At 40.5% G+C, this 144,179-nt stretch overlaps 2 protein-coding genes and 3 long non-coding RNA genes across 6 annotated transcripts; 2 read left to right on the top strand and 3 right to left on the bottom strand.

The window, feature by feature from the left end:
* Positions 1–30,640: 30,640 nt before the first annotated feature.
* On the bottom strand, positions 30,641–71,106 carry tpcn3 (two pore segment channel 3). 2 transcript variants are annotated; one of them, XM_076295744.1, is made up of 19 exons: positions 70,531–71,106; positions 69,845–69,927; positions 69,644–69,761; positions 69,337–69,465; positions 68,411–68,527; positions 68,051–68,169; positions 67,814–67,915; positions 67,078–67,204; positions 66,721–66,958; positions 64,588–64,732; positions 47,087–47,272; positions 40,638–40,702; positions 40,433–40,520; positions 38,605–38,674; positions 36,867–37,086; positions 36,643–36,733; positions 36,431–36,544; positions 36,121–36,230; positions 30,641–31,454 (listed from the first exon to the last, which is right to left on the bottom strand). In XM_076295744.1, exons 1-19 carry the CDS (start codon positions 70,624–70,626, stop codon positions 31,336–31,338), a joined length of 2,337 nt encoding a protein of 778 aa, XP_076151859.1. In that variant the 5' UTR covers positions 70,627–71,106; the 3' UTR covers positions 30,641–31,335. The 2 variants fall into 2 exon arrangements, with proteins under 2 accessions (XP_076151859.1, XP_076151868.1); XM_076295753.1 differs by having other exon boundaries at positions 66,721–66,925; positions 70,531–71,105.
* An 11,903-nt stretch (positions 71,107–83,009) lies between these two features.
* On the top strand, positions 83,010–86,740 carry LOC143116582 (uncharacterized). Its single transcript, XR_012985865.1, has 3 exons — positions 83,010–83,192; positions 85,642–85,774; positions 86,091–86,740. It is a non-coding gene; the product is annotated as an uncharacterized LOC143116582 (long non-coding RNA).
* A 3,363-nt stretch (positions 86,741–90,103) lies between these two features.
* Positions 90,104–94,498, top strand: LOC143135022 (uncharacterized). Its single transcript, XR_012988768.1, has 2 exons — positions 90,104–91,561; positions 93,487–94,498. It is a non-coding gene; the product is annotated as an uncharacterized LOC143135022 (long non-coding RNA).
* Positions 94,499–108,454: 13,956 nt separating this feature from the next.
* On the bottom strand, positions 108,455–113,508 carry LOC143116585 (uncharacterized). The gene is made up of 3 exons (XR_012985871.1): positions 113,440–113,508; positions 113,209–113,317; positions 108,455–108,748 (listed from the first exon to the last, which is right to left on the bottom strand). It is a non-coding gene; the product is annotated as an uncharacterized LOC143116585 (long non-coding RNA).
* Positions 113,509–121,040: 7,532 nt separating this feature from the next.
* Positions 121,041–123,525, bottom strand: pgap4 (post-GPI attachment to proteins GalNAc transferase 4). The gene is made up of 2 exons (XM_076295765.1): positions 123,206–123,525; positions 121,041–122,906 (listed from the first exon to the last, which is right to left on the bottom strand). Exon 2 carries the CDS (start codon positions 122,739–122,741, stop codon positions 121,548–121,550), a length of 1,194 nt encoding a protein of 397 aa, XP_076151880.1. The 5' UTR covers positions 122,742–122,906; positions 123,206–123,525; the 3' UTR covers positions 121,041–121,547.
* Positions 123,526–144,179: the final 20,654 nt, after the last annotated feature.

Consider the following 144,179-nt stretch of genomic DNA (forward strand, 5'->3'; position numbering starts at 1 on the left):
TGCTTGTTGAACGATGCTGGCCAGAAATGAATATATGTGGATCATGTCATACCTCTAGTCTCGTTGGCACTCTGGCAGCCTCGCCAGAAGATGCAGCAACTGGCAGCCGTCATTGCGTTAACTGAGTTGTTAGCTATATAGAACATCTACTTCTGTGTAGTAGGCTACATAGGCCAGCCATTACTTTTATAATCGCGGGGAAACGTAGCAATGCTTTCTGAAGCCCTGTTTCTTTTCTCCCACGCCGTTGTGTACCGGGGAGAGGTGCTCTTTTCTCCCTTGAGATACTTTCTCCAATAATAAACTTGTTTTCGTAACGAAAGGCAATTGAAAATGTAGCGGAGTAAAGAGTACATTTCCTACGGCAATCCCGACAGTGCATCTCCTTGCTCAGTGTTGTGTTGTCTTATTGGCTACCCGCCAACGTGGCAGGTAGATTGACAGTTTCACCCGCCAATCACAAAAGTTACCCCCATTTGGCGTGTGGGCGGGTGCCAATTTCATGCCCTGTGTGCAATGGTGGTAGTGCAAAAGTAAACAGTGCAGGGACATCATCAGTGCAAGCATTGTTTTTGTTATAAGAATGTGGAAAAATAAGAGTATGATTAATTGACACAATTAATGTAATTACTTGACACAAAAAGATATACTAGGAGAACACTAGCACAACAGGAAGTCAGAATGACAGTTAGGCCTACATTGTGCACTATCTTATATATAATAGGCCTATATTATTTTAAACTAGTTAAAATCATTAGGCCTACTACAGCAAAGGCCTACCATGGCCTAGCCTACACTCATATGTCTACAATGGTTACAATGTGTGAGCCTAGTTATTTGATGATAGGCTACAGTCCAGAGAGGCGACCGCCTGACACAACATTAACGTTAGTGCGGCGACCGTCTGTATCAACAGGACATAAGGTAACCCAAGCAAGCTGTCACCCCTACTGCTCATGATGACTTCATGTAACTGAAGGTAAGCGATCAGGCTAGTGGACGTTTCATAAGCCTACACTTAGCAAATGTGTCATACCTAACCGCTAAGTTAAGTTACCTTTGGAACCAGATTTATGCATGAGCCTGTCTGACGGCTATGCTAACGTAACGCTAGCTAACGTTAGCGCTAACGTTAACAGAGTCTAGTATTTGTTACTACACCGTATGAGAGAGCTAAATTAATAATGACATTATAAAGTCTATGTAAGCCTTTTATACACATGGACTGTAGTGTGTGTTATTCATACTTACCAGACAAGAGCAGTAGCATTTGGGCTTGGTAGTATGCTCCATCAGACCACATCATCCACCACGTCAAACAAGGGATTTCTTTTGCTGCGTTAACGTTGAAGTCCTTAATGTCCTCGCAGGAAACAATTCTTCTATAGCACTTCTAATTGTCTGCTAAATATCGTACTAGGGCAAACATTTTAAAGTTAAAATGTATAGCTTCCACTATTGTACGTTAAGCTGTAAGTTACTCGCTATGGCTATGGACACAATAGTGCTAGCTAGTGGTGTGTCGTTCGTGAACGAGCCGGCTCTATGTGCCGGCACTTTTAAATGAACGATGGGTGCCGGCTCACTTCTGGGAGCCGTCCGTGGCTTTTGAGTGGGCATGTCTAGAACGTTGATATGTGGTTAAAAGCTGAAATGTTTAGCTTTTCTCAATGGTAATCTTCCTTAAAGGATTGATTTGATTTTTAGGGATGTACCAAAGATCCTTAATATACCGATTGCAATTTTTAAAAAAAAATCTGTTTTATGTTTAGTAAGTAATTAGCCTACATTAAATGCATTGCCATTAATATGTTAATATTTAGAAGTAGGCTATTTTATATTCTGTGATTAAAGCTCAAAACATTTCACTTTATTTTCAATTTAAAGGCTACACTTGGCCCTGTTTTAAGCCCAACACTAATTAGGTGTCTGTCACTTAGTTTTATTATCACCATCGTAGACCCAGAGGAAATTAGGCCTAGTTGTGCCAACACTCAGGCAGTTCTGGATGATTTGATATCATAACAGTAAATAAATATGCAAAAAGGTTGGACGCAAATATATCTTCCATTGATCATTAAGGATATTGTGTTTTGCCATTTCTAGTTGGCACATCCCTTTGATGTTTTCTTCATTATAAATTCATGTTCAGAAGGAGATCAATGGCGTGCTCAATCCTTTACTATCCTTTTCGGATAGTTCATGTCTTGACTTTTGTAGCCTAATTGATAGGCTATGCAAGATGATTATGATGACTTTTAATTGATGTTTTAATAGCCTAAGCATTAAATAAATACATGTTTTCACAGCATCCAATGTAGCGTTTAATTATTGTAATGATTTCAATTAAAGTGAAGTAGCCTACAAATCAATGAATTATCATTTATTCTACAGGTTATTAATTTTTTTTAGAGAGCCGTATGAGAGCCGAAAGAGCCGGCTCTCATTGCTGAGCTGAGCCAAATGAACTGGCTCATTAAGATGAGCCGTAATTCCCATCACTAGTGCTAGCTGCTACGTTATTAACGTTAGTAATTCTAGAGTGCTGTAATTTAAATAGTAGCCTATGTGCGCGTGACCTTATTTTCGCGTGAGAATTTGGTAGTTTCAGGCTCGTGCAGTAGGCTACATTAATGCAGCCAGTGTTATCTTTTCGTGGCTCGTAGGCCTACTTGAATTCATGACTGGACAGATTAGGCCACATTGTCACTAAGCACGTGATCGTTTTCCATTTCTAAAAAGTTTTGTAATTATAAACATATTATAAACATCCAATATAAGCAGGCCTGTGTTCATTTACTCATATTTGTATTTATAGGCCTATGCATATCCAAGAAATGACCTCAAGGACTTACAAACAGTTTTTGGACCCACAGAGAGTGTCCTGAATTCCCAGGAATTCAAGACGGAGAAAGACCAAGACCAACACCTGTACAGACCAGACCAAGGTGACAGAATGATCTGATGCTGTTCATTTCAGTCTAATGAAACTCAAGGATTTCTATGTTTTTTCAACAGACATGAAGAAGATGAAGAAGAAGGTGGATATTGTATAAGGAACAAGAGGTGCAGCCACACAAATAATTCACAAATTCATATTAAGGAACACCTTGCTAGTATTTTCAAAAAATGCATTTCAAATAATTTTAGCATTCTGTCTTAATTTAACATCATGCCCAAGACTGAAAGTCGCAGAGGATTTTGATGGCACAACTGTTTTAGGACAGGGTCGCCCCTATGAATTAAATTATGAGGAGAGGGACCTCTTCTAGAGATTTGCCATCAGAGTAACATCAGAAACTGTCTACTTAAGAGCTATTTACCACGGTCAGAGAATAGATACCCTGGAGTATATTACCCTCCAGAATTATTGGCACCTCTGCTAAAGTTGACTAAAAACCGGTATAAAAAATAGGGCCCTATCATGACAGTCGAAAGCGCATCGTCACTCGTTAAAAGCTTATTCAAATTTAGTAGGATGTCCAGTCCACATTGGGAGTGTTTTCGTTATCAAACGTCGAGCGCATGGCGCAACAAGGTGTTCCCTGGTTTCTTAATCATGTGTGGGTGTGTTTGGGGCGTAACATCATTTAAACCAATGAGAATGACATCTGTCATTCCCTTTAACGGCGCAAAGCGCAATGTCAAAGAATGCATCAGTATTTTGACATTCAACAGCGCATTTGAAGGAGGCTGCTTGGTATGGAATAGTAATTCCACTAAACCATGCTCTACTAAAACCTAGCATAGCCTTAACGCATTTGCACTCGTGCACTGACACCATGGTGAAGTTAGTTTCACTTTGCCAATGAGTTCAAATAATAAACGCATTTGCACTCGTCTATTATTTGAACTCATTGGCAAAGTGAAACTAACTTCACCATGGTGTCAGTCAACGACAAGACAGTTATATGCAGTTACTTTCACTATTGACTGACAATGGGTTACCATCGAAAACATAGGCTGGAAAAAGCAAAACTTACTGTACCCTAATATTGCTCAAATGACTTAATAAAAAAACACTTATCCTGCAGAGGAGTTGCTTATATATCTCGTGACAGTGCGTCTTCAGCTGTGCTCCATACGTGTCTCTCGCCTCTCCCCCTAATCACTTTTAACCGTCATTACCAATTTGCAAACGATGGTGAATAACTACTCATCATGAGATGTACAATATTTCGTAACATCTTTATTCTAATTATATTTCCCATTGTAATCGTGCAATTTGTAATGTTCTGCATGGACGTGCGCTGGTGTGCGTTCATGGATGATATAGGATGGTGCACCCGCCAATATGACTATTGACAATGCACTCTTAAAATAACATATAAACAACTCGCCATAGACTTCTGACCAGGTGTACAATAGCGATTTTTAGACAATGCGCTAGGCCATTCCCTCGGTTGTTAATTGCCACACCCCTGGGCGCATTGTTTAAAAAATCTACGTGCAAAATAGGGAATTAAACTTTGCGCCGGCTGGAAAACAAGTTTTACGCCATGCACCAGGGTGCAAAATACAGCCCATAATCTGTTGGTGATTTATCTCACATTGAAAAAAAAAGTTATTTTGAGAAAAAGGAAAATCTCATAAAGAAATAAATATTTTTTAACAAAAACATGTCGCTCATAATTATTGGCACCCCTGCTTGTAATACCTTCTTAAGCCTCCCTTTGCCAATAAAACAGCTTGTAATATTCACCTATGACACCCCATAAAGTTGGAGAATACAAAGCAAGGGATTTAAGATCGTTCGTCTTTACAAAATCTCCCCAGATCGTCCAGATTCCTAGGTCCACACTTATGCATTCTCCTCTTTGACTCACCCCACTGTTTTTCTATGGAGTTTAGATCAGGGGACTGAGATGGCAATGTCCGAAGCTTGATTTTGTGTTCAGCAAACCATATTTGTTTTGATCTGGATGTTTGCTTTGGTTCATTGACCTGATGAATGATCCAATCATGACCAACTTTTAGTGTCTTGGCAGAGATTGACAGATTTCCTTTTATTTGAAAATGTTCAGTTTTTTCTTGGTGTTCATGATACCATGCACCTTAATTAGGTTCCCAAGGCCTTTGGGAATAAAAACAGCCCCACAATAGCACAGCCCCTCCACCATAATTCTCATTAGGCATGGGGTTCTTTTCAGTATAGTCATTCTTCTATGTATGCCAAACACACCTAAAGTGTTTCTAGCCAAAGAGCACAATTTTCATTTCATCTGACAATAGACCACACTTCCAGACAGAGTCACTGTACCATTCAGTAACTCCTGCCGTTTATATTTGGTAATTAAATGACTGGACAGGCTTTTACTTGGCATGCCCTCTAAATAAGCTATTAGCAATGAGGTAACTTTTGAAGATTTTTGGGGGGACTTTTTTTGACCCCCAAGATGGTACCTTTGTCTGTAACTCTCCAACAGTGGTTCTTATGGAATTTTTTGCCTATCTTACCATCCTCCATACTGTACGTGTGGACAAGATAACCATGGGTCTTTGTCCATTTTAAACAAAGTACCTAGTTTTCATAGACATTCTCTGACTTACAAATGTCAACACACTTTCATTTTATTTAAGTTTAGTGTATTATCTTGTCTTTCCGATGTTGAGAAATGACTAGAGGATTTAGCCTCAGTGTGACTTTTTTTTCATACCATAGTGAAAAAGAAAGTCATGAACTACTTCAGAAAGTTCACAGACACTCTTATTAACTTAAATAAATTGAAATTAGATAGGAAAATGCCAATTTTTCAGGGATGCCAATAATTGTGAGCAACGTGTTTTTGTTAAAAATATGTATTTCTTGATGAGATTTTCCTTTTTCTCAAAATAAATTTGCTTACCTTCAAGGTTGGATTTTTCCTATTTGTTTTCAATGTGAGATTACAATAAATCACCAACAGATAGATTAGCAGAGATGCCAATAATTCTGGAGGGTAGGCTACTGTAGATGCAAAAAACAAAACAATTCCAGAATGCAATTAACAAACAATACATTTGGAGAAATCAATCAAATTCTTACTTGTAACTTAAGTAGCCTAACTCTTTCAATCTTGGTTACAAAGTTGTAAATCTTGAATTTCCCCTTGGGGATCAATAAAGTATCTATCTATCTATCTATCTATCTATCTATCTATCTATCTATATCTAAACACAATGCATATAACTCACATTGCATAAGATAAAAACATGATTGTGTCACCAAGTGAAATTGTAAGTAAATGCTTAATTATTAACCACACTGATAAACTGTATGTATGTACATTTCCCAATTTTTATGAGCGAGACTAAGGTGAAGTAAGAAAAGAAAAATAAATTACATATCAAACTCAAATCTGGTGTTTCTGTCATTTACATTACCCGTTTTTGTGTTAAGTTTTCTGAATTGTGTTGTTAAAATATGTAAAATATGTAGTGGGCTCAAAATAGCACGGTTTTGCATAGGCTATTATTCAATGCAGAAATGTAAACAGTATTGTTATTTTTTTCACATAATAGGCCAAGGTAAATTGAAATGTCCTTGTATGTATCCATTGTCCATTCATTGTAAAATTGTAAATTGGTTTACTTCTGGTTTGCCAGACCAGTTGAGACCAGTTACTGAACCAATTGAGACCCATAACCATTGAAATTGCAGACACCAGTTACATTCAACTGGATTGAACTGGTGAGCATCCCCAGTCCAAAAGTTCGATTGGTTCTATTGGTATTTAAATGGTTTCAACTGGTGTTACTAACTGGGTAAACCAGTAGAAAATAAAAAACCCAGTTGGAACCAGTTGCAACCAGTACAGACCATTTCAGACCAGTTCAGACCAATAGGCTTCCTATTGGATTTTCTACTGGAATTTATAAATTGTTCAATACATGATTTCATAACAGGCCAAATATAAAATAAATGTTAAATATAGCCTAGATATCTGTATATGAGGAAGGACGGGTTTAGAGTGAGGGTCTGTCTTGTCTGTAAAAACAGACACCCGTGACTCATATTTGTGCATTCATTCAATTAAGGTGATTGAGTTTTAGTTAAAGAAACAGTTAATGAAGCATCCTACAAATGCAGGCTCATTTAACACAGAAAAAGGGTAGCCTGTCATACACTATGCCTGTTATTTTAGTTGGCTTTACATTCTGCTATGTTGCACATAGTTGTTCAGGTACAATGTTTTATCATTTGTGAAGAAGTCAAATTTGCCCTATTTGTTGTGGGCATTGTCAAGATTATCTCAGGGAGAGTGTAATCCAAACTGTTGTTTGAGACAACTTAAAAAAAAACATGGCACTTTTTGCCTAAATTAAGTTGAAGAATTTTTCTTATTTTGCACAGACAATGTTAACATTTGGAAAGCCTTGTTGCATTCAAGAATGCATCCAGTGGGGCATCACAATAACATTAAGCATGTTGTGTTAATTCCATAACAGGAGATATGTGATGTTACCTAAATTAGTTTTGAGGAAAAATAACCCACATATCGACATCGGTATCGGCTGATATCGGAATCGAAATTTGAGAGTTGGACAATATCGGCATATCGGATATCGGCAAAAAAGCCAATATCGGACATCCCTATTAATGTCTAAAAGTAGTGTTATGAGTAAAAAAGTGAAATGGCACAGGGAAAAAGTATTGAACACGCTAAGAAAAAGCTGTACACAAACGCAAAGAATGGCAAGGAACAAACTGGTATCTATAAGTAGTTAGAGAAATTATCCCTCCTATCTGTACAAATTGATATAAGCTGGGTTAGTACATACTGGTGGGCTATAAAAAGGTTTTTTGTTAGCAAGGTGTCACACAAGAAACATTTCATGATGGGTAAAAGCAAAGAGCCCTCCCAAGATCTTTACAACCTTATTGTTGCTAAACATATTAATGGAACTGGTTACAGATGCACTTCAAAACTTCAGAATCATCCAGCAAGCAGTATTGGAGCCATTATTTGCAAGTGGAAGGAACATCACTACATCATCAACTGGCCATGCACAGGATCTCCTTGCAAGATTTCTGACCAGGAAGTCAGAAGGATAGTCAGAAGAGTAGCCCAAGAGCCAAGGACCACTCTGAGAAAGCTCCAGAAAGATTTGGAGGCAGCAGGTACAACTGTTACAGAGAAAATCATAGGTAATGCACTCCACTGCCATGGCCTCTATGCACGCTCATCCTGCAAGACTATTGCTGAAGAAAAACATGTCAAAGCTCGTTGAAAGTTTGCTACACAACATTTGAACAATCCTATGAAATACTGAGAGAATGTATTCTGGTTAAAAATTTAACTTTTCGGTTGTCATACTACACACCATATTTGGAGGAGAAATGGCACTGTGCATCACCCTAAAAATACCCTACCAACAGTGAGGTTTGGAGGTGGTGGCATCATGGTGTGGGCTGTTTTTCATCTCATGGTACTAGCAGACTTCATACAGTTGAAGGAATGATGAATGGAGTCATTTTGTTCTGGGAGAATCTCTACATCCACCAGGATGAGGATGAGACATTGCTAGACTTTCCAGCAGGACAATGATCCAAAGCATTCAGAAAAGGAAACTCTCAACTGGTTTCAGAGAAAGAAAGTCAAGGCCCTGACTTCAATTCAATTGAACAGTTTTGGAAGTTAGCTAAAGATCAGGATTCACAACAGGGAGCCCTGAAATCTTCAATATTAAAGGACTATCTGTTTAAAAGAATGGGCCAAACTTACACCAGCATACTGTGACTGATTAGTTTCATCATACAGGAAATGCCTTGAAGCTGTCATTACGAATAAAGGCTTTTCCACGTAGTATTTAAGAAATTTCAGCAGGCGTGTTCAATACTTTTTTTCCTGTGTCATTCCACTTTATTGCACATAACTCTACCTATGGACTTTAATGTTTGGATATTTTTATATATCGGTGGATTATCTGTGTTAATACTAATGTCTGGTGAAAATGTCATGCAAATAGCCTTAATGGAAGTATACTTACTGAAAAAAATTTTGACGTGTTCAATACTTATTTTCCCCGCTGTGTATATATATTAGGGGTGGGCGATAAGGACAAAAAATAATATCTCGATATTTTTTGTGATTTTGACGATAACGATAATTAGTCGATATCCTTTAAAAAAAATTGTAAAAGTCTGAGTTACTTTACAGCTCATTCTTTTTGAATAGCATCAATACAATAATAACCAATAACCTAACCTGTGACTTTTTAACCAAATCAACCAATGCATTGTCACTCTATGACACATTTCCAATTTTGCCCCTGTGTGTGTGGCAATGGTCTAGCCAGCTACATTAGAGAAGATGACTGGGCCTAACAGTGTCTCAAGAGAAAGTCTGAAGCTGAAGTTCCTTTCAAAAACCTTTACTTAGGATTCACTGTAAAACTAAACAGATCAACAGAGTACATCTCAGTTATTCCCTTCGATGTTTTGTTTAAGAGAAATCATGTAGGCTAGCATTCCAAGTTAGAGAATAGAAACTAATGCGTTAGCTTATGGCTAATGTATATGATAAATCCCATAGAGATGCTAACGGTTAGCATAATCAATACACGTAGATATTTAGAGCGAACTTTAGTCCATTTACAAAAGGGTTACATGAGAAGAGTTCTTTGTTTACAACTGACTACTAAAATACTAAAAGGCAAATGTTTTCTCACCATATAATACCATGTCTCATCAATGCTACGTGAACAGAAGTAGCTGCACAAAATCCCTTGTAGGCTACGTCTTGATCTCGCTACACAAAATAAACATTAGACCTGCGTGTGACAACGTGGACCCACTAGGGATCATGTGACACTTGCTCTGCTGCAACGGTGCTTCTCTTGCATACACCTCCTGGATTTGTGAATGTATGGGGTTTCAATGCGTGATTTCGAGTGTTTTTCCCCCATAAGTAATTTAAATACTCGATAATGTAAATTTGCACATCATTAAAACAACAATGACAATATTATCGCAGACGATATATATCGCCCACCCCTAATATATATATATATATATATATATATCAGTGGCGGCTGGTGGTATTTTTGTCTAGTGAAGCAGTTATGAAATTATGACCCCCCCCCCCCCACCCACCCCCCGCCCCCGGAAACGAGCATTGCGCCTAACACACCAAAGTTGGTGAGGTTGAATGTATGAGACACATGATGACATTGAACTGTCTGCAATGGCATAAACAAAAGCTATGTTGTTTGATCAGTCAGAGCTCAGAGTAATTTGTTGAGAAATCAAGACCTGTTTACCACCATCTCAAAGTACAGGCCACAAATGGGGTGTAGCAGGCCTAAGACTGGACAAGACAGTAAACAAGGTTTATGTATATGGAGTCAAAATAGGGTCTTTAATATTGAGAGCTTGTGAAAAGATGTTCACATGTGTAATAAAGTTTTGCAGCTGTGCAAAAGGAGTTCTGCATGTGAAAAGAAATTTCGTACCTGTAGAAATATTTTGTACATGTGTGAAAAAATGATGTACCTGTAGAAATATTACGTACTTGTGTGAAAGAAATGTGTATCTGTAGAAATGTTTTGTACATATGTGGGGGGGAAATGCGGATCTGTAAAAATAGTTTGTACATGTGTGGAAAAAATATGTACCTGCACAAATACTTTGTACGTGTGTGAATCACGCGATGCTTTCCTGCGCAACACTGAAAGTACGAGTGTGAAACTGAGATACAAGCTTACGGACTTTTGACCCTAATTTTACTGCCTTTCTGAAGAGCCAATCAACACATTGCTTACTGCCAACCAATCAGCGTTCCCCACCGACCACCTAGATTTTGGTGCTAAACAGATTGGCTTCATATCGAAGAGCCCGTCTATAATGTCTTATTAGAAATTCTCTGGTATACTCTTTGATTGGGGTTGCAAAATTATAACTTAATTAAGAGTGACGTGGTAGCTCAATTTATACTGTGATCGCAAAAAGGGTTGAAGCGGAGCTGTAATGTTAACGTTAGCTATCCCATCCGCTTTTTAGACTGTAACGTTAGCTTCTAGCTAGCAGTAATGTTGACGAAATAGTTGAATTATTCATTCCATTTCCGAAAGGGTGATTCAGTGGTGTCATTCATGATTAAAAACAGTAATACTGTACACACATTTATGTTTATCTGCTATTATTATTTGATATGAGAACACGTTTATTTTATCACCCTTTGCAAGCCTATAATAATAGCCTAGTGGATGGCAAAAAGACGAATCAGATGAATGGGTTGTAATGGGACATCCAAAGCTAGGAGATTATAGTGAGTGAGATTATAGTAATGCCCTTCCAGGACTGTTGGTTTGTTGTTTGGAATACAACATCCCATTTTCTTACATAGTTTTGTTTTCTTTGTGTTTGGGGAGTATTTTAACCACACGGTTATCTCGTCAGTTTATGAAGCACAGCAGCGGTTGCTATAGCAACCATAGACTGAACAGGACGGTAGACTACCAAGAAAGCAAGCGCTTAGGCAAAGTCTATGGCAAGATCTGAATGTAAATGGATAAACCCGTTCAAGCGTTTTCTTTATTTCCTATTTCTTTCAATTCTTTAACTTAAGACATGTAAGAATTAAGCCTACTTATTCGCTGGGCAACGTACAAACTGACGAGTTACATTAGCCCTAGCACTATGAGCTACGATAAACGTCAGCTAGGATAGCTATGGCAGCTATCATACAGTTATTATTTCATGTTCTGGTATGATATTCTTAACGTTTTGACTATGTTACAACTGATAAAAGCATGACAAATAAAGTAACCAAATCGCTTTGCAATATTTTAGTCCAGAAATACTTATGGGTGTTCATTTACAGTAATGTTACGACCTATCTGCCCTTGCTGTTACCACCAGTTTTAATAACTAATCTAGATCTGTGGGTTAGCGGCAAAATCTGGGTGGTCGGTGGGGAACGCTGATTGGTTGGCAGTAAGCAATGTGTTGATTGGCTCTTCAGAAAGGCAGTAAAATTAGGGTCAAAAGTCCGTAAGCTTGTATCTCAGTTTCACACTCGTACTTTCAGTGTTGCGCAGGAAAGCATCGCGTAGGAGATTCACACACGTACAAAGTATTTGTGCAGGTACATATTTTTTCCACACGTGTACGAAATATTTTTACAGATCCGCATTTTCCCCCCACATATGTACAAAACATTTCTACCTATACACATTTCTTTCACACAAGTACGTAATATTTCTGCAGGTACATCATTTTTTCACACATGTACAAAATATTTCTACAGGTACGCAATTTCTTTTCACATGCAGAACTCCTTTTGCACAGCTGCAAAACTTTATTACACATGTGAACATCTTTTCACAAGCTCTCAATATTAAAGACCCTATTTTGACTCCATATATGTATTATTATTATTATTATAAGTTTGCATATTTTTGTTAGACATATTGCTTGCAAAGACTAGGCTATCTATGGCCATGCCCCCAAAAATGAGCATCTCCACTTTAGCACTAATTAGTGACTAGGTAAGTCTCTATATACTGAAAACAATACCAACTATATTTTCTGATCTTGATATAAGATGAATAACACTTGGTTAGACTGTATTAGATAAGCAGTTTTTGCAGTGTAGCCTATTAATGCCAAGTTGTTGATGTCCACATCTTGAAACAACAACCTTCCAATAGGCCCTATTCTAAGCTACTAATTATGCCCCATAAGCAATGTCAAATTCATTTGACATTTGCCTCCTGATACACTTTATAATCCTAGAAAGTTTTTCTGAATCAATCCGTGTCTATTTCTTTTTTAAATTGTAGTTGAAATTTAGCTTCAAGTAGATTGTTCTGAATTGTCTTTGACAAAATTTAAGATTTAAAATGGGAAGCCAAGACGTTATAACACATCCATAACATAGGCTAATGTTATCATAACACATCAGTGAACTTACAGGATGGCTACGTTGAGAAGCTGCACTTTCTAATGCATAGCCTACTTGGAACAAGTTTATCCTTACCGTAGCACCCACGAACTGTGTTAATTTCACAGAAAGTCTCTTGGTCTCCCCTCTGCAGTCACTCATAGGTCCTCATTTCAAAAAACTGTAAAGAATCCTGTAAATTGCGGTCAACGATGTTCATCGCCTGAAACTTCCGTCGAATCCATCTTGCTAGGACTTAGCGAGTCACTAACGTTAGCTGTGGGGAGACCGCTAGCAAGCTTTCCACCTAGCTGATGTTAGAAAACACAGAGCTACACACAATACTAAATAAAACGTTCTCCCCTACACAGAAAAAAATCCGATGTACCTTACAAAATGAATGTAAAACAAACTATGTGAATGAGTTACACAATTTATAATGAAACTCTAGTGAGGTCACTGAAAGCAACTGAAAAGTGATGGCAAGCTAATGGAGACAGTGATTAGCCAGAGTGTTGCGTCAATCATATTCAACGGCAGGAAGTGTGAAATTCTGCCCAATCGGTCACTGCTTCACGGGTGGGATTTATCTGCCAGAAACGGAAAAAATCCACGAGCCGCCTGGGGTTTCACTCGATTTACATTGAAGTCAATGGGGAAAGATATCTATGGTAGTGAAGCAAAACGAAAAGTTGGTGAAGCAGTCTGATTCACTGTAATTCTCTGTTCCACCGCGGGTGACTGATGGCGCTGTTGTCTCTCACAGAATAGATTTCAGGAAAACAGTTCGTGTTAGTGACTGTATTTCTGTTTCAAAGGAGTATAATTGGGATTATTATAAGATTTTTTTTGTGTTTTGTTTTTTACTTTTCTTTGGTGAAGCACTGCTTCACCTGTAGTCTTATAGAAGCCTCCTCTGATATATATAAGGGCTGTCAATCGATTAAAAATAATCAAAGCAATTACATACTCTGTGATTATCATCAGCATTAGTGACATTAAAGTTCAAAAACTCTTTTATTATTATTTTCACTGTTCAAATAATGGCCATAATAATCTATGATATGACCTAATATGCTGAGGAAATAAATTCAAAAGTGCTTCGGGAAGAAGTTTTTTTTTCACATACAAGGCATTTCAGGCCACAGATATAACCTAGGGGACACAATGAAATAAATGAACACACTATGTCAACACTATTTCAACACTATTTCTTTGCATTGATGTGCTTTAGAGTTGACGAACTCCGGTGATATGCAAATTCCTTGCTGCAGACATTGCAGAGGACGTTTTTTAAAAGTAAATGTTCCTATCAATGATCTAGGCAGCACATTTTCTTCTCTCTTCTTCATTTTACATTCTAATGGTTACTGACTAGAACGGCTTGGGGTCAAATGTCATACGGAATCGATTAATCTGCACTATTTTTTTTAATCAGTTATTTTTTCTCAAATTAATTAATTAATCAGTTAATTAGGGCTGTCAAAATAACTGATTAATTAATTAATTGCAATTATATATATATATATATATGCCAATAATTCTGGAGGGTACTGCATATATATATATATATATATATATATATATATATATATATATATATATGCACCCTCCAGAATTATTGGCACCTCTGCTAAAGTTGACTAAAAACCTGTATCATACATAATCTGTTGGTGATTTATTGTAATCTCACAATGAAAAAAATAGGAAAAATCCAACCTTGAAGGGAAGCAAATTTATTCTGAGAAAAAGGAAAATCTCATAAAGAAATAAATATTTAACAAAATCACGTCACTCACAATTATTGGCACCCCTGCTTGTAATACCTTCTTAAGCCTCCCTTTGCCAATAAAACAGCTTGTAATATTTTCTTATGACACCCCATAAAGTTGGAGAATATAAAGCAAGGGATTTAAGACCGTTCATCTTTACAAAATCTCCCCAGATCGTCCAGATTCCTAGGTCCATACTTATGCATTCTCCTCTTTGACTCACCCCACTGTTTTTCTATGGAGTTTAGATCAGGGGACTGAGATGGCAATGGGCGAAGCTTAATTTTGTTTTCAGTAAACCATATCTGGACGATTGCTTTGGTTCATTGACCTGATGAATGATCCAATCATGACCAACTTTTTAATGTCTTGGCAGAGATCGACAGATTTCCTTTGAAAATGTTCAGGTTTTTCTTGGTGTTCATGATACCATGCACCGTAATTAGGTTCCTAAGGCCTTTGGGAATAAAAACAGCCCCACAATTGCACAGCCGCTCCACCATAATTCTCATTAGGTATGGGGTTCTTTTCAGTATAGTCGTTCTTCTATGTATGCCAAACACACCTAAAGTGTTTCTAGCTGAAGAGCGCAATTTTCATTTCATCTGACAATAGACCATACTTCCAGACAAAGTCACTGTACCATTCAGTAACTCCTGCCGTTTACATTGGTAATTAAATGACTGGACAGGCCTTTACCATGCATGCCCTCTAAATAATCTATTAGCAGTGAGGTCACTTTTGAAGATTTTTTTGGGGACTTGGTGACCCCAAGATGATTCCTTTTTCTGTAACTTTCAAACAGTGGTTCTTAGGGACCGTTCGTTATTTATAAACGGGGTCACCGGAGGAAAATAGGGGAGGGTCATGTCTTTTTATTCTTTGTTGAGGGGAGGGTCACCTAACTTTTTTTTGTCTAGGAGGGGGGGTCACCCATCTTTTGTATTAATGAAAACAGCAAAAAATCAAAGTGGCTTGTTTGATTGTTGATTTCTGTCGCCATAACGTTCTCTTTCGTTCCATAGCTCTGTCAATATTGAACAATGAAAATAAGGGAGATTTCCCGGGTTTCTCACGCAAAATACGGAAAATGTCAACATCCGTCCCCATTAACGTTGGAAGGGTTGGAGCAACAAAGTAGCCTACTTTATTCACGCCTAACAGCCTATATCCATTTGGTCAACTTTATCCAGCCCTAAAAAAGCTAACTTTGGTTTACTTGTAGTTTACCGTGTAGCCTAGCCTAACTTTAAACAGTGTGCATGCTTATAAAGCATACTTGTGCTTCATTCATCCACACATCCAGCTCCTAACGTTTTGACAAGCATCTCTACCAATTGACCTTGTTCCTGCCCATCTCTAGCTTTGCTGTCTCCATCCTTTCTGTTTTTGTTGTTTGCAAAAAAATATATAGTAGGCCCTATTGGTAACCAGCAACAAGTGCAATTTGTTAATCGCTGTCATTCTCTCTCCTGCCAACAAAAATGTGTTACGTTCCAAGTAGCAGTGCGTAATTCTGCTTCATAAAGCAGAATACAGAATACAAATACATTGGTCATATAAATAGCCAGTTTGGTCTACAGTGTAGGCTAGAGTTGGTAAGTTATGGTAGGCCAACTTGGAGTGAATATACAGGGGGATTTCTTTGGCTCTTAGCCTGGCAGGTGCGCACGTAGACATAGCCTACGGCCGAACACTGCAAGCGCCAATGAATCGTGCTCTCACAACAACCACGTTGTTAACTTAAATAGGCCTACTGTAGGTTAACATCACTCTGAGTTCGCATTCAAGCAAGCAAAACGATGATTTGAATACATCTGTTTCTCTGGAAGGGCAAGGGGTAACAACAGGACAACACAGAGACAGGCCAGAATGCAGGACTAATGTTATGAGAGTATTACAGTAATATGCGATATTCTACGGGAAAATATTAAAACGGCAAGACAGCGGGGAAAAGTTAAAATGATAGGCATAAACCCGGAAAAAGTTGGCATGTTAGGTATTTTTCGGTCCCTGTGATTATTTGTGAAATTGTGCAAATGGTCTTTTCAAGTCATTTGAGAATGAAGGAGTGTAGCAAGCTCCCAAATTGACGCTTGTCTGAGAAATTGAGTTTTGGATAATGTTCAGCTTCGGCAGCTTTACAATGACTGAGGAAGCCTAGAGACGAGTCCATAGCAACAAGTTCATGTGTTGAATTTGTTATTACCCAGTGTGCTTTGTTGAATGGTCTCAATGTTTTATTGTTTTATTTCATGTGAATACTTACTAGAGGAGTAAATTATTTCAAGTAGGCTAATGCAGTTGCAGGAAGTGTGCATTTAGTTTCCATGCTTATTGTGTTTCCACAACAATGTTAGTGAGTAAATCTACAGAAATGGCCACCATCTTGGTGAAAGATCAGAAAGCAGAGAGTTTAGAACGATTGCTTAAATCGACGTGCGCTCCATAGCGCTCCATAGCGCTAGGTATCGACGATTGGCCGGGGAGGGTCATGTCTTTTTTGAGAAGACTGCTGGAGGGTCGTTGAAAATGTTCTTACAGGCAGGGGAGGGTCATGCAACTTTTGATTGAAGCACTCAAAATCCCTCCGGTGACCCCGTTTATAAATAACGAACGGTCCCTTATGGAATTTGTTGCCTATCTTACCATCCTCCATAATGTGCGTGGGGGCAAGATAACCATGGGTCTTTGTCCAAGCAGGTTTGTCACATTTTCAGTTGATTACAACTTGTTAATCATTTTTTTACCTGTAAATATAGGCATTTTCAACAAAATACATAGTTTTTATAGACATCCCCTGACTTTGACGCTTTGTTTTTATTTAGATTTAGTGTATTCTCTTGTCTTTCCAATGTTGAAAAATGACTAGAGGGTTTAGCCTCTGTGTCATTTTATTTTCATACCTTAGTGAAAAAGAAAGTCATGAACTACTTCTGAAAGTTCAAAGACACTGATTAACTTAAATAAGTTGAAATTAGATAGGAAAAAGCTTCTGTTAGCTTTTATCAGAGATGAGAACTAACGAAGTACAAATACTTCGTTACTGTACTTAAGTAGATTTTTCAGATATTTTTACTTTACTTTACTATTTATATTTGAAGCGACTTTTTACTTTTACTCCTTACATTTTAACACGAATATTGGTACTTTCTTACATTTTACAAAACTGGCTCGTTACTTTAGTTTCAAATAATTTCAGCCTACCATTATTATTTTTTGCGTCATCAATAGCGGATCGGAATATAGGCTATGTTGCACTTGACGCACCACTACAAGATGACTCGATTTGGGCGGCATTCACGGCCAATATTGCAGCTTGATGGCAGTAACGTTAACGTTAGCACATAGTAGTATGTCTCAATTAAATTTAGTCAATAGCCTAATGCCCTCCTCATCTCCTCGCCTTTGGTGCTTCCCTAACTTCTAGCTGCAGTGTAGCCTATATCCTTATGTCGCACGCTCTGTAAAGAGAGAGAGTGAGAGAGACTACGCCACCCCTGGGTTTCAACCTAGAGCACAGGGGAGCTCTGGTAATTACGGAATCTATTTTCCCGGACAAACGGAGTAGATATCAGTGCATCTCTCATATAAAAATAAATACTTTTATTTTTCTTAATTTAGCACAAAGATATAGCAGACATGGACGATATAAAACAAACATTAATGACCCACAACACAGCTCGCCCGCTATTGCTGTTACTCAGCCACAGAGCAAAAGAACACTATTACAGTCACCACAGCTCTACTAATAATAAGCAAACACAATAAAGTGATTGTAGTCACACTAGTGATTGTATGTCCTAAGATATTGCACAACGCTCGCACAACACACTTCAATTCATCACGGGAAACCCCACAGCACGCAGTGAAGGAAGAGCTTACTAATTGTAACACCCCCTTTCCTCGTGCTGATTAGTGGCTGGCTGTTACGTGGACATAGACAACACCACAAAAAGAAACAAACAAACAAAAAGAAGAAAATCTTAACTAGCCAGCCAGCCCGCGAATCCCTCTTATCTTCCCATACATAGCGAGGAGCCTCTCGCTGCAGCCTGCGGGAAGGCGGGGCTTGACATCAAGCCCAGCCCACATCCAAGTCAGCCATGTTTTTTTGTATTACGTCACGCAGTTTAAAATTGCTGGCGGCGAGAGGGAGGGAGGCAGTCGGCAAAGAGAGCCAGGACTCGCAACGAGACTGGGCGAGCTGCTAGTGCTACATTCTACAAACCAGCAACTTAATGCAAAACACGTTTTATTGTGTAAATCAACACGTAAACTGTGGATTCAAACCAGTGCAGCAACTCGCAACAGCACCAACGTTTCCATAAGAACGCTGTTGTCACACTACTCGTTCGTCAGATAGGAACTAGCTAGCTGGCTAGCTAGCCAGCAAAGTTAACCACCCAGATGGCAAGAGGCTGGCGGCGGCCCACCGGTTTCGCTGTCGCCGGCGGACCGCTGAGTTTTTGCACATCGGTTCTACCGCGGTCCGCTGGGCTAACGAGCCTCAGATTTGACAACCTTTTCTTTATTCATTTATACGGCGGACTGCCGGTGGCCTAACGTTACCATCGCGGGTTGCTGACAAGTAGCCTATCTACCGGTGGTCCGATAGCTGCTTGCTATTTGGGCAATAGCCTATATTTGAGATGAGGATGTCGAGCTTGATCTAACCGGTTAACGTTACACAATGCATGTTTCTGGTTCACCTGTTGTTAATAAAGCAAAATCGCCCCTTTGTAGGCTATTTGGTTGTAATGGAGAATTCTTGCTGTTAAACTGATAGTCCATGATAATGAAACAACACACCATTCTACTTTTGAGGGCTAAATTAAATGAAATATGGCTCGTTTTCCGTTTGAACACATTGTCATCAATATTAATGACCAATTTTTGTGAATGTGCATGGTTTATCGTTTCAAAACCGGAAATCAAATGAACGAAAAAGTAGGCCTACACGAACCCAATTACAGTAACTAGCCTAGGCCTACATGAAAAATTAACTGTTGTTGCATGAAATGTAATTTGTGTTTAGCTAAAATCATCAGTTTCTATCATCTAATATGAAACAATATACTATATAATTCGCTACCGGGCTGTCGGCAGTTAGGCCTAAAGCCATAAAGCCAAAGCGTATGGGGAGTGACGTAGACAAAGAAAACATGGCTGAGTTGGATGTGGGCGGGGCTTGATGTCAAGCCTCGCCTTCCCGCAGGCTGCAGCGAGCTGTACTTGGTACATAGCTGGCTAGCTAGAAAAGTTACACCAAACCCCTGGAGCAGTTCGCAAATAAAACAAATGCAACAAAACAAGCCTAAAACAAACAGCGGTCAGCACAAATACACGGGCCCAATAGATCTGCAAGAAAACAAATGTTTTCCACATTACCATGAGTAACCTATCATTCGTTATAAATCAACTAATTCTGCAGATCTACCCATCATGGAATATAAAAGCCAGCACAAAATGATGGACAAGATTATTATCCCTCTACTGCCCAGGTAAATACCCTACACACTATGGTTACGTGATTATGTAACAACAGTCATGAGAACAAAGAAAACATACCGCTTTCCCAGGAAACCAGCAAGTCTTCCCTGTTAAGTCAGCCCCGCTGCCGGATCCACCCTTTATTAAACTAGATATACCGCAGAGCGGTACAAAATATGACCGCTGCCCAGTCCAGCACATTTTTTCCACAAAAATAAATCACGCTGAAAGGCCTATATGATTCTAACTGTCTCACTAAATTGCATTATCCACACTCAATTCTCACTGGTATCTGCTAGACAACAAGTACCAAAACATGATTAGTTCTGGTTTTGAAACGATAAACCATGCACATTCACAAAAATTGGTCATTAATATTGATGACAATGTGTTCAAACGGAAAACGAGCCATGATTAGATTTCACATGTAAAATTCATTTTATACAAGCCCACCTTCATCTTGCCTGTTCATAATTCTGAGAAATTCTTGAATTGTGTGCATGTGTGCATGTACATGTTTATGTTATGTGTGTGTGTGTGTGTGTGTGTGTGTGCGTGCGTGCTTGTGTGTGTGCCTGCGTATGTGCCTGTGCATGCATGCGTACATATGTCTACTGTGTGAGTATGTGTCATACGTATGATTACTGTGAATGTATGTGTGTGCGTGTGTATCTGTTTGTGCACATGAAAAGGGTTAACATGACCCCTGGAGGCAAACATACGGAAAAAATTGGTCATCCTAGGCCCTACAGTTCGATATTCACAGAGAACTGTGTCTGCCCTACCCTCCTTTCGGGGGTCCAGTCCAGCGGGGGGCTACAGATCAAAACGAAAAACGATGGTTCCATGCTATCCATGTGGGGTTACATGCCCACCAAGTTTCGTGTACCCCGGTCTTTCAGTGTCCCGGGAATCCTTGACGGAAATTTGGGCATGCGAAAAAAAAAAAGAAAAAAAAAAAATCTGACTAAACCTATATGACCGCCGCTTCGCTGCGCGGCAGTCATAATAACGTGAGAATTACCAACTCTGCGCTGCACAATAGTTCAGCGACAGCAACAAAAAGCAATTCGTCAAATTAAAATCTGGCCTACCTCAAACGCCCGCTCACAGTAAGAGGAGAAACGCCGTGCTTTCCCAACCTGACACACCTTGCCTCCGGAACAGGTAGATTAGGACCGAGCGGCCTCTTCCCACTCCCCTTAAATAACAGGATGTAATCAGGTAAACCCAAAATAAGCCCCCCCCCCCTTTTTACAGCGTAGCGGCCGCACCAAGTCACTACTGGTTGTGCAGGGACACACTACCACAATTCACCCCCTCCCACAGCACCCTCCCAAGAGGTGGTAGCTATAGACTGTGGTAATCGATAGGGGTTAGTGTGTTGCCCTGCCGTTAGTCTGGTCGATCGCCGCAGCTGAACATCAGCATCAGCCGTAGACTCCCACTCCTCTACACTCTCTTGGTATGGGAAGGGAGAGTCAGGATCAGAGGGTGACTCACATCTTGAGAAGTTCAAGGAGGCCTCTGGGGAAGGGTCTGACTGGTGCCACAGGTCCTGTGCCGGTTCCTCTTGAAGAATAACTGCAGGCTCAGCATCTGAATCTTCCTCCGAGGACACAGGGGACACATTTTCATCACCAGAAACTACATCGCTCATAGGGTCATCTTCCACTGGACACTCCATCCCAGCTGAAACTCTCCTCAGCTCAGTGCGATGAATTTGTTGGATAGGACCATCTTCACCCACTGGAGCAATAGAGTACACAGCGCCTTGGTTGGAAGGTGTGCCGACCACTTTGTAGACCTGGAGGTTCCAATGATCCTGAATTTTATTACGCCCTTTGGGATGATTTCTCACAAACACTAGTTCACCCTGTGTCAAACCCCCATCGTTAACTGATTCATTATATTTCCGATTCCGCTTATTGGCTTTAACTCCCAGCTGTTGCCTCACATGGGAATGCGCCAATTTCAAGCTTTCCTGGTGCTCACAGACCCAATTGCCAGAAGTGGTTTCATCTCCCCCTTCCCAGCCAGTACCCAGCAAAAAATCTACCGGTAGCCTGGGTTCACAACCAAACATGACATAATATCGGGTCATGCCTGTGGTCTGGTGTACTGTGGTGTTATAAGCATAGGTCAGCTGAGGAAGGTGGCGTGGCCAGTGTTTCTTCTCAGCTGGCGGCAAGGCTCGCAGTAAGTCATGTAAGGTGCGGTTAAACCGCTCGCATTGACCGTTTCCCTGTGGATGGCAGGGCGTTGTTCTACTTTTCTTAATGTCATAAATGGAACAGAGACGCTGGATCAATGCGCTTTCAAAGATCCTGCCCTGGTCTGAATGTGTGCGACTGGGTGGGCCAAAGTGATGAAACCAGTGATGCACCAGGGCTCGTGCCACCGTGGCTGCCCTCTGAGTGTATTTTGAGAACACATCAGTCAGGATGAGTACGTTCTCCCGCCCATCGCTCGCGGGTTCCAACACGGTGAAGTCCATAGTCAGTAACTCGTGCGGTCGGGAAGCCAGCAGTGCACCTCGGTATGCCCTCACTTTAGGTTGCACCGCCTTGCTGAGTATACACCGTTCACACTTTCGGCACCACTGTTCAACATACTTGGTCATGCCTGGCCAAAAGCATCGGTCACGTACCAGCTGGAGTTTCCGGTCAATGCCTTGGTGACCATGACCCTTGTGGACACTTCGGAGGACCTCCTACCACAAACATCTGGGCAGAACGAGTTGTAAGATTGCTCGCCCGCCCCCTGCTGGATGAGATTGGCGATGAAGAACCCCCTCCTTCTCAACAAGTGTTCCCCAGTGGCGCAGGAGTTCCTTACTCTCGGCTGGGAGCTTTCCTCTCTCTTGAGCATCTGGTTGCCTGCAGTCCCGCCAGAACTTCAGAATAGGCCCAATTGTTGGGTCCAACGTCTGCAGAGTTGCTAGATCTGTGGGGGACCGCCTTGGAAATGCTTCCACCTCATTGCAATGCACCTCCATCTCGGACGACATCCCAGTTGGTAAGGGCTGACCCAACAATGGGGGTACTTCTGTGCCAGGGACAAAGCGATGGAGATACTGTCGAGATAAGGCATCCGCATTGCCGTTACTCCGCCCAGGCCGATACTTGATGGTAAAGTTAAATGAAGCCAATTGAGAGGCCCACCGTTGCTCCATGGCACCCAATTTGGCTGTCTGGAGGTGACTTAATGGGTTGTTATCAGTATAAATGGTAAAAGTGCTTCCCAGAAGATACTCCCTAAACTTATCTGTCACAGCCCACTTCACCGCCAACAGTTCTAACTTCATGGAGCTATAGTTTTCCATGTTCCTTTCCGTGGGTCGCAAACCCCGGCTGGCGAAGGCCACTTGTCTAAGCTTGCCTGCCTGCTCCTGAGAAAGCACCGCGCCCAGCCCTCCATGGCTGGCGTCGACTTCCAGGACAAATGGCCTCGTGAAATCTGCATAGGCCAAGACTGGGGCTGTTACCATGTGATGTTTCAGGGACTGGAACGCTTCCTCACAGGCCTCATCCCAAGCTGAGGAAAGTGGAACCTGTGGAGTCTTCCCTTTCCTCCTAGGTCCACTTTATGGGGCAACAAGATGGTGCAAGGGGGCCGCCATCTTGGCAAAACCTCGCACAAAACGTCGGTAATAACTTGCGAATCCAAGAAAAGAACGGAGTTCCGCTAGATGACTTGGACGCCTCCACTCCCGCACAACCTCTAGCTTATCAGGGTCAGTGGCTACCCCTTCTGCCGACACCACATGCCCCAGGTATTTCACCTTCATTTGAAAAAAATGGTACTTTGACAGTTTCACCTTCAGCCGTTGCTGTGAAAGCCTGGAAAAGACCTCCTCGAGGCGTTCCAAGTGCTGCCCCACGGAGGAGGAAAAGACAATCACGTCGTCGAGATACAGTAATACAGACTGATGGCGCTGGTCGCCAAAAATTCGCTCCATTAAGCGCTGAAAAGTACTTGGCGCATTACAAATGCCAAAGGGCATGCGATTGAATTCGAAAAGGGCAAAAGGGGTGCAGAAAGCAGTCTTGGCTCTATCTTTCTCGGTTACTGGGACTTGATTGTAACCACTGGCCAAGTCCAGTGTAGAAAACCAGCGAGACCCGCTTAGAGCGTCTAGCGATTCTTCAATCCGAGGAAGGGGATAGGCGCGTCTGCGTGTCTTGGCATTTAATTGCCTATAATCCACACACAACCTGATCCCCCCATACTTCTTTGTAACAAGGACAATGGGCGATGAATAAGGACTACAGCTTTCTCTTATTAAGTTGTAATGTGGGCCTTCACAACTTCATATTGTGAGGGGGGCAGTCGACGGTACGGCTGTCGTACAGGGACATCATCCACTAAGGCAGCGGTCCCCAACCACCGGGCAGTGGGACATTCCTAACCGGGCCGTAGCCTACGACATGAGTTTAAAAAAAAATGCATGCAAACTAAACTCAATTTAATTCGCAATAATGTCACGTTTTTACATGGCATAGGCCTATATGCAGTTGTTTGATTGCATGCATGTTTGCATTTTGCAAGGTCTATTTTCTTATGTCTGTCTGCCTTCAACACTTTACATATTGCCTTCAGCGCTGCGCAGCCTCAGGTCAGCTCACTTCACTCAGTTCTTGGCGAACGGTAGTTAGCTAAACTACTAGAATGAGCAACAAAAAACAAGCATCTTTAGCAGGTCACTGGCCAGAGTGTTCGAGAGCCGCTGCAGAGATTTCTTACAGAAAAAGTCACCGTTAGCTGCACATTTTAGTGATGAGGACTGGGTGTCAAAACTCGCTTACCTGTGTGGCATATTCGGGTTGCTTAATGACCTCAACCTGTCACTCCAGGGGAGAATGACGACTGTCTTTAAACTGGCAGATAAAGTCGCTGCATTTAAAGCCAAGCTTGAACGAATGGGGACGGGGTGTATTTGATATGTTCCAAACAGTAGTGGGGGTTTTGGGGGTTTAGGCTACTTCCCATCCTCCAAAGATCCACGGCAAACCAATGAGTGGGTCCGCAACCTATTTGTCAATATCCCGAATAGTCCTAACTTGTCAGCGCAGGAGGAAGAGCAGTTGATCGAAATTGCAAATGATGGTGGTCTTAAGCGTGTGTATGAGGAAACCTCTGGCGGGTTTTTAGATCAAAACCAAAGCAGAATATCCCGAAATAGCCGTAAAAGCGCTGAAAACGTTGCTACCATTTCCCACCACGTATCTATGCGAGGCCGGGTTTTCTACAATGACTGCAACTAAGACCAAATTGCACAATCGACTGGACATTTCAAACACACTGAGGGTGTCACTGTCTTCCATCACCCCCAGATGGAACCTTCTTGTTGCAGGGAAACAAGCACAGGGCTCCCACTGATTATATTCGTAATGCACGTTTAGTTCCCATGTTTTGTTCCCATATTTTGTTAAGCATGTTCACACTTGATAGATGTAGCTTCAAGTTTTTCCATTTTCATAGTTCATATTGTTCAATTTTCACTTCTTCAAGTTCACGTTTTTCACATTTTTAAGAGTTTGTTACCTTCACCGTTCATACATAACTGGAGCTAGTTCTTTTCAAGTAATGCATGCACAACACATATGGAACATGGCCCTCTTCAACCCATCGAGTGGCTTCACTCCGGATATCTAAAAGCGAAAGTTGGTCGTCACCCCTAACCAGGCGTTTTAACTCCCTGCGAAGCATAGGGTCCCTGACATTTTCGCAGAATTTATCTCGAATCACTACATCAGGATTAGATATGGAGTGGTTGGTACATGACTTAACTTTCTCCATCAACTCCATTAATGCATGGGAAAACTCATACAAGGAGTCCCCTTCCCTTTGCTTCCTATCAAAAAACATCTTTATGCTTTATTTATTTTGCACACCCATACACTTTCAATAACACCTTAATAATTTCATCAGGATCTTCTTTAGTAGCCTGTGGCCTGTATTTAATTTCATGACGTGCCTCCCCCTCTAAATGGTCATACAGGAACATAGCTTTATCCAGGCTAGACATACCTCTTGTTCTAATGCACGTCTGCGCTTCCTCCACCCAATCCTCAAACAAAAGGCAGCCTGACCCCCGTGCACCTGAACATTTTGGACATTTTCGCTCGCGGGGCAAATAAAATGCCTGTTCCCTGTGTGGAGGCTGAGGGTCCCCACCAGCACTCCCCCCCCAGACAGTCGCTCATTTTCCCTTCTCAAACGTTCCACTTCTGCCTGAAGGGACTGCAGTTGTTCATCCATGATAAGCCCAAGAGGATACCAGTCACTGGAGGGTTGACTCTTAGCTACAAACCGCTGTTTGTTTATTTTCTACTAACACAAAAAAAAACACGCTGCTCAAGGGTATACACAATACAATAGTCCCCAAAACCAATAATCAAAGAAACAAAACACAACAAAACAGATAAATTAGTTTCGTCCTGCCGACTACGCCAAATTGTCGCACCCTCTGTAAAGAGAGAGAGTGAGAGAGACTACGCCACCCCTGGGTTTCAACCTAGAGCACAGAGGAGCTCTGGTAATTACAGAATCTATTTTTCCGGACAAACGGAGTAAATATCAGTGTATCTCTCATAGAAAAATAAATACTTTTATTTTTCTTAATTTATTAAGATATAGCAGACATGGACGATATAAAACAAACATTAATGAACCACAACACAGCCCGCCCGCTATTGCTGTTACTCAGCCACAGAGCAAAAGAACACTATTACAGTCACCACAGCTCTACTAATAATAAGCAAACACAATAAAGTGATTGTAGTCACACTAGTGATTGTATGTCCTAAGATATTGCACAACGCTCGCACAACACACTTCAATTCATCACGGGAAACCCCACAGCACGCAGTGAAGGAAGAGCTTACTAATTGTAACACCCCCTTTCCTCGGGCTGATTAGTGGCTGGCTGTTACGTGGACATAGACAACACCACAAAAAGAAACAAACAAACAAAAAGAAGAAAATCTTAACTAGCCAGCCAGCCCGCGAATCCCTCTTATCTTCTCATACATAGCGAGGAGCCTCTCGCTGCAGCCTGCGGGAAGGCGGGGCTTGACATCAAACAAAACTAACCAGCCAGCCCGCGAATCCCTCTTATCTTCCCATACATAGCTGGCCAGCTAGAAAAGTTACACCAAACCCCTTGAGCAGATGCAACAAAACAAGCCTAAAACAAACAGCGGTCAGCACAAATACACGGGCCCAATAGATCTGCAAGAAAACAAATGTTTTCCACATTACCATGAGTAACCTATCATTCGTTATAAATCAACTAATTCTGCAGATCTACCCATCATGGAATATAAAAGCCAGCACAAAATGATGGACAAGATTATTATCCCTCTACTGCCCAGGTAAATACCCCACACACTATGGTTACGTGATTATGTAACAGTCATGAGAACAAAGAAAACATACCGCTCTTCCAGGAAACCAGCAGTCTTCCCTGTTAAGTCGGCCCCGCTGCCGGATCCACCCTTTACTAAATTAGATGTACCGCAGAGCGGTACAAAATATGACCGCCGCCCAGTCCAGCACATTTTTTCCACAAAAATAAACTGTCTCACTAAATTGCATTATCCACACTCAATTCTCACTGGTATCTGCTAGACAACAAGTACCAAAACATGATTAGTTCATAGATTTCACATGTAAAATTCATTTTATACAAGCCCACCTTCATCTTGCCTGTTCATAATTCTGAGAAATTCTTGAATTGTGTGCATGTACATGTTTATGTTATGTGTGTGATGTATGATTACTGTGAATGTATGTGTGTGCGTGTGTATCTGTTTGTGCATGTGTGCACATGAAATGGGTTAACATGACCCCTGGAGGCAAACAAACGGAAAAAATTGGTCATCCTAGGCCCTACAGTTCTCAAGATATTCACAGAGAACTGTGTCTGCCCTACCCTCCTTTCGGGGGGTCCAGTCCAGCGGGGGGGCTACAGATCAAAACGAAAAACGACGGTTCCATGCTATCCATGTGGGGTTACATGCCCACCAAGTTTTGTGTACCCCGGTCTTTCAGTGTCCCAGGAATCCTTGTTGGTGTACGGTCACTAAATGTACACATAAATTATTTTATTGTAAGGCCCCCCCATGAACAAAAGTACACAAAACTTTGCATGCATTCGGAGGGTGTCATAATGATCCTACACTTTTAATTTCGTGCAGTTTTGACCATGTCAGCCAGAGATATTGTGATGAAAACACCTAATTATTTGCTTTTTAATTTTTAACTAGGTGGCGCTATACATGAAATGAGTAGTTATGGAATGGGTTGACATGGCCCCTTGAGATCAACATACAAAAAAAATGGTCCTCCTAAACCCTATGGTTCTGGAGATATTCACAGAAAACTGTCTGCCCTACCCTCCTTTCGGGGGGTCCAGTCCAGCGGGGGGGCTACAGATCAAAACGAAAAACGATGGTTCCATGCTATCCATGTGGGGTTACATGCCCACCAAGTTTCGTGTACCCCGGTCTTTCAGTGTCCCGGGAATCCTTGGCGGAAATTTGAGCAAGCGAAAAAAAAACCGCTTCACTGCGCGGCGGTCATAATAACGTGAGAATTACCAACTCTGCGCTTCACAATAGTTCAGCGACAGCAACAAAAAGCACTCCGTCAAATTAAAATCTGGCCTACCTCAAATGCCCGCTCACAGTAAGAGGAGAAACGCTGTGCTTTCCCAACCTGACACCCCTTGCCTCCGGAACAGGTAGATTAGGACCGAGCGGCCTCTTCCCACTCCCCTTAAATAACAGGATGTAATCAGGTAAACCCAAAATAAGCCCCCCCCCCCCCCTTTTTACAGCGTAGCGGCCGCACCAGGTCACTACTGGTTGTGCAGGGACACACTACCACACTTAACAATAAGTAGGCTAGATGCAACCTTGGGTCTTGAACAGGGATGTAGGCTAGTGGAGGCCGCTAAACGCAAGCAGACTAAACGCAGTTTAGGCTACCCACCACTGAAATTTCAGAAATAGTTTCTCCACCTCTTATTAGAGTTTATCCACCTCTCAAAAAAGTTTATTCACCAATTACAACTGTTAGCATTTAAAAATCACACTGTATTATCCACAATAACAATATGTACACTCTATGAACCACTTAATGCCACTTGTATTGTTATAAACATTTGACAATAACCGCACAATCATCAAACATGTTCTGAATGCCTTTTCTAAAAATCTGATACCTTACTGTGATCACAGAATTCATACCCACCTCTTATTTTACCACTACATTCCTGGTCTTGAAATATTCACAGGAATCCATAGGAATTAAATATTCATGTTGTTTTATCCAATATTAGTTGTGCAAATGTATAGTCCATCTTATACACACGCATGAAGCCAACAAAGAAAATGCAAAAATAGAGCCTTTTGTGTAATTTTCCATTTTGTGTAGTCATTCTATATCAGAACCTGACACACACAATCCAAATAGTCTACAAGAAACCTCAAAAATGCAGACTTATTGTCAGTATGCATTTTGGGTAACCAAAAGTTCTATGAGGAGTTTCCATAAGGCATTACAAAACGCATGACCATACCTTGGCAAATAATGGATGCATACTTGTAACATTTTTTATAATACTCTCCCATCATGATATTTAACAATAATGAAAATTTTAATTTGAATACCGTCAATGTGAAAACAACGCTATTATGTAAGCTATATATAGCTACTGTTCTCCTTGCTATATCAGTTCGTAAGTCCATACTATCCCAGGGCAGAGCAAGGATTTCATGATTGGGCAAGGTTCCCCGGAGACATTGTGGCTACCCAGAGACATTGAGCATACTTGGAAGGCATTGTGATAGAAGGTGAATGGTGCAAAGGTGAATGGTGAGAGTTACCAAATACCTGTAGGTGGTTTGCCAAATGATGGAAACTTTTGGAATATTTCTTTTTTTTTTTAGCTTATGCACCCTCACACTGGAGTCCCCAGTTCATATACAAAACTTGGTATCGATATGTGACAGTGTTCCTGAGATATGGACGACTTCCTGTTTCGGAGCTTCGCCGCCGATTTTCGTTTGGCTGTGACGGGCAAACGCTTCTGAAAATCAAAAATCCTTTCTGTAACTTGTGTGAGGCTTGGTCCAAGGATCATGTACGTCAAGTTTCGTGAAGTTCGGACCAAATTTGTGACCTGTGAAACTTTAGTTTCGCTTTCTATTCAATCCAGTATGGCGGAAGAATGACAAGGGTCGGTGACATCATTTTCAATTTCCGCACTACACCGGTTCCGGCCGGACGTTCCAGAGTTGGACCGGTGGCAATATCTCAAAAGGTCTAGGAGCAGGAGCTGGCCAAAAATCGGGCTCTGGAAATTCACAATTTCGTCGCCGTTTTTTTTTTATAAAAAAAAACATAGTCCAGTATTTCTTTCGAAATTGAAATGAAGTTGTATGGACTGGACTATGTTTTTTTTTTTTTTTTTAAACTGCGACGAAATTGTGAATTTCCAGAGCGTGTTACAACACACTCAGCAATAAGACTCCTACGGACTTTCCCCTGAAGAGGCAGCAAAGATGGCAACAAAGATGGCAACATTTCCGGAAAGGTACTGGCTTGATGAAATTCATTCTGGACTCTCTATTCGACCACATAAAGACCTCGGGATACTTCGGTTTGGCTTTTTGTAGCGGCGCAATTGAAATGCCCCGCTCACTTCCAGGCTACGAGTTGTGACTGAAAACGGTACAATCGAACTCAAAACACATCCGAATTACATGATTTTGATGTCAACTCAACGTATGCACCCCCAATCATCCGTAAATCGATCTAAAGTGCATAAAGTGCAAGTGATAATTCCTTTAAGGAAAATGAAACAACATTCAAAGACTACTACTGGTGCAGCCCATTCAAGCCCATTATTTATCACTGTTCACTGTTGACTGTTTATCATTATTCAAAATATAACATGGAAAGTTTTGGCATTGTGCTTTATAAAGTTGTCTGCTGACAACCAATACAAAAATCATTAACACAAACAGTTGACATATGTTAGTATATAGTGGTTGACATTTGGTTTACATGCTGTACATTCAAGAAATGTAGTCTCTTTCAAAAATATATGGTGCAAAAATATGCATTTACAATGTATTTTTGGAAAAATAAATGCTTAACTGACACATTTGTTCATTCCCTTTCAGTACTAGTTATACAGAGCCAAAGACTGGATTTGCAAAGGTTGGATTTTCATCCTGTTCATCAATGTCGTCCAGAGTAAGGTCTGCTTCAAACATCCTCTGCAACAGGCCATCCACTGTTTTATATCCTAAGGGGACAAGACACTACTTTAAAGCAGAATAACATATAACTTATAAGGGAACAATTACAATAGCTCATGGGGAAAGAAAACAACTAAATAAAATGTCAACCGTGTCAACTCTGAACAGAATATTCCATATGTTTCACAAAAAATATGAGAAATATTTAAGTTTACAGACTAAATATGCCATATGAATATAGCACTACCCAAATAACTAAATGTACTGTATGCACAATGTAGGCCTATGCTATGACGGGTGTGAAATCCCTACCTGTTGTCCATACATTTAGGATATATTCTACTGGGTTAGTTTCATGGTGATATTGATTTTCTTTTTTTTACCAGCTCAGGCCCAGCAGGCAAATCCATTGCACATGATGTGAAGCTAATTTAATAACTGACTAAGGGCCCTATTTTGGTGATCTAAAATGCATGGTCACTGGTGAATAGCTTAAATACATTTAGGGGTTTGTCCAGTCCACATTCAGGGCGGTTTTATTATCAAACGTTGGGCGTTTGGCGCAAAAAGCCAGTTCTTATGTTTCTTAATCAGTCATGGGTGTGTTTTAGGCGCAACATCCTTTAAACCAATAAAAACTAGATGTACCGCAGAGCGGTACAAAATATGACCGCCGCCCAGTCCAGCACATTTTTTCCACAAAAATAAATCACGCTGAAAGGCCTATATGATTCTAACTGTCTCACTAAATTGCATTAGCCACACTCAATTCTCACTGGTATCTGCTAGACAACAAGTACCAAAACATGATTAGTTCATAGATTTCACATGTAAAATTCATTTTATACAACCCCACGTTTATGTTTATGTGTGTGTGTGTGTGCGTGCTTGTGTGTTTGCCTGCGTATGTGTGTTTGTGCATGTGCATGCATGCGTACATATGTCTACTGTGTGAGTCTGTGTCATACGTATGATTACTGTGAATGTATGTGTGTGCGTGTGTATCTGTTTATGCACATGTGTGCACATGGAATGGGTTAACATGACCCCTGGAGGCAAACATACGGAAAAAATTGGTCATCCTAGGCCCTACGGTTCTCAAGATATTCACAGAAAACTGTGTCTGCCCTACCCTCCTTTCGGGGGGTCCAGTACAGCGGGGGGGCTACAGATAAAAACGAAACGGTTCCATGCTATCCATGTGGAGTTACATGCCCACCAAGTTTCGTGTACCCCGGTCTTTCAGTGTCCCGGGAATCCTTGTTGGTGTACGGTCACTAAATGTACACATAAATTATTTTATTGTAAGGCCCCCCATGAACGAAAGTTCACAAAACTTGGCATGCATTCGGAAGGTGTCATAATGATCCTACACTTTCAATTTCGTGCAGTTTTGACCATGTCAGCCAGAGATATTGTGATGAAAACACCTAATTTTTTGCTTTTTAATTTTTAACTAGGTGGCGCTATACATGAAATAAGTGGTAATGGGATGGGTTGACATGCCCCCTTAAGACCAACATACAAAAAAAAGGTGGACCTCCTAGGCCCTACGGTTCTCGAGATATTCACAGAAAACTGTCTCCGGCCACCTACAGGCCAGTTGGTGTATAGTAACATAAATGAATTTATTGTGTGGCCCCCCATGAACGGAATTCCACGAAACTTGGCGTGCATTCAGAGGGTGTCATAATGATCCTACACTTCCAATTTCGTGCAGTTTTGACTATGTTAGGTCACAGATACCTGCGATTACAACACCTCATTTTTACTTTTTTGTGTTTAACTAGGTGGCGCTATACATGAAATGAGTGGTTATGGAATGGGTTGACATGGCCCCTTGAGATCAACATAAAAAAAAAATGGTCCTCCTACACCTTACGGTTCTCGAGATATTCACAGAAAACTGTGTTCTGCCCTACCCTCCTTTCGGGGGGTGCAGTATAGCGGGGGGGGCTACAGATCAAAACGAAAAACGATGGTTCCATGCTATCCATATGGGGTTACATGCCCACCAAGTTTCGTCTACCCCGGTCTTTCAGTGTCCCGGGAATCATTGACGGAATTTGGACATGCGAAAAAGAAAAAAAGAAAATAAATAAAAATAAAAATAAAATCTGACTAGACCTATATGACCGCCGCTTCCCTGCGCGGCGGTCATAATTACATCTGTTGTTCCCTTTAACAGCAAGCAGTGCACATTGTTTAATAAAAGAGAAGTGTATGGCGAAAAATTTGAGTGTAAGATAGGAATAAGCTTTGCGTCATGATGAGAATACGCTTTGCACTGCGTTTCTGATCGTCAAATTAGGGCCCTAAATCATTCTGCTAATTTAATACTATGCACACAATCCTATATGCAAACTTTGGTTGATCCCAAAGCAAGGCCGACCAACTAAAGTTAGCGTCCATCGTGTTCCTCTAGATCAGTGGTTCTTAAACTGGGGGTCGGGATTAGAGCTAGTGAGCGCTCAGGTGGCTGTTTACACGGCCGCTCCTCTGCTCAAATTCGCCTCAGGTCGCTCCGCTCAATTTCGCTCCAATTAAAAATCCTCCCTCTCCAATGAAATCGCTCCACGCTCGCTCCCAATTTAAAAGAAGGAGAAATAATCTACAAGCTGAATTGTCACCTTAAACTGAAAACTTAAATCCCAAAGAACTCGAGTAACGGCAATATAGGCTATTTCACTCATAGAACTTTTAGGCCTATTTTAAAACACCGAGAGTGCAACAACGAACAAGCTTGACAACATCAATACACTGACGTATGTGAGTCTGATTCTGCTCCATTGGGATGTGATTATGGGTCGTGTTTTAACCGATACAGGGGGTGAATCCTGTAGGAAGAACACCTGAACCATCCTTCTTCTCTACAATTACCTTAACATTGTTTTCTGGTCATTTTTTAAAGCTATTGCACTGTCAATATCTTCTACAACAGACGCAATGGTGAAATCTAATGTCTACCTTCTAGCAACAGCGTTTCTGTTTGGGAGATCTGGGATGAATGAAACACTTTGTAATTAAATTAATTGCCTAAAGAATACAGGCTTAGCATCCAAGTTTTACTTTAGCCTTCTACTTGATATGAAGCATATTTAAATGGCTCACGTTTTTCTTTGCTCTCCGTAGCACACACTCATGTTTCCGCGAAATGTGTCTTCTTAGATTCCAACATGAATCTTCACTCACTGTAACAGTGTCACCACATGCTCTACACTGTTAGTAACTAGTTGTTTTGTAGGAATAGTACACTTGTATGACTTAGCAGTTTCCTTTCTAAAATATTTAGCGAACTCCATCCCCATCAACCAACTTATGACCAATCATTGAAATTTAACGGTCTTGGTTTTATTAGGAAGACATGAATTCTAGTGTATTTAGGCATGACTCAGACTCGTGGTGTGAGCGGAGTTTTCGGAGCGAAATTGGAGCAGACCAGAGAGGCCGCTCCGGCTTCTAAATTAAAAAGCGCTCCGCTTTTTTCTAAAGGCTTTTAGACCAACCTGTTTTAAAAACTGGAATATTCAGTAGCCCTAGATGTAGGCTTCCAATTTACAGTGTCCATAATGTTCCTCTGTCAACGCAAACTCAAATATCTACCTGCGCCTCTTGCAATGATGAGCTTGAAGATGCTGTACATAAGCTTACCCGTGACAGTGACATTAATAATGCCTTTGGTGTTGATATAGACTACCTATGAGAAAACATTTTCTGCCTGTGCTTTCAATGCCCATCTCACAACATTTCGAAACCAAATTTCGCTAGTTTGAGAGAAGGGGGTTGCAAGACTTGGCCCATGTTTTTTGGGGGGTCGCCAGACAAAGAGTTTAAGAACCACTGCTCTAGATGTTAGAAAGCTCTACACTACTACAAAAATGTTTTATTACTATTTGTATTAAGTTACATTTAGTGGTATGGCTCTGTTTTGGGAGCCCCCTGCCTTTCCATGTGCAGACATAGAAAGTATAAGGCAGGGAGAGCAGTTAAGATAAACCCACCACAGGGTGCAGAACAGTGTAGTAGGCATCAATGGCATTTGATTGATCAATCAGAGGTATGAGGCGGAGATGGGTTGCGAAAATCTCCATCATTGCAGAGCAAGTGATGATCAGTTAAGCAGTCAGCCAAGTGACTGGAACTAATTCTATGCTCCATTGCTGCTTCACTGCATACACACATACATATTGGTATTACTCCTTGTTCTCACTGCATGGTGGCCACAGCACTGAAACTTGTTTGTAGTGCACATTGTGGTTTATGATTAGAACCCATAGTATTTCTCCATGAGGACATAAACAGAGTGAAACTTAAAAACAGAAAAGAAAAAAAATGTAATGCCATCACATATTTGTAAATCTAGAATTGTATACAGTACCTTACCAAAAATCACCATGCAAATTATTCCCCTCGGTTGGTACTCTTAACCAAAAAGGCTCATGGCCTAAATAGGTATCCAGCAGCTTCCCTGCTTGGACCCCCAACAATCGCAAAGCACTACTGACATCTGTTCTGCTTGATATTCATTTGAGAAAATCAAAATACACATAGGTTACCAGTATGTGAGAGCATATACTACTAGTATGTGCTGTACTGTATGTGTACTAGTGATGTGTTGAAGCACTTTGTGTGCAAGCTGGCAATGATAAAAAAACCACACAAAACTGTTAGGCCAATCATACAGGGTGTTTGCAAGGTCTTGGGATGACTTACTTTTTGAAGCAATTCTGAACATGAGTGAAGGTCTTTCCTTTGGTGTCTGAGAGGATCCCAAGTCATTATCAATTGTTTCCATGGCGTCCCCCAAGTTACCATCTGCTTCCCTTTTTATTGTAGACAAACAGAAAATGTCATGAATACCAACTTTCTCTCTCTGTCTGACAAAACTGATTATTCCATATCATCTGAATACTGTCTATGATTATTTATAACATTCAAGACAACTATTAATTTACATGAGAAAATAACAGCAAAGATGACTGGACTATTTACTGGGTGTACTGTAGTTTAGTATGGCACTCACGAGGAAACATTTAGCTCCAGTTCTTCAATTTTCTCCTCTAAAGACGTCTGTAAGACACTTTTATCCACGGTGTACTCAACAAAAAAGGCTTCGAGAATAAAAGCCACAAAAATGCTAAATAAAAAAAAAAAACAATTAAACATTAAATTGCTTGCTACTTCTCAATAGATTAATGAGACAGACACAACCACCATGTTGGGCATTTTCCTTACTTGATGATGATGATAACAACCACAATGTGGAAAACCACAAAATAGATTCGTGCTGCAACATGGGTAACAGCTGTGAATCCACTTGCCAATAGTGAAAATGTGTTAAAGAAGGCAACAGCCACACATTGTCTGTATTTGTATTTGGTATATAAACATGGTGCTGGTCTTTCAGGACCTACTCAGTAAGGTATTTCTACTAGACACACAATGTTCAGAAAGGATATCATGCCACTGGTTGACTACAGTGAGTTCCAGTAGCAGAATGAAAGAAGACACAACATTGTTGAAATTATTCTTGCAGTAATTGTTCTTAGCAAAGGCTGTCCCTTTCAGAAGGAGATTTCCACAATACTCCTTCTGTGGGTCTGTGGAGTCAGGTGGTAAAAAACGTACTTTGCCCTTGAACAACTCCATACCAACCATGGCAAATATGTAGTAAACCACCTGTGAGAAGCACAAAATGATTGGTTTGATTAGTCACTTTGAATGCAAGTGATATCGACTACTGTAACTGCTAGAACCAATGTGGCTAAAGACATCATCAAACGAATGAGGCCATTCTCAAGTTTGTTGTAATCCCAGCTATGTTTTCATAGCCGGCTGACCACTCATACATGTTAACTAACACTAGAACATGGAAGTCCACTGTGAAGAGACCTGCTTGAAAATGAAATAAAATTAAATGACTGCTGCCTTGATGTTGTTTCCTGCCACCAGGGTCCTGTGGTTAAGCAGTCTTGATGTTGTTTCCTGCCACCAGGGTCCTGTGGTTGAGCAGTCAAGTTGTTGCATGTAAAGGTGAATTCCAGCAATGTCCATGCGCCCCTATGTTCATGCCCCCAGAGCGTAGCATTGTAGCTGCAGCAACTCGAGCTAGGTAAAACCGATTGTTTTTTGTTTAGTTTCGTACCGACAGTTCTCGGTGACCTCGAGAAAAAGAGATCCATATGAAAAATCGGCAGATTTCTCCTTTAACAGTTATAGCTGCTACTGCTTACAGCATGCGGCATGTTTTGCGGCTGTCCCCACCCAGTTGTGCATGGTTGTATCTTTCCCCCTGTTATGGTATATGGATTAAGCTTGATTATTGATTGGCTGCAGACAGCACATCTTGTACTGTGAAGGAAGGCCTTTTCCAAACCCAGAGTTCAGAATGCAGCATGTGCTGCAGCTGCCTTCAGCCAAATGCATGTTGTACCCTGCGTCATGTTTGCAAAAAGCAATTACAGCAAGTGAAATCAGCTCACCACTTTGGCAAGATTCATCATGGAAATGAAACTGATCAAGTGTAGGCTTGATCATAAACTGCTAACCTTGTTTGGCTACTTTTCTCAGTCTTGAACAATTGTATATCCGTTTCCTTTACTGTGCCCTCAAAATAAAGAAGTATGATATCAAAAGTGCACTCAAAATGTCTTAAATTGAAGAGTCATGGTTACATAGAGTTTCCAAATCCTGATAATATTGACGGCGAAGACCATTTGAACATTGTTTCATGTTATTTCTCTTTTCCTTTAACAATTATAAGCCGCATTCTTAATTATGAGCCATACACACACAAGTCCTTTTCACACATATTTGTGTTATGCATATTGTCTCCAATTCATTTCGATCATACCCATAGCACTTGTTCATTTTGGCTGTCGTGTAAAGGTTGAACAAGGACTGTCCTATTAATCTTATGAATGTCATTTAAACACATGGAAAACATAAACCAGATGTTTTTTTGAAAAAGAAAGTAAGGTTAATTGTATTTCAAATAACCTCATATGAAAACATCTGTTTCTATCACATCAAGAAACAAGAAATTGACACACCCTTGAAGAAAATATTGTTGCTTACAACAGCCTTGTCTTTATCTTTGTTGACTGCTGCAGTTCCAGCTGTCAAAAAAGCTGCAGTTCTCAAACAGATAGTCCAGAAAATATCCTTATATTAACAGGAAAAGGTTTAGACACTCACCAATATAAGCTGGCCAAATGTGAGAATCGTTGGCCCAATTTTGATGAGAGTGTTTATAATTGTTCGAAATCTAGAGTAAGATAACGCAAAAAAGGGATAAGATGTGCAGTAGTTATCCATTCTCACCTGTTAATATTGCAGTTTATGTCATCACATATCTCATATGGTATGGTGCATGCAATGAACTTCTGAATATTCATTCACGGTAATCAGCAGTTATATTTTTCATGTTTCCGCTCTGGGGACTACGGCATCACAGTTCCATTCTGTTCCAATCTATGTGACACCATCATTAAAACATGATTATAGCAATGACATAAACCTCAAAGCGTTTTCCTTCTGGTTAATCCACTGACTATAAATAAAATGATCACTTTAAATACTTACATACAGATCACAGCACTGAGAAAACAGCATGAACACCCACCCACCCCTTCATTAGATAGATAGATAGATAGATATACTTTATTGATCCCTAGGGGAAATTCAAGATTAGAATTAGTTTTTATTCACATGCTAAAAACTTCATAATTGCCTGTGGCTTTGAGGGAGGAGATAACATTGACAAAGCAGGCAGAACTAAACTGTAAACAACAGGTCCATGTATAATTCCATTATTGTGAGGCATGCTCTGTCATTGGAGAATAGATGGCAGTAGATAGGTCCATTGAAGGAGATCTGATAGATGCACACTAATGTGCAATGAAAGAACCTTCTCAATACATACATAATTTGTTTCACTTTGAATATTACAAAAAGTTACACAGACTTATGTTAGTATGGTTAGACATACTGTTACATACACATACGGTTACCATTACGTATACGCCTGGAAGACAACGTTGGGGGCTTAAAACACCATCGTGCCTTACGCTTGTATGCGTGACCTAAGCAGCATAGAACTAGCTGGTGGGCAATCTGGTGGGCTTTAAGAGGTTTTATACAACCAAGAAACTTCCATAAATAAACTAGACTGGGCCTCTAATTCAGACCTGACTTTATTTGTCTAAAGCTGTAGACACACCCAGCCAGTAAAAGGGACCTGCGTCTAATTGGGACTCTTGGGCTGACTGATTGGGCTTTTAATCAAGTTTTTATGATTGTTTCATTGGAGCTAAATGAAGCCTCTATTACAATAATTTTTATTTAATAAAAACTGCAACTGATTGTTGTGTGCGAGAATTCTGTGAGCGAGAATTTAAATTCTAGCGCAAAACTAATAATCTATCTGTAAGGCAGATCATCGAGACATTTCAATCATTCATGTTCTAATACAAGCATAACAATAAGTAGTATTACTCAGACGCATTACTCCCCACAATTATTGCTATATACTGTATGCTGTAAACGCAGTCTATCTCTTGGTGTGATCCAGTCATCAAGTTCCTCGTCCAATAGTATGTTTGGAGAACAGGCATACGCATAACATCTCCTTTAATGGAAACCATCTACTTCCAAAATCCATGATCATGTTTCTATGATTAAATGACCACTGGAGCATAGACTCCAGATTAAAGTGATGTCATTCTTCTCAGCACTGCTGCTGACACAGTCATTTCCAGACAATAATCAATATCCAAAGATATCCTAGTATGTCTTGGTAGAAAATAATGCATACAAGCAGTGCAAAATATATATGCATTTAAAAAAATGAAAAGTGGACAGGGGTCCAATGTTCATTAAATTATACCTAAAACACTGCTGGAAATTCGGATGCATGTGTTGTTGTGATTACATTCAGGGAAGTTCACCATTACTGATTCAAATGGTCTGGTCCTCCACATATCCCCAAAATATCCCTTTTGTGAAAAAAAAAAAAAACGGTCACCTTTTGATGCTGTCTACCACACGTACAAGCCTGAGAACACGCAGGATGAACACAATATCCAGGATCTGCCGGCTGGTATAACCTCCAGCTGCAACAGAACAAGGTCCATTCAGATCAATGCAATGGGAACAGAAACGTTTTTAAAAAAAAAAAAATTTAAATCTAATAAACAGATAGACAATAAGGGTGTGGAAAGGAAACTCACAGGAACTCAGAGCCCAGTTAAAAATGGTGGCGATCAGAGCAGCTACAACAATGATTGTGTCAAACCTGGGGGATTGAACAAGATTATTGAGAAAGTGAGCTTTTCAGTTGCAGTTCAGCATTTAAAGCCATATCACAAGGATCCCATGCTTTATTTACAATTATAAGATCATATATGCATTATCTGTTAATTCTGTAAATCCTGAATGTCCAGTTATTTACTATTCTTGTATTTTCAGTGTTAGCATAGTGCAATAGTGGGTATAATGAATGCTGCCCGAGTGTCAACAATGACGTCACTCTTCCCTTCCAGTATCTTCATTATTCCTTCCTCTTTTGTATGAAAGTGCTCATTTGAGCTGTATCACTATTAATAGTTCATAGTATGCATAATAGATCAGAGTTTCCTCTTGAAAAAAATGGTGCTGATCAAAGTGACTGGCAGAGGTTTCGTTTTCCAGACATTTTGATGATATGCCGGTCAAATATCCTATTATCACTTCTTAATCAGTCAAGTTGAGGAAAACTGCAGGCAGGCTACGTAGCTTTAAAAAATGACTTAATCAGGCCGCATAAAATGCAACATGTTCATTAGCCTAACTTAAACATGCTTAACTAGTGTCAATTTAAAGATCTAGTCAGTCTCTATGCTGTTTTAATGGACAGCAAGAATCTGCTTCATTCATTGTTTTAACAGGGTACCCCCAGAATTGTCAGACCTAAATTTAAGACTTTTTAAGACCTTTTTAATACCACTTCAGATGAAATTTAATACCTACATCGCACCCATTCGGATAGAATAAATAATATTAAAGGTAAGATTAAACCTCAAATAATTAGTATTTTAATTACTAAGTGTTTGAACATGCCAACATGAACATGACAGCAGTGCAGTGGCAACGCAAAGATTTGTCGCGGTAGTAATGTGACAATGTCCTGCTTCATGGACAAATTTACACGGAATAGAACCTAGTTGATTTCAGGGATTAAAGTGAAAAAAAAACTTTTTTCTTTTTTCAGGCCATAAGTCATACGTTGTTCATATCTACCTATAGAGATAGCATCCCTTTTGCGGTCGCAACCTATTGGTTTTTAATGTACAAAAAGATGCAAACATAAAAGTAAAGCACCAAATAAACACCAAAACGAGGCTACAGGGTACTCTTAAGTTACTATATAATTAATGCCACCTACAGGTGAATGCATAGAACATAACAATCCTATGGTTTGTGTACCCTGTAGCCTCGTTTTAGCTGCCAATGGCCGCCATTTAGCTGCCAATTGACCTCTCCAGAATAAGTCCCGCCTCCGTAACATCCGTATCCATCCAACTTCCGGGCGTGGATTGTCTATGGGAAATAACATGGCGTTTCGAAATATCATACCGGTAAAACATCTGTAGGTAGCGAAGTTGAAAAAGCTGGTGGGCAGATTGGCCTACACACTTCTGCCATATAGTTTCCACTGGATTTTTTGATTGTCGGTGCCGTTTAAGTAGTATACTATAGACTATACCACTTAAACGGCACCGAAAATCAAAAAATCCAGTGGAAACTAGATGGCAGAAGTGTGTAGGCCAATCTGCCCAGCAGCTTTTTCTACTTTGTCACCTACAGAGTTTGACAGGTACGATCTTTCAAAACACCATGTTATTTCCCATAGACAATCCACGCCCGGAAGTTGGATGGATACGGAAGTTAGGAGGCGGGATATATTCTGGAGAGGTCTATGGCCGCCATGTGAATAAGGCGAATTGAGAGTGTTCTTGATTGAGATTGAGTTTTCCTGATGAACAAAACAATATTTCAATACCATCCCTGACCATTGCTGATTAGCCATTGCTGTTCTTTTCTACTGCAGCAATATTGTAGCAAGGCTTTAACTTACACTCTTATTTAATTACTTCAGGCCAAAAGTATTTAAAGGGGATAATTTTTTTCTTGTTAATATGCAATTCAACACCAAGTAAAATCTATAAAATCAAGTTTGCAAGACTAAACATTTCCTTATCAAAGTAACAAATCAGACCAGTCTAGATATTGTTCATATTTCCATTTGTTGCCTCATCCGCATCTAATGAAAACATGGTAATTTTGAGTTTTACAGACAACTCAGTTTTCCAATGAGCAGCAATACTGTGTGTGCTCATGCAGGAGGTCTGCGCATCTGATAACGATAATCTGGAGAGGGCGCTTTTATCTTCAGCAACAGATTGTATAAGGTTGACAAGAGGTTGCGATATGGCAAGGGACAGGTCGTGTTGCGCTATTCAAGAACATGCGTAGCCTACTTAGCGCAAAAACGGTCAGCCATAGATAAACGTACACAAATCATGACGCTAATATGCGAGGTTCTGGTAGGCCTACTGGTTATGGTTTTGTGCTATACATTAATAATAGCAAAGTTTTAAGTTGACTATTTTAATTGCATGGTTATTTTTTGTCAACTTACGCTCACAACCTACTGTCGTTAAAAGTGAGGCCTAAGCAAAATAGGCTACAAGGCTGTGCGTCATAAACACGACTGACCCCCTTACTCAACATAAAATAATAATATCGCGAACTGTTAACACGCTCAGTCAAAACCTTCCGTCGCAAATTGTGAAAAACATTGTTGTACATGTCATAACAGACGGGAGGCATAGGCTACAGTTTATATTGTGTCGCTTTACACATAATGTTAGTTGCATTGATTAAAAACTGTATATACACAATAATAGTAGCCTACATCGGGTTTCCCGTTTACCAACAAAACTAGATGCGCGCGCAGCCGCGAGGCAGAAGACGCTTGGTGGCCGTCCACAACGTTATAAACTTAACCTAAATAGTCGGCTGCTGTAAGCTACAATCTGATTTTTTTGTATACCCCTGTTGTCTCAATGATAATAACATCTCATTTCAGACTATATTTCAAAGTTTGACGTTCATTTGGATTATTAATATAACATCGTATTTTGTCATTTTTGGCGAAGACATGCATTCCGTTAGGGATATTGAACATATTTAACATTCTCTAGCCATCGTGATTTCGAATTGGTGCAGTTTTCAGCACAAAAACAAATTTTATTCTTTTGCTCTTTTGCACTGCTCTATGCTGTTCTGTGGTGCTTTCTGCCTCTTGGTTGCGCACGCATGTTTTCGTGACGTTCCATAGAAATCCATGTATAGCAGGCTATCTGTTCAAGTCATAGGTGACACCCAAAATGAATGACCTCCCCTGACAAGAGTTCACGATAGTAAGAAATTGTCTACATTGATGCATGAAAGAACACAGCCTCCGAATTCGCACATAGAGCTCACAATAGCATATCCAAAAAAGTTAAACGGATTGGGCAACCTCATCAGCTGTCTCGATTGTGTCACTATAATCCAACTTTTAGACCGTCCTCCAGATGTGTTCTTTTTTTTTTAAGCAAACGCCCCAGGCCAATGAGACAAGCGTGTAGCTACAACATAAACAAAGCGAAATGGCTGACGTATCTTTTTGATCGATCTCTGATTGAGACACAGAAAGTTCTCAAGAACACTATTAGGTCTTTAAACATTTACCATCACACACATTCATTCATCGGACCTAATATTTGTAGTTGCCTTAAAAAAAGGAAAAGAAAAGGTGATAGACCCCCCCCCCCTCCTTTTTTTTTTTACACCGGATCTGCATCGATCTCAAATGACATTTCTAAAATCAAATTGACGGAAATCCGTCGTAGGCTATGACAGATAACTTTAATCCTTGTGATTTACGCTACGTGAGGATATTAGACTAAATCTACTGATCATTTGAAAAATTAAGACCTCCGTGAAAAAATTCCAGACTTTGAGGTGAAATTCAATACTTTTTAAGGCCTTAATTTAGTAAAATGAAATGTAATACTTTTAAGACTCCGCGGGTACCCTGTTTAAAAAGGCTACGTTGTTTGTTGCTGCTACCAGGGGCGGACTGGCAATCTGGACATTCTGGAAAAGTCCAGAACGGCCGTCCATCCAACGGCTGTCGGCCTGGCTCAATATAGCCTACTTTATCAGCCAGCTGTGTCTAGCTCTCCAAATAAGTATGCTTCACTTATGCCTATCAGTATCTTATGTCTACGCTTCAGTTATCAGTGTTATATATATATATATAAAAATAGCAACATTTGTGCCATCGCGTTTTCAATAGCAGGATAGGCACAAGGGACAATGGAAAGGCTACAGTGTCACCAAGGTTTCCAACTCACACAATTGAGAAATGGCTCACTACCTCACGTCACATATGCCTTTTTTCATGTCATTGTCAACCATTCATCTTTGCTTCCTTCGATGTATACCTTTTTTTAATTAAGCTGACAATGAGATCGGTGCATAAGATTGTAAACAGGCCAGCTATCACTGTGGTCCGGATCTCTGTCATTTTTTAAGAGCTAAAAACCCATTTTGAAGCTAAATATTAACCTGAATAAAAATAAATGTAAAAAAAACAGCTGTTGAAAATGTCTCCGTGGCAAGTGCATTCTTATTTCAGTTTTTACCTGTATCAGTGTCTGCTGTCTGTGCGTATGTAACGGCATGTTTGGAGGGGGGAAAACACACACACACATTTGGCATGTCCTTGATGTTATAATCTACGATTAATGTGGAACATGGGCTATATCTAAAGGGAAATGCAACTCCGTTCATTGTCACCAACAGAGTTTTTTTGTCCTTGCGCAAAACAGACGGGTTGTTGCCTCAATATTGAATGATGAAGAATGAGTTGCACTGTCTACTTGTCTAGACTTTTGCTACCACAACTACCACATATGCAATAGCTCTAACTCTAGGTCCATAGTCCATACACATATTGGTGATACTGTGCACCAACCTGAGCAAGTTGTAGGCTTTGTACAGTTTGTGGAATGTGTGTTAGTCTTAAAGATGAACAGACACTCAAGGCCATTTAGACACCTAGTTGTGTGCGAGTGCGAGGGTAGTTGGGCCTTTTTGGAAGAAAGTCCAGGGCCTTTTTTAGTCCCAGTCCGTCCCTGGCTGCTACCCACGTTATCTCCAGTGGTTCAACAGTTTCACTTGCGCAGATGCACACACACATTGAATGAGCGCTCACACCACTACCCCACACACACAGACCCATGACTACACTGGATATGGAACTGTGTTCCCAGAGCATACTTTCTCTGTCTATGATCTGCAGGGTTAGGGCCTCCTCGATGAGGAGATTGCTGGTCCGCAGATAATTTGCAGCACAATCGAATGTTATCATTGAACCGCGGACCGAAAGAAAAAGAAACTAAACTTTTTCCAGAATAGGAAATATTTCTTCATTTAGTGTTATCAAATAAAGAGGCATAGCATTAGGGGGTAGTGGTGTGAGCACTCATTCAATGTGTGTGCGCAAGTTAAACTGTTAAAGCATTGGAGATAACGTGGGTGGCAGCAACAAAAACATAGCCTATTTAAAACGATGAACGAAGCGGATTCTTGCTGTCCATGAAAACAGCATGGTTAGATCTTTAAATTGACCCTAGTTAAGCATGTTTCAGTTAGGCTAATGAACATGTTGGATTCTATACAGCCTGATTATGTCATTCTTTAAGCTACATAGCCTGTCTCCAGTTGACTCATTAAGAAGCGATAATAGGATATTTGACCGGCATATCATCAAAATGTCCGGAAAACGAAACCTCTGCACCATTTTTTCATTTTATATATATATATAAAAACAATGATTTGTTTGGCTGCTGAAACTGTAACCTATATTACAATAATGTTTACACCCAATAAAGCTAGCAGAAGGACTTTTGTCTGGTGATTCTCATCAACAACCCTTTAGAGAACAACCAGATTATATAGGTTGAATTTACAATATTCAACTGAGATACAGTTATTATGGACTCCTTTGTATGGAAGGGGCATACAGTATGTGGCTGTACTCGCATGTGCCATTTTTTGGATGACACGTTTAGAATAGATGTAGAACATGTAGAAAAATAATCACTTTTCCAAAATGTAATTGACAGTGTCTCATGTTACCACAACAATGTATGCTCCACTAGAGTTATCATTAGGTAAAGGGATGGTTTGCTACTGACTCCAATGAGCACAAACAATTCTTAAGAAATAGGACAAACCATGATACAGAATTGAAAAATAAACTTTGTTATGACAAATATATATGCTCATCTGCAAAGGTATGTGTTCAAACAAAATGTGCCTTCATGTAGCTGTGGGACCAAATTAATGACAATACTGAGGTTGTGAAATGATAATGACATGTGTAATGATGCTCTGCAGCTGTAGAAATACTTTCAGCACATGTAAAACATCATCTGTAAAAGTTTTTGGATGGACACACAAATATCCTACTTTTGCCTCATTGTTAATGGTAAACTGTTAACTCATGTCAAATGGTCAACATAGTGCAATCTACGCAACAAATAATCCACATTAAAATAAGGGGACAACAAATTAGTCTCACCAGTTCCAAAACTCATGTCTGGAGAAAAAGGCTTGTGGCTCACATATGTACAGCTTCAGCAGGATCTCCACAAGGTATAGGGCCAGGAAGACCCATTCTGCATTCGATATGAGTGGGTTCTCTTCATCTAGGCCAATGAACACTGCGTTGACCAGGATGATGAGGTCATAGATGTAGACAAACCCCCTACAACATACAGAACATTGATACAGTATTTACAAATACAGAGCATAGACATGTCTAAACTGATATTGCAGGTTACACTGAATTTAGAACAGCTAGGCGTTGTCAGGCATGACGCGCTAGCGGAGTGTAACATACGGACTCAAGTGGCTTATTGCTTTTGTAAAACTGTTGCTATAAGTACCTGGCAAAGTTTCATAAAGTACAGGGACAGCAACGAGAAATGTAATGATTTATCCACAGATAATCATTCTTCCGCCAAGAAATATATTTCCTCTATCTGAATGGTTGCCAAGCAACGTCGAGACGCGGCTACTTTAACTTTTGTATTAAGTATGGTAGCGCAGTAATATAGAACGAAATGCGTTCAAGTATATCATGGTGTATGTTTATGCTGTAATTTACAACGGCATTGAACGCGATTCAGCCAATCACAATCAAAGACCGGAACTATCAGTTTTAGAATTCATACTCTGCAACATAAGTACAGGGTAGCTATGGTAGCCAAACATGTACCAATGGAAGCCTACTAAGCAACACTGTAGCTGTTTTGGCCTACATCAATGTAATGTAACATAAGTTAAAAATGCCAGTGTCCCTATCTAGTTCCTGACCACTTTCAAGATGTCGAACTGCTGAAAAGATCATTGTTAGTCATAATAGTATGCTGGTACTGACCACTGACTATCGAGTGTTTAGTGCAAGGTCGTATTTGTAGAGACGGGTGCGCACATCCAAAATATGTTGTAACAGGTGCCAGACAAAATGTGTCAGAAAGAGAAGGAGATGGTCTGCACACTGTATGGGCTCCAAGAGGTACTTTATTTATTTTTAAAAGGCAACGTTTCGATCTCAACATCAGGCAAATAAGAACTGGTAGGGAAGGCCTATATCACATGACCATATAGGCCTAGTAATCAGACAGCACCCATTACATTGAAAGCTGTGCTTTTATAACAACATTATGCAAAATGCATGTAATGGCAATACATCAATACAGAAACAACATTATACAAAATACATGAAATAGCAATGCATGGAATAGCAATCCATTTACAGTGTTGGGTCAGATTACTTTGAAATGTAATTCAATACTGAGTACAGACTACATGGCAATTTTTGTAATCTTCTGTTGCATTATATAATGTTATTCTCACGGGTAGGTGCATGACCCTTTTTGTCTGTTTCAAACGAAGTGATAGAGAAAAAAGTGTATTGAAAAGTACATTTCAGCACTCCATCAAATTATGCAGAAGTAGTCACTTGTGTTGTTCAGCTAGTTAATCTAAGATAAGATAGTTATCTTGGTTATTGTAAAGGCCATCTATACATGCTGTATCTTCCTTTTTCAGGACAGCCTGGGCTAACCATATCTGGGAAAGTATGATGTGATAATATTTGCATATGTCTTATATCAGGCTTTCTCCTTACTTTTTTTCCTTCATATTTTTGCATTAATGTGACTAGGAAGGCAAGGAAGCATGCCAGTAGAAATATTCATATATGTGTAAGTAGGATAGTCTGGAATCTGGCAATAAGAACCATGATAGTGGGATACTCTGTGGCTAAGCAATTTACAAAAATGTATGTACTGACATAAATAGTTTACATTAAAATACATTATAATTTCGGCCCGAAGTTGGAGACCATGTAGAAATTTGTTGCAATTTCAAAACCGGATTACTCGGGAACCGCTGTATTGTACAGAGGCATGCATTCCACGTATTTGGTAAGGTCTGCTGTTTATTGTGATATAGGGTTTGCCATGTTTTGAGTGAAGAGTTTGTGAGATATTTCACCGAGAGTAATGGGTGTGCAGAATGCAAATATGATTAAATTTCATGTAAGTTCAATGTTAATTTTCTCGTTACCCATTTATCACAGCAACCTGGCGCTAATATGATTGGAAAGCTTAGATTCATTCACGTGATATGCTGTGTGATATATGTGACGAGTAGGCCTACTCCGTGAGATTTTACTGGGGCACAGCAGTTTAGTATTGGGGCACGTGCCCCAGTAAAAAGGTATTTACTAACTGGTTGAAACTTCACCGTGAGAAATCGGGGGCGTGAGAGCATGTGAAGCCAATAAAATGTGTGAGTGAGTCTCACGGCCAATGTGTGAGAGTTGGCAGGCCTGTGGTACACATGTAGCCCCCACTTTCCCTTTTAAACTCAAATTGCGTGTTTATGTCTAAACCTCACTCCTGATCTGGGTCACGGCACCAATATCTTGGAGTTTATTTGCACGCTCAGCCCTACACTCGCCCCGCAAACAGCCACACCTTGGATTCGGGAGTTGAGCGTGCTAACAATCAAGCTAAAATCCCAGGCTGCTGGCACAACTAGCACAACTCTTTAGGCATTGGGAATAAAGTTAACATACACAACATACATACTACACAGATATGTACCAGCTAGCTACAGTTACACAACTGGAATAGGCCTATAAGACATTGGAGGGTGTCCACATTTTTGCCACACATTTGTCCTCACTTTTTAGACAACTTGTCCTCCTTTTCAGAGTCTGGTTGGTGGTTACCCTAGTTCTGCTAAACACAAATTATGACTATCAACTGGTCATGTATTTCTGCACAGAACCACTCGCATGAAGTGGAAAAAATAGGTGTACATTTTATTCTCTAGCTGGATGTGCTAAAAGGCAATAACCCCTTAAATTATGAATTCTAGCAAGTTTACTGCAAATAAATGATAGAGACTTATATAACACATTTAAGGCATCTTGCTGTGAAAAAAGATTACAATGACAAAATATGATTATCACACACAGTGTGACCTGTGTTATTTGACTGAGGGGCCCCGTTTAGGTATCAGGGTGAATAATATAACCTATGTTATATGATTGAGGGGCCTTATTAAGACATATCACATAACATAACCTATGTTATTTGACTGAGGGGCCCTATTCCGATATCAGGGCTCGCAGAGGCTTGGGCTTCAGGGATCCCTGAACACTTGGGCCCCTGGGTCTGTTAGGCTTGTTCAGTAATCCATCCCTGCTCATAAGTTTGCCTGTTTAGAACTATATTGAACCGTTTTGGAAATTCTGGTGTATGATATTCCATATGTAGCCTTATTCGAGTTTTAATAGCCTAAATGTTTGGGATAAAAAGGCTGATTTACAAAGTGATTCCATGCCCCCTTGAAAAACATATTTTGAGTGTTTTCAAAATACAAAAATACAGTATTTTGTAGTTTAAAATAGACTACTTCCTGATGAATTTCTGCCCATTCCTGTATGTAATGAAACACATAAACACAATGTAATCAAGTAATCTTTGAGAATGTAACTATAATCTGATTACACATTTTTATGTAATCTGGTCTGATTTTAGTTGTTTATTTTTTATAATCTGATTACATAATCAAGATTACTTGTAATCAGTTACGACCCAACCCTGTCCATATAAAAACAGTCAAGTGTATAAGAATTTAAGGATTTACAATTGGCTATGCCATATAGGAAGACTAGTAACATGGTGGAAACATCACAAGAAAGGTTTAAGATCAAAATACATGTTTAGACCCTTTGGAGACATGGTATCTAAAGTATGTACCGTATTTTCCGGACTATAAGTCGCTCCTGAGTATAAGTCGCATCAGTCAAAAAATGGGTCATGAACAGGAAAAAAACATATAAGTCGCACCGGACTATAAGTCACATTTATTTAGAAATGTATTTCACAAAATCCAAAACCAAAAACAGAGACTATGTAACTGGATTATTGAGGCCAAAAAGATGAAGACGAAGGAGTGAAGGCAGCCAAGAGGAGGGCAGGAAGGTAGGCTATTGCAAAACAAGATTCACTGAAAGAAAATGCCATGTGGTACACCAAAATGTATCTAAAATGTAGAGAATACAATGCAATCAAGCATTTTGGGCGATGTGGAGTCACAAACTGGCAGCAGATTAAATGCTCATGAGAGAGAAAAAGATGCAGTTTTAGACGTGACCAAAGCAAGCCAGGTGATAGGCCTATAGGCCCGACGGTAATTGTAAAGCAATTTACAAAAGATTCACTGAACAAAAATGCTGATGTGGTAAATGAAGATTTAGCTAAAAATGTCAAGTACACCTCGCTGCAGCCTGCGGGAAGGCGAGGCTTGACATCAAGCCCCGCCCACATCCAACTCAGCCATGTTTTCTTTGCCTACGTCACTCCCCATATGCTTTGGCCAGTAGGAGTTCAGTCTTTTAGAGACGAATGACCCATTAGACCAGCCTCAGACGAGTCCAGGAAGTGACGTCAATTCCAGAAATAAGTCCATAATTTACTTTACTCTTTATGGAGAATACAGTGGGAAAAAACGTGTTTTCTTTTACAGTTCATGGAAAAAATAGTCACATTAGGTAGAATCTTTTTATTATTATTCGTAATTCACATGTATTTATTAAATAATCGATCGCGACTGACTGTCCACGTGATCTGCCAGAGTCAGCTGGGAGGAGCTCGTGACTCACGCATAGGGACTCACGGCAGATTTTGCGCGAAATGTTGGTTTATTTAAATGTTGGTATCGTTTAGATGTCCTTCCTATTCATTAACATGAACATGATGACTGACTAAATAAATTACTATGATGTTTAATAAACCATTGTAGGCATACAAGTTATCATTATATCACATCAATTAAGTGTTTTCTGTAGGCTAGGCTACTGTGTGACATGCTTTACACTAGGCTACAGCATAAAAATAGGCTCAACAATAGGCTATCAACACGTTTGCAGTATCACTGTTGCAGAAATCACATACAAGAAAGCATCCCCTCGATTGTTTGTACATTTTTGCATATTCCAACATAAGGAAGCAGCATGAGGAAACTTGTCGTTTTTCTGCCTTATTTTCTAACTACTTTTACGAGTCTGCGGTATCACCGAGTACAACCAGAGCCCGTCTACGGAGAGCCTCCCCACTCTCTATTAATCCCATACAAACCGAATTTGGCTGCAGTTCACCTAGATGGCGATCGCGGGCGAGTCCAAAATACATGGGGTCCTATGGAGCTACATGGCTACATTTGTTGTTTTCACCTATTTAACAACTGAAACCCTCAGATTTTATTTTATTTTTCGCAAAATGGATATGGATTTTCAATCAAAAGTGAAATAATCCGGGAGTCATGTCCTTTCGTTTTCTTACAGGTTGGGTCGTTGTTGCCCATAACACGCTAGCATTGATGCTATGCTATGCTATGATCATGCTAATGAATGACGTCATTGGCACGTTTGAAAGGCTTTTTAGAACAATTAAGTGACTTTAAAAAATATAATACTCAACCAAGTGTATTGTCTTTGCCTCCCCTTTCGAATACAATATTCAAATTACTTGAAAAAAAATTATATCCCGAGAAAAGTGGATTTTGAGGGGTAAAGCTCCATAGACCTCCATTCATTCTGGACTCGCCCGTGAGCGCCCCTAGATGCAGTACCACACCGGAAGAGTTCCGAGAGTGAAGGTTCTCTCCTTATTAGACAGTAGGGGAGTTCGTCTTGAGGCAGATCTGTGCAGATCTGACTTGATGTGATGCATGCTGGGTTGAACACAATGCATACTGGGATGGACGCAATGCATACTGGTTAGAAATTCTGTCCGACTTCTGTCAGCCGGGGAGGGACTTACCACCGTGACACCATGTCACATGGCCTTAAAATATCGCGGGAGTCTTAGCCTGCAGACAGATCTTGCAGTTGCCTTCCACGAGCTGCACGAGCTAAAACACACCCTCATGACGTCAGTTCAAAGACGTGATAGGGCCATTTGGGAGGAATGTCCTCATGACGATTTTGACGGCAGTCTCATGCTGCTTCCTTATGTTGGAATATGCGAAAATAAACAGAAATCGAAGGGATACCTTCTTATACGTGATTTCTGCAACAATGGTAGGCTAGCCTACTGAAAACGTTTGGATATTCTGTTATATAGACACACATATAGGGAAAACACTTGATATTGAATTTATGTGCTAGCAGGCCTGTTAACTGTATGACAACAGTGGTTTATTTACACTACATCATAAGAATTAATTTCGCCAGTCATCATGCTCATTTTAATGAGTAAGAATGAAAGTTCTGCTGTGTTTATTGCAAACAACATTCCGCGATATCTCCCGCGAGTCACGTCAGGCAGACTGTAGCCTTTCTGTCCGGGATGAGCTGCCCTCTGTTGTAGCTCCTCCCGGCTAGCCTCTGAAGATCACGTTTACGTAGAAAGCCAGACGAAAGTCAGACTCAGACAAGACGAACACGCCTATTCTCTGGTACAACTGTTACAAGAGGGTCTGGCGTCCCTTTGTTATGACGCAACTTCCTGCGACGGTCATTCGTCGGAAAATGACTTAACTCCCTCTCGCTTTGGCTTTACTACCATAGACAGTAAAAAATATGGACAGAGTCATCACGTAGACGTCAATCGAGGCGGGTGAAGCAAAATTTCAACCGTTTCCTGTTGGTCAACGAGGCTTTCTGCGCAGGCTCAGGGGATGTAAATGTAACGTAGGCACGTAGTCTGACTCGTGTAACTCTTGTGATAGCTGCACCGAGAGATTGGGTATGTAGCCACTTACTTCGTTACCACCATGTCTACATTACTGTTCTAAATGTCCTAGTTGTTCTTAGATAAATGTGATTTCATATAAACAGCACTCGCCACATTCATAGCCTAGGCTACTGTCAATCCATCAAAACTTTGCAGAAATGTGCTCCGATGCTTTCGTTCTTATCCAGAGAATACGGTTATTTTGCTCCTGTGCGACGCTTTCACCCGCTCTGGTTGTATGCTCATTACGTCACTTTAGCATTGATTTCGGAAAAAAGTTTATTACTCAGCCGTTAAGTCAATTACGAGGTTATGACGCCAATTACACAATGTTGTATTACTCCGAAAATAGAAAAGGTTCATATAAAGGCTTAAAACGCTTCAGCTGTAACGTTAATTGATGTCAAAGTGGCGCCAAATAGTAGACCAGTTCACCTAGCCATCCCATTGAAGCCCATTCAATGGGATGGCTAGGTGAACTGGTCTACTATTTAGCCTCAGATCAGCCATATTAGGCTTGTTCGTCTTGTCTGAGTCTGACTTTCGTCTGGCTTTCTACGTAAATGTGATCTTCAGAGGCTAGCCGGGAGGAGCTACAACAGAGGGCAGCTCATCCCGGACAGAAACCTAGCGTTCATGGGCTTCGTAAAAACCTTTCTCCGAGTGAAAACATCATCATTCCGCGTCATTCACGTCATGTAATGTGTGAGTCAGAGGTCGGAAACTGGGGCTAGATTTTGCTAACAGAGTTGCCCAGTTAGGGGCTCGTCATCACTTTTGTCGTCACGTTGTAGTTCGTTTGTAGTCCATGTGGCCTTTCATGTCCAACAGTTTTAATGTGAACTTGGGAATTTGCCCTTTTTATCACTTAAAAAGCTGCATATCTTTCTTTCACGAGCATCTTACACTATATTTTAAGCAAATACAGTTGTTTGTTTAGGATTAGTGAGTGTATGTTTTAACCTTTGTTGTGGCATCCGTGTTTGTCACACATTCGATGGCAAAGCACTTGAACACTTGCTGTCGGAAAAACAAAGTAGCCATGGGGGCGGTCCTTGTCATTCCGAGGTGCTCTGAATGCACCAAAAGGCTACAGTATGCCTGACGTGACTCGCGGGAGATATCACGGAATGTTGTTTGCAATAAACACAGCAGAACTTTCATTCTTACTCATTAAAATGAGCATGATGACTGACTAAATAAATTCTTATGATGTAGTTTAAATAAACCACTGTTGTCATACAGTTAACAGGCCTGCATTGTAGCACATAAATTCAATATCAAGTGTTTTCCCTATATGTGTGTCTATCTATTTAGCCAACAGCAGAAAATAACAGAATATCCAAACGTTTTCAGTAGGCTAGCCTACCATTGTTGCAGAAATCACGTATAAGAAGGTATCCCTTCGATTTCTGTTTATTTTCGCATATTCCAACATAAGGAAGCAGCATGAGCCTCTAGTCATAATCGTCATGAGGACATTCCTCCCAAATGGCCCTATCACGTCTTTGAACTGACGTCATGAGGGCGTGTTTCAGCTCGTGCAGCTCGTGGAAGGCAACTGCAAGATCTGTCTGCAGGCTAAGACTCCCGCGATATTTTAAGGCCATGTGACATGGTGTCACGGTGGTAAGTCCCTCCCCGGCTGACAGAAGTCGGACAGAATTTCTAACCAGTATGCATTGCGTCCATCCCAGTATGCATTGTGTTCAACCCAGCATGCATCACATCAAGTCAGATCTGCACAGATCTGCCGCAAGTCGAACTCCCCTATTGTCTACGCTCTCCGAACGTTCGCCTGCCCCCTTGTTTACTACCGACAGCCGCTGCCCGGTAGCGAATTATATAGTATATTATTTCATATTAGATGATAGAAACTGATGATGTAGGCTAAACACAAATGACATTTCATGCAACAACAGTGAATTTTTCATGTAGGCCTAGGCTAGTTACTGTAATTGGGTTCGTGTATTTTTTTCGTTCATTCGATTTCCGGTTTTGAAACAATAATAAAATTGGTCATTTTAAATATTGATGACAATGTGTTCAAACGGAAAACGAGCCATATTTCATTTAGTTTAGCCCTCAAAAGTTGAATGGTGTGTTGTTTCATTATCATGGACTATCAGTTTAACAGCAAGAATTCACCATTACAACCAAATGTAGCTTACAAGGGGCGATTTTGCTTTATTAACAACAGGTGAACCAGAAGCATGCATTGTGTAACGTTAACCGGTTAGATCAAGCTAGACATATCCTCATCTTAAATATAGGCTACTGCCCAGATAGCAAGCAGATATTGGACCACCGGTAGATAGGCTACTTGTTGGCCCAGCCCAGCGGACCGCGGTAGAACCGATGTGCAAAAACTCAGCGGTCCGCCGGCGGCATCGAAACCGGTGGGCCGCCGCCAGCCTCTTGCCATCTGGGTGGTTAACTTTGCTGGCTAGCTAGCCAGCTAGCTAGTTCCTGTCTGACGAACGAGTAGTGTGACAACGGCGTTCTTATAGAAACGTTGGTGCTGTTGCGAGTTGTTGCACTGGTTTGAATCCACAGTTTACGTGTTGAATTACACAATAAAACGTGTTTTGCAGTAAGTTGCTGGTTTGTAGAATGTAGCAGCTCGCTCAGTCTCATTGCGAGTCCTGGCTCTCTCTCTGCTGACTGCCTCACTCTCACCGCCAGCAATTTTAAACTGCGTGACGTAATACAAAAAAAACATGGCTGACTTGGATGTGGGCTGGGCTTGATGTCAAGCCCCGCCTTCCCGCAGGCTGCAGCGAGATCAAAGATTGTTAAGGCGGAGCAAGATATTTCATCAGGAGCCACTTCCGGGAACCCGGATCGCACGACAGGGGGTCAAAATCCCCCTTTATGCAGAGCAGAGGCAGCAACTGCTCCATTGAAGTCTATGGGCATAGCTCAGAATTTCACCACATATGCTAAGGTCTTGGTTTTATAGAGTTAGGAATGTGAATTTCAGGAACATTTTCATGATCCTCAAACCCTTCTGAACATTTCAGGTAAATTTTTAGCCTTTTTGAGCAATCCAGTCTGGAGAAAATCAACCTTATATCAGGTGTGCGCCGGTTATTTATGCCGCTGCTGTTGGCCGGTTGCAACTTACGCTTGTCAATACGTCATCGACACGCCTCTTTATGCAGACAGGATTCGATCCCCATAGAGCTGCACAGTCCCGCCCACAGCCGATGCCGGATGTAAAAAGTCAATGCAATTTCTCCATTGACAATTGCGGTGTAAGCCATAAAAACTTAACTGCACGTGGTAGACTTAAAACCAGCTACGGTTGTACTAAGCGATTGTATATGCTCCTATAGACACCAAGAGTTCGTGGGGCACTAACCTTGTTTTGAGATAAATGCCTTTTATTCACGATCTCTTGGATAAGTACTTCATTACCCACAATCCTGAACAATCCCACAATCCCACAGTGATGCCTCTGATTGGTGGAAAGGCCGTTATGGTCATAGTTTGAAACTTTCTCAGCGGAAAAATATTGACAAAGATGGAGGAGTTTTTTACTGCCTATGGCGAAAATCTTAATGTGATTAAAAACTTTCTTGACGAATATTGGTACTTGTATTACAAGGATTGGGGTTTATACATCACACGAACTTAGTCAGGGCCAATACACTATCAAATAGACCACTGTAAATGTTAGTTTAAACACTCGAACTTTTCAGGTAGGCTAGCACTAGCCGACAGGCTAACCTTTAGCATTTCCGACATTGTATGTCATTACATAATGCAGCTAACATTAGCCTACATGCTGCAACACAGGTATGAATATTATGTTTTAGTGAGTGTCCAAAGGGGTGAAAGCCACTTTAAATCGGGTCACATTATTGACTGTTGTGTGTCCGAGAGTCAGTTTGTGGGTTTTGTAAGAGTCAGCAGCATGAGGGACAAGACCTACAAAGTTGTGGTGAGTTAGCTAAGCAGGGAGGTTGTAATGTTAATGCTGCTAGCAGTGCTAGTTAACATTAGCTAGGCTACTGTAGCCTTCATACTGTATGATTCATATTAATCATTAACCTAGGAATACTTTGTGCATTTAATGAACATTTTGTGTAATAATTCACGGTAAATTAATAAACTGAATATGGTGGTCCAAGAGCAGACCATGCATCAGCCCGACTGAGCAGTGATGACAGCATAGGATGAGTCAGGTAACGTTATGAAGCACTGCCGTTAACGTTAACCGCTTTCCCACACACGATATAAAATACACGATGATAAATATAAAATTCAATATCAAAACACTATTACACGATTACTCCTGAAATAACTGCTATTAACTGCACATTCACTATATAAAAATCATTGTTTGGAGGAAAGGGTTCGCTGCTGTCGCCGGTTGGAAATGAATGATTTCGCGCTGGTTCGTGCTGCTTATATATTTTTCAGTGAGGCCCGGTGGTTTATGGGATGAGTAGTTCCTTCGCTCGGAAATGAAAATATGTACACAGCAAGGGCGCGGGAAGGGGGGTGCTGAGGGTGCTGCAGCACCCCCTGCTGGCAGGAGATAGATTTTTAAAAATGATTATATATTTTTTTAAATAATTACTAATTCGCTGTCTGACATTATTTATATTTTTGTATGTGAAATGATGAGTCACATAGCAAAAAAGGGTTATGGATAGGGTCGAATATAGGCTACTAAAAATGAACAGTTATAGAGATCAACGTGAACGTGAGTCAGTTAGGCTACTGTAAGAACCGTAGCGTGGTTTCAGCTATGTGATAGCGATCAAGTGTGTAGCCTAGGCCTACGATTGATATAGACCTACATATTCTATGCGATTTACACATTCAAAAAAAGCATGGATAAGCTGAAAGAAACTAATAAATGTATAGCTAGTGAAATCATTTCACTATCCTAGTCGCTAAGATAGAAATTATTAGGACACATACTTGCTGTGGAGACGACACACTTTAGGCTATTCAGAAATTATTTGCGAGATCATTGCAGCCTGATTATTAGCCTATATTTAAAGCTTATACCATGGTCTAGGTTGAAAAGGGTGTCATTTAAAAAGTGATATACTACACCTATAAAATTATTATGACGTTGCTTGACAACACCTGAGTTAGTCCGCTCAGCTGTGACTTATCAACATTCCACAGCATTGCAAAAACAGCTGAACAAACGAACGATTTTAACTCTAAAACTCATTTAGTATTAATAATTGATTTCATATTTATTTATTTCGTAAGTGACCATGGTATAAACGGGATAATGCCCTTCGATGCGTCCATTATCAGAAATAAATGGACTTCGCAGAAGCAACCGCTTCGCGTCGGACAGTTCACGCCTCCGCGGGCATTATCCCTTATCTAACATCTCTGGTGTGGTTTTGACGATCAGAAAAGTAATTTTCCTTAGCTATACTGAAATAGGCTAATGATGTCAAGTGCGCTTCTGTGGGGTTAGGGTGGGCGCAGTGGACTCGGAGTGCTGTCGCGGAACATTGGAATTTGTGGCTGCCCGGGACTTTTCTAAAACTTCTCGCTATCACCCGCACACCGCACCAAAATGACGTAGGCTATTTAGCAGTCAAAATCCGAGGGGGGGGGGGGGGATTATTATTCAGCACCCCTGGTCAAAAATAGGTTCCCGCGCGCCTGGTACACAGTCTTGTACCTTTGACTTTTTTTGGATTTTCTCTTCGTTTTTTCACTCGAAATGATATGTTGTATGCTTATGAGTTATGCCGTAGCTGGTTAGCCTAAGACATGCTGTAAAACTCTTTAGATATGGATTTTTCCAAACGTCAATGGGACAAATGAATGGGAATCTTACATCCGGCACCTAACCGCGTTTTGGCTGTGGGCGGGACTGTGCAGCTCTATTTCGCGCCCATAGACATGAACTACGACGAAGTATCTTGCTCCGCCTTAACAATCTTTGGCGAGATGCTCCTCAAAAATGTGGAGAATGCAATGTGTGACGAGTCACAGAACTGACCAATGAAAGGACACAGATACAGAGGGAGGGGCGGGACTTCGGAGAGTGAAACTGACAGAGATTAACATGGCGGTAAGCAGTGGAAGCCGGCGAAGCGTTGAAGCGTTGAAGCTGATCGTCAAGTTTTGTTCGTCAAGACGGAATAATCCCTCACTGAGATTCACATTAAGTGAGACGGACATTTCTGTTGTCGTTTAAAAACACAAACTTTTCTACACGAACTGCGTTGCAACTACACTACGGAATAGGCCTATATGCTGGGAACTATAGCCTTCTCAGTCATATGCATTACGGTGGACTCATTTTGTTTGTTAAGATTTTCTGTGCTAAAAGGAAGGGTTGAGTTTACAGGCTAGTTTTAAGTTTCAACATTTTAGTAGCCTGTTTCAATAAATGCAGCCTTAAGCTGTTTGTCATGTTTTTGTCATGCATTCAAAATGTTAACAATATGAAGTTATTTTGAATATTGATAAGGTTATTGTCCCGGGACACTTTGAATGGTGACTTTGAAACTTATTCTCTAACACTCCACCGGTGTGAGTAATTATTAGCAGGGTAAATAATTACAAGTTAATACTGAGCTTATAAGCTACTGTGATAAGGTATTTTGGGGCTCACTGAAGGCCTCTTTTCTTTTGTGATTATTAGTATACATATATATATTTTTGTTGTTGTTTTGATTATTACTTTCTATTTTCATTTTTCATTCAACTAGAGGGTGAAGTGCAAATAAATTCGCTACTTAACCAGTTAATATCCTAGTCTGTTTGGTTTTAGTGGAAGGGTGGGAATTTATAAGGTAGGTGCACATTCACACAATACTGACACGGCCACATAGCTAGCTGCCCCCTGAATAGAGTAAAAAACAGTAGGCTAAATGCTAAATTGTTAATGTTCCTTAATGGGTACAGTTTTGCCCGTTACAAATGCAATCAAGCATTTTGGATGATGTGGAGAGACAAGCCGGCAGCAGATTAAATGCTCGAGAGAGAAAAAGATGCGGTTTTAAAAGGACGTGCTGACCAAGGCTGCAGCAAGCAGGTGATATTTAGACATTTATTTCACAAAATCCAAGACTAAGAACAGACAGACTATGTAACTGTTACACATTGAGGCCCAAAATATTGAGAATTCTACAGGGAATGTTGAAGACAATGGAGTGAATAGTGGCAAGAGGCAAGCCGAAGGCTGCTGACAAGGGCCCGACGCTATTGTTAAGCAATTTACAAAAGATTCACTGAACAAAAATGCTGATGTGGTACATGAAAATTTAGCTAAAAATGTGGAGAATGCAAAGCAATCAAGCATTTTGGACGATATATTGGCACAAGCTGGCAGCAGAACAAATGCTCGCTGGCCACCTCCGAGAAAGCAGAGAAAAAAAGATTTAAAACCAGGGCCTAAATTTCAGCGCGGGATTGCGAGTAGGCTATTGCGCATAAATTATTACTAAGTATTGAGCATACTAATAAAAGTCCCGCAACTCTAGCCATCATAATGCGAGAAATTCCCACACATTTTAATAATCTAATAATCTAATAATGGAGCGTCCTGAATGCGGGACTAGACTGGACAGACCATGCAACTCTGACTTCACCGCTGAAGTCAAATTATAGCCTTCTACATCAACCGCTATCGACAGGAAAGGAAAACAAACGTTTAGCAATCAGGAACCGTCAGGAATTTTGCAAACACAGAAGCATGACAGCCTATAACGCGAGAGAACATGGATGTGTTCTCCATTTGAGGAACGTTATAATCGATTGCGGACGTGAACAGACAGCTACAGACACGGAGCATAGTAGGCCTACTTTCACTTTCTGTGCGTATTCACGTGAAAGACAATTAGTAGCAAAACAGCGATCAAATATTTCATGGCAGTGAGTTTTGCTTTCAAATGTTTTCATGCATGTCTAGATAACGGGTGAGGAATGTTTAGGGGACATACTATCGTAAATCCTCAAATTATGGGCAAAGTACAGCACCTTTATTTGGACCATATTCGAGTCAGCTATAGGCCTTTATTTCTTGCGTTTTATTGTGAGACATAGGCCTATAGGCCTACTTTTCGTTTGGAGCGGTAGGCTATCAAAAGCAGATGTTCAATTTGAGATTTAATTTACATTTGGACTGTTTGATTATACTGCTAAATATCGGGACTGATGACCACTGAAATCTGTGGGGTATTTAATGGTTCACTATTAAGTTTCATATATGAATTCGGGATTTCCATCCGCTTATTGCATAAGGCATCCTCTTTCATTCGTTCATGGAACGTGTGCTGTGCTGCAAGGGAAACCTTATTCCATATAGCCAAAGAGGTCTAAGATAGTTATTTTTAAAATGATGCATGATTTCCTTTTTTTATAAAATTCGTAGGCTGGTGCCTGGCAGCAACAATTGTGTTTAAATGTAGGTTATTGCTTCAGCCTCTAGCTCAGAAAGGGGCTGCGTGCGACTGGTAGCTTGATAGCAACGTGTTGGAGACTCATGGTGTAGCAATGACCCTTCATTGGCAACAACATTAAACCAACCAACAATATAAATGATTAAGAAGAGCTCTTTTATGAGTTGAAACAAAATTATACTGGCTTTTATTTGTCCGAATCTGAGGCCCGGCTATAAATAGAATCCCGGCCATAATTTGAGGATTTAAAGGAACCGTATGTAAAAAATGTATTTCAATTAATCATAAAATTGCCCTGATATGTCACTAGACATTAAGAAATCATGTTCATTTCAAATACTTATATCACTGACAACAGTAGTCTGGCCAGGATATTGTCATTTAAAAAGTGAAGTTGCAGCCCTCAACTGATGTTGATGTCATGTTGTGTTTTGGCATAATGCGCCACCCTCCACCTATCTACTAATCACAAAGTCAGTAGTGTTTTGTCATCCGGTTGCCAACTCTGCCAGTCAGAGGGGAGGGGAAGGGGATACACCGCTCTACAGTAATTTGAAAGTGATTGTAGTACCCGTTTTGGCCACAATCTTACATACGGTTCCTTTAAGTATGCCGATTGTTGGACTTCCTTTAGAATCTTAATCATGTCCATTGAGTCTTTTACGAACGATGGCAGTGAGGTAACATGCGGTTTTAGAAAAGAATCTACAATGTCGAAATCTTTTCAGTAAGCGAACCGATGCCTGCAATAATATATCTTCCCAGAGGATTCTGGCAGTCTTTATGAATTTTGGGCAGTGTGCAAATGACCGGTGTCGTGGGATGATCAACTTTCTCCAAAGGGTCTAAACATGTATTTTGATCTTAAAGCAACACCAAAGAGTTTTTTATACCTTAAAATAATGTTTCCAAAATCGTTTCAGTGGTTCATCAACTCGTAACAGGGTGAACGGCAATTCTGCATTCGCTTCGTGGCCCTCTATCGGCTATAACCGCACTATGTAAGTTTGCCAGATCGGGTAGCGGATCTGTAGTTCGATGGAATGAGACATAAGAAACTACAAATTTGACTTGCATCTGATGTCGCAATACATCGTACTTTTAAAAGTCATGCAAAATAGTCTACCTTGTCTGTGGACATTGTTATTTGCAAAGCCGGTGCTGGATAAACAAATTGCGTGCGTGCGACAGAGGGAAAGTTCTTTGGTGTTGCTTTAAACCTTTCTTGTGATGTTTCCACCATGTTACTAGTCTTCCTATATGGCATAGCCAATTGTAAATACTTAAATTCTTATACACTTAATTGTTTTTATATGGATTGCTATTCCATGCATTGATAATTCATGTACTTTGCATAATGTTGGTAGGCAGGTTGGCAGGTGTCTGATTACTAGGCCTATATGGTCATGTGATATAGGCCTTCCCTACCAGTTCTTATTTGCCTGATGTTGAGATCAAAACGTTGCCTTTTAAAAATAAATAAAGTACCTCTTGGAGCCCATACAGTGTGCAGACCATCTCCTTCTCTTGCTTAGTGCAAGGTGTCAGACACACTGACCACAAGTAATCATTTTCTGGACCAGAAAAACATGTATATGCAGTTGATGTTCATCAACAATCTAGACTTCCTGACAGGCAGACCACAGGCAGTATGGATAGGTAACGTCACCTCCTCCACACTCAGTACTGGTGCCCCCCCCCCCAGGGATTTGTGCTCAGTCCCCTGCTGTACACCCTGTTCACTTATGACTGCACGGCCACAGCTCCAACATTATCATGTTTGCTGATGATAATATCATCAACGCACAGATGGAGAGATTCTGCCTACAGCGCAAAGGTGAGAGCTTTGACATCATGGTGCCAGGACAACAACTTGCCTCAACAGCTTGCTGGAGCTGATCATAGACTAAAGTAGGCTACATTACATTGGGGGTTCAGCAGTAGAGAGTCAGTGGCTTCAGATGCTTTCTGCTATACCATTGAGAATGTTCTGACAAAAGTTTACCATCAAAATGACTTCAAAGCTGTAATATTAAGGTAAAAAAACTTACATAGGATGTCTTTGAACTTTAGCTGGTCCTGATACCAAGAATGTCATTACTAGTAGTGATGTGCATTGTTATTATGTATGACTGTAAACTTTAAACTTGAACTACTCAAAATCTTCAAATCTTCACCAATCTTCAAATTTTCACTGTGCATTATATTGTAATGTATTGTGAAATAATCATTCATTCTCAATATAATTCTGTGCTGAAGGGCTTTCAGTATGTGCAGTGCAGAAGTTAAGGGATACATTTAAAATATAGGTAATATACAGGGGTCCTGAACAGCCAAACAAGGGTTTTCAAGGGAAGCTGTCTCACTTGTGCTGCACTACACGTTGGACAAAACGGCTAGTGCTGGAGTCATAAGCAGCAGGGAACCATCTTTTCAGTGGGTGTGGCCGGGTCTTCATTGTAATAACCTGGATATTCAGAAGATCTGGAAGCTGGATGAACTCCAACTTTCCTAGAAAAGGGAAACAAGAAAGACGAGAACAAGAATAAAAAAAATGTTTATTCAACAGGTGTCCTATAAAATTGTGTTGTACATGATGGTGAATATGATGAATTCAAATGCTTTTTGAAACATTTTGGGCTCAATCTTACACTTTGCGTGGCGCCAGGCGTGACACAAGTCTTGTTGCTAGTTTACACTGGCACAATGATCATCATTATTCCATCATGTGCACAAGTTGTCAAATGAACCTTGTGCACCCACAGGCATGTCGATGAAAAAAACGAGGCGCATGATCACAATTTGCTATGTTAATGCTACTGACAAAAAAAAGCTGGTCTAAAGTGAAATACACATGTTCTACACCGCTATTTTGAGAGAACACTGTCAAGTCTAACAAGTGGCGAGACCTTAGCAACAAGCCCCTTACAACACTACATAAAGACTGTGCTGGTGTGCTCGGATGAATGTCTTTAGGATTTTGTCATATTATTGAGGTGTTGCTTTTTTTTGCTTTCAGACATACTAGTCACAACACAAATACAACAATGTTTGAGATCTTTTGTCACTTTTGGGATATAGTTGGAACTGCCCACCTGAATGACCTATGCTAAGCTATGCTAATGGAGGGTACTGTACTTCAGACTGCGTTACTGCAGAGACAAGAAGGCTATGTATCATCTTAACTAACTCTGGGGGAGATGGTGAATGAGCTAATTTCCCAAAATGTTGGCATGTTCCTTTAACAGAGCAAGTATTTTATCTCTTTTGGAGGCGGGAGGTCAGATCCTCCAATCGCCCCTGTAATTCTTTTCACTAAGTTTTATGAAATTGAATCGGTAGCTTTGCATCGTCCTGCATCGTAGACTGATAAAACAACAAAACCGCACCGGAGCCGGGGGTAGCTTAACAATAAAAGAAATAACAGTAGCATTAATGGCCAAAGATTTACAGTAACATTTGGTGGTTAGCCTATAGGAGCAGACTTTTGTTACATGATGAAAAAATCATTTTAATTGTATCAATTTAATGTCAAACTTTAAATATATTGACCCAATCTAGCTCTCTCTACTGATAGTTGGACCTCCAGAGCAATTGAAAGCTACCTCACTGTAGTACAAACTGTAGAAACACCGCCATTATTCTGAATTGAATTGTTTTGTCTATAGAAAAAATATATAGTTAAAGGAACAGTATGTAAGAAATGTATTTCAATTAATGGCCCTGATATGTCACTAGACATTAAGAAATCATGTTCATTTCAAATACTTATATCACTGACCACAATAGTCCAGCCAGGACATTGTCATTTAGAAAGTGAAGTTGCAGCCCTCAACTGATGTTGTGTTTTGTCATGTCATGTTGTGTTGTGTTTTGGCCTGATGCGCCACCCTCTACCTATCGACTAATCACAAAGTCGGTAGTGTTTCGGCATCCGGGTTATACACCGCTCTACAGTAATTTGAAAGTGATTGCAGTACCAGTTTTGGCCACAATCTTACATATGGTTCCTTTAATAGTTTACGTGTGTATTTTTATAGGATGTTATTGAAACTTTACCATTACTGTGGGTGAAAAAATGTGAAGTGTACCAAACCATTGGCATATTGTACTATTACAGCCCAACACACGGAACCAAACCGAAAACTGTGACGCCAAAACCGTGATACGGACCAATCTGTGGATTTTGTAAGATGTTCTACCCCTAATACTAGCAGTGAGAAGAAAAGATGGCTATTTGGTTTAAATGAACCAAGACAGCCTCTGAATATACTCTACCATAGAATAATCATATATTATTTTCATTCATCACAAATCTGCAGTGTGTATACCATTCAACAGAATTGCAACCGAGGAGCCCCCTACACATCAACATTGTTCCATGCCAGAGTGGAATTGATGACAGACTTTGATCATATTCATGATGACCTACTTAAATTATCAATAAATATGTAACAGCTTTTTGAAGAAACATTGAACTCGGATGCTTGTGTTCTGACCTATGTAACCTTTGTTGTTGTCATCAAAGACACTCCACAGAAGCTCTCTGTGGGCACTGCTGATGCCAGGCTGGACCAAACACACCAGCTGGTTCCAATGGGCCTTGCTCACCACTGGTTCTTGCCCCAGACTAGACTGTTGAAGCACAGAAAAGGCCAGCAACATCTTCCTCCTTTTGGCTTTCACAAGCTGCCGTACTTCCTCCTTACAAACAATGTAGATAGACAGATGGAAAAACTGCAAAAGCCAGATTTCAGACCATTCTACCCTCAGTTGTACACATTTCACATTTTTGAATCCACAGAATATTTAAGATAATTTATACACCTGTCATTTTAACTCTAAACTTACTTTACCTTTAAGTATTTTTTGTAGTTGTTGTATACAACCGCAAGGAAGACCGACATGAAAATATAGGTGTTTATGAGGATATACACAATGAAGAAAATAGCAAAGAAACTACTGTAGTTGTATGCTGGCATCCTATAAAGAAATACAAAGAGAGAATGTGTTAGAATTGTCCAGAGAACAATATTTACTAAGCACTCTTCGGTTTACACTACGCCATTTATAATAACAGTCTATATTCCAAATATGTGGCTGGTTATCAGATGGCTGATCAGTGGCTGATTTATAGCCTACTCCTCCCTTGACAGACCCAACAGTATGGTGTGAATTATGTTCTTTAACTTCTCAAGCGCCTTCAACGCTATCCAGCCTTGACTACTGAAGAATATATGAAGAATATAATAATATGAAGAATAAACAGGGAGACATGCAGTTGAATGCCCCCATGGTTACATGGATCGAAGATTACCTGATGGGCAGACCACTGTTAATGACGTTACAGAGCTGTATGTCTGCTCTTCTGGTGTGTAACATGAGGCCCCACACTATCTGTGCTATCTCCCTCCTGTTCAGAATAACTTTCAATCCTGTCATTTACAAACATTGTCAGATGGCGCTGCCATTGTTGGGTGCATAGGAGTGTTATCTACATGCTAAAACAAGATGTGAATGCTGTTATGTATAGCCTACCCCATGCATATACACACACACACACAGCTTTAATAACTAAAATCCAACTCTTACATGACATCTGGGCTGTTGGCAGTGGTGACTAAAACATAAAGATCAAAGACAATCTCCAAGTAGTTGGTAAAATACTTGATTCCTTCCACTGTTTCAAGACCCCTAGAAAACATAGACACCTGTTAAGACTGAAAATACAAGTACCATACAACATTTGTAGGAGATCATTGTGAACAAAACCAGGATGCTGCTATCAAACAAACCACACACACACACACACAGGAGAAGCTGACTTGCCTTTTGCCAAACAGTTTCAGGGCCATGAGGGAGAACATTAGCACACTGAACATGAACAGGAGGAAGACATAAAAGATCTGTGGCAGGGCATTACGAATGCTCCGGAATGCCCGACGCAGCTGAAGAGAAAACAGTAATATCAAAAAATAAGAGCAGACTATTTCAATAGGAACACCTCTGAAAAGGCACATTATGATTGATTGTCATGTGACATTATGATGAATTATCTTCTCTAAGATAAGCAATGTCTGTATTAAATGCATAAAACACTAGTGCATCAATAACAACAAACCAGTATTAGACATGCATACTGTAATAAGAACAAGTTCTTGAATGTGAAGAGTAGTTTGTTATTTAGACCTGTCGACCCTCTGTAATGTTTACAAGCAGAAGAGGTCTGAGGACTCTGGACCAACGAACTCCAAAATGTCCAGCAGTTTTCAAACCCACATATATGATCATGTCAATCAGAGAGAGCTAAAAAAAAAGAAAGAGCAAGAAATAAATGTACGAGTCAGATAACAAAAAGAAACATTCACTAAAAATATATTAAAATATCTAGTACAGAGCCCCCAATGGACCATGTTGGAATTCCCTTTTTAGAGGTGGAAATTTATTTTTAGAGCTCCTTTTGCGTTCCCTTGCAACACTTTTGCGTTCCCTCGCAAAGTCAAAAGTATTGCGAGGGATTGCAAAAGGGGCTCTAAAAAGATCATTCCCACCATGGTCCTTTGGGGGCTCTGTACATATCTACACCAACAGCATGACTGGAAATCATTTTCTAGATTTTCTAAGAGTGAATTGTGTGCAATTCGGACAACATAACACACCCTGAATGAATACCACACATTCTGGTTGTTAACTATGGTGAAAAGTGCTGAATAGGTTTGACAAAAGGCCAAAGTTCAATGAACAATGCACTCCTCAGCATATTCCATGTGTTTGCAATAAAGTTTCCTGTGGTGTGCTAAGAACCCGTATGACAAAAAGCATAGAAGTCATACAGAAAATGATTCAAGTAGGCTGAAATAATGCTTTGCAATACTGATTCTGGTGTATTTGCTAAGTATAAAATATATTCATTAAATGGGTGTGCTTCTGGAATAGAGCATCCATATAAAATACATTTAACTGCAATTAAAACGGCATGTCTGACCCAAAATGCAAACCCTACTGTCAGCAGAGTGGCACATTTGTGATTCGTCTGTACGTGTCACTACAGGGTAGTCCCTTCATACTCACTGTGAACATCACATGATGGGAAATACAGTGTTATAGGTCCTTACTGAAATGATGACAATGATAAAAATGTTCTTCGGGTCCAGCCAGAACTTCTCACGGGGAATGACTTTAGCATAGTGAGTGAGTCTAGCTGTGAAAGCCATTAGGCATATGAGCTCAACAATGGAGGAGGCCTGGAAGACAGGGTGGGGGGTTGGGGGATTTGTGTCAGAAAAGGGACATCCATTTCCTATGTGCACAAATGAAAACCAATGGAGTTTATTTGCTATATTACTAGTATGAAACTGAATTGTTGTTAACTTGTTTATGGCATCATATTGTTGTTGTGTGTTAATTAGCCTAATTGTTTACCCATATTGGCATATCAGGAATCAGTGCAGGCTCTTCAAACACAGCTAGCCCTAGGTCCACAATTATGAAGAGATAGATAAGGACTTGCAAGCCCCAGTGGTTGTAAAACTTATAGAGCCTGACAAAACAAACAAAAAATGTCATCCACATCTTTCCTTCACCATCATTATACAAACGTTTTGGTGGTTGAGCATAGCCTACCTGACTGCTTGTGGAGAGGCATCAAAGAAGATGTTCCTATTGTATTGGGCATCTGAGACATACACTGCTGCAAGGTCAAAGTCCTGTCATATGCAACATATTAAAGTAAATTCATAAAGCTACAATGCTACAATTTCACATAGGCTATGACTCCAGCGCCATATTTAACTATCGAAACTCTGACCGTTTGAAGACCACTTCAGTTAAGTCTAGTTAGTATACTTTGCATATATTCCTAGGCTAAATCCTGGATAGACGGATTTCATTGCACCTCCGAGTCGATTACAAGAAATCCCAATGGGCATCAATGATGGACAAGAAAACTGATACAAGGCTACTACAGCCATGACTAATGCTCATTTAGTTTCAAACTGCGAATTTGTCAGTGCGGAGTGGGGGGAAGGTTTACAGGGTGATATAACTGGACCCTAAAGAGGTGGCATGCAGGATGTAGGCTGCTCAAGATTTAAAAACTACAACGCAAATCAAAGGCCTTTAACATCCACATTTGATAGTCATGCTAAATAGCCTATGTTGAAGGCGAAACTTTGACATCTGCAAATAAACATGTCCATGTAACACAGAACCGTGGTGGGCCTAGCACCAACCTTTTTAATTAAGGCCACAGATAACAATGTCCAAAACCTGGGGTACATCCACGGATAGTTAAAGCCTGCTGTACTCACATATTTTGTCTTGGAATCGACATCTGAGTTACCGTTAGCCCCATGGTCCTCTGCAGCCTCGGACTCTACTTTTTCGGTCTTCCCGGTCGTAGACATTATTCAGGCTGCACAATAACAGCTCTAGCCTACTCTTAAGCACTTTTTCAAAGTTATCTCATGAGCTACCGAGGTGACGCCTCAAAGTCAGCACGCGAACAGCTGGAATGAAATTCTCTTCCAGGATGAGCGCAGTTCCCGAAGTAGCCGACTGCAACTCCTGCAACGATCAATTTGCGTCTTTCAGGAGGATATTTAATAGAGTAGCCTAAAGTAATTAAACGTTGCCCTGTCTTTTCTTTGCAGCTTTGGGAAAATACTCCATTATAATTCATGCGGCTGAAAGGACAGAATTTTTGCTCTGTAGCCTACTGTGATTTCCGTCATGTGACGGAAATAGCGGAAAAGACTGAGAGAAAGATTCGGATGGTCAGCATTCCACCAGGCCTATAGGTAAAATTATCGCAGAGTCAGATAAAGGCTTGCTGAAAGTATAACTGTTCATTTTCTTAAATAGGCTACGCAACAGTTCTAATTAACTGCTGATGTAGCTTATCTCTGAAGTTGCCACACCACAGGGAACTGGGAGGCTTCAAACTGACATTTTCTTACAACAACTTTCATCATAGTAAGTAGACACGTAAACAGCCCTTGAATGATATGAAGCAATGATTTGAGAATTTTTGCCGGACCGGTTGCAGTGTTCTGATTGGATGATCTAAATGAATGGTCCCCTGATGAGATCTCCCGATTAAAAAAAAAAAAAAAAAAAAAAACCTATGGGAAGTGACCAAACCTTCAAACGCAACATGCCCTCTAGAGCTGTCGTCACCTAGCACTTCCTTTCTTCCAAGATGCTACAACCATTTAATTAGAGGGCATGAAAATGCACTCTACTGTTATCCGCGATTTCTTATTGGGGGCCAAGCAGCGAAGCTGAGGCAACCCATAGTGATTCTACGTATTCTTATTAGGGGTCCGAGCAGCGTAGCCTAAACCGTAACTCCAAAACTCTTGAAATTTTCAGGTATGGTTACCAGTACCCCCCTCTACCCATAACCCAAAATTTGGGGTACTGCACCCAAAGGTGGCGCTATTGAAAAAAAAGTTAATTATGCTTATTTCTCCTTACCAGATTCACCTAGACTCAAAATTCTTTCAGAATATTAATCTCTAAACTCAGATGCATCTTTTTGGCCCTGGTCTTATGGTCTACAAATGTTTACTTTTTCCACAATTTCATGGAAAAGCCAAACATTATAAAAAGTTTCACACTCTTCAAAAATAATCGAATCTTCACCAAAATTCTCACAGACAATGTTTAGACCAAGCCTCACAAAAGTTATCGCTCAGAATTTTGATATTTTGTTCCATTTCAGAGATATAGGCCAATAAAGTTAGACCACTTAGGCCTTTTTTCCTAGATCACCTATATTCCTATAAACCGTAAGTCCTAGAAACTTGACATTTTCAAGTATTGTTACCAGTACCCCCCACTACCCATAACCCAAATTTGGGGTACTGCACCCAAAGGTGGCGCTCTTGTCAAAAACGCTTATTTCTCCTTACCAGATTCACCTAGACTCAAAATTCTTTCATCATATTAATCTCTACATTCAGATGCATCTTTTTCACCCTGGTCTTATGCTCTAAAAATGTTTACTTTTGCCACAATTTCAGAGAAAAGCCAAACATCATAAAAAGTTTCACAGGCTTCAAAAATTATCAAATCTTCACCAAAATTCTCACAGACAATGTTTAGACAAAGCCTCACAAAAGTTATCAAAATAATTTGGATACGTTGTTCCATTTCAGAGATATAGGCCAATAAAGTTCGACCACTCAGCCCATTTCTCCTATATCACCTATATTCCTATATGAGTAAATTTTTTTTCTTGGATAACAACCATACAACCATCATTAGGTGGATACCATTAACAGTGCACATTTTCAGATATGTACTCTTTTTTTATAAAGCCCTTAATTCTATTGTCAAATGTATGCTAGGAATTTTCTTGATGTTGTGTGTTTGCCAACACACATTTTCACCATTTGAATGTGACTGCTCAATGTGTATGATTGTCAGTGGCTGAGTGGGATAATGCCTAGTGCTGGTGTTTGTTAGGTTGAGAGTTCGAATCCTGCTAGAGCTTTAGGCTCAAGATGCACATGCTATTGGTTATTGAAGATTCACACTATTGAACAGCACCTGAATGACATCAGACAATTAACATTCACACTCATTAGTTGCCAAGAATCAGAATGCCGACACACTCTATGACATATAGGGGAACTTCTTTGTTTACTATTTTTCCTTCATCATTAAGTCTATCATATTTATATTTCATCCATTACTGTTCTTCTCTATAAATGTCTAATTGCCCCAGAATATCCAAAAGTTTTCAGGTGTACTCTTTCAGGAAAGCCCTTCATTTTATTGTCAAATGTATACTTGGAGTTTTTCTTGTGTGTTTACCAACACACATTTTCACCATTTGAATGTGACTGCTGAATGTGTATGATTGTCAGTGGCAGAGTGGGATAATGCCTAGTGCTGGTGTTTGTTAGGGTTGAGAGTTCGAATCCTGCTAGAGCTTTAGGCTCAAGATGCACATGCTATTGGTTATTGAAGATTCACACTATTGAACAGCACCTGAATGACATCAGACAATTAACATTCACACTCATTAGTTGCCAAGAATCAGAATGCCGACACACTCTATGACATATAGGGGAACTTCTTTGTTTACTATTTTTCCTTCATCATTAAGTCTATCATATTTATATTTCATCCATTACTGTTCTTCTCTATAAATGTCTAATTGCCCCAGAATATCCAAAAGTTTTCAGGTGTACTTTTTCAGGAAAGCCCTTCATTTTATTGTCAAATATATACTTGGAGTTTTTCTTGTGTGTTTACCAACACACATTTTTACCATGTGAATGTGACTACCCAATATGTAGGATTGTCAGTGGCTCAGTGGGATAATGCCTAGTGCTGGTGTTTGTTAGGTTGAGGGTTCGAATCCCCGGTAGTGCTTTAGGCTCTAGCTCGAATACTATTGGTTATTGAAGATTCACACCATTGAACAGCACCTGAATGACATCAGGCAATCAACATTCACACTCATCAGTTGCCAAGAATCAGAATGCCGAGACACTCTATGACATTCAGGGGAACTTCTTTGTTTACTATTTTTCCTTCATCATTAAGTCTTATCATATTTATATTTAATCTATTAGTGTTCATCTCTACAAATGTCTAATCGCTGGGTTGTGGAGGTTAACACACTATAACATTACAGCTACTTGTCAATATGGACTTGTAGTGCAAGGCAAGTATTACTGTATAATTATAAGCTGTAGCCTATAATTATTTGTTATTCTTATAATATTTGTCATTTCTTATACATATTTAGTCGGCTCTTCCACTTGACAGAACAACTCTATATCGGTTAAGGATGTCACGCATGAAACAATGCTGCAGAAACACGAAAATACGACTTTGAGTTTAGTAGGCTATAATTTTCAGTTCCTGTTTATCTATTGCACAATGGGTAATAATTTAAAGGAATCGTGTTGCAGTCTTGTAAATAGTGACCCTGCAAGATCCCTAGTCATTGCAAAATCATAGTCTGTGACTTAAAACTCTACTACTTGTCTTTAGATGTGAGAGGTTCTGAGACTGTAGTCTTTCAAAAATCTTTTCCAAATCTTTGCAAATCTTTCCAAAGTTTACCTGCTGGGAAACCCTGTAGCTCCGGAGCAGGGGCTCAGACCAGGATAAATTGTTTGTTCGCCCTCAGTTCGCTCTTTTGTTCATCTCAACCCAGCACTCCAGTGTGTCCTGCTCTGTGTGCGTCTTTGAGTTAACGTAAGTCATCACTTTAATCACCCTCACTATGACTTTTGTGATGTTTATCAGTTTGTAGAGTAGCTCTGCCATCATGTGTAAAGTTAAGGTCTTTGTTTGTTGGTTTGGTGTGTTGGAGTCCCATGTGAGATGATTAGGTGATGTTGGTTGACTTGGGATGTCAAGTATTGTTTAGTTGTACCTTATATAGCCATATGATTTCAGTTTATTGTTCAAATGTCAATTGGTTTGTTTGTGAGTTGGGATCTGTACTGATTTACCCCATTTCACTGATTACTCCATTTTCTGTTTGTTTCCTCTTTGATGCAGCACACATACAAGTAAAGAACAAAAGAACAGATGAATTGAAACTCAAATAAAGTTAACTTGTGTTGCACCGAAACCTGCCATCTCCGTGTCATCACTCCATACCATTGAGCCTTCTGAGTCACACCATTGAACAGCACCTGAATGACATCAGGCAATTAACATTCACACTCATTACACACTGCTGGTGTTTGTTAGGTTGAGAGTTCGAATCCTGCTAGAGCTTGAAGCTCAAGATGCACATGCTATTGGTTATTGAAGATTGACACCATTGAACAGCACCTGAATGACATCAGACAATTAACATTCACACTCATTAGTTGCCAAGAATCAGAATGCCGACACACTCTATGACATATAGGGGAACTTCTTTGTTTACTATTTTTCCTTCATCATTAAGTCTATCATATTTATATTTCATCCATTACTGTTCTTCTCTATAAATGTCTAATTGCCCCAGAATATCCAAAAGTTTTCAGGTGTACTCTTTCAGGAAAGCCCTTCATTTTATTGTCAAATGTATACTTGGAGTTTTTCTTGTGTGTTTACCAACACACATTTTCACCATGTGAATGTGACTGGCAAAGATGTAGGATTGACAGTGGCTTAGTGGGATAATGCCTTGTACTGGTCATCCTTATGTTGAGAGTTCAAATCCCACCTGAAGCATTAGTGTTAAAATACTGTTGGGTTGTGGAGGTTAGCACAATATAACATTACAGCATTACAGCTACTTGTCAATATGGACTTGTAGTGCAAGGCAAGTATAACTGTATAATTATACGCTGTTTATCTTATTGACTCCGACACAGAACCCACCACCACAAATACAATTCAATTCTGTGGGAAACACTGCCTTCCATTATCAAACCCTTCATCTTATCCACAACAAATAAATAGTCCTGTAGAATCAAGTATTGTTAGAATACTGTTGGGTTGTGGAGGTTAGCACACTATAATGTTACAGCACAGGGTAATCCTAATTTTATGCATCAAATTTATTCCAATCCAACTCAAAAGTTTTGAACGACACAAAGTGAAGGTTTTATCCAGATCAAAACCAAGAATAGATTATGTGATCTAATCCAATTTCAGGATCCTTGTTTCCCTTTGAACAACCCATTTTCAAGATTTGATCCAATCCGATAGCTGAAATCCGGTAACTGAAATCCGATAACCGAAATCCGATCACGTTTCTTTTGAACAATTGTGCCCAAACAATCAAAGCATATGTAAAACTAAAAAGCTATGCCATCATGTTCGTTTTGCTCGGACCCCGTAAATCACCGCTTGCGGTTATATTTATTATTATAACGAAACGCTAATTTGCCATTGAACCATACAGTAAAAAGTTGAGATATTCGGCACATTGATTCGGTTCAGTCATATCTTTAATTTATCAAAGTTTCAAGTCTGCACTTTGAGTGCTCTAGCGCCACCAACGTTTCAAATGTTGAATTGCATCTATGCTTTTACCGTACATCACATTTTGAACATTAAGGTATATTTGGAATCCTTGGATGAGACCGAACTCGACGCACCCCATGACGTCAATTTCCGCCATGTTGGATCTTCCGCCATATTGTATTTCATCAAAAACACTTAAAAGTCATCAAAGGTTACAAAGTTTGTCCGATTTTCACAAAACTTGACGCAGATGATCTTCAGACCATGACTCACAAATGCATTGCTTTTGGGAGCCATATTCAAAACCCATCACCCGTCGTGACCAATCAAGTTTGGCGGCGAAGCCGCCAAACAGGAAGTGAAGTGATCTCAGCAAGGCTTTCGCGTATCAACACCAAACTCAGTACAGGGTCTCAGTACCCAATTAGGAGGAGGCTCAATAAATTTGATGACTTTTGACCTATAGGTGGCGCTATAATTACCAAAATTACGTTTTGGCCTGTAACGGGTCATGTGTTTGGAATTAAAGCATATTAGCGATATCTGTTAAAACCTTGAGAGGTCCTTAGGCCGACACATGCAAACATGTGACGTCAACATAATTGATTTGACCGCCATATTGGATGTCATCAAAAACACTTAAAAGGCATCAAAGTTTGCAAAGTTTGTCCGATTTTCACGAAACTTGATGCAGATGATCTTAAGACCATGACTCACAAATGCATTGCTTTTTGGAACTATGGTCAAAACCCGTTGCCCGGGATGACCAATCAAGTTTGGTCGAAGCCGCCAAACAGGAAGTGAAGTGATATCTCAGCAAGGCTTTTGCTTATAAACACCAAACTCAGTATATGGTCTCAGGACCCAATAAGGAGGAGGGTCAATAAGTTTAATGATCTTTGACCACTATGTGGTGCTATAATCACAGGAAGTGGGCTCATATTTCAGCAATGCTTTCACGTATTGAGACCAAACTTAGCACATGGACTTGGGACCTCATCCTGAGGACAGACAATAATTTTAGCGACCTTTGACCACTAGGGGTGCTTTAATTGGCAACACTTTCTCGTATCAACACCAAACTTGGTATGTGGACTCGTGACTACAACCTGAGGACGCACAATTAATTTGGTGACTTGACCACTAGGGGTGCTATAATTATCAACACTTTCTCGTATCGACACCAAACTTGGTATGTGGACAAATGACTACAACCTGACTACGCACAATAAATTTGGTGATGTTTGAGGTATGCGTATGTGTTGGGGGTTATTGGGGTGTGTGGGAGAGGAGGTTTATCTGTGTATATGTGTGTGTATGGGACAGGGGGTTAATTGGGTGTGTGTATAATGTAACAACATTGTGTTGCCATGACGACTCCTGCTCAACTGCTTGGCCCCCACATTGCTGCTTGCAGCTATATTTATTATTTTTCTTCTACGTATTTGTGCGTTTAATTCAGCTTCAACCGTTTGACGTAGAAACTTCGTTCAAACTGTGTTGCGTAGGCTAGGTCTTGCTTAGGTGACTTCAGCTATGTATTTTTCAACTTTGTAGCCTAACATTTATACGTTTTGAACTATTAATCAATAATTCCCTATTAAATAATTTGACCATTTAAACTATCCAACTATTTAACTTTTCAACTATTCCAACTGTCAGTTGCCTCTAGCCTACTATATTAAACCACCACCTACCTAGCAACCAATTTAGCAACCATTGAAATTAAGCATCTATGTCAGTTTCTATAGCAACCAACATGATTATGCTAGCAAACCACTGTAGTAACTCCTTTATTTCTGATAGTAGCTACCATGGAAACCCTAGCAACAACCTAGAAACGACTTCAAGTACCCTAGCAACAGCCTAGCAACCACATTCACAGTTAAAACCTAGCAACCAACATTAACTTAGCAACCAGCATAGCAACCACCATAACTACTCTAGCAACAGTCAGTTGTCATCAACTTTGACTCCCGTCAACTGTTTCCTCTGCCCACAACTGTTTCAAAGTAAAACTCCTCACTACAATAATTCCATTTTATATAATTGAACCATTTTAACTGTCCAACTATTCAACTGTTCAGCCTTTCAAACTGTCAGTTGTCATCAACTATGACTCCCGCCAACTGTTTCCTCTGCCCACAACTTCAACTTCAAAATAAGTCCTCAATACAATAATTTGCTATAAAATAATTTAACTATTTAAACTACTCAACTATTTAACTGTTCGGCCATTCCAACTGTAAGCTGTCATCAATTATGGCTCCCCGCCAGCTTTTTTCTATATCTGACCTCCATCTTTTTCCTTAGATTATATTTTAGACAATATTCAACAATATTTCATTCAGCAGCCATTTTTGCATTTTCATGCACTCGTAATTCCCTGGAATTACATTTTCTAGTTTCAATCATGCTCCTCTTTCAAAAGTGTGCACATCACTTCATCAACCAGTTAATCTTTAGTGCCCCCCCCCCCCTCCCCCCAACATTAAAAAATCAATTGTAGCCTGCACCATATTGCTATGTAGCATAGTAATTAAATACATCATTTGAAAGCCTCCCCCTCCTCTGCTTTTGGTGCTACCCTGACCTCTGGCTGCAGTCAGTGTAGCTGATAAGTAGATGCAACATATTGGGTACTGAAATATTCACAAAAATCCATAGAAATTGAATCTTCATGTTGTATTATCCAATATTAGTTGTACAGATGTATAGTCTATCTTATACACACTTATTGAGCCAACAAAGTAAATGCAGAAATAGAGACTTTTTTGAAATTATTCCATATTTTGTGTAGTCAGTCTATATCAGAACACCTTACATACAAACTAAATAGTCCACAAGAACCCTCAAAGTGTTACCTTTCATTTGAGACCAGGATTATGCTTCTACACAAAGGGGTTCATGTGCAGTAAAGCATTTGATTATCAGTATGCATTTTGGATAACAAAAAGTCCAATGGGGAGTTTCCATGGGCATTTTACAAAACGCATGAACATACCTTGGCAAATAATGGTCTAAAGCACTCATATTTTCATTCTATATTGATCTACTTTTGCACACAGCTTCACAAGACCAGGGGCCTATTGCACAAAACTAGGATAAGGGATTAAGCCGGGATATCTTGGTTATCCTGGGGGATATTCCATCAACCTCGCTAATGAAGGCGGCGCTTAACATAAATAGCCTGGCTTGAACTAGCGTAGACTTCCACTTGGGGCTGAAGCCGTTCCATTAACTCAAGTTAGCGGCATCTTGTTCTCGTTTATTCAAGCGAGGTTAAAGTCAGCTTCATCTCTGCTCGTGCACGAGGTAGAACAGTAGACCAAAACAGTATATTGACGAAAAGAGGATGTCGTAAAATTAAGACAATAGACGATTTCTGTTCGATTTGGCAAGCGCCATCTACAGGATTTTCATCGAAAGTCATCAAATTTAACATCGAGAGAAAAAAATAGATTGCCTACAGAAATGGGAGAATAATGAAAGCATACATTTAAAACAACAATGCTAATGGTTTTGAAATCAATTGGAAGTTTGATTGGCTTCACTCTTGAACACATAGGTCTACAGTCTATGCTTGAACAAAACGAGTGCATGAATAAATAGTATAAACTCAAAAACAACTTATGGATATGCATATAGATATTCAAAACTATATAGCTTACGTTCTTAGATTAAAAGAGTTCATTCACTCCAAATTATTGTCTAGGTGTAGGTGGTCATAAAATAAATTAGTATCAACATAATAGGCTATTGTCTCCCATAAGTCCCAAAGTGTTTTGAAATAAAATGATCTGAAATGCAATGGCTTTCAATTCAATTTATGCCTATTTAATCTGTGTAGCACACAGTTGATTTGACATTCATGAACAATCGTCGACACATGAAGAAGTTTTAATTATTAGCTGCCTAGGCTACAGAATAATTATCCTTTGGCTTGCATCAGATATAATAGGCTATAGCCCACTGGCAAAGCTGTCACTGAACAGCCTACCAAATGTGCATGACCCTTTATCAGCAGTAGACATATGTATTTCATCAAAGATTATAACTAAAAATGCCATTATCAAGGTGATAAACAATGTTGCCTTAATACTTCGTATGGGAAGCGAACCTGCGAACACGCAAGAATGTAAATCCTATCCTATGCCGTCTCGCTTCACGTTACACCACCACCGAACGTAAATGACGCAGAGTAGCACGATTCCTAGAACCACACGCATGTGAAGTTAAAACATTTTTAATCGTATTATCTTCATACATTCTTTGGAGCTAGTGAATGTGTAAATCCATGCTTGGTGCACTGTCGGAAAAAACATTTCTATAGGCCTACTTCTATTTTTGAAGTAGGAGGTATGCTACAGGTGACGAGTGCTACAGGTTGACGGAACCTTTTTTGGAAATCTTTTTGGACTCGTTTTCCGACTGATTGTTTTTTTTTGCAACACAGCTTAATTTAGCTTGAAAGTTAACGAGAGGGAGTTAAGTCATTTTCCGACGAATGACCGTCGCAGGAAGTTGCGTCATAACAAAGGGACGCCAGACCCGTAACAGCTACTTGGTGATACTGCAGACTCGTAAAAGTAGTTAGAAAATAAGGCAGAAAAACGACAAGTTTCCTCATGCTGCTTCCTTATGTTGGAATATGCAAAAATGTACAAACAATCAAGAGGATGCTTTCTTGTATGTGATTTCTGCAACAGTGATACTGCAAACGTGTTGATAGCCTATTGTTGAGCCTATTTTTATGCTGTAGCCTAGTGTAAAGCATGTCACACTAGACTAGCCTACAGAAAACTAATTGATGTTATATAATGATAACTTGTATGCCTACAATGGTTTATTAAACATCGCAGTCATTTATTTAGTCAGTCATCATGTTCATGTTAATGAATAGGAAGGACATCTATAGCGATACCAACATTTAAACTAGAAATGCAATTCCAAGGAATTACCAGTGCATGAAAATGCTAAAGTTGTGATGTAAAATATCATGTATAGTTAAAACAGATAATAAAGAGATGGTTACTACGGTGATGCTAGGATAGACATGGTGGTTGCATTGCTTAATAAAAGTAGACTGTTTAAAAGTTGAATGTAGATAGTTTAAAAGTTGTTGATAGACAGTAGATAGTTTAAAAGTTGTTGATAGACAGCTAGTTTAATAGATAGTTTAATGATAGTTTAAAAGTAGACCGTTTAAAAGTTGAAGTTGAAGTTTAAAAGTTGTTGACAGACTGGAAGTTGAATGAATGTTGATATTCAAATAGTTTAATGGCTGTGTATAGGTAGCAGAGGTGGAAAAAGTACGAAAATATTGTACTCAAGTAAAAGTACCAATACTTTGATGAAATATTACTCAAGTACAAGTTAAAATACCAATCTGAAAATGTACTCAAGTAAAAGTAAAAAGTAGTCCATTTAAAATGTACTTTAAGTAAAAGTTACTTAGTTACTTTTTTTTTTTTTTTTTTGGGGGGGGGTACCAGAACAACCAGTTTTACCAGAGACTTTCTAATGAGGAGATACAGCACTCAAAAAATCCTCCATAGTTTAGTATATGTGCTGCCGAAGCGATAGTAATGCATGGGGTTAGTTTGTAACGCCAATATGGCAGTTGTCTACACATATTACAACCCTTCCGCGGCAAAACGTTGACATGTGAATACATTGAGCCAATCATGTGGTGTGCTGTGAAGACATCATGCCAATCATCTGTTGTGATCTCGCCGCTGGAGCAAGATTGGTGTTGTGAAGCCTTATGCACGCGCATTTCTGCCAAAATAGATGCCCGATAAGTTCCCAAAAAGCGTTGCAATATGGCCGCCGAGTGGAGGTACTTGCCTAAAAGGATTTTGCTTTCATGCCCCTCATTGGCTAATTCGATGAGAACGTTTTAGAAACAATACAGACAACAGCATACGATTGGTTTGGCTCTCGCCTTAGGAAGCTGGGCCAGAGGCATTCACAGCAGCACTCAAGGGGGCAGGCGAATTCCCGGAAGTAGAAGAATCGACGTAGGCTGGAGGGACCACCTCTCTGCTAACTCCCATAGAAGTCCATTCATTGTAGGATTTTTTTTGAAATACCCTAACTTCATATAACATATATCCTGTGCCGATATTGTAGCTTCTGTGTAATCCACATAAACACTACAAAGGCAAAACAGACTCCACTACCTCGTCCGTAACGTTGGTTACCCGTAAGAACGGTTAGCTTGTTCGTTTGGAGGGAAGCTAGCTTTGACGTAATCTCTCTTTCGCGCCGTAGGGAGATAACCGTATTGTTTGGATAAGAAGCTCAGTCCACCTTACTGTCTGACGGTAACTCATAAGCAAAACCCAGCATACACGACCATATGTTAAGGTAAAGCATTACACAGAGGGAACCTAATAATAATAAAAAAGTAAACCTAATTTTTTTTAAAAAGGGCACTAATCATTTCAGAGGTTTTCGATGGATTGACCGTAGGTCGGAAAAGTGGAAAGAAGATTAGCTTCAAGGCTATAACTTTGTTTTGTTTTAGCATGACTGTTTTTGAAGATGATCATGTGTGGTAGCTTCAACATTAACTCGACTTGGTGAGGATGATAATACATAAATAAATGTTTAACTTTGATGACTTTGAAGGCGAAGGAAGTGTGAGAAGAATTTCTGTGTATCTATCATATGAGTTACAAGATTCAGTTCGATGGCTAACGTCACGAAGTTAAGTGTGAGTCTGCGCAGTACTGGGGGGACCAACTGAAAAATCGTTCTATTTGACTCAGTGCCCTCCCATTGAAAAACTACGGAGTCTGTTCGTCCATTTCTTTTACTGTCTATGGCAGCACTAGGTCAGTGTGATTCAGCGACGAACGAAAGAACGAACAAGAACTGGAAAGGCGAACTAGTTCAGGTCGTTCATTTTAAAGACCCGTTCGAAGGAACTAGTTCGTTCGCGACCGACCCACCTCTATCAGTTGCTGCGCCGCGGATTTGCCAGCTGGTGGATGCTGTTGGTGGTCGATGGATTTTCACGTGGCATAGCAAGGTTAGCAGAATTGTTTCCTAAGCGTAATGTAAAAAAATGAGTTGCAGTATTGGGTACAATATTATGTAGAATGGACCGACATGTCCACCGGTCGATTTCCCGTAGTAAATCGACCCTTTTAATGACTTAAATTTATTTTAGTATAGATGAGTTTAAGTACAACATTTACGTTATTCATGACATTTATCTACATGTCGTGTTATTGGATAACGTTAACGACAGGTGAAGTTGTTGACATTATCAATGGAGATCAAAGGCGCTCGCGTTCTAAAGGTTAACGTCACTGTTGCCGTTGGCTAATAACGTTAGCATGCTAGTGACTTTAATTTTGTAGTCACTATCATTACACTTACCTTTTCAACAGCTCAAGGAGGGGAAAATTGGCTTAAACTATCTAACGCTATCTAATATTATCTTAATTAATCTAAAAATATCTATCTATATACAACAAAGATTGTCTCTTGTCGTTATCACCACCAACGTCTGCGCAGATTGTTGGTAGTTGGGGCTGGTTGGCAAGCATGCGACTTTTAGATGTGCAGTATTCTGTTAAAAAATCTGATAAGTGAAGTGCTCGCATGGCACTGAACTCTTCAATTTATTCCCCCATCATTTCGCTGAATTGTAACGGGCTACACCCAAGGGGGCAGGCGAATTCCCGGAAGTAGAAGCATCGATGTAGCGGTGGTTATCAACTCTCTGCTAACCCCATAGAACGCCCAGTCATTTAGGATTTTTTTGAACTCCCATAACTTCATATAACATATATCATGTGCCGATATTTTAGCTTCTGTGTTATCTACATAAACAATAAAAGGCAAAACAAGACTCGACTACCTCGTACGTAACGTTAGGTTCCCGTAAGAAGAATGTTTAGCATGTCCGGTTGAAGGGAAGCTAACGCACTGAAGGGAGATAACCGTATTGTTTGGATAAGAAGCGTAGCTGCTAGTCCAGCCAGCACGGAAACTCGTGAACAAGCTATGTAGCCTACAATAGCATTGTAGCCTATGTTAAGGTAAAGCATAGAGGCAAGTAAACCTAATGGAAAAACAGTAGTTTTACCGTTAGGTAGTCTAACGATAATCATTTCAGAGGTTTTCGATGGATTGACGTAGGTCAGAAAAGTGGAAAGAAGATTAGCCTCAAGGCTATAACTTTTTTGTTTTGTTTTACCATGACTGTTTTTAAAGATGATCATGTGTGGTAGTTTCAACATTAACACGACTTGATATCACTTGTGAGGATGATATTAATAATAATACATAAATAAATGTTTAACTTTGAAGGCGAAGGAAGTGTGAGAAGAATTTCTGTGTATCTATCATATGAGTTACAAGATTCAGTTCGATGGCTAACGTCACGAAGTTAAGTGCGAATCTGCGCAGTACTGGGGGGACCAACTGAAAAATGACTCAGTACCCTCCCATTGAGAACGACGGAGTCTGTTCGTCCATTTCTTTTACTGTCTATGGCTACACCTCTGCCTTTGCTAACTTAGTGGGTTAGGTTGACCTAGCACCTAAGCAATGGAAGGCAATACCATCAAATGCATTACAACCATTTGTTCAGTAAATATCTATCTTCGTCCAGAGGTGAGGAAAATGACTTGCCTTTTTCATGCATCTCCTTTGTCCATCTCCTGTGTTCGGGGAATGTCATTTGAAATCACTCTTCAGGTCGTGATGTGATTAGAAAATGCATAAATTAACCTTCATAGTTATTTTCAATTGACTCGTTCAGTTCATATTTTTTAAATGAAGAAAGACAGTGAGTGCTTCTGGTTTCTCTCTTCAAATAAACTAGGGCTGCAGCTCAGTCTTTTTGGAATCTATTATTCTAGTGATTATTTCATCGAGTAACAAAATATTTAATGTACTTAATTGGTAAAATATATTTTGCTTTAAGTGCAAATTGATTAATATGCACAATAAATGTTAAGCTGTAAACTAGCCCTAGTCACTTAAAAGTAACTTTATTTATTTTATGTAGATTTGTGCATCTGCAGCATCTACCTTTCCTACCAAATAACCTAATTTACAAAAAAACTGCTGTTTTCACAGTGCAGTTATTCTACAATAAAGTGCAGTACTTAAGTATTTTCATGTTTAAAATACAGAATTTTATTATTTTGAGTTACTCGAGTAATCAATTCAGCCCTAACTTAAACCTTTAACAAGTCCTTTAATAATCAGCTTTCCATCACTACCATCTCCAGTTGTTGTGGATGTTGTGTTACCTATTTCAATCACAACTAAAACAATAATCATGTGTTACCAAGCTGGACCTAAATTGATTCCGAGTCTGAACTATCTGAGCTAGATGAAGTTATTATGTTAGGAATGTGGTAAGTTCAATTCACAGTTAATAGAAAATGAAATTGGTTCATGCATAACACTGCTTTTGAAATTGTATCCTTAAAATTATTATCTTTTATGATTCCTTTTAGGAGTATTTGTGATGCACACCACACTACTCTGTGAAGTGCTCCTGACCTTCAGGAGGAACAAGGATCAACTGGAGGTCAACCTGGGAAGAGGATACTTGAAGCTGTTGCTGCCACTGAATAGCGCAACCCTGTTGTAAGAATTTTGCTTTCAAACTCATCTTTCATATACCTTGTTCACTTTCAGCAGCATAAACACGTTTTAGATTAAAACTTCTTATTCCACTGCTTGGCTGGATTTCCCATTGTCCTACGTAATTCAGAATGACCATTAAAATTGTTATTTGAACACGTATGAGGTAGATCCAATTTTTTATTTTTTGAACCAATCACACTTGTATATTAATCACTGGGGGGGGGGGGGGTATACCATGTCTCATTTTTTTTTTTAGTGGTTAGGATGGCCAAATGTATATTTACTTTCCATTATTTTTTATTTATGCTCCATACAGAAAGGACTCGAGCTAGAAGTCAAGTGTGCCGATCTTGGCAGACCTGTGCCACTGTGAGGTGTTGAGTGCGTCTTGGGAGAGCTGACATCTCTTCACAGCAAGAACATTGATTGGTGCAGAGCTGAAGCATCACACATAAAGGAGCACACAATCACCTTTAGAGGTTTACCTCTGGTCACTCCATAGACTTCTGAAAATAACATGGGGACACTGGTCCTGGTGTTAAGATGTTATGTAAACTCCCATGATTTCATTTCGTCTTTGGAAATGTAGTCGCCGACTGCAATTGCTTGAAAATCGCATGGTGTAAGCTCACCATAAGGCTTTTAAGGATAAATCATGAAAAAATATTTTCGAAAGTGCTCTGTAGAAGGGCCCCAAGATGCATACTTGGAATACTAATTTTCTATTATGCCCATCAGACAATGAATCTTAAATGTGGTAGTGCTCTATCCACCCTTTCATGTAGGTACCTAGATGGTGTAGTGCCAGTCCTCTATTTGTGTTCTCTACATGAGTGGCAATCCTCAGAAACATTGTATGTGAGTTTGTGTTGCCTGGACAAACCTGAAAAGTGTCTTATAGGCCTTAACCAGCCCTAAAAAGAGCTGTGTGTGGTAATCATCCAGGCTTAGAAAACACTGGCTAGAGCAGTGATCGATCCTCACAATTTTTTTCACGAGCCACTTTGGCAGTGCAAAATCAAAAGGAGAGACACTTTTACGACAACATACTAAGTCACCTTTGCAAATGTGCATTTCTACATATAAATTGGACATCCCACAAAAAAGAAATAACACAGCCAATACATTTTCATTTAAGACCAGATTTACTTTAATACTGGGATGAGCGGAAGCTGGCATGCATGTCCTTGACTTTCTTCATGCTGTATTTTTAGTATTAGTAGTAGCATGTTTGACAATGCCCTCTTTAGGAGGCACCATTAAGGCTTAATAACTTCCTTTCACCTTCATTACTGTATTTGGGTGAAGGGGGAAGTATAATTTAGATGTTTGTGTTTTTGTAGTGCAGTATTCTATGTTTATTAATCACATTTCAAAAAATGTATTGACTGTTACCACATACAGTGGGTCCCATTTAGAAGTGGCCACTTCATTCGTGCTTTCCGTGAGTCATGCACCTGCGTGAAATTATTACAACGTATCGCCACAAGGTGGCAGTTTAAGTCTGCTGTAGCATTTGTAAACAGGGCAGCGGATTGCATTCAAAGGCGTTGCAGTGGCAGTGAGATACTGTAAGCAGAATGAAACTTAAGATCACCTTGTGGAAGTCATACAGTAGACTAGGCTAAATCAGAGCCTACTTTTGTTTTTATCAAGCTGGGGCCAGCTTGCCTGGGAAACTCAGGCGAGCAAGTGCTCCACCAGCCATCATGACCACATTCTACCGAGGCACCATTGAGAGCATCCTCTCCAGCTGTATCACTGTGTGGGGCGGAAGCTGCACTGAATACAACAGGAAAGCCCTGCAGCGCATAGTGAACACAGCTGGAAGGATTATTGGTGCTTCACTCCCCTCCCTGAAGGACATTTACACCACCCACCTCACCCGCAAGGCGACCAAAATTGTGAGTGATGCAAGTCACCCCGCTCACAATCTGTTTGATCTACTGCCCTCTGGGAAGAGGTACAGAAGCCTGCGCTCCCGCACTACCAGACTCACCAACAGCTTCATACACCAAGCTGTTAGGATGCTGAACTCTCTCCCTCCTCTCCCCCCTCCACCCTCAGCTACATAACATCCTGGACATTGGACCCACAATGGCCGCCTGCACCACTCCACTTGCACACTTGTACACTTTGCAACTTGTTGTTGTTGTCCTGAAAACACAACACTTCTGCTGCTCTTACATAACTTGCACCACTATGCCACTTTATTTCTTACTTAGGTCAAACAGAACTACCTCAGCCTCTTATTGGCCTGACTTTGCACTAGTATTTTATTTTATTGACTGTCTATGCACAATTTCAACCAAATTTTGCTGCTCTTATTTTTTTCATTATATGTGCCCTCTTATTTACTTATTTACTTACTTTTTTGTTTACTTGAATGTTATGTTTGTCTGTGGACTTAAAATTGGTAAAATATGTCTTGTCTCCACCGTGGGATAGTGAGAAACGTAATTTCGATCTCTTTGTATGTCTGGAACATGTGAAGAAATTGACAATAAAGCTGACTTTGACTTTGACTTTGAGGTGATGGCCTTTGGCGAACAGTTTAGGCAGGTTTAGGCCTACTCAAAATGAGTAAAACCAAATTTGCCGAAATCTTGCCAAAGCTACCATGCGAGCCACCAATTATTGCTTGACGACCAACTGTACTGTAGATTGATTTACTGATTGTGTTTGTTAGATACATTGATCATGTATGTACATCTCCCCCCCCCCCCCCCATTTACTACTGCTATGAGAATGTTCACATGGCCATGCTGATCAAAATCATTGTCATTTTACAAATTCGTAAGAATTTGTCCTGAAACTCCCCAGATTAATGTTGAGCTTGTTTTAAATGGTCTGTTTATTTGTCTATTATTTTGTTTTCATAAATGAAACCATATTGCTAGTTTTGGAATTACAGCATGTCTCAGTGGGGCAGCCATGGCCTACTGGTTAGCACTTCGGACCTGTAACCGGAGGGTTGTTTGAGCAAGGCACCTAACCCCTTACTGCTCCCCGAGCGCCGCTGTTGCAGGCAGCTCACTGCGCCGGGATTAGTGTGTGCTTCACCTCACTGTGTGTACACTGTGTGCTGTGTCTGTTTCACTAATTCACAGATTGGGCTAAATGCAGAGACCAAATTTCCCTCATGGGATCAAAAGAGTATACTTATACTATACCATAAGGTGTCAAGCAGTGTTTAACAAATGTTTGATTAATGTGTAGTAATGTTTTTTTTGTAAAAACTGTAAAATAATAAAATGTGTTTGAGTTATTGGTTTGCTCTGTAAATATTGTCAAAAGCATCTATGAAAAACCATGACCTTTAGGCTACTTGCATACACTTACAAGCAACTATACAAAATGGTAGGAACCTCTAAAACTCTCGAAATTTAGATTGTTTGTATGGTGATAATGGCTGTTTTGTAAGAATTAAAATCACTGGATACTTTGCTATAGCCTGCACAATTGAATTTGCCATGTTAAACTGGTATAGCATTCAGGATGTGTGCTTATATCCATTCAGACTTGCTAGGATGTGTTACATCAAATCGTTAGCTATGTGCGAAGTGCTGCTGTGATGTCAAATGACAGCCTTTTGAAGGTAAGATGGTGATCAGCCAGCACATAATATTTCTATAGCAGATGACGAAGGCTATACTGGAATAAAGCGTATTTTAGACATACAGATTTCCAGCCGATGTAGAACTAAAATGCATCTTGACGGTGAAATAGCGCCGACGTTTGTAAGATCAAAATAAGACGTTCTAAATGGAACGTGATCATATTTAAGACATTAAGATCTCCAGGAGATGTAGAACTATATTACACACATTGACAGTGAGATGCCGCCGCTGTTTGTAAGATCAAAATAAGACGTTCTAAATGGAACGCGATGTAATTAAGCTGATCTTTTCCAGACGTCTTGGAGACGTATGTGTGCTGACTGGGGTGCTGCTAAATATTTTTCATTTTACACCTTCAGTGTTTTCCATACGTTGACTAATATGTGGCTGGGCACCACGAAATCAAAACCGGCCACCACACATTGATGTTATGTTTTAGTCCTACTATTTAAATTAAAGATAAAATAATTTCATGGAGCTGCACTTTTTACTCACACAGCCTTTCCTCGCCCCGCCCGCTCTCTCTCGTAACGAGCCCGCTGCTCCTCCTCTGCATGTGCATTTAACAAATGATTCACGATTGTTGAAGGATTGTTCCCAGCGGGCACCGTGATGTCAATTTGATGTCAAGAATTAGTCAAGGTTTTGACCACCATGTTGAGCATCTATAATTTCATACTATTTTAGCATTAGCCTACAAGCTATGGCTTGCTTGTGGTTGTAAAGACGCCCAACAAGGGATCAATCTAACATGTAGTCACTGGTCTATAAACTTGGGTCAATATGATTGATGTTAAATCAACGTTGATTTGATATCAAGAAAAAAGGCATAGGAAAAAGGGCGTCAAAATGATATGGAATTGACGTCATTGAATTGACCACCATATGAGAACCAATAATGCTAATAATCTTAATAGTAGTAATAATAGCCCACTAGGCTAATGTTACTATTGTTTTGACACTTCTACCAATCAGTCTGGTAATATAACAGACTAAAATGCCAAAAGTAATCATTTTCACGATTGTTTTTAATGGATGCTTATCACCGCTTGATAAGCGCATGCGCACACACAGCAATTCCCATCCCCCACCCCTGATCAAATTCGCGCAGCACTCTAGAATCTTCGCTGAGTTTGCTCCTTTTCAACTGTAGTCAACACCAGTGACTTCAACAATCAACCGTCACTTTTCTGTCATGCCTCTGACTGAATGACAAGCTGTACAAACTCTGCCGTCATCATATCCCAGGTAAGAATTACAGTACTTTTGTATGCCAATTGAAAACGTGAATTTATTCGAAATATATTGTTTTCATAATGGAATGTTAATCAAAGCCGTTAGTCATGTTTAGAATTAGCTTCTAGCTAGTGAGCTAACGCTAGCGATGTTAGCTGTTAATGTTAACTTTTCCAGTAGCAGACTAACTTCACTATTATGTGGAATATCTGTTTGTTTGCCTGTTTGTCTGTTTGTTAGTTTTAAAATGAAATAGCAGGCGCAAGTAAGTTAGCTATACATTTAAAGTAACGTTAGCTACATTTAAAATGGCTGTTACCATGCAGGCTAGCAGACACAGATGAAAGTTGTTAACGTTAGAATTAATAACGGTTAACGTTAGCTCTACCTTGCGAACTTCCATGGGACATAGGTAACGTTAGGTCACTGTATTTAAACTTAATACATGTAGTGCTAGCGTTGATACATAATATAGTGTTGCTATAACTGCAAAGAGGTCCTGTATGAATTAAGTATATATCAGTTATCTACCCACTGATTTAAGGAACTGCAGTTTAATATAGCCATGTTTATTAACAGACCTGTCATTTAATGGATGTGATGGGTGGGTGGCACCTCAATATCATGTAAAGGGATCTTTAGTTTGTGAAGGGTAGTGTTAGGCTACATATTCTTCATTTCATAACCCTTATTTGCCCCTTGTTTGATGTACCTGACTTGCTCTGAGGCATGTGTTAAGATGCATGTGAGTGTAGTAGTGCTTCAGTGATGGTCTTTTCATGTTCTGTGTGTTTTGCAACATATTAATCTTAGTCTCCCTCTGTTTGCAGGTGGTGTGTTGTGAGGATTGCTGCAGTAAGAACACTGAGTGCATTCTGGAATATTCCAAATGTGTGCCACGTCCAAGCTCGCAAGAGAGTTCACTCACCAGGTAAAGACACACACACACACACACACACACAATGTTATTTTGAAGTATTAAAAAACATTGTTGTTTTAGAATTTTCGAACGAAATGGTTGGTAATTAGCACGTTTACGAGTATAGTTTACATTCCGGTATGATGGCAGAAGTGTCTTTGTGTACTGTGTGCCAAAACTATACTATTTAGCATGGTTGTGCAGCTACTTCAAATACTGTAAGTATTGTAATTTATCTACATATAACACTACCGTTAAGCGTGGGAAAAAAGTGGAGGTGGGGGTGGGGCGGGGATTGCATGGAAGGAGATGCATGCTATTTCAAGAGTTGAACACCCATTCACTTTACTTTTTTAGCACAGTTAATTTGGTCTCTCTCTAATTTGAAGGGTTTGTTTCATAAACCATATATTTTTTTTGCATAAAACGTAAAAACTACTGCTAACGTAACGTTAATTTACCCACTGCATTACAGATATTGGTTTGTACCATCACTGTATTCAAGAGTTCGATGATGGAGAAAGTGAACTTTCTTTTGAGATTACACCTATCAAAGATTGTAGCCTTTACCGAAATAGTCACGCTGCCCCTCCATTTCAATTGTTGATGCGCCAAAAGTAGACCTATCATGCTTATCAAGTGTAACTCTCTGAAGACATCCTTAACTTGTGAGTGTTGGAATTGTTGCTAGGTAGTTCATTTAAGTTCACTCAAAATGTCAGGCCGATTGTATGGTGTGTGCGTCTCGTCACTGCTATGGCGCGTTTACATGTTATCTGTCACTGCCAGCACGTTCTATACTCAGCGTCGTCCATCCTTGCAAATGGGTTCAAGTGAGGACATAGAGTTAAGTTGTAAACAATTGTAAAAATGATTGCCATAATCTGATTACACTCAAAAGACGTCTGGTTTTGGTACTCTACAAATTAATGTTTTACTTTTGTTATGCAATGTTAATGGTATACAGATTAAAACATGTTTTCAGTGTCTCTTTAGCTGAAAACTACTTCCAACATGCATGCCTCTTCCATGAATAGGCGCTCTTAGCCTGGCTAACGTCAGACCTCATTGAGATAGGGTCTGGGAATTAGACATTAATTTTCTCGTATTTGAAACATGGTTTACGAATGCCCAGAGCCGTTTATTGGGCGCTATGAATGTCTATCAAATGCGTCTGTACATAGCTCATAACGGCTTTGGCGTGTCGTCATCGTCTTGCTGCCCTCCCTCCGTTCTGTGATTGGTTCCTTCGTTGAGGTGAAAACGAAGTCCATAGAATCCAGGCTGCCTAGCAGCGTGAATAAAATCGCGTGCGTAAGGCACCATGGGAAAACCCAGGCTAAGGCACTCTAGTCCTTGAGCCACCCCCTAGTCCACCCACCCACCTACCCATCCGCCCCCCGGAAAAAAAAACAAAAAAACTTGGGGGTGTCACTCCCGGGATTTTAAAAACAATTCTAGTTGCTCAACATCATGTCTGATTAGCAATAACTCTGCTATGAAACAGAGACATTACATTTTCTGGTCAGTGAGGTTTAAATTAATTAGTTCCTGAATCCTATCCCATTTAATGTGACTTCAGAGGGCTTGAGGGATAGGATTTAAACCGTGGCGGAACGCCATGCTTAAATAAATGTAGAGGAAACACTGGATATTCCTTTTCTTGTTCTACAACAACAACCTAATAACATGATCATGCTGATGGCTGATAGCTTTTGCTCTTCCCAAATACAAGTAGCCAGGTGAGATGTTTGCAACTACATTGCTTTTTATCAATCCAGTTGCAGCAGGCCTAGTTCCAAACCACAATTGTTGAACTGTGAGGAACTGCACTATTTGTGATTGTTTTTAGAGATTTTAGAGGTTTTATACTAGTGCTGCCACTAACAACTAATAACTAATTTTGTTGTATAACTCGCACTCCTCCTTGTCCACAGGTGGCAGCAGTGCGGTGGAGGCAGAGTGGCAGCAGTACGGTGGAGGCAGAGTGCAGCAGAGCTGGCCTAAACAAAACAGTTTTCAGCCCTTGGAACCGCACCTGGCTCTTTGGCCCCAAGAACAAACCTTGCGTCATAGGTCCCTCTGATAGTGCATCACTCACAAGAATGGTAACAAGAATGCACTTAAAGAATGCCCTGGCAGGAGCATCACATATGAATACTTTCACAGACAGTTGAAGTGCTTTGCCTCCATGAACAATGCCATCTTGCTGTAACTGCTGCAACTCCTGGAGAAAGTCACTTAAGTACTCTTCCTCTGAATTTGGTTTAGCAACTCCACAGTAGATGGCCACAAAGAAAGGAGCAAAGTTGTGAAAGTTGCAGAGTATGGGCCACATTTGGAAGTTGGAGGATTTAAAAAGTGGCACACCATCAATGTTAAAGCACAAATGTAGGTGCTCAACGATTCCTGGATGCTGAGACAAACGTTTGGTTTTGGAGTAGCATTGTCGAGAATGGTCAGAAAAATCTACCAAAAAGTTTGTAAATTAAAGGATGGAAAAAGTATGGGATTTTAAAATAGAAAATGTGTAGGAACCCTGTTAAAAGAAACCTTTTCTCTGTCTCTCTCCATTTAACTGGATCTCTTAATGTTCTCAATGTTCTCCAACATTCCATTACTTGTTACTACATTGTACATGTTGTCATACATTGTTCATACAGTATTTAGCCATATTTATTCTGCCCTTATAAGATAACTACTAATACACTGCACATATTTAATTTATATTACTCTAAACCACCTTCTATAAACCAACTGTATACTACTGTCTACACGGCACTGTGTCTTGTCCTGTATATGCACCACCTGTCTATACTTTGTATATCACTTTTCTGCTTTTTTGCACTTCTAGTTAGACACAAACTGCATTTTGTTGTCTTTGTACTTGTATTCTGCACAAATAATCAAAATATATGTCAATAAATGCTGATGTAATTTTGACATCAATGTTTGTCGCATTTATGTTTATTTGACATTGAAGCTTGATATTGAATGATATCAAAACAACATCAACATCTTGACATCAAATAGATATAGAATTGACATCAAATGGCAACAAAGCTTGACATGGAAATGACATCTTGATGTAGAATAAATGTTGAATTGACATCAAAGCTTGACATTGAATGATATCAGAATAGCATCAAAACGACATCAACATCATGACATCTTGATGTCAAATAAATGTCGAATTGACATCAAAGCTTGACATTGAATGATATCAGAACAGCATCAAAACGACATCAACATCTTGACGTCAAATAAATGTTGAATTGACATCAAATGCCAACAAAGTATGACATCAAAATAACATCAAAACGACATCGTGGAGGTCAAAATCTTGACGTCAAATTGACATCAGTACATTGACGTCGATACAACTTTCATTCTAGACCTGTTTCTAGACGTAATTTTGACGTCGATGTTTGATGTCATATTGATGTTGAATTGATATCAAATGCCCACTGGGTTGTTGCCACATAGAAGCACTGCATAGAACACAGTGGGCTAAATTGCTATTAAATCCGCTTAGCATCGTGACCATGCTGCGCAAATTTGTTCAAAACTGCAGCATTAAAGTTAAGGTAAACTCTGCTAAGGTCTTATCACAACATAGTACATTGAGGAGACTAAACTAAGTTAAGTTACAATATGCAATCAAGCAGTATTTCAAAGCTAACGTTAGAATACTTTTTGGATGTCAAGTTTAGCATGCTTACTTGCAGCTGCTTGTATTCGTTACTCAGGCTCATTTTATTGACTCTGAATATTTGCAAAATCCCGATGTAAATGGAAGTGTAAAGTGTTTTCCAAGACTCAAAAGTGCTTGTCCAAAGGAGAAGTACGAAACGTTATTTGAACTAACTACGTTATGAATTGCATCCACACATCAGCAGCCTTCTGTGTTAATGTTAATTGTAATAACTCAGGTAATCCACACATAAAAAATCCAAACAACTCCATAAGTAGAGTCATGTGTAATGAAGTGGAATAACACAGGGAAAAAGTATTGAACACGCTAAGAAAAGGCACTAAGGCAAGGAAAGGAACGAGCTGGAATCTGTAAGTAGTTAGAGAGTAGTTATCCTTTCTATCTGTGCAAATTAATATAATCTTAATATAATATAATATAAGCTTGGTTAGTAGCCTACATATTGATGGGCTATAAAAAGGTTTTTCATTACCAAGGTGTCACACAAGAAACATTTCATGATGGATAAAAGCAAAAAGCTCTCCCAAGCAGGCTTGGAATTTCACCATTTTAGGGGCAAGGCCACTTGGCCTTCAGTTGGGCATATTTGGTGGGGGGCACAAAGGCCACATGTCAGGGCACCAAGGCCAAAGTTAACTATACAGTAGTATGCTATAAAAATGATCAAAGTTGTATTCACTGCAGTAGACCTGCATCACTGTATGAAACATTACAAACACATAAAACATGACATATTACATATAACTGACATAACTGTAAATCATCTGATCATCTAATATTTTCAGATATCTAGGCTATATTTAACATTTATTTTATATTTGGCCTGTTATGAAATCATGTATTGAACAATTTAAGCACAGCTCAGCTTTAAGAAACTCAAATAGCCTAGATGCATGCTTAGCATTTTGTGATCATTAAGGCTACTTTCACAAACTCTTATAATCAGCTGTCCTCTGATTTACCGATATCTAGGCGACATTTGTAATATTTATTTTGTATTTGGCCCGTTATGAAATAATGTGGAACAATTTAAACACAGTGTAAAACTTAAATCCCAAATTTGGAGACATCCATGTATGTTGAAATTTACTGCAAATTCAAAACGGGATTAGTCTGGAACGGCTAATACAGGGGACTGCTTTACACTTTTCTGTTCGGTAAGGTCTGCTGTTTATTCTGATATATGGTTTGTCATATGTTAAACGAAGGGTTCGTGAAGTATTCCACCGAGATGAATGGGTAGGGAGATGGACGCAAAACCTTCAGTAGAATTTATGATTAAATTGAATGATATTATTTACTTTTCTCGCGAACCGTTCACCACAGCAATTAGCGGCTTACATCGTTTAAAAGCTGAGAAAAAGCTCTTTCATGTGATACTTGTGATGTCTGTGTGATGAGTAGGCTACTTCACGAGTAGTTCAACTGAGAAGAATGGGTTAATTTGGACGCACTTTCTTTCTTGCGCTGTCACTTTCTCCACTGCGTAATTTGATTATTAGGATTATTTTGACAGGCCATAGGCTAAATATATATCGCTATTAGTAGGACGCAAAGCAGAATATTTAAAGAAGGGGGCACCAAGGCCACCGTGGCCTGTAAACCTCTGATTTTCAAAGGGGCGTCACGGCCAACGCAAGGGGCTACGACGGCCATGGCCGTCGTGGCCGCCGTGAAATTCCTACCCTGCTCCCAAGACCTTTGCAACCTTATTGTTGCAAAACATCAATGAAACTGGTTACAGATGCATTTCAAAACTTCAGAATCTTCCAGTTAGCAGCATGGGAGCCATTATCGGCAAGTGGAAGGAACATCACTGCATCATCAACCGGCCATGCACAGGATCTCCTCGCAATATTTCTGACCAGGGAGTCAGAAGGATAGTCAATTCCAAGAGCCAAAGACCACTCGGAGAAAGCTCCAGAAAGACTCGAAGGCAGCCAATTCATTTAAATTCAATTAAACAGTTCTGGTAGTAAAGATCAGGATTCACAAGCGGGGACCCATGGAATCTGTTTAGAACAATGGGCCAAAATCACACCTGATACTGCGACTAATACGAAATGTCTTGATTCTGTCATTACAAACAAAGGCTTACTGAAAGAAATTTCAGTAGGCGTTCAATACTTTTTTCCTGTGTCATTCCACTTTATTACACATATTATTTTTTATATGTGTGTTAATATAATGTGTGGTGAAAATTTCGAATAGACTCACTGGAAGTTTAGGCTAATTACTGAAAAAAAGTCTAAGCGTTCCACCATATATTTATTTTACCTGAATATTTTAACTTCCAAATTAATGTCAAAATGAATGTCATACGAAATGTAAAGTTTGACTGACTGGATGTTTATACAAAAAATAGTGAAAACTGTCTACTCTAAGGTCACTCTCACTCTCCCTTGCTAAAGAGCTAAATGGTTTAGTCCGCCTGCACGATTCATAAGGTAGTCTATCTTTTGTTTATTTAGTTGAGCATCGCTAGTAGTGGGCCGCTAATTGTTGTTCTGCTGGTGCAATGTCTTTATATAAAGAAGTCAGGTTACCAAAAACAAATGTCAAAACAGGAAAAAAAAGAGAAATGAGGGGAAACAACTGCTAATGAACTACTTTCCAAAAAAAGGTGAGCACAAACGTCAAAACACGAAATCCCATGGTGTTTGCTTGAATATCTCCGCAATCATAGTGCTAAAACGAACTGAGACAACCCATTGAAATAGCGGAAAATACACTTTCATAGGTTAGGCTACACATGTAATCTGATGCATCTCGTGATCCAGCTCCATCTCAATCACTTTCAGAAAGACATGGCGCCAGCTTGATTCATGTCCTGTTGTAGGCTACATGCTGATCATTATCACTAGGCTAGTGGTTTAGGGCGCGATTTTTTCTCTCTCCCTTTCTGTTTTCGTTAGTCTTTTTTATTTACTCAAGTAACGGATGGGTTTTTTGATGTAGCGAAGTACAATACTTCACTCAAAATGTAATCAAGTAAAATTTAAAATACCGATTTTATAAACTACTTAAAAAATACAAAATACACAGAAAAACTACTCAATACAGTAACGTGAGTAAATGTATTTCGTTACTTTCCACCTCTGATAGGTAGATATTTGACAATAACTGAAAGTTGGAATGGCTCTAATGTTTGCTAGCAGTTATGCTAAGATTTTTAACTATGCTAACCATGCTACTTAGCTAATGTTTTATAGCAGTGCTAGCAATGCTAACCTGCTAACCATGTTACTTAGCTAACGTTTTCTAGCAGTTTAATGAATGTTGATATTCAAATAGTTTAATGGCTGTGTATAGGTAGATATTTGACGATAACAAGTAAGTATACTGTATATTTATTGAAGATCAATTCTGAATAGAGACATAAAATACATTTGATTCAACAGATACAACTTCCTTATATAAATTAGTTTAATATGAAAATGATATACATCTATAAAATGTATTATTTATGAAAAGCTAGGAATACAATCAACTTCAACAACACTCAAAAATCAATGTGTTCTAAACATTTGAAAGTGGATTACATAGAACAAGCCTGCCACATATACACACAAACTCACACACACACACACACACACACACACACACACAGAGGAGGATAGGGAAAGGTGGGGTGGGGAACCTGAAGGTTAAACACAGAAGACCTATGACTCATAACGAAACGCATCCCCTTCTGTAGAATGCCAAATCTGACAGCAATTTTGTTTACCAAAAAAACAAAGTCACCTACCGCTAAACTCCAGGCCATACAAGCTACTTTAGTGTTATTATGTATTGTTTTTATAACAAAGCCAACAATTTTTCTTTGGCTCCTGCTGTACAGGAATATGTACTTGATGAAAAGACGACAAAGTAGTAGTTGGAGCAGCTGAAGGCGAGGCTGAAAGCTGTTGTGATAGATTTTCTCCAAAGTCTTTCTGGCTGTAGCTACCAAACCTAGGTTCAACACCAGATTCTGCATTGCCAAACTTGAAATAATAAGAAACTACTGACAACGGCAATGTCAATGGAGAAAAAGTGTACACAATATGTATTTCTCATTTGGTCAACGCTCCCTGATCCCTTCAGAGACTTGGTTCCCTAGTAGCAATGGATATTAGGGAGGGAAGTGAAGTCCCATGTCAATGATCAATCCCAGAAAACTGTGAAACTCTTCTGGGGTCTCTTCGTCCCATGCCCCTGCACTGTGTGTTTGCATACGACGGCCTACTAAGCACAACCTCCCACCCGTTCCGGTTGGTAAAACCACATATGCCTGGGACAACAACATATAAAAAACAACATAACAAGTCTATTTCACAGTGTTTTAGTGGCAGTCTACACCAACCTACGCACGCCACCTAAATCTATACCTTCTTCCTCCATCCTCACATGGTCTTCAACATTGTGAGCGCAAGCTCATCAGCAGTCAGCTACCTCTTCAGGCCTGCAAGGAGGTCTGTGTAGGTCTTGTCATCCTCCATCTGAAACAACAGTAAAATCATACAAATGTAATACCTTTATTAATTTAAAAAATAAAATCACAAAACTACAGATGTGTGCGTGTGTGCACATACATACACAAGAAGAGGTAGCCTAAACTATTGAAGCATTCAAGAACTCAAAAATATTTAGAAGTATGAAAAGTCATTTTATTACACATGGGTTTAGCTACCCTAAATCTGATTGCCTGGCTGGCATTAAGATAAAGACAGATTACATTTCACCTAGTAACTAACTGCTGAAATGCAATAATGACATTTCTGACATAATATGTGATTTCACATCATGTTTTCTATGTTTTCTATAACTACATATTGAGAAGAGTAGAATATCAAGTCATGCCATCTTAGAAAATGTTGAGACAAGCACGTCTGATGTTTGTCATTTAGAAGTTAGCAAGGTAAAACAGTTCACTACAAACTGCCTAGCGAGGTAACAACCCGAGGAGAGGCAATAAGTTAATTAGCACTACATTTCTGACAGAATCCGTGATTTCACATCTTGTTTTTTACAACTACATTGAGAGGAGTAAAAATATCGCTCAACTTATTTCATGTAAGAGAACGCAACTTAGAAACGCGGCGCCCATTGATTTATTCAGCTTTGGTATGCTATACTGACTTGCCAATATAATGCTTACCTAACAAGCAAATTGGTACTAGAAAACAAACTTACTTACAGGTTATATACTAACAGGTTTTTAAATGAAATTGTCAAATGAAAATAACTGATATCAAAAGCAAACGAGAATACTGCAAGCAGTTCAGAGTAATGCAGCTAGCTAGTTACATGACGATGCACTTAGCCCCCGCTATGCCATAATGTTGACGCTGATGAGAAAGCATAGTACTGTCAAATGACATGATTTTATGACTACAAATTAAGATGAACCATAACTAGAAACTATGTAAAACATATATTACCTCAGTTTATCCAGCTGTGTGGTTTCCAGTCGAGGTAAACTCCAACGAAGTGCAGGTGGCATCTGGCGGTCAATATCAAAATGTACTGACTGAAGTGAAAAGTTTTTTTCACGACTCATCTTCAAGTATCCAAAACATTTCGCGCCATAAACCCCTTAACCAATCATATCAAATTGAAGCTTATGTTGTCAGCATTACGGGGAAGATTTCAGAAATAAAATCAGTCATTGGACAGCTGAGATATTAGATGATTGGTCATCGTTAAAATTTTAACGAAATTAGAACGGTCGGGCTTGTAAGGGTTAAAAGTAGACCATTTAAAAGTTGAAGGTAAATAGTTTAAAAGTTGTTGACAGACTGGAAGTTGAATGAATGTTGATATTCAAATAGTTTAATGGCTGTGTATAGGTAGATATTTGACGATAACTAAAAGTTGGAATGGCTCTAATGTTTGCTAGCAGTTATGCTAAGATTTTTAACTATGCTAACCATGCTACTTAGCTAATGTTTTATAGTAGTGCTAGCAATGGTAACCTGCTAACAATGTTACTTAGCTAACGTTTTCTAGCAGTTTAATGAATGTTGATATTCAAATAGTTTAATGGCTGTGCATAGGTAGATATTTGACGATAACTGAAAGTTTGAACGGCTCTAATGTTTGCTAGCAGTTATGCTAAGATTTTTAATTATGTTAACCATGCTACTTAGCTAATGTTTTATAGGTTACTTAGCTAACTTAACTAACATTTTCTAGCAGTTTTACTAAACATGCTAACTATGCTAACAATGTTAGCATGCTAACTATGTTAACCATGTTACTTAGTTAACTTAGCTAATAACTTTAGCAGTTATGCTAACTATGCTAACTAGCATGCTAAATATGCTAACCATGTTACTTAGCTAACCTAGCTAATCATTTTAACAGTTTTGCTAAAAATGCTAACTAGCATGTTAGCTATGTTAGCATGCTAACTACGCTAACCATGTTACTTAGTTAACCTAGCTAATCATTTTTAGCAGTTTTGCTAAAAATGCTAACTAGCATGTTAACATGTTAGCATGCTAACTATGTTAACCATGTTACTTAGCTAACTTAGCTAATCATTTTTGGCAGTTTTGTTAAAAATGCTAACTAACATGCTAACATGCTAACTATGTTAACCATGTGACTTAGCTAACTTAGCTAATCATTTTTAGTAATTTTGCTAAAAATGCTAACTAGCATGCTAACTATGCTAACCATGTGACTTAGCTAACTTAGCTAATCATTTTTAGTAATTTTGTTAAAAATGCTAACTAGCATGCTAACATGCTAACTTGCTAGCATGCTAACTATGCTAACCATGCTAACTAGCTACAGTGGGTAGGAGTCATAGTTGATGACAAGTAACAGTTACAATGGCTAAACAGTTAAAAAGTTCAGTAGTTTAAAGGGTTAAATTGTTTAACAGTGAAATATTGTAGTGAGGACTTTTATTTTGAAACAGTTTTTGGCAGAGGAAGCAGTTTAACAGGATGTGTAGTCTTAAAGGAACACACCACCCAATGTCAGTAGTAATATATGTTCTTACCTTAACTTTCACGAGTTGAGTCATACCTCTCCCGTGTCCGTACGTGCACTCAAACGCTCTGGTGCGCGGCTGGACTGTGTTAGCATGTTGCTATGCTAGCGGGCTTTGACGGCAACTAAGCGTAGAAGTAATCAAAAACATCCACGTTTTACTGACTTAAATACAGTTGCACGAGTAGTTGATAGAAATGTTACGGCCACGCAACGTGAAACGTGGCGATTTTCCAAGCGAATAAACCGGAGAACTACAATGTGTGGCGCAATAGCACTTGGGAGTACTTCGACCTAGCGTAGTAGTATTGTTAACACCTAATTGTAGATCCTATCCACCACAGAGTTTAGAATCCATGCTGGATCGACCCTCAGCCTCTCCCTCCCCTCTGAGCGAGAGAGAGGCACACACACTAGAGATGCGCTGATGGGCTATTATTTCAACCATAACTGCATAGCAAAACTTATCATCCATCAGCCATCCATCAACACCAAAGTTTTTTGACCAATTTTCGAAACGGCACCCGCCCACCATCCGCTGGTTGTTTTAATGTAGGGGAGAACTGGTACAATTGTAACAGCGGTACAAATGTAACAGTGTTTTATTCTCAAGATATGGTGTAGCTACGGAAACGTAAACAGACACATATTATGTAATTATGTATAATCTTACAGCCATCCAAATATGAATGGTCTACTATAAATACGACTAGAGATATTAAGCAAAAAGGTGCAAAATTCAAGCATCGCGATTCTTTATTTATTTTTAACCGCAACTGTTTGTTTAAGTTTGCTTTGTGAAATTTGAGCGTGTGGACTTCAATCACATGTCATTCATATCTTCAGTCCCTCTGTTTCAAGTTAACATGAGTCCTATTTGATTTATGTAGCCTAATCACAGCACATGCAATTAAATGAAAATAAAAACATGACCTGTGCGGGTCAGTTGTAACACCAGTCTCTATGGCAAAATGAACTGATTTTATCACGAATGCACGAACATTCTCATTGCGAGTTATGGATTATGATTTTTGTGCCGCCATCACCCAATTAAAGTTAACACAGCAACTTGAAATATCACTGTTGGACCAAATGCTTCAGACATGTAAGAAATAAGCAGTTTATCAACTATATTTACTGGTTTTATCAAGTGGATATGGCCAAAATAAGCATATTTAAAGGTTATTGTGAGCTAGCATAACACCGTAATATGGTCTGCAATGGCTAATCAATAATGCAATAAATTAGCTTTAACAGTCATACATTTGGACTTTTTTTCTTGATTTTATATGAAAACAGATGCTCTTTGTTTAACCCAGCACTGTTTTGTGTTAAAATATGTTATAGGATTCACGATTTTAGCACTGTTACATTCATGACGCTACTGTTACAACTGTACCGCACTTTTTTATGGCTGTTAAGTTAAATTATTGACAAACTATAGGCCTAACATCTTTTTTAAATTCTGTTTCAACTTTCATGGAGTAGACATGTACGACTCTGTTCTGGTCAAATTTCACAACTCTCAAGTCTATCGTCTTTGTGTAAATCGAGTTTGAATTGGAAAAATAAAAAAGTGTTACAATTGTGCCGGTTCTCCCCTAGGCTATATGGGTGATGCAGCGCTGCTGACGTGAGGCTAGAAAGCCCTTGCCTGTTCTAGGAAGACTGATCCAATGCAGCAAATATATTAAAAGGCTAAAGTCGTACATTGGCTATGTTGTAGCCTATCCCCAGAATATCAGCAGCAAACTCAGTCTCTGTCTCGCAAAACAGTCTCCAAATAAAACGCACATCGGCCTGTTGCCTTTTCTGCCAGCTTGTGAAAATATATCGTCCAAAATGCTTGATTGCATTGCATTCTCCACATTTTTAGCTACATTTTCATGTACCACATCAGCATTTTTGTTCAGTGAATCTTTTGTAAATTGCTTTACAATTACCGTCGGGCCTATAGGCCTATTGCCTGGCTTGCCTCAGCTTCGGTCACGTCCTTTTACAATTTTATCATTGTAATAAAAAACGCAATTTGCCACATAATTTCAACATGCTCCTGGCCTACTAATTAATGCCTATTGTACTTTATTTTTTGCAAAAAGAAAGAAATCCTTGATAAAATAACAAGTCATTCACATTATAGGCTACTTTACACACTGTTATGTCAGGGTGACTGAAAGCCTGTTCTGAAGACTCCCATTCATTTTGACTGCACGAGCGCGTCTTTTTCAGACAGACAGCGCAATTCATTTTAAAGCAATTTACAAAAGATTCACTGAACAAAAATGCTGATGTGGTACATGAAAATGTAGCTAAAAATGTGGAGAATGCAATGCAATCAAGCATTTTGGACGATATATTGTCACAGTATAGGCAACAGGCCGATGTGCGTTTTATTTGGAGACTGTTTTGCGAGACAGAGACTGAGTTTGCTGCTGATATTCTGGGGATATAGGCTACAACATAGCCAATGTACGACTTTAGCCTTTTAATATATTTGCTGCATTGGATCAGTCTTCCTAGAACAGGCAAGGGCTTTCTAAGCTCACGTCAGCAGCGCTGCATCACCCCCTACATTAAAACAACCAGCGGATGGTGGGCGGGTGCCGTTTCGAAGATTGGTCAAAAAACTTTGGTGTTGATGGATGGCTGATGGATGATAAGTTTTGCTATGCAGTTATGGTTGAAATAATAGCCCATCAGCGCATCTCTAGTGTGTGTGCCTCTCTCGCTCAGAGGGGAGGGAGAGGCTGAGGGTCGATCCAGCATGGATTCTAAACTCTGTGGTGGATAGGATCTACAATTAGGTGTTAACAATACTACTACGCTAGGTCGAAGTACTCCCAAGTGCTATTGCGCCACACATTGTAGTTCTCCGGTTTATTCGCTTGGAAAATCGCCACGTTTCATGTTGCGTGGCCGTAGCATTTCTATCAACTACTCGTGCAACTGTATTTAAGTCAGTAAAACGTGGATGTTTTTGATTACTTCTACGCTTAGTTGCCGTCAAAGCCCGCTAGCATAGCAACATGCTAACACAGTCCAGCCGCGCACCAGAGCGTTTGAGTGCACGTACGGACACGGGAGAGGAATGACTCAACTCGTGAAAGTTAAGGTAAGAACATATATTACTACTGACATTGGGTGGCGTGTTCCTTTAATAGGGCCAGTTTGTATGCTTAAAGCCTGAGACTGGCAGTTGAGATCCAGGTGGCCTGAACACCTGCCATAGGATTCTAATTGCTTAATGGCCGTATTATGATGTCATAATCGGCAATGTTAAGTCTATGGGGATTTTTAAAAAGTTTTTCTTTAATAGTTTAAAAAGTATAAAAGTTTCAAAGTTGAAAAGATATAGCAACCCGATCTGTTTGAAGACCTACGTTACAAAGTTTGAATGAAGTTTCTAAGTTAAACTGTTCAAGAGAAATTGCGTCTAGAAAAAGTGGTAAGCGGAATAATAATAATAATAAGAAGAAGAAGTTGCCTAGGAAGAACAGTACAGTGCATTTTCATGCACTGTAATAATAATAAGAAGAAGTTGCCTAGGAAGAACAGTACAGTGCATTTTCATGCACTGTAATAAGAAGAAGAAGTTGCCTAGGAAGAACAGTACAGTGCATTTTCATGCACTGTAATAAACCAACATTTCGCGCAATATCTGCCGTGAGTCCCTATGCATGAGTCACGAGCTCCTCCCAGCTGACTGGCAGATCACGTGGACAGTCAGTCGCGATCGATTATTTAATAAATACATGTGAATTACGAATAATAATAAAAAGATTCTACCTAATGTGACTATTTTTTCCATGAACTGTAAAAGAAAACATGTTTTTCCCCACTGTATTCTCCATAAAGAGTAAAGTAAATTATGTACTTATTTCTGGAATTGACGTCACTTCCTGGACTCGTCTGAGGCTGGTCTAATGGGTCATTCGTCTCTATAAGACTTAACTCCTACTGGAGATAACCTGCTACGGAGCAGGGGGGTATTCCATCAACCTCGCTAAAGGCCAAGCCTGCTTCGATAAGTCTCGCTAATTTTAGTGAGAAATCCGTTCCAATGAGGTTAAAGGGGTGGTTCAGGATTTTGGACATAGGACCTCATTTCCAAGTAAGCAAGTGTGATATTTATCAGTGGAGACCGTTTTCAACACGTTTCATTCAGTCCTTCTAATTGCAGAGTTCGCAGGTGCTAGGCTAGCGCAAGTCAACGGTATGTGCTAGCCTGCCACTAAAAACAGTCTTACCCACTCCAAAGTACACCCGAGGCAAACAAATTATAACGCCAGACTATCGATGTAAATGTCTGCATTGATAGTGTTATTTCTAACGTTATTCTATCCTTGCATTTCAACGATCGCATTACATTTTGATGGACTAGTTTCTTAGCAGCGGCGGAATTATACTTCTCCGGTTAGTAGTACTGCGCCGAAAAGTAAACAATAAAGCGCACTTCAATGGGGATACCTAGTAGTAGCCTTGGTAATAGCAGTCCGCCGCTGAGTTGCAAAATGACTACTAACAACTTCAGGGACCAAAGTATAACTATTGCAACGCGATGCAAGGGTAGTTGTATTTCTTACACTATTCTATCAACACAGACATTTACATCGATTGTCTGGAATTTGCCTCAGGTGTAGTTTAGAGTGGGTAAGACTGTCTTTAGTGGCAGGCTAGCACATACCGTTGACTTGCGCTAGCCTAGCACCTGCGAACTCTGCAATTAGAAGGACTGGATGAAACGTGTTGAAAACGGTCTCCACTGATAAATATCACACTTGCTTACTTGGAAATGAGGTCTTATGTCCAAAATCCTGAACCACCCCTTTAACGTGAATCCCAGCTTGGTAACCATGGGAATTTATGCCACAGAACTTGCTCTGTAGCAGGTTAACTTTCAAGCTAAATTAAGCTGTGTTGCAAAAAAAACAATCAGTCGGAAAACGAGTCCTTAGCATTCACAGCGCAAATTAATTTAATATTTTACGCAGTGGAGAAAGTGACAGCGCAAGAAAGAAAGTGCGTCCAAATTCACCCATTCTTCTCAGTTGAACTACTCGCGAGTCACGTATAGTAGCCTATTCATCACACAGACATCACAAGTATCACATGAAAGAGCTTTTTCTCAGCTTTTAAACGAAGTTAGCCGATAATTGCTGTGTTGAACGGTTCGCGAGAAAAGTAAATAATACACTCTAAAAACAGATTAGTTGGATTAACCATGAAATCAATCAATTTTAACCAATGTCATCGTGTAATATGTGTCCGAATAACAAATTAGTTAGATTGACAAATTGGACTTTAGTTAAGTTTTTAACCAATTTTCGTCAGTTGACAAATTAACCTATCTCACTAGGTTGCACTAACCAATGAGATTGTGTATTAAGTGTCCGACTAACTATTAGTCAAATTGACAAATCTGACTTAGTTAAATGTTAACCAATTTTCATTAGTTGACAAATTAACCAATCTAACTAGGTTGTTTTAACCATTAGATCGTGTAATATGTGTCCGACTAACATATTAGTCAAGTAGATTGGTTACATTTTCAACCAATTTTCATTAGTTGACAAATTAACCAATCTAACTAGGTTGTTTTAACCATTAGATCGTGTAATATGTGTCCGACTAACATATTAGTCAAGTAGATTGGTTACATTTTCAACCAATTTTCATTAGTTGACAAATTAACCAATCTAACTAGGTTGTTTTAACCATTAGATTGTGTAATATGTGTCCGACTAACATATTAGTCAAGTAGATTGGTTAAATTTTCAACCAATTTTCATTAGTTGACAAATTAACCAATCTAACTAGGTTGTTTTAACCATTAGATCGTGTAATATGTGTCCGACTAACATATTAGTCAAGCAGATTGGTTACATTTTTAACCAATTTTTCTCAGTTGAAAAATTAACCAATATAACTATGCTGTATTAACCAACTAACTGATAACTAAATAGTTTCTTGACAAATAACCAATGACTTAAGGTATTTTAAACAAGTTTACTGTTTAAAGACAACCAGCAACATAACAACCCACCCATACACATATTCACCCACCTAAAACGAAACAAAAAGCATACAGGCTAATATACATAAGCATACATACAGGTGTAGTCACATACATTTAAACGCATAACCATGATCAAACTGGCATGGTGTTGCTCTCATCTGATATGAACTCAATGGATTTACACACAAACACATACATTACAGCACACACCCATACATACTGTATATAAATATTCACCCACCTAAAACAAAACAAAAAGTGTACAGGCTAACACATAACCATGAGCAAATTGGTGCACAATCAGAGCACAAGTTGTACACACACACACACCCACCACTCATACACTCCCACACACATACATACTCACACGTATACCCTCACATACACACACAGGTAAACACGGTCACATACACTGCCGAGTTGTTCCTTGTTTCGGGCATTCCTCATTCTTGGATTTTAGAAGGCCGGCTATATCTGTTGCAGGCTGGAGCGACAGAAAAAAACAAAAAAACAAAACATGAATATGAAAGAAAGTAAGCATATATTACAATTGACCGTGTCCATGAATATAATTAAGGTGCTCTAAGCGATGTTTATAAGCGAAAACATTTTTTGTCACATAAAACAAATATCACCTGACCATCCACTAGCTACCTGTCCCCTGAATACACTGTAAAAAAAGCACGGTCTCTGGACAGCCCAGGCTCCAAACACGGCCAACAAAAACAGCCTGGTCCAGCCTGGACCATAAAACATAACATATTGTTCCAGCCAACCACGGATGAGATGCACGTTCAGGAGAGTTTCAGTTGCATTGGAGGGAGGGGGAGCGAGGGGTGAGCTAGCTCTCTGTTTCCTTTGAATGTCAACAGAAGTGACGTTACCCAAAATCGCTTAGAGCACCTTTAATGCAAACTACTCAGCTTGTGTGACAAATAAAAGCAACCCCACACTAGCAGCTTAGAAGTCAGGTGCGATAGTTAGAAGTAATGCAGATGTGCACTATATACACACCACGAATATGTGACCCTGCAAGGGGAAACCAGTCGCTTTAGTAAAATTTACAAAATTAAGTTATTGTGCTTACATGAACAATCATAAACTAAGCTTTCCAACGATATGTATATCGATGGTATTGCAAAAAGTATCACTAAGATAACCGCATCCAAAGATGGCGTGGTTCTCCTGTCACGATACGCCAGAAGAGGAGAAAATCACCTTTTTAAGTAAATTGTCACGTGCGATAGTGTGAGGGCACAGCTAGTATTAGCCTTACGGTAGCGTGACTTTGAAGCGGATGACTGACTATGTGCAGTTTCATCAACCGAGTGAGTGTCTTTTTCTGCCCCCTAGTTAATACCTGAGACGGTCATAAGGTGTCACTATATAATATAATTCATGTAAAATGACGCCAGGATATTTCTAAAAGTTTGACCGTTCGTGCCCTGAAGGGCAAGTCTTTCACATTCATATTCGGTTACATCTGCCAAGAATGATGGAGAGAGCTTACACATTGAGTAATGAGTAATGAGTAAATTTTAGCTATACCGTAAAACCTTATAGCGGCGTGGACAAAGAGAATAAGCTAATGTGTTGAATCTTCACCTAAATAAAGTCAGGGTTTAACAGTAAATGTATGTTCATCCGTGAAATTTGTTAACAATATGAAAGTGTAGACTGTATACTGTCGAATTATGTGAAAAATTCAACATTTTAACCCGTACGTCTGTTTATCGTGGATTTTCTCAAAATAGCAATGTGCGCAAGACGACTGGTTTCGCCTTGCCGGGTCACAAATATCCTCTTCATCAAAAGAAAAGCACCGGACATTTCTAAGTGTACCCCAAACTTTATATGTGACCCTGCAAGGCGAAACCAGTCACTTTGCGCACATTGCTATTTTGAGAAAATCCACGACAAACAAACGTACGGGTTAAAATGTTGAATTTCACGTTTTAGCTTAATTTGACAGTATACAGTCTACACTTTCATATTGTGAACAAATTTCACGGATAAACATACGTTTTGACTGTTAAACCCTGACTTTATTTAGGTGAAGATTCAACACAGTTAGCAGCCATTCCATTTGTTCACACCGCTATAAGGTTTTACAGTAGAGCTAAAATTTACTCATTAGGCTACTCGTTACTCAATGTATCAGCTCTCTATCGTTCTTGGCAGATGTAACCGAATATGAATGTGAAAGACTTGCCTTTCAGGGCACTAACGGTCAAAAGCACAAACTTTTAGAAATATCCTGGCGTCATTTTACGGACCAGGAAAAGTTTTCCATTAACGTAGCACATTTTAAAAGTGGGCCTATAGCCTACACAATCTGTGTACACAGAACTTCTTCTCCCCTTACTTCCCCCAAAATACATTAATTCTATTCTATAGTGACACCGTATGACCGTCCCAGGTATTAACTAGGGGCAGTGTTGGGCAAGTTACTTCAAAATCGTAATGTACTATGCATTACTTATTACTGTCATTTCAAAGTAATTTGTTACATTATAATATTACTGTCTCTGAATTGTAAGGCATTACACTACTATTGCATTACTTTTAAGTTACTTTCACCAAAATATCTAGAAATATGGATTTGCCATTCTAAATGCAGTTTATTACGCTCAATGCAGCTTGCTCTTCCAATGGAGGGAGATGTGGTATAGCATAATGACTGAGCTAGGCTTAAGGCAACAGTAGAATGCAATAGGCGCAGTGCTCATAATGCAATACAAGGAACAATCATAGTCAGAATGTTAAAAACTGACAAAAGGTTAAAGTCTGGTAAATTGTGATAGAAATACTGTAACTTTAAGGCCTAGGCCTACTCATTAAAATCAATAGAGAGCCTACAATATTGTAAATCAAAGCTTAAAGGAACTGTATGTAAGATTGTGGCCAAAACCGTATGTAAGATTGTGGCCAAATCACTTTCAAATTACTGTAGAGCGGTGTATCCCCTTCCCCTCCCCTCTGACTGGCAGAGTTGGCAACCGGATGACGAAACACTACTGACTTTGTGATTAGTAGATAGGTGGAGGGTGGCGCATTAGGCCAAAACACAACATGACAACATCAACATCAGTTGAGGGCTGCAACTTCACTTTTTAAATGACAATATATATCCTGGCCAGACTACTGTTGTCAGTGATATAAGTATTTGAAATGAACATGATTTCGTAATGTCTAGTGACATATCAGGGCAATTTTATGATTCATTGAAATACAATTTTTACATACGGTTCCTTTAATAAAGACATGTCAAGATGGTGGCCTGCTGGCCATTTCGGTGCCCTAAGTGAGTGGCTTTGAGTGAGTGACATTTAAATGATAACTCAAACACCTAAAGTAAAATAAAAGGCCTATTATTTACAGACCATTACTGTGTATTTTTAAACATTAATTTCTGAAGATATGCTGTTTTACTTATAAATGGTGCACTGTCACTTTAAGAGCATTGATCTTTACGTTGTCATAATGCCCTTTTGCCAGCTCTTGTTTACAAGCCTTATTTGTTTGAGTTACATTGATAGCACAATATTAACAATAATATGCACAATGTTAAGTTGTTTTAAGCAACCTTCATTGCTTTGGAAATGGAAGTATGCAATGACATGTTGCTTCACATTTCGTTTTGCGAATACAAGTAAATTATGAGCCTGGTATCCACCTAGCTATCTAGCGTTTCAGTCGACTCAGCATATCATGTGCTTCATGTAGCCTAAATGCTTGGAAAACGAATGATTGAAGACCCACTAATTCTAGTACTACGTGGTGATTGAGAACCCAAAAGGTATTAAACTTGCATGTAACATCGTGTTAGTGCATTTTGACATTGTAAACGTTATTGATGAAGAGTGAAACGCAGTTTGCAGTAAAGCTACTATTCATTGGTTACATTTGGGTGCCCCCTCTGTCCTTTGGTGCCCAACGCAAAGTGTGTGATGTGCGTGGTGGGAGATCTGCCAGGCTACACAATCTTTTTCTGCATTTCTATCCCTTTATTCTCTTCAATTTAAGTTCACAGCACAAAGCTGACATGCACAACAGCATAGTTTGTGTTTTATCAAGAATCAAAAAGATTAGCGTGGCACTACTTTAGATGTTTCATTAATGTACTTGTGCTATTTCGCGAGCTGAGAGATCTTTCGGTTTCGCACACAAAGTGCACTAACTATTATGTTCTTCATAGCCTTGTCTCTGACAAGCTGAAAATAATGAGCGTAGGCTTATGTCCATCCCGCAAATAGAGTCCGCCTGCGAGTCTGCTGCAGCCACAGTCATATTCAACCAGTATCAGGAGATAACGTTCTACTATTTTGCGCGGATTTTTTCTCCTCTGTTGTTCTCGCGTGGTGTTTGCGAATATGTATCAAAACAAAACAAGCGCTTAATTTTGGGTTAAACTGCATTGTAACGCGCGTTACTGAAGTTTGTACCGAGTAAATATTACCCAATTTTTTTTTTGTAATGCCTTACATTACCGCGTTACCGCAAACAGCAATATATTACAGTAATTACATTACTTTTGTAACGCATTACTCCCAACACTGACTAGGGGGCAGAAAAAGACACTCACTCGGTTGATAAAACTGGACATAGTCAGTCATCCGCTTCAAAGTCACGCTACCGTAAGGCTAATAATTGCTGTGTCCTCACACTATCGCACGTGACAATTTACTTAAAAAGGTGATTTTCTCTTCTTCTGGCGTATTGTGACAGGAGAACCATGCCAACTTTGGATGCGGTTATGTTAGCGATACTTTTTGCCATACCCTTGATATACATATCGTTGGAAAGCTTAGTCAATGGCCGTTCATGTGAGCACATTAACTTAATTTTGTAAATTTTACCAAAACGACTGGTTTTGCCTTGCAGGGTCACATTTCACAGTGACCCTACACTTCTGAGCAGTAGTATGTCTGTGTGATATCATACCTTATCGCAACATTGCCTGCAGCAGCACTTGCCTTCTTGCTTACAGGACCTTAACATAGATCATCCCCCATCGGACTTGCAAAAGCAGGCTGGGACTGCTGGGTGGCACCTAAAAAAAAATAAAACACCATTTGTCATACATCTGGTTATTGTTGATTAAGATAAAAATCATAGCATTAAAAAAAAAGGAAAGGTAAGTCAATCTGGTGTACAAAAATAAATTATAAATACCTTCTGAAGGCACACTTGCCACCATCACCATCTATGTTAATTCTTGATATCAGTTTATTTGTGAGGACTCTGTCAATAAAAGATAGGATTAAACCAAATTATGCATGCTGTACAATAAATTGAGTTGCTGTACAATTTTTGAAATAATGATTATGATCAGTTTGGCAGATATTCACTGCTCACATTACCACCAACACAATGGTAAACGTGACTAAATTGCAAAATTCAAGACCATTTTAAGTAGCTGCAATAATCATGATTAGTTTCTGTATTAAAGGTTGTATCAGCGATAGCTAGCTCGCTACTCCCTCCCCCTCACTCCCTTTCAATTAAAACTCTCCTAAACGCGCATCTTGTCGGTTATTGGTTGAAATACTTTATTTTGCCTGAGAGTTTGCCAACCCTTGTTGGTAGCAATCACATAGTGAAATTTGCTGACGACACAACTCTGGTGGGTCTCATCACCAAGGGCGACGAGACTCAATACAGGTTGGAGGTCGACCATCTGACCACGTGGTGCAGGGACAACAACCTCCTGCTGAACGTCAGCAAGACCAAAGAGATTGTTGTTGACTTCCGGAGAGGTCACACCCAACACCTGCCACTGACCATCGACGGTGCTGTGGTGGAGAGAGCGAGCAGCACCAAATTCCTGGGGGTGCACATCAGTGAAGACCTCTCCTGGACCACCAACACAGCATCACTGGTGAAGAGAGATCAGCGCCGCCTGTACTTCCTGCGGAAACTCAGGCGAGCAAGTGCTCCACCAGCCATCATGACCACATTCTACCGAGGCACCATTGAGAGCATCCTCTCCAGCTGTATCGCTGTGTGGGGCGGAAGCTGCACTGAATACAACAGGAAAGCCCTGCAGCGCATAGTGAACACAGCTGGAAGGATTATTGGTGCTTCACTCCCCTCCCTGAAGGACATTTACACCACCCACCTCACCCGCAAGGCGACCAAAATTGTGAGTGATGCAAGTCACCCCGCTCACAATCTGTTTGATCTACTGCCCTCTGGGAAGAGGTACAGAAGCCTGCGCTCCCGCACTACCAGACTCACCAACAGCTTCATACACCAAGCTGTTAGGATGCTGAACTCTCTCCCTCCTCTCCCCCCTCCACCCTCAGCTACATAACATCCTGGACATTGGACCCACAATGGCCGCCTGCACCACTCCACTTGCACACTTGTACACTTTGCAACTTGTTGCTGTTGTCCTGAAAACACAACACTTCTGCTGCTCTTACATAACTTGCACCACTATGCCACTTTATTTCTTACTTAGGTCAAACAGAACTACCTCAGCCTCTTATTGGCCTGACTTTGCACTAGTATTTTATTTTATTGACTGTCTATGCACAATTTCAACCAAATTTTGCTGCTCTTATTTTTTCATTATATGTGCCCTCTTATTTACTTATTTACTTACTTTTTTGTTTACTTGAATGTTATGTTTGTCTGTGGACTTAAAATTGGTAAAATATGTCTTGTCTCCACCGTGGGATAGTGAGAAACGTAATTTCGATCTCTTTGTATGTCTGGAACATGTGAAGAAATTGACAATAAAGCTGACTTTGACTTTGACTTTGACTTTGAGCAATTGTTTTTGTGTACAGATCTCAGAGCCTAGGCTGCCTACAGAGACGCGGTTTTTTTGACGGCCTGCTTATGGGGCAGACAGCTAGCGGATCATTAGGAAAGATTAGATGAATGTGATAATTTATGTTTGGGCCTTTTTTGGGCCTGAAATCGCTGATACAACCTTTAATGCATTACATAGCACATATGTCAAACAAATTAGAGCATGCACAATAACATACCCCATAGCCCTCACCATGGAAAAAAAATATATTCAAAACACAAACACTTACACCGCGTTGAAGGCAGCAGCGATGGCTACTAGACATCATCAAGTAGTAGGTAGTGCCATCAGGACAGACCAACTTTGACCTAGACAGTTGATGGAGCACACATAGCAACAGACACATAAACAGGGGATAAACTAAACACAGTTACAGACACAAATACATCCTCAAATATTATAATGTTATATGCGATTTAGGGCTGTAACGATACACCAACCACACGATTCGGTTTGCATTACGATTTTTGACCCACAGTTCGATCGACTTTTATTTTTTTTGAAGGGGGGGTGCAATAGCCTACCTTGGAACACCAGAGGATTATAATATAATATACTATAATATAACATATCTGTATATATATATCCTGATATCTGTAAATGTATCCTGATATAAAAAGCGAGAATACTAAATTTGTCTAAATTTGTTTATGACAGTACACTTTATGCAGATTAGCCTATAGCCTAGGCCTACTATTTCTATTACAACTCTACCTCTTTAATTCAGCTGTCTGGTTGAAGCCTGGAAATATTGTAAACAAAGTAGCATAGTTGGCTAGCTTATCATAGTCTACTGATTGGACTGTTCAGTTTCCCCATGTGTGTTTAAGTTTCAAGGTAATACTTGTTCTCCTTGGGACAGGCACTTTTGGGAAACATTGGTATTGGGATGCTCAGTCAACTTGAATGCAAGAGTTTCAAACAAATATGTGTAGCATAATGATGCTAAGCAGAGCATAAATTTAATAGTAATTACCTAGTTGTCAGTTAGTCTTTACAGTATGCATCCATGCTTTCAGGATTGTGCAGGCTGAGTCGCGCGTGTCCATTGAGAGAGAGCGGGGCAAGGAGAGGGGGAAGTTGCAAGCATAGTCTACAATAAAAGTAATGAGCGGTGCGAAATTATTATTTATTTATGTATTTTTGGACAAGGTAGGCTACCGGTAAGTAAAGCGGGAGATGTGTGTTGCTTATAAGCTGCAAAGCGCTGTGTGAAACACTAGAAAGGGTTTGTCGCGGTTCTGCCTTTTCACACCACGACACAAGTTTGTGGATATGAGTATCGCGATTTCGGTTTCAAATCGCATATCGTTACAGCCCTAATGCGATTCTACGTGTATGTGTGTGTGTGTCTCTACCTGATGAGTGAACTCTCTTGCGGCGTCCGTATGGAGGTGGCACACATTTGGAATATTCCAGAATGCACTCAGCATTCTCAGGGAAGCAGTCCTCATAACACACAGTCTGTAAACAGAGGGAACAGAAGGAGACTAAGATTAATAAATGGAAAAACACACAGAACATGAAAAGACCATCACTGAAGCACTACTACACTCACATGCATGTTAAATAAACACATGCCTCAGAGCAAGTACCCCCCCCCACCCCCCCACCCCACACACACACACACACACACACACACACACACACACACACCCCAAGTTAGCAAGGTAACGTTAACAACTTTCATCTGTGTATGGTGTCTGTAATGTTAGCCTTCATGGTAACAGACACTTTAAATGTAGCAGCTAGCTAAGTTAGCTAGAGCTAACCTACTTGTGCCAGATATTTCATTCAAACTAAAACTCTACATTCATAACGACATCTCAGACAGAATTATTGCTAGATATGATATTAACTATCATTCCAGATATTCCACATAATGGTGAAGTTAGTTACTGGAAAAGCTAACATTTACAGCTAACATCGCTAACGTTAGCGATGTTAGCTCGCTAGCTAATTGCTAGCTAATTCTAACATATTTGGTTAACATTCCATTATGAAAACAATAAAAGCTATATTTCTAATAAATTCCCGTTTTCAATTGACATAAAAAGTACTGTAATTCTTACCTTGAATGATAAGGACAGGCAGAGTTTGTACAGCTTACACATGTAGTCAGCTGCATGACAGAAAAGTGACGGTTGAAGTCACTGGTGGCTGGAGTTGAAATGTCAATCAGAGGTGGGGGATGGGAATTACTGTGTGCGCGTGCTTATCAAGAACGTTAAAAACAATCGTAGCCTATGTGAAAATGATTAACTGTTGCCATTTTAGACTGTTACATTGAAATGGCTACTAAACAGATTGATAGAAGTGTACAAACAATAGTAACATTAGCCTAGTGGGCTATTATTACTACTATTGTGATTATTATGATTCTCATATTATGGTGTGACGTCAATTTCAGATCAATTTGACTGATTTAACATTAATCATATTGACCCAAGTTTTATAGTGACTAGGCTACATGTCCCTGTTGGACCTCTTTACAATCACAAGCAAGCCAGCTTGTAAAGCTAAAATAGTATGAAATTATGCTCAACATGGTGGTCAAAGCCTTGACTAATTCTTGACATCAAATTGACATCAAGGAGCCCGCTGGGTAGGGTATAGCCTACACTTTTTTAGGACTAGCCTATACAGGCTGCAACTTCACATGAAAAAAAGTTCACTTCCCCTCAAATAGAAGACACAATTCAAGCAAGTGGCATGGTCCACACAAAATGCACCGCACTGGTGCATTTAAGACCTAAATTAATATAGGCTATTTAATATAGGCTAGGCCTATTTGGTTTGTGAACCACTCCGCTTCAGTCAAGGGCTTGATGGGAGCACGACACAGTCCAAACTGCAGGGTCCCCCTGGGGAAGGGCTGAAGGCATTGAGCGCCTTTAAGAAAACTATGTATAAGTCTATGTGAATCAACAGTCAAATCATCCACTTTAACCTGCTATGCAGAAATGGCAGCCATGTACACAGGACCTATAGGCCTATACTTTCACAGAGGGGGCATTACCCTAATCAAGAAAATTCTGTAATAATTTCAATATAGCCTAACAAAGGTAAAGTGTAGACAAAACTCCTGAAGCTTCACAAATATAGGCTAGGCCTATTTTATATTTTAAATGACTTCAAAGACCCCACGGAAACCCTGGATATGGTACATTCAATGTAAACCGATAACTCTTGGTTAAATTAACAGATAGCTGGTTAAACAATAATATTAGTTATTTCATTTTCTTAAAGTGAGTGCTGACCAATTTAATTGGTTGTTGAGAAAAAAAATCCATGAACAAATGAGATTGGTTAATGGATAGCCTATGTCTTAGTTAAATTAACCAATATTTGCTTAACTAATGATGTTGGTTAATGAATAACTAATGTATTGGTTTAATAATTACCAATATGTTTGTTAAATTAACTAATATATGCTTAACCAACGATATTAGTCGTTTTTTTAACCAATCTGTTTTTAGAGTGTATAATTCAATTTAATCATACATTCTACTGAAGGTTTTGCGTCCAATGATCTCCCTAACCATTCATCTCGGTGGAATACTTCACGAACCCTTCTTTTAATACATGACAAACCATAGGCCTATATCAGAATAAACAGCAGACCTTACCGAACACAAAAGTGTAAAGCAGTCCCCTGTACAGTTAGCCGTTCCAGAGTAATCTAGTTTTGAATTTGCAGTAAATTTCGACATGCATGGATGTCTCCAAATTTGCTTTACGTTTTACAATGTGTTTAAATTGTTCCACATGATTTCATAACGGGCCAAATACAGGGGCGATTCTAGACCTAGAGCTTTGCTGGGGCACAGGCCCCCAACTCCCAATACATAAAAAAAAAACATTTAAATGTGCGCGCGATATGAAATAAATGGCTTTTACGTCTAGCCCCCATCATGTCCTCATCCATTTCTTGCCTGTCTCTCTCCTCCTCCTCCTGCCTGGTACTGGACTGCCCAGCCTGTGCTCTTTCTCCCCTCTCTTCTTTTTGACCTTCTTCTCCTCCTCCTTCTCCAGCACTCTCTCCCTCAATTGTTGTAGCAGCCACTGCAGCAACATCCAAACACATAGGCATAAGTAGGCCTACTGTATACTCAATTTAATAGGCTTTCCTACACAAGGGAAGCTTATTTTTAGTCAAAATTGAGATATACTTCCCTCCCAGGCAAGGGTCCTGTAGTCATCCTGGCAATACTGCAGTTAGCTTAAATAGCCTACTAGCTTAAATAGCCTACTAAAGCCTTCATACTGACTTTTGGTGATAATTTGCAAATGTAGCCTAATAATCTAATAATAAAATAGATTATTATAGGCTACATTTACAAATGCAGCAAACTTATTTAAGTTTGCCATTAAACCATTGATCAAATCACAGCACTGGCTATTACCAGTATAAATGTTACCTTTAAGGTGGGCAATTATCATACCTCCCTCGTCCTCCTCATCTCTCCTCACTGTTCCTTTCCCTCTGCCTCTGTTCAGGAAGAATTGTCTGATGTCCATCTCTGAATAGTTTATCAGAAGGCTATGTTTAGTTTTACAGTAGGACAGCTTCACAAACAGTATAGGCTACTTTTACAGGACTATAAATCATTATTAATTGTCCGCATGTGTGTGCATGCAGCCTACACATGGTGTGAGTGTGTGTGTGAGGGAGAAAGCACAAGCTGGTAAACTGTTGCTAAATTTAGGCTACGACGCTAAGCATTGAAAAACAGATGCTAATTATGTGGGCAACATTCTCTAACAGCAATCAACTTGTCATTTTTTCTGTCAAACAAGTTGTGAATTTGTTGTAACATTAAAACGGGACGACTTACTCTGTGCTCAAAGTAATATGACGAGCTCCAGGACGAAATACTCGGAAGAATCATGTGAACGATTTTCATTGGTTCTTGCGTTCAATCTTACCCAACTACAGAGGTGCTATTTCCTGATTGGCTAGTATGGCCCCTTTCTTTGTCCTTGTTTTTTTTATTGGCTGGTAAGTGACAGGCTCGAGTCATGACTAAAGCCACGGAGATGCGCTCACTCATGAATGACGTTTCCAGCGAGAGCAGCGTTAGAATTTTACTGGGGCACTGGAGACTTTTACTAAGGCACGTGCCCCAGTGAATAAGGTCTAGTGACGCCCCTGGCCAAATACAAAATAAATGTTACAAATATCGCCTAGATATTGGTAAATCATAGGACAGCTGACTAAGAGTTTGTGAAAGTAGCCTTAATGATCACAAAATGCTAAGCATGCATCTAGGCTATTTAGTTTCTTAAAGCTGAGCTGTGCTTAAATTGTTCAATACATGATTTCATAACAGGCCAAATATAAAACAAATGTTATATATAGCCTAGATATCTTTAAATATTAGATGATCAGATGATTTACAGTTCTATGTAATATGTCATGTTTCATGTTTTTGTAATGTTTCATACAGTGATGCAGATCTACTGCAGTGAATAGGCTAAATGCAACTTTGATCATTTTTATAGCCTACTACTGTATAGTTAACTTTGGCCTTGATGCCCTGACATGTGGCCTTTGTGCCCCCCACCAAATATGCCCAACTGAAGGCCAAGTGACCTTGTCCCCAGAATGGTGAAATTCCAAGCCTGTTTGTAAGTAATATCAAGTGACCTAGAGGGCTGAAATGTGGTCAGTTCAGAGATGCTTGTAATCCAGCAGAAAGAAAAAAAATATATTCTAACCTCTGTAACTCTGTGTCAGTACATCAGTTATTTTGACTGTTTCTTACGAAAACTAGGTTCTCAGCTTTCTATATAGATCAAACATTTTATGGTAGGCCCCATAGATATACAGTCTATGGTAGGCCCCAAAAGAGGTGGGAACAATGCCCTCGTAAATAGGCACAGTGCAATTTCAGGCAAAAACTTGAAATTTGTATTGGAATTCATGTGGTTAATCAATAGACATTGCGCCTTTCATTTTGAGGACAGTGTTAGATACTTTATTTTCTGGAGGGGAAAAAACAAAGCTTGATAAATACATGTTTAGGCTACTTAAGGCTCATTCATGCAAAATACGCTATAACATAGTAAAATAAAATGTATGTTTTGTTAATTATTTCAGTATTAAAAATAAACACACATGTTTAGGCTATAACAATCATCATAGGCCTATGTTTATTTGTCCAATCATCTGCTGTGAATCAACATTTCACAGTTAATGTTATGATGAGCAGATAGAACTCAAGTTAAAAACTCGAAATCAATAAAATCAATATAGATAAATATCCACAACCAATATGATACACATATTTCTTAAGGCTTAACTATTACAAACCAATTACAGCCTCCCAAGCCTGACATTTGACCAACTTAGGTTATATCAACAGTTGGACATACATGCTATTCAGACTTACAAATCATTTGGCCAACCAAGAATTCAATCAAATACAAAACTTTTTTCCCACCACTTCCTATGCATCTATGGCAGCAGCTTGGGACGCAAAGGGTTGCTCCTGACCGAAGAGTATGCCCCAATATGAGAGATCAGATTAGGCTCTACACTGTGTGCTCTCTCCCCTTGAGTACTTCTGGCAATCTTATACAACACAGTGTCTTTAGCATTTCCTTTGGAACAGGTCACTTGGTCCAGGTAGTCAGCCACCCGTGCAGAGGCATTTCCTGGGTAAAGCATGGCAGGTGTGCAGCACTCTGTTGCAGGAGAAACCGCATAGAGTTGTGGGGAGAGACGCCGCATCTCCAACAGGTAGTGCCTGCCAACCAGCTCCACAGCAACCATGACATACACAGTGAAAAAGAGGAAATGGGAAACTGAGAAGGACAGTAAAATGCGAGAGCAGTACGAGAACATAAAGAAGAAAGCAGATGCCCCTACAAGTCCCAAGCCCACCCACTCGAAAATGCGGTAAGGCTCTGGGTTCCAGTACCTCTGCAGGCGCTCAGGATGGTACAGCTTCACATAGAGAGTGTTACGCGTAAAGGACCGTGAGAGCAAATCTTGGATTACAGAAAAGAAATCAGGTCTTGGCAGTGAATCATCCTCTAAGATTAGTACATTTTTTGGTCTCCTCAACTCCCAGCCTTTGCGTAGGCAGTACACATAGTCCTGTTTCTCTTTTTCAAAAGTGTTTAGTCTACCCCTTCTCTTTGATTGCTCTGCTGAGCGCCTCACCACCAGGAACTGTTTTTCTAACAGTGTGGCATCCTCATTTAACAATGGACCAGTTTCCACATCACATACTAGCACCTCAGCACAGGGCCTTTCCCCACAATCCCCAAGCAGAGACAATAGCCGCTGCATCACTTGCAGGAGATAATGGTAGTCCTGGCCCTCTCTGCGTTTTGCTGTGACTACAGTTACTAAAAATTCTGGAAACTCTGGAGCAGATGTTGGGGTAAGAGCTGAAGCTTTTGTTGATGAGGTCATCTCCTGCCAGAAATGTAGTGCTTCTTGGCCTTTATTGTAGCTGTCCTTAAGAGCCTCCTCACTCATGGAGTCCAAGTACATGAACTTCAGAAAGTAGTAAGAGTACATTAAACGATGACAACACAAAGGTAGAACTACACCAAATGTCAGAATACACAGGAATAGGCCTTGAATCACTGGGCTCGACCACCTCACATGTCGGGCGATAATAACTCTCCATCGCAGCATTTGTGCACAATTCCATTCCAGGGCATGGAATTCCCTCTCACAAGTTATCAGTTAGGCTACTTGTAACAATAGCCTACTGTGCTAGGTTTTTTTTTTTTGTCCAGGAAGTGCTCTCTCCAGCATTTCAGGTTTTCAACAAGCTGTTTATTGAGAAACTTCCGCCACCTTTAAAAAAGAAAGAAAGAACAGAGTGCCATTAGAACGATGTCTTACATTAAGTATCGTCAACATTACGTTAACCCCAAGTAGGCTAAGCTATTTGATTCCATTTGCCTGCTATCTCACCAGTAAACCTCCTTTCACATGAAGTTGCCTTACTAACGTTAACGTTACATCTGAAACATGCAGTTCTAACGTTAATTCGAAAGCTCCCAAGCTAATGGCTACGTGATGTTAGCTTGATTTACAGACGTTGATTAGGTGTAAGATATCATCTAAGTTACCATAAGGCGATGTGAACTTACTTATCTCTGACTCCGTATCGTCTGGCAATAGTGTCCCGGTTGCATAGGCTACGTCTAATGTCTTCAGATGTAAGTTAGCCCTGTTAGCACTTTATCGAACTGAACATTACTCTTGACATATCATAATGCCTTTAGTCAAGAATCGACAAAGTTTAAAGTTAACTAAGATATCTCTTGGCGTAATCGACACTGTAGTGTTAAAGCACGCTTGGTCTTGAACGAGTACGAGCTTCGACGCCTTAGGACCGCAGATAAACAAACATCTTCCTGCTAAACCATAACTGAAATGTGTGATCTTTCCATAACTTCTGGTGTAGGAGGTGGCCAACAGCGCGTGTTTACGGTAATGTCAAATAAGCCGTAATACTACGATAAAATGAGAACGACCATTATACTAGTTCTGTGTAAACTAAAGGTAAAGCAGCCTATGTTTCAAGGAAATGAGACAAAACCTACAATCTACAAGGAAAATGATAAAGAAAAGAAAATAAGTATGTTTCTGCTGCCGCTAGGGTAGCTTACGTCTCAGAGCTATTGGGGGACGTGTCCCCCTCAATATTCAGATGTGACCAAAATGCCCCCCCCCCCCCCCCCCCAATATTCGGAATTAGAAAAAAAACGCTATAGGCTACTACAGGAAACCAACAAGAAGTGCCACCATCTGATTAGGAAAAAGTAGCCTAGGAATCTTATAGTATTTTGGGACAAAATATTATAGTAATCTTATAGGAATGTTATAGGAATAGACTACTATAGACCCTTTCAACCCTTGTACTTCTTGATCTTAGCGCAGCCACTATTAATCTAAGCATACTGCTGCATAGACTGGAACATTGGGTGGGAATTTCTGGTACAGCCTTACAATGGTTTTCATCTTACTTGTCAAATAGGAAGTTTTGTGTTTCTGCAAACAGTTACACATCTTCATTTTCTCCTGTCAAGTATGGGGTACCTCAAGGGTCAGTTTTAGGACCAATCGCTTCCTCTTGGGCACATTATCCAGAAACACTGTGTCTCCTTCCACTTCTATGCTGATGATACACAGCTGTACCTGCCCATTAGTTCCTCTGATCCTAGTATGCTGAATTCCTTAAATGAATGTCTTTGTGACATAAACAACTGGATGTCAAACAATTTCCTCCAGTTGAATTCTGACAAAAAAGTCTTCATCATTGGATCCCAGCACATAGTGAAACAAATAATACCATCCTTAGGTCCCTTTCAATTTTTAGACTGTGTAAAACCTGTTGCAAAGAATCTTGGTGTCTGGTTTGACAGTAATTTAAGCTTTGAACGTCACATCACAAAGCTCATACAGTCTTGTTTCTATCACCTCAGAAATATTTCCAAGATTAGTTCCATCTTAACTTTTAAAGACACTGAGACCATTATACATGCATTTATTTCTTCACGCCTGGATTACTGCAATAGTCTTTTTTCTTGTCTGAACCAAAAATCTATAAAGAGACTTCAAACTGTTCAGAATTCAGCTGCCCGGCTTCTTACTAAGACAAAGTACTGTAATCACATTACTCCTGTTTTAGCCTCACTGCACTGGCTCCCAGTAAGCTTTAGAATAGATTTTAAGATTCTTCTGATTACTTTTAAAGCTCTACATGGCCTGTCTCCCAACTACATATCTGACCTCCTAGTACCTTATACACCTGTGCGTACTTTAAGATAATCTGGTAGTGGTTTCCTAACTATTCCTAAGGTCAATCTCAAAACTAAAGGGGAGAGAGCATTTAGTGTCAGGGCACCTAGGCTCTGGAATGACCTGCCTGATGAAATCAGTTCAGCCAAGTCAGTATGCTCTTTTAAATCCCTCCTTAAAACTCATCTTTACAAGCAAGCCTTCCTTAGTTTTGTTTAAGTAATATACTCCATTTTGTGTTAAGTTTATTAAGTTTTATTTCAGTGTTAAGTTTTATTTTAGTGTCAAGTTTTATTTCAGTAATTTTTTTTTCAGTGTCAAGTTTTATTTCATTATCCTAAGTTTTATTTCAGTGTCAAGTTTTATTTCAGTAAGCTTTATTTCAGTGTAAGTTTATTTTCCTTTTTCAAATTTATGTTAAGTTCTAATTGAATTAGTATATATTATTTGATTGTTATATTATTATGTCTTATTTGCATTTTCATTTATGTTGATATTGTACAGCACTTTGTAACTTTGTTTTGAAAAGTGCTATATAAATATAACATATATTTATGTTGTTTTGTATTTATATGTCGCTTTGGACAAAGGCGTCTGCAAAATCCATAACCATAACCATAACCATAAATAAAGATTATTATTATTATTATTATTCAACAATAAAAACAAAAACAATGCTTGAACATTCTATTTGGTTCCCAATCTACTTCCTCTGCATTAAGATAACATATGGAATGTTAAAAAGGAAGCCTTGTGGGGCCAACTATGATGCTGATAATGGAACTCTCTTCAAAGGGTCTATAGTAATTTGGGACATAGGCCTAGAAGTAGCTACTATAAGACTACTATAGAAATACTATGGCTGTCACAATCAGTAGCCTACCGTTGCAAAGTTGCAAATGTTTTCTGACAGAGAGCACAATTTACTAAAATGTGCGCACTATTTAGTAAAACGTGTGCACGATTTAATAAATTGTCTGACTGAATCCTGCATTCTAATTGGCTCTTGGAATCTTGCAGGATTTGAAACTCCTAGTGGATGTTGGAAAACTACTGCAAATTTCACAGTGTATTGTTGTAACTGCTTTGAGACCAGATATTGTTTTGTATTCAGAAAGTGCATCTTGTAGGCTACTCTATTGAATTAATTATTTCCTTTGAAGATGTGATGGAGGAAACCTTTGAAAGGAAGACATCAAAGTAGGCTATGCAGAACTGATTGCACAGGTAAGAGAACGTGGCTGGCAAGCACAAAGACCATTGAAGATAGGTCACAACACTTCTGTTAGATTTTGGTTTTTGAGGACTGTCACTGAAAGAAGCTGCAAAACAGTTCTTGGAGGCTGCTGAAAAGGCAGGAAATAGAAATAGAAATAGGCTTGGTTGTTGATTGGCCACAGTGTGAAATCCCCTACTTCTACCACTACTTTAACATGTGTGTATTTGAAATATGAATGTGTGTTGAAATGTAAATGTGCAATTTTATTTTCTGATATGTCAATTTGTTTTTAGTTTTGTATTATGTTTTGTATTATGTTTTTTTGTAAATTATATGGCCCTTCTGGGACAGCTCTTTTCCACTGCATGGTATCAGCTCAACTCAACTCGACTCTACTTGCTTTTTTTGGTTTTCCAATAGCAAAAACTGGTACCAGGTAGGCCCACTATTTTTGGTAGGCTACTACCTCCGTTGAGGTTCCAAGCGAGCCGAGGTGGTACCAAAATGTGACAATTACTGGTTGCTCGTTACTGACACTGCCGACACACAGAGACGTTCTTCCGGTCTTTAATTGTTGCGTGTCGCATGTCAGTGCTGTCGGCGCAATATTATTATAGCCTGCCCTAGCCTAACTTAGGCCTACTGTCTGTGTTGTGTTGCAATGGCAGATAAAAAGTCCATGCCGTGGAGTGTTGACGAAGTGAACACGTTCCTTACATGTATAGCAGATGATAAAATTCAATGGGGAGTTGGATGGGGCGACGGTGGTGATCCACTTCAGCGTGCAACGCTTCTGTCGTGCCGGACTCCACTCGGTGCTGATCCACTGTTACTACACGACATACGCGTGGTGTCACACTGCCTCCCCTCGTTCAGACGTGGGCGCTTCGTTTAAAATGTCAGTTTGCAGCTCATAGTCAGTTTGTTTTAACTTGTCTTACTGTAAGTGTTTATCATAAATAGACCACCATTTTAGGCATGTATTTAACAGTATATGAAAATATTAAAGCTGCAGTTGGCAAGATTTTTTTGATCATATTCACTGAAACCGACACTATGCTCCGACAGAACAACATAAATCAGCCGGTTTTAGAAAAAAAACGCACTACCTCCACCTAGAGCCTGTTATTTGTGTTGCAAAAATCCACAGCTCCCGGTTGTTCTGGTCCAATCAGATCAGGGCTGTGTGAGATCTGACTGTTAATCACAGTCTGGTGGAGTCTGATGCCATAGAGGTATTATATATAACTGGAGAGAGTGACTAAGTCCCGCGCCCATTCATTTCAATGGCCCATGCTAGGCTAGCTACTTCAGCCAAAAAAGCATAAAATTGACCGCAGCCATCTTTACGAAAATGGCGTTTCATGGGTGTTCGTTTCCGGCACCAGCTAGAATTAGCCTATTAGATTCCACGTTACAGACAGAGACAACGTAAGGTACAACGGTATGTCGTTGATGAAGATCGGACATTCCCTCAGAGGAAAAGAAGTTGTTCGGGAACGTGCTTCACCTTGTTATAAGCACAAATTCATTTAATTGGTTGGGATAACATTTTGGGAATGGTGGTAAAGTTTGCCCTGTCTCTGAAGTCCTAGGTTATTAAATGTGATGTTCATATGTGATAATAAACGATGCAAATCAATATTGTGTCACTTTAGGCTTCACAAATAATGATCCCTAAATACTATATTTGGACAGGTTGTAGGCCTATTACGCAATAGGCCATCCAACGAAAATAACTATTAATTAAGTAGACATGGTATGTAGGAAACGTGTGGATAGCTGGGATTTTTGCTGCACCCAGTGTGAATTTGCAGCTTGTTAAGCCTAGGCTACATTTGCAGGCAGACGAAATGAAGCCAACGCAAGTTAAACTTCCGATAGAAGCGCACATCCCTCGGGTATTGTGGTTCGAGCAGGCATAGAGTCTGCAACTGTTGTTGGACATTTGGCTTTTGCCTCGACTGGCAGCCTGAACATTTAAATCAAGTGCATAGCCTAATCATGTCAATGTTGCAAGAAAGCAAACGAAATAAGTAATTGACATTTGTTTTGTTTTAAATCACTTGGGGAGACATAGGTTATATGATCCAGACGTTGCGTTCTACAGAACTACAGCCTGTGCGTTCTTCTTCATACACAACGCAATGAGTAGGCTAATAATTGGATATAGGTCATTGCTATGCATCTGCCAAAGTGTATGGTCATAGTCAGTTACTTTAAGGTAATTGGCACCCCGCATATATGGCAAATAATAGCCTAATATGACAACAAACTGCCTAGGCATGCAATAGGCCAGCGCTACGACCATATCCGTATCCGGTCGGCAAATACATCCTTCTTCGAAAGGAATGACTTAAGTGCATTGTGTTGCTCAAGTCCAACTCCTCCAAAGTTGACGCCAACGCCGATTCAAACAACCGCTCTTCGTTCGCCATAGCCACCTTCCTTGTTGTTCACCGTCGTAGGAATGTCATCATCCTTTTAAGCCCGCCTTAAGACTCTCTAACAAAATAGAGCACTGTGATTGGATGACGTCCACGGCGTCAGCCAATAGAAATTCCTATGGTTTGATACTAGACGTACAGGCTGAGCAAATTAATTTGCCGCCGCTAGGGTGCGTCTAGATTTCTAGGCTAACAAAGTCCGGTAATACAGCCTAAACCATGTAGGCATTAAGTCAAGTATCAGTAGCTTAATCCAAGTAGTTAGTTGTTTTATTTGTCGTCTTCCAGAAATGCAAACCAACACGGACGCGCGTGCCCAAGACTAAATTCGTGCATGAGCTGTCATGTACCAATCAGCATGTAAAAACTGGTGCCGGAAGTTGCAACCATGTAACGCCATGTTTTCAAAAATGTCGGCGGCCAAATGCCATGCTAAGTGGCTGAAGCTAACCCTTCAAATCCTGACCCCCTGTCTGGTGCGCACTGCCGAGCACGAACTCGATGAGAGGGTGCTTGGTGGTAGTGGGGGAGGGGCATGAGAGTTGTAAACATTCAAAATGTTGGCTAAGTCCCCTCAATCTGGCAGACTTGCCAACTGTAGCTTTAATAGCCTATACAAACTATGCAAGCCATTTCGAAATTTTGTTTTATTTAAACTACTCAATGCAATCTCAAATCCACACCAGAAACACATACAGTCAATGTATTTCTCCAAATCCTAGTTTCGTTTGTTTTATGGACTACTAGGTGGTCGTAGAAGAGACCGTTAAAACATTAATTTGTCTTGTAAGCGGAACCAAAGTTTCACAGGCACCGTTGTGGTAGAACAAAGGACCTACAACCTTGTGCTTTCATTGGATAGTCGCGTCGCGTTCAACGGATTCATGCATAAATATGGGCATCGGCCAGCAAGCAACATTTTTTCAAATGCAGCGCCGCCTTCCCAGAATGCTTTGTGGGCGTGTTAAAGTCGCTTGACGTCACCCTTAAGAATAGAGTGGAGTGCGGCACGACAGAAGCGTCGCACGCTGAAGTGGCATGACTGTAAGAAGCAGTGTCAGTAGTGTGGTGCATTTAGAGTTCTGACTGCCCAAGGAAGATGTTCTTCAGTCTGTTTGTTTTGCCTCTGAGGGATCTGAACCTCTTCCCCGAGGGCAACATGCTAAACAAGTGATGGTTGGGATGAAGGTTGTCTTTTATGATCGCCCTGGCTCTGGTGAGACACCTGGAGCTGGCGGTGGAGTCCAGGGAGGGGAGTGGACAGCCAACCACCTTCTCAGCAGTTCTGGTGACCCTCTGTAATTTCTTCAGATCGGCCATTGAACAGCCAGCGTACCACACAGAGATAGCGTGCACCAGCATGCTCTCAATTGTGGCTCAATAGAAGGAGATCAGCAGGTTGGTCTGCAGCCTATTCCATCTCAGGACCCTCAGGAAATGGCTCAGGAAAATTTCTTGACAAAGACCTCTTTTAAGTACGCCTGAGCTAACTAGCTGCCGCTAGGGGCGTCTAGATGTCTTTGTGAGCTAATATGAGCTAACTGAAAAGGCTTGACTAAACTTCTTTTGTTCTTTTAAGCAGGAAATTCTTCCTGCAGCCCGTTTAAAGTTGTCCTCCAGCTCCATGGAGCTGTGTGTGTCTGTGTGTCCAGTATGAATGAATGCGCGTGTGGGCCGGCCCTGTGTGTGTGAAATTTGTTTATTTCTTTATATGTGTTTGTTTCCATTTTTTGTTTCAAGTCCTTCTTTGTTTTCTTGGGTCAAAAGTTTTCCCACCTTTTGCTATCTTATCTCCCTGCCTTTGTTCCTAGCAGCACTGTATTCTATAACCAACCCCCCAGCTTCTCCCCCATGGACACAAAAGGAACTTCACTGGGGAGATATGAACCTAAGATGAGTTTTAATGGGAAACCATTGTTGATTTCAACCATTTTCTTTCTTTCATTTGAGGGACATCTTTTGGGGTTACCATGTTAAGACATATTTTTTATTTTTGCTTGTATGCCAATGGGAAATGTTTGCTACATGTTTACGCCTTGTTTGATGTGGGCAAATGTTCAATTGAATGGATTCATACCCACAACTTGAGTTTCTTTATGTTTGAAATGACTTTTTATTTATTTATTTTTTTTTTTAGTGGTGTATTTTCTTTTCTTCATTCATATTGGGATCACAATCTGTTATAGTTAAGAAACTATAAAAAGGGGGAGATAGATGGTATTGACTTGAAATACCATCTAAGTTTACTGGTTTTATTGCTCAAATGGTCATTTTTTAAATGCCTACTGTTTTGTTTTACTGACCCTCACTTCTAATGCACAATCTCTTTAAAAGACATGCAGGGGTACCCTACCCACGTGAGTCTGTGGATTTTTTTCCTTTTAAACATCTTAACTTAACCAAAAGTTTATTTATTTTCTTTATATTGGCCTTTGCCAATAGATGCAAATGTCTGTTTGGAGGTAAATAGCCCTGCTATGTTAGAAGGTGTGACTGTCTCCAATTGAGAAACTGAATACATTAGCATACTTTTGTTGACTTGTGAATCTGCATTCACGAGACACTGTTTGACTCTGTTTACACTCATGCTAATGTCTCTCCCAAGTTGTTGTGAAACCACTCTCCAGTCTCTCCAGAATCTCTTTCATGCCAGAAGGGACAAAGGGAGGTGTGACATGCCTTTGTCTTCGACTACCACTACGCAAACATCTCAAGAAGATCCTTTCAAGATGGCGGATGGCTCCACTAACCAGCCTCAGCTACCACGCCAGTACAGCCAGCAGCAGCGGTGGGGGCCAGGCCAGTCATGAGACGAGACTGGACGAGACTCAGGAACCACAGGTCCAATGGAATCTGTGGCAGAAGCAACTGCCATGACTCTGGAAGCAACAAAACTGGACTGACTGAAAGCAACAAAAGGGGGTGCCGAAAGCAGCCTTTCACTCCCGCATCATCAAAGACACTCATGGCACATTGTTCACTGCCCGCAATACATGTGGACATATTTGGACTGGCACAAGGGTGCACGCCGAACGCGGCCTGCATGCACACCCTTTGCACTCGCATACACTTACACTAAAACAATGCAGACACATTCAAGTTTCATAAGAGGACCCTTCTTCAACGGAAGAGAAACGCAAGAAAGGATGTATGCTGAACGCTGCTTTCCTTGCTCACGCACACACTTACATTGATTATGGACTGATTATGGACTTTATAAAAAAAAAAAAAAAAAAAAAAATTTGTAAAATTGTTCAAGAAGGCTCATGTTATGGAATCTTATTTTAAACTTCAAGTCATTCAGACTTGAAAAGGGGGAATTTATAGCAATAAAAATGTATGGTTAAAATGGATAATAATTTAACTTCAAGACTACTTTTAGTTAGCCATGTAACCCTTCATGGTTTTAAACAAAGACCCCATCCCCTCCCCCAATGGAATGCTAATGTGCTGGTTTAAGGCCTATCACTTACACAAGACAAAGGATGCTACCTTGATATAATGTATCCATGTATCATGAAATGTAAATGTATTCATGTCTGGTATCATTTTGATAGTCTCATTACAATGATTGTAATGATGTGATTGTGAGAATGTTTGGAACATTCTATAAGTGATATTTCTGATATATAAGATATCTCTCCTCATGCTATTCTGATAAGAATTCATAGGTGTGAAGTGGGTGTGAGTAGGTGTGTCTGATACCAAGTGAAGAGCCAACCAAGTGGGATTGTTCTTGGCGCCATTTTGTTCTTTGTTTAAAGCATTTAAAAGTAACTAAACTGCAATGTTTGTCAGATCAGATTTTTTAGACTGGGACTAAGGATGTAGCGGAAGAGAGGATAAGTTGGCTACAGGCCAACCTAGGCCTACATAGACCATAGACCTTTTTTTGTACTCTCTCTCAGCTTGTAACATAATAAACCTGATTCCTGAGTTTTTCCTGAAGTTCGCCAGTCTAAGATCAATATTAAGTAATTTAGTCACCACAATTACTTTCAGGAGGCAGCCCTTGATGTGTTTTAGGATCAGCTTCTCAAAGCATTTTGCCACCACAGGTGTTAGTGCAATGGGTCTGTAGTCATTGAGAGTACTGATGGTGGTGGACTTAGGGACAGGGTCTATTGTTGCCGATTTCAGGCAGTGTGGGACGGTGGCTTGAGACAAGGAGAGGGTGAATAATTCATTGAACACAGTAGACAGCTGGTCAGTGCAGGCCTTGAGCACCTTTCCAGGAATTTCTTCAGGGCCTGCCTTTTCTCTGCCTTTCACTGCCCTGAACACCCTGTAAACTTGATGTTCCTGAAGGGTGAGTGTGTGAGGGCTGAGTTCTGAGGGGGGAGGGGTCAAGGGTGTATGTGTGGTGGTGATGTTTGTAAGTAAGTATAAGTATGTATACTCTTTTGATCCCGTGAGGGAAATTTGGTCTCTGCATTTATCCCAATCCGTAAATTAGTGAAACACACTCAGCACACAGTGAACACACAGTGGGTGAAGCACACACTAATCCTGGGCCCACAGTGAGCTGCCTGCAACAACAGTGGCGCTCGGGGAGCAGTAAGGGGTTAGGTGCCTTGCTCAAGGGCACTTCAGCTGTTCCTACTGGTCGGGGTTCGAACCGGCAACTCTCCGGTTACAAGTCCGAAGTGCTAACCAGTAGGCCACGGCTGTATTTGTTTTCTCGAAGCGAGCAAAGAAGTGGTTAATCTCTTCTGCTAGTGAGAAGCCTATTTCTGTGTTTGTCCCGTTGCCTTTGTAGTTTGTGATGTGTTTCAGTCCCTTCCATACCTGCCTTGGGTTGTTGTCTGCGAGGTGATCAGACAGCTTGTTTGCATAGTCCAGTTCAGCCTCTCTGATGCCCTTTTTGAGGTCTGCCCTTGCACTGCTGTACATGGCCCGGCCGGTCCCCAAATTTGTTAGCAGAGTTACGTGCATTTAGCAGTGACTGGACCTTAACCGTCCAAGGTTTGCGGTTGGGGTAAATCAGGACTCGCTTTTTTGTGGTGACGGTGTCCATGCAGTGCGTGATATAACCAAGCACTGCCTCTGTGTGAGTCTGTAGGTCCTCATGCTCAAAAACACTCCACTCTGTTAGGGTGAAACAGTCCTGCAGCTGAGCCAGAGCTTTATCAGACAAGGTGTTAATGGTTCTGGTGGTGGGCTTTGCACTTTGCACCCTGAGTGGTGTGTATGCCAGGATGAGGAGTAAAGAGATGGTCTGACATGTGGGGAGGGGTACGGATCTGTAGGCTTGCTTAATGTTTGTGTAAACATGATCAAAGGTGTTGTTTCCTCTCGTGAGGCATTTAACATGTTGAACAAATTTAGGCAGCACAGTCCTTAAACAAGCTTTGTTAAAATCCCCTGCGATGATGTGTACTCCCTCTGAGTGTATCCGCTGCTGTTCAGAAATTGAGTCATGTTGGTTATTAGCACTACAGACCTTTCGCGAAGTCCCGCCCCCCCTTAGTTACTGTTGCTAAGTCCGACAGCCTCAGACCAGAGTTAACTAGAACTTCAATGGCAGCTGTAAGCCTTTTTGTAAAAGTTACAACCCAAGAGACTCTTTTACAGAGCCACGGACCTGATTTCATTTAGAATCCGTTGAACAACTCTAGTATGACGTATGACATGGAGACACATGTATAAAAATGAATAGCCTATCTAGGTTTGTTGGGTGACTCACTGATATTAATAGCTAGCTGTGCTAGATAGACTTGTATGCACGGACGTCACATTCTGGCCGGTAACCATGGTAACCCAGCACGCGCGGCCATATTGGCGGTACTCTGTGAATGAAGTACAATGGAGTATTATGCACTTTGGATATCTTACGTGATTGTAGCCGTGTCTAAACAACAGAAAAGCTAATCAAAATCCGTCTAAGATGCAAAGGCATATAAGGCAGGACTTGGACCACAAGAAAAGGTGCGATATTTCGAGAAATTACGGTTTATTGGCAGCGCAGATCCATATGAGTTGGGTGAGAGAGACGAAGTACCAAGTTCAACCACAAGCGCCCCCCTTCCTCCGATAACTTCTGGCATTATTCTCCTTTCTCCCTGTTTTTTTAATAACTTTTGGGAGTCGATACCTACACCAGATGTTTTTCTCAGTCGGACCTATTGGTACAACCTAAAACATGGCAATAATTAACCATTTTCCTTGACGATGTTAGGGATTTACTTCAGTGCCTAATGCTTTCTAATGAGGCGAGTAATAGCACAAACACCGCAAATGAGCACTGCATTAATCAGTGTCTCCGTAGCACACATGGGAAAGGCAGCGCTGTGCTACATAGCACTTTAAGAATGGCATCGCCGGTTCGAATCCGGCCTGAAGCACCGTCCGGCAGTTTCCGCGGACTCACGTTGTTTTACGCGACGGTGCCCTCTGCTCAGCGTCTTCCCGATCGCCCGCGACATCTTATGAAGCAGAGAACCTGAGTGTTTGTAACTGTTTGCGTCCTGTTTCTTGTGTTTTTTTACTGAGGGCAATCATATGAATCATTGATATCCATTGCAACACCCAGAGGAGTAAAAAATTATTTTACAAAATAGGGGAATGCCGCGATCAGCGGACTTTGACCTACGCACGCACGCACGCAGTAGCCGGCAGTCACGAGACTCTAATCATGTATAATGAGCACTACATTAATCAGCGTCTCCGTAGCACACATGGGAAAGGCAGCGCTGTGCTACATAGCACTTTAAGAATGTCATCGCTGGTTCGAATCCGGCCTGAAGCACCGTCTGGCAGTTTCCGCGGACTCACGTTGTTTTACGCGACGGTGCCCTCTGCTCAGCGTCTTCCCGATCGCTCGCGACATCTTATGAAGCAGAGAACCTGAGTGTTTGTAACTGTTTGCGTCCTGTTTCTTGTGTTTTTTTACTGAGGGCAATCATATGAATCATTGATATCCATTGCAACACCCAGAGGAGTAAAAAAGATTTTTACAAAATAGGGGAATGCCGCGATCAGCGGACTTTGACCTACGCACGCAGTAGCCGGCAGTCACGAGACTCTAATCATGTATAATGAGCACTGCATTAACCAGCGTCTCCGTAGCAAATATGGGAAAGGCAGCGCTGTGCTACATAGCACCTTAAGAATGTCATCGCAGGTTCGAATCCGGCCTGAAACACCGTCTGGCCGTTTCCGCGGTCTCACGTTGTTTTACGCGACGGTGCCCTCTGCTCAGCGTCTTCCCGATCGCCGGCGACATCTTATGAAGCAGAGTTTGTAACTGTTTGCGTCCTGTTTCTTGTGCTTTTTTACTGAGGGCAATCATATGAATCATTGATATCCATTGCAACACCCAGAGGAGTAAAAAATAATTTTACAAAATAGGGGAATGCCGCGATCAGCGGACTTTGACCTACGCACGCACGCACGCAGTAGCCGGCAGTCACGAGACTCTAATCATGTATAATGAGCACTACATTAATCAGCGTCTCCGTAGCACACATGGGAAAGGCAGCGCTGTGCTACATAGCACTTTAAGCAATGGCATCGCCGGTTCGAATCCGGCCTGAAGCACCGTCCGGCAGTTTCCGCGGACTCACGTTGTTTTACGCGACGGTGCCCTCTGCTCAGCGTCTTCCCGATCGCTCGCGACATCTTATGAAGCAGAGAACCTGAGTGTTTGTAACTGTTTGCGTCCTGTTTCTTGTGTTTTTTTACTGAGGGCAATCATATGAATCATTGATATCCATTGCAACACCCAGAGGAGTAAAAAAGATTTTTACAAAATAGGGGAATGCCGCGATCAGCGGACTTTGACCTACGCACGCAGTAGCCGGCAGTCACGAGACTCTAATCATGTATAATGAGCACTGCATTAACCAGCGTCTCCGTAGCAAATATGGGAAAGGCAGCGCTGTGCTACATAGCACCTTAAGAATGTCATCGCAGGTTCGAATCCGGCCTGAAACACCGTCTGGCCGTTTCCGCGGTCTCACGTTGTTTTACGCGACGGTGCCCTCTGCTCAGCGTCTTCCCGATCGCCGGCGACATCTTATGAAGCAGAGTTTGTAACTGTTTGCGTCCTGTTTCTTGTGCTTTTTTACTGAGGGCAATCATATGAATCATTGATATCCATTGCAACACCCAGAGGAGTAAAAAATAATTTTACAAAATAGGGGAATGCCGCGATCGATCAGCGGACTTTGACCTACGCACGCACGCACGCAGTAGCCGGCAGTCACGAGACTCTATTCATGTATAATGAGCACTGCATTAATCAGCGTCTCCGTAGCACACATGGGAAAGGCAGCGCTGTGCTACATAGCACTTTAAGAATGTCATCGCTGGTTCGAATCCGGCCTGAAGCACCGTCCGGCACTTTCCGCGGACTCACGTTGTTTTACGCGATGGTGCCCTCTGCTCAGCGTCTTCCCGATCGCCCGCTACATCTTATGAAGCAGAGTTTGTAACTGTTTGCGTCCTGTTCCTTGTGCTATTTTACTGAGGGCAATCATATGAATCATTGATATCCATTGCAACACCCAGAGGAGTAAAAAAATATTTTACAAAATAGGGGAATGCCGCGATCAGCGGACTTTGACCTACGCAAGCAGTAGCCGGCAGTCACGAGACTCTAATCAAGTATAATGAGCACTGCATTAACCAGCGTCTCCGTAGCACACATGGGAAAGGCAGCGCTGTGCTACATAGCACTTTAAGAATGGCATCGCCGGTTCGAATCCGGCCTGAAGCACCGTCCGGCAGTTTCCGCGGACTCACGTTGTTTTACGCGACGGTGCCCTCTGCTCAGCGTCTTCCCGATCGCCCGCGACATCTTATGAAGCAGAGAACCTGAGTGTTTGTAACTGTTTGCGTCCTGTTTCTTGTGTTTTTTTACTGAGGGCAATCATATGAATCATTGATATCCATTGCAACACCCAGAGGAGTAAAAAATAATTTTACAAAATAGGGGAATGCCGCGATCAGCGGACTTTGACCTACGCACGCACGCACGCAGTAGCCGGCAGTCACGAGACTCTAATCATGTATAATGAGCACTACATTAATCAGCGTCTCCGTAGCACACATGGGAAAGGCAGCACTGTGCTACATAGCACTTTAAGAATGTCATCGCTGGTTCGAATCCGGCCTGAAGCACCGTCTGGCAGTTTCCGCGGACTCACGTTGTTTTACGCGACGGTGCCCTCTGCTCAGCGTCTTCCCGATCGCTCGCGACATCTTATGAAGCAGAGAACCTGAGTGTTTGTAACTGTTTGCGTCCTGTTTCTTGTGTTTTTTTACTGAGGGCAATCATATGAATCATTGATATCCATTGCAACACCCAGAGGAGTAAAAAAGATTTTTACAAAATAGGGGAATGCCGCGATCAGCGGACTTTGACCTACGCACGCAGTAGCCGGCAGTCACGAGACTCTAATCATGTATAATGAGCACTGCATTAACCAGCGTCTCCGTAGCAAATATGGGAAAGGCAGCGCTGTGCTACATAGCACCTTAAGAATGTCATCGCAGGTTCGAATCCGGCCTAAAACACCGTCTGACCGTTTCCGCGGTCTCACGTTGTTTTACGCGACGGTGCCCTCTGCTCAGCGTCTTCCCGATCGCCGGCGACATCTTATGAAGCAGAGTTTGTAACTGTTTGCGTCCTGTTTCTTGTGCTTTTTTACTGAGGGCAATCATATGAATCATTGATATCCATTGCAACACCCAGAGGAGTAAAAAATAATTTTACAAAATAGGGGAATGCCGCGATCAGCGGACTTTGACCTACGCACGCACGCACGCAGTAGCCGGCAGTCACGAGACTCTAATCATGTATAATGAGCACTGCATTAATCAGCGTCTCCGTAGCACACATGGGAAAGGCAGCGCTGTGCTACATAGCACTTTAAGCAATGGCATCGCCGGTTCGAATCCGGCCTGAAGCACCGTCCGGCAGTTTCCGCGGACTCACATTGTTTTACGCGACGGTGCCCTCTGCTCAGCGTCTTCCCGATCGCTCGCGACATCTTATGAAGCAGAGAACCTGAGTGTTTGTAACTGTTTGCGTCCTGTTTCTTGTGTTTTTTTACTGAGGGCAATCATATGAATCATTAATATCCATTGCAACACCCAGAGGAGTAAAAAAGATTTTTACAAAATAGGGGAATGCCGCGATCAGCGGACTTTGACCTACGCACGCAGTAGCCGGCAGTCACGAGACTCTAATCATGTATAATGAGCACTGCATTAACCAGCGTCTCCGTAGCAAATATGGGAAAGGCAGCGCTGTGCTACATAGCACCTTAAGAATGTCATCGCAGGTTCGAATCCGGCCTGAAACACCGTCTGGCCGTTTCCGCGGTCTCACGTTGTTTTACGCGACGGTGCCCTCTGCTCAGCGTCTTCCCGATCGCCGGCGACATCTTATGAAGCAGAGTTTGTAACTGTTTGCGTCCTGTTTCTTGTGCTTTTTTACTGAGGGCAATCATATGAATCATTGATATCCATTGCAACACCCAGAGGAGTAAAAAATAATTTTACAAAATAGGGGAATGCCGCGATCAGCGGACTTTGACCTACGCACGCACGCACGCAGTAGCCGGCAGTCACGAGACTCTATTCATGTATAATGAGCACTGCATTAATCAGCGTCTCCGTAGCACACATGGGAAAGGCAGCGCTGTGCTACATAGCACTTTAAGAATGTCATCGCTGGTTCGAATCCGGCCTGAAGCACCGTCCGGCACTTTCCGCGGACTCACGTTGTTTTACGCGACGGTGCCCTCTGCTCAGCGTCTTCCCGATCGCCCGCTACATCTTATGAAGCAGAGTTTGTAACTGTTTGCGTCCTGTTCCTTGTGCTATTTTACTGAGGGCAATCATATGAATCATTGATATCCATTGCAACACCCAGAGGAGTAAAAAAATATTTTACAAAATAGGGGAATGCCGCGATCAGCGGACTTTGACCTACGCACGCACGCACGCAGTAGCCGGCAGTCACGAGACTCTAATCATGTATAATGAGCACTGCATTAATCAGCATCTCCGTAGCACACATGGGAAAGGCAGCGCTGTGCTACATAGCACTTTAAGAATCTCATCGCAGGTTCGAATCCGGCCTGAAACACCGTCTGGCCGTTTCCGCGGTCTCACGTTGTTTTACGCGACGGTGCCCTTTGCTCAGCGTCTTCCCGATCGCCCGCGACATCTTATGAAGCAGAGTTTGTAACTGTTTGCGTCCTGTTTCTTGTGCTTTTTTACTGAGGGCAATCATATGAATCATTGATATCCATTGCAACACCCAGAGGAGTAAAAAATAATTTTACAAAATAGGGGAATGCCGCGATCAGCGGACTTTGACCTACGCACGCAGTAGCCGGCAGTCACGAGACTCTAATCATGTATAATGAGCACTGCATTAACCAGCGTCTCCGTAGCACACATGGGAAAGGCAGCGCTGTGCTACATAGCACTTTAAGAATGGCATCGCCGGTTCGAATCCGGCCTGAAGCACCGTCCGGCAGTTTCCGCGGACTCGCGTTGTTTTACGCGACGGTGCCCTCTGCTCAGCGTCTTCCCGATCGCCCGTGACATCTTATGAAGCAGAGAACCTGAGTGTTTGTAACTGTTTGCGTCCTGTTTCTTGTGTTTTTTTACTGAGGGCAATCATATGAATCATTGATATCCATTGCAACACCCAGAGGAGTAAAAAATAATTTTACAAAATAGGGGAATGCCGCGATCAGCGGACTTTGACCTACGCACGCACGCACGCAGTAGCCGGCAGTCACGAGACTCTATTCATGTATAATGAGCACTGCATTAATCAGCGTCTCCGTAGCACACATGGGAAAGGCAGCGCTGTGCTACATAGCACTTTAAGAATGTCATCGCAGGTTCGAATCCAGCCTGAAGCACAGTCCGTCTGTTTCCGCGGTCTCACGATGTTTTACGCGACGGTGCCCTCTGCTCAGCATCTTCCCGATCGCCCGCGACATCTTATGAAGCAGAGTTTGTAACTGTTTGCGTCCTGTTTCTTGTGTTTTTTTTACTGAGGGCAATCATATGAATCATTGATATCCATTGCAACACCCAGAGGAGTAAAAAATTATTTTACAAAATAGGGGAATGCCGCGATCAGCGGACTTTGACCTACGCACGCACGCACGCAGTAGCCGGCAGTCACGAGACTCTAATCATGTATAATGAGCACTGCATTAATCAGCGTCTCCGTAGCACACATGGGAAAGGCAGCGCTGTGCTACATAGCACTTTAAGCAATGGCATCGCCGGTTCGAATCCGGCCTGAAGCACCGTCCGGCAGTTTCCGCGGACTCACGTTGTTTTACGCGACGGTGCCCTCTGCTCAGCGTCTTCCCGATCGCCCGCGACATCTTATGAAGCAGAGAACCTGAGTGTTTGTAACTGTTTGCGTCCTGTTTCTTGTGTTTTTTTACTGAGGGCAATCATATGAATCATTGATATCCATTGCAACACCCAGAGGAGTAAAAAATAATTTTACAAAATAGGGGAATGCCGCGATCAGCGGACTTTGACCTACGCACGCACGCACGCAGTAGCCGGCAGTCACGAGACTCTATTCATGTATAATGAGCACTGCATTAATCAGCGTCTCCGTAGCACACATGGGAAAGGCAGCGCTGTGCTACATAGCACTTTAAGAATGTCATCGCTGGTTCGAATCCGGCCTGAAGCACCGTCCGGCACTTTCCGCGGACTCACGTTGTTTTACGCGACGGTGCCCTCTGCTCAGCGTCTTCCCGATCGCCCGCTACATCTTATGAAGCAGAGTTTGTAACTGTTTGCGTCCTGTTCCTTGTGCTATTTTACTGAGGGCAATCATATGAATCATTGATATCCATTGCAACACCCAGAGGAGTAAAAAATTATTTTACAAAATAGGGGAATGCCGCGATCAGCGGACTTTGACCTACGCACGCACGCACGCAGTAGCCGGCAGTCACGAGACTCTAATCATGTATAATGAGCACTGCATTAATCAGCGTCTCCGTAGCACACATGGGAAAGGCAGCGCTGTGCTACATAGCACTTTAAGCAATGGCATCGCCGGTTCGAATCCGGCCTGAAGCACCGTCCGGCAGTTTCCGCGGACTCACGTTGTTTTACGCGACGGTGCCCTCTGCTCAGCGTCTTCCCGATCGCCCGCGACATCTTATGAAGCAGAGAACCTGAGTGTTTGTAACTGTTTGCGTCCTGTTTCTTGTGTTTTTTTACTGAGGGCAATCATATGAATCATTGATATCCATTGCAACACCCAGAGGAGTAAAAAAGATTTTTACAAAATAGGGGAATGCCGCGATCAGCGGACTTTGACCTACGCACGCAGTAGCCGGCAGTCACGAGACTCTAATCATGTATAATGAGCACTGCATTAACCAGCGTCTCCGTAGCAAATATGGGAAAGGCAGCGCTGTGCTACATAGCACCTTAAGAATGTCATCGCAGGTTCGAATCCGGCCTGAAACACCGTCTGGCCGTTTCCGCGGTCTCACGTTGTTTTACGCGACGGTGCCCTCTGCTCAGCGTCTTCCCGATCGCCGGCGACATCTTATGAAGCAGAGTTTGTAACTGTTTGCGTCCTGTTTCTTGTGCTTTTTTACTGAGGGCAATCATATGAATCATTGATATCCATTGCAACACCCAGAGGAGTAAAAAATAATTTTACAAAATAGGGGAATGCCGCGTTCGGCGGACTTTGACCTACGCACGCACGCAAGCAGTAGCCGGCAGTCACGAGACTCTAATCATGTATAATGAGCACTGCATTAATCAGCGTCTCCGTAGCACACATGGGAAAGGCAGCGCTGTGCTACATAGCACTTTAAGAATGTCATCGCAGGTTCGAATCCAGCCTGAAGCACAGTCCGTCTGTTTCCGCGGTCTCACGATGTTTTACGCGACGGTGCCCTCTGCTCAGCATCTTCCCGATCGCCCGCGACATCTTATGAAGCAGAGTTTGTAACTGTTTGCGTCCTGTTTCTTGTGTTTTTTTTACTGAGGGCAATCATATGAATCATTGATATCCATTGCAACACCCAGAGGAGTAAAAAATTATTTTACAAAATAGGGGAATGCCGCGATCAGCGGACTTTGACCTACGCACGCACGCACGCAGTAGCCGGCAGTCACGAGACTCTAATCATGTATAATGAGCACTGCATTAATCAGCGTCTCCGTAGCACACATGGGAAAGGCAGCGCTGTGCTACATAGCACTTTAAGCAATGGCATCGCCGGTTCGAATCCGGCCTGAAGCACCGTCCGGCAGTTTCCGCGGACTCACGTTGTTTTACGCGACGGTGCCCTCTGCTCAGCGTCTTCCCGATCGCCCGCGACATCTTATGAAGCAGAGAACCTGAGTGTTTGTAACTGTTTGCGTCCTGTTTCTTGTGTTTTTTTACTGAGGGCAATCATATGAATCATTGATATCCATTGCAACACCCAGAGGAGTAAAAAATAATTTTACAAAATAGGGGAATGCCGCGATCAGCGGACTTTGACCTACGCACGCACGCACGCAGTAGCCGGCAGTCACGAGACTCTAATCATGTATAATGAGCACTGCATTAATCAGCGTCTCCGTAGCACACATGGGAAAGGCAGCGCTGTGCTACATAGCACTTTAAGCAATGGCATCGCCGGTTCGAATCCGGCCTGAAGCACCGTCCGGCAGTTTCCGCGGACTCACGTTGTTTTACGCGACGGTGCCCTCTGCTCAGCGTCTTCCCGATCGCCCGCGACATCTTATGAAGCAGAGAACCTGAGTGTTTGTAACTGTTTGCGTCCTGTTTCTTGTGTTTTTTTACTGAGGGCAATCATATGAATCATTGATATCCATTGCAACACCCAGAGGAGTAAAAAATAATTTTACAAAATAGGGGAATGCCGCGATCAGCGGACTTTGACCTACGCACGCACGCACGCAGTAGCCGGCAGTCACGAGACTCTATTCATGTATAATGAGCACTGCATTAATCAGCGTCTCCGTAGCACACATGGGAAAGGCAGCGCTGTGCTACATAGCACTTTAAGAATGTCATCGCTGGTTCGAATCCGGCCTGAAGCACCGTCCGGCACTTTCCGCGGACTCACGTTGTTTTACGCGACGGTGCCCTCTGCTCAGCGTCTTCCCGATCGCCCGCTACATCTTATGAAGCAGAGTTTGTAACTGTTTGCGTCCTGTTCCTTGTGCTATTTTACTGAGGGCAATCATATGAATCATTGATATCCATTGCAACACCCAGAGGAGTAAAAAATTATTTTACAAAATAGGGGAATGCCGCGATCAGCGGACTTTGACCTACGCACGCACGCACGCAGTAGCCGGCAGTCACGAGACTCTAATCATGTATAATGAGCACTGCATTAATCAGCGTCTCCGTAGCACACATGGGAAAGGCAGCGCTGTGCTACATAGCACTTTAAGCAATGGCATCGCCGGTTCGAATCCGGCCTGAAGCACCGTCCGGCAGTTTCCGCGGACTCACGTTGTTTTACGCGACGGTGCCCTCTGCTCAGCGTCTTCCCGATCGCCCGCGACATCTTATGAAGCAGAGAACCTGAGTGTTTGTAACTGTTTGCGTCCTGTTTCTTGTGTTTTTTTACTGAGGGCAATCATATGAATCATTGATATCCATTGCAA

The sequence above is a fragment of the Alosa pseudoharengus genome, unplaced genomic scaffold (assembly GCF_046254945.1).
Source record: "Alosa pseudoharengus isolate Yale_2024_CS ecotype anadromous, Long Island Sound unplaced genomic scaffold, YU_APseudo_1.1 YU_APseudo_1.1_scf_1, whole genome shotgun sequence".
NCBI lineage: Eukaryota > Metazoa > Chordata > Actinopteri > Clupeiformes > Clupeidae > Alosa > Alosa pseudoharengus.

Bases quoted from the DNA above. Each gene is read 5' to 3' on its own strand.
- pgap4 (XM_076295765.1), bottom strand. From the start codon at position 122,741: ATGCTGCGATGGAGAGTTATTATCGCCCGACATGTGAGGTGGTCGAGC.
- tpcn3 (XM_076295744.1), bottom strand. From the start codon at position 70,626: ATGTCTACGACCGGGAAGACCGAAAAAGTAGAGTCCGAGGCTGCAGAG. The intron at 69,928-70,530 runs GTGAGTACAGCA...TGCATATGACAG, and splicing joins TCGATTCCAAGACAAAATAT to GACTTTGACCTTGCAGCAGT. The intron at 40,521-40,637 runs GTGAGTTTCCTT...GTTCTGTTGCAG, and splicing joins TAACTGGGCTCTGAGTTCCT to CTGGAGGTTATACCAGCCGG.